General features: G+C 45.4%; 1 protein-coding gene across 2 annotated transcripts; it reads left to right on the top strand.

Annotated features, from left to right (window-relative positions):
- Positions 1 to 41,205: 41,205 nt before the first annotated feature.
- On the top strand, positions 41,206 to 129,441 carry TMA16 (translation machinery associated 16 homolog). 2 transcript variants are annotated; one of them, XM_073576916.1, is made up of 7 exons: positions 41,206 to 41,412; positions 97,224 to 97,333; positions 97,650 to 97,687; positions 100,564 to 100,648; positions 102,265 to 102,413; positions 125,415 to 125,457; positions 127,992 to 129,441. In XM_073576916.1, exons 1-7 carry the CDS (start codon positions 41,410 to 41,412, stop codon positions 128,152 to 128,154), a joined length of 591 nt encoding a protein of 196 aa, XP_073433017.1. In that variant the 5' UTR covers positions 41,206 to 41,409; the 3' UTR covers positions 128,155 to 129,441. The 2 variants fall into 2 exon arrangements, with proteins under 2 accessions (XP_073433017.1, XP_073433007.1); XM_073576906.1 differs by lacking the exon at positions 41,206 to 41,412 and adding an exon at positions 85,495 to 85,545.
- Positions 129,442 to 144,179: the final 14,738 nt, after the last annotated feature.

Raw genomic sequence — 144,179 nt, 5'->3', positions numbered from 1 at the left:
ATCATGGACCACGGTAATCCTGGTGATATAGTGGTGGTAGATGATGAGGAAAAGGAGTGGGACAACAGCATATAGGCCAAATAAGGAAGTGTATACCCATTTGTGTGTGGAAAGAGGTGCATGGAAACAGACCTCCTAAAAAGAGACAATGGATTTGAGTTTATGTTACCCTGCTATCATTCTGTGGTGTTGAGAAGTCTGGCCCAATCCAGCCTTGACCCAATAATTATAAGGCACAGAGGAATCACGGGCGATTTTGTACAGTCAGCAAGGTACTCCCTCAGCATCTTCCAAAACTTTGCATTCCTTGTGCGAGTACCCCACGACTCAGGGCCACTGCGATGGGAGGCGGCGTACTTTCACAAGCAGATCGGGCAGCTCTGGGTAGCTTTTGAAAAACCATTGAGCAGCAAGGTTAAACACATGGGCCAGGCATAGTATGTGTGTCAGCTCGCCTCGCCTCAGAGCCACCATTAAGTTCCGGCCATTGTCACACACGACCATGCTTGGCTGTAGGTTCATTAGTAGTAATGACTAAAAAGGGGAGGAATAAGGGACAAATTATGAAGGGTAGCAGAATTACTGTTTTAAATCTATTCAGTTATGACAAAAATATGGGCCACAGGCTAAATCGCCCTAGTCCACCCTATTACAACCCTTCCTAGCTGCGGAGGTTGGCACCCTAGTTGTTGACGATATGGCGCCCCCGCTCAACGTCGGTATCCCTAAAAATCCCTAAACCTCCCTAAGTATACAAAAAAGGACACAAAAAGGTTAAACACACACACACTTATAATACCGAAAAATTGTTTTAAAGAGACATAAATAGTCTCATAGATAATACTAATGTAACAGGGTGGACTAGGGCGATTTAGCCTGTGGCCCATATTTTTGTCATAACTGAATAGATTTAAAACAGTAATTCTGCTACCCTTCATAATTTGTCCCTTATTCCTCCCCTTTTTAGTCATTACTACTAATGTTTTTAGTGATTGAATTAAAAGCTATATTTTAGGGTTTTTCTTGTTTTGCTTCTGGTGTTTCAATCGACTTTATAATCCTATTCAAAATATAATTTTTGAGGTCTGTTTTTTGGCTGTAGGTTCAGCTTGGCTGAGGCACTTCTGCAGTGCTTCCAGCTTGTGACTGATGTGGTGATTTGGGAGATGGAGGCTGAAGAGGAGGAGGAGGTGCAGGAGCTGTAGACTGTGGGAGCAACCCTGATTGATGTAGGGTCCACAATCCAGGATGTCGGAAGGAAGTGCTCCATCCCAAGGTCCGACTGGGTCCCGACTTCCACTATATTAACCTAGTGCTTCGTCAGTGAGATGTACCATCCCTGCCCAGAAGCACTTGTCCATGTGTACATGGTTAGGTGGATTTTCCCAGTAACAGCATTGTTGAGGGCATGGCTAATGTTGTCGGACACGTGCTTCTGTAATGCGGGGATGGCACACTGGGAGAAATAGTGGTGGCTGGTAACCAAGTACCTTGGGATGGCCGCCGCCATCAGGTTGTGGAAAGCTTCCATCTCCACGAGCCTAAAAGGCAACATTTCATGCGCAAGCAGACGAGAAATGTGTGAATTTAGTAGTGTGGCCTGTGGGGTGTTGGCAGCGTATTTCCGCTTGCATTCCAAGGACTGTGGTATGGACAACTGAATGCTGCGCTGGGACAAGGACATGGACGTGCTTGATGATTGTGGTAGTTGAGTGCGTGCAACCACAGGTGCAGGACAGGAGGCATCTTCGCATGCACCATGGACAGGGGATTGGCTGGCACGCACAACAGTGGAAGAAGCAGTGGTGTTACCCACAGACACTGTTCCTGGAGCCTGGGGTTTGGCACACAAAGTCGGGTGCTTTGCTGTCATATGCCTGATCATGTTGGTGGTGGTGAGGCAGGTAGTTTTGGTACCCCTGCTGATGCGGGCATGGCAAATGGCCTGTTTGGGGTTATCGTCAGGGACTTTAAAAAACAACCAGACTCGGGAAGACTTAACTTCCATGATGTTGGTGTTACAGGGAATGGTTGCCGGCCTTCTGTCTGCGGTCACCAAACTGCTTCTTCCTGCATGTTGGGGTGCTACACCTCCCTCCCTCTGTGTGCTGCTGTCCTCGGTCTGCATGTCCTTTTGCCAGGTTGGGTCAGTTACTATATCATCCACCACCTCTTCTTCCACTTCTACACCTTGGTCCTTCTCCTGACTTTCTGGCTGTATTCTGTAGTGCCAACAAATAAATGGAGAAAAAAAAATGTGTGCTCTGGATTGCTTTTGAATAAAGTAATCAGGATTAAGATGCAAAAAAAATTATTCCTGGCCACTGATACTTGGGGATATGTATATACAGTCAATATCTGGAATAGGCAGCAGCACCAGACAGTAATAGTAACATAGTTATTAAGGTTGAAGGGAGACTTTAAGTCCATCTAGTTCAACCCATATCCTATCCTAACATGATGATCCAGAGGAAGGCAAAAAAAACCCATGTGGCAAACAGTAAGCTTCACATTGGGGAAAAAAATTCCTTCCCGACTCTACATACGGCAATCAGACTAGCTCCCTGGATCAACGCAATATTAAGGAAACTAGTGTATATACCCTGTAATATTATACTTTTCAAGAAAGGCATCCAGTCCCTTCTTAAATTTTAGTAGGGAATCACTTTTATTTATAAAAGTAGAAACCATTACAATTAACATAACATAACTCTATAACAAGAGCCAGCAATAACAAAAACCAAATAACCCCACCTGTCCGGCACAACTCTCACTATAAATCAAACAAAATTACACCACACACGGCTCCACTACCATATACAGTTAGGTCCATATATATTTGGACAGAGACAACATTTTTCTAATTTTGGTTCTAGACATTACCACAATGAATATTAAGCAAAACAATTCAGATCCACATTAAAATTGGATGAAGGGTTTAGGAGTTTCAGCTCCTTAACATGTGCCACCGTATTTAAAGGGACCAAAAGTAATTGGACAATTGACTCCAAGGCTATTTCATGGACAGGTGTGGCAATCGCTTCATTATGTCATTCTCAATTAAGCAGATAAAAGGCCTGGAGTTGATTTGAGGTGTATTTGGAATGTTTTGCTGTGAAGGAAACATGCGGTCAAATGAGCTCTCCATGCAGGTGAAACAAGCCATCCTTAAGCTGCAGAAACAGAAAAAACTCATCCGAGAAATTGCTACATTAGGAGTGGCAAAATCTACAGTTTGGTACATCCTGAGAAAGATCGAAAGCACTGGTGAACTCATCAATGCAAAAAGACCTGGGAGCCCATGGAAGACAACAGTGGTGGATGATCGCAGAATAGTCTCCATGGTGAACAGAAACCCCTTCACAACAGCCAACCAAGTGAACAACACTCTCCAGGAGGTAGGCGTATCAATATCCAAATCTACCATAAAGAGAAGACTGCATGAAAGTAAATACAGTGGGTTCACTGCACGGTGCAAGCCACTCATAAGCATCAAGAATAAATAGGCTAGACTGGACTTTGCTAAAAAACATCTAAAAAAGCCAGCACAGTTCTGGAAGAACATTCTTTGGACAGATGAAACCAAGATCAATCTCTACCAGAATGATGGAAAGAGAAAAGTATGGCAAAGGCGTGGTACAGCTCATGATCCAAAGCATACCAGATCATCTGTAAAACACGACGGAGGCAGTGTGATGGCTTGGGCATGCATAGCTGCCAGTGGCACTGGGTTACTAGTGTTTATTGATGATGTGACACAGGACAGAAGCAGTAGAATGAATTCTGAGGTATTCAGAGCCATACTGTGTGCTCAGATCCAGCCAAATGCATCCAAACTGATTGGCTTTATGTTTTGGGTCATTGTCCATCTGTAGTATGAAACAACGACCAAAGCAACCCAGGAGTTTATTAAAGCAAAGAAGTGGAATATTCTTGAATGGCCAAGTCAGTCACCTGATCTCATTCCAATTGAGCATGCATTTCACTTGTTAAAGACTAAACTTCAGACAGAAAGGCCCACTAACAAACAGCAACTGAAAACCACCGCAGTGAAGGCCTGGCAGAGCATCAAAAAGGAGGAAACAGCGTCTGGTGATGTCCATGAGTTCAAGACTTCAGGCAGTCATTGCCAACAAAGGGTGTTGTGAGTTCATTTTCCCCTTCGTCACTGGGGTCTGGTGAACTCCCTATTCTGGTAAAGGAAGGTAATGAGCCTGATTATCAGGCACCTGAGTCTAATGAGGATGACTGGCTGAGTGGAGTCACGGACTGGATATAAGGCTGCCGACGCCCTTCTGCCCTGCGGGTGATTTCTCTGTGGACTTCTAGGACACCAGTCTGATTCCTGCTCCTCTAAAGCTAAGTTTTCTGTTTTGCCTGTTAGCTTTTGGTTTTGTTTTTTGTTTTCCTTGCTTTTCAGTATTCTGCCATTCCCTGCTGGGGTGAGCTGAATCTCCTTTTGCCTGTAGCTCTGTCTTCAGTATATTCCTGAGTACTGACATAGCTTTTTTGAAGCCTAGCGTCTTCAGGGCCTTTTTCACTGTCAGTCTGTTGGCTCTTATTTTCATAGGGTTTTTCACGGATTGCAGACAACAGCCTTCCTGTCCTTTTCTATCTAGTTAGCTTGGGCCCCTCTTTGCTCAGTCTATCTTTCTGTCTGTGTTAGTATTCTCATCTTGCTTCACCGTCATTATATGTTGGGGGGCTGCCTATTGCTTTGGGGTCTGCTCTGGGGCAGTTTAGATTTCCCCTTTCTTTCTTTCGGCCTATTTAATTCTTCGGCTGTGATCGAGGGGTCTAGGGCATCGTAGGAACCCCCCACGGCTACTGCTAGTTGTGTTGATAGGTTCAGGGGTCTGCAATCCGATAACTGCCAACTTCTCTGGTTTTCTGGACTTAGCTAGCATTTCTGGTTTTGCCTCCTACGGTGACTCAATCATAACAAAAGGGTTTTCAACCAATTACTAGAAATGAACATTTTATTTACAATTATTTAATCTGTCCAATCACTTTTGGTCACTTTAAAAACAGGGTGGCGCATGTTAAGGAGCTGAACCTCCTAATCCCTTCATCCAATTTTAATGTGGATACAGTCAAATGAAAGCTGAAAGTCTGAACTTCAACTGCATCTGAATTGTTTTGTTTAAAATTCATTGTGGTAATGTCTAGAACCAAAATTAGAAAATTTTTGTCTCAGTCCAAATATATATGGACCTAACTGTATAACCGACTATTACCGCACCACAGATAAACTACACAAGAACTACTATACAAAACTACACTATACAAAATTAATATATACCACAATTTTTTTTTTTTTTTTTTAAATATTACAGCAAACCTAACCTTATCTAACTACATCCACCACCCTTGATCCGGCTCCAACACTTCAAGTTCAAAGAAAGTTTTCCGAGCTTGGTTCGAACACCAAAGTCTTCCCAGACATCCCAGGGCCCAGACCACTCCTTATAACCCCACAAACCCTGCCTCCCTCCCCCCCAGAAGAAACCCCCACCCCACCTAACAAAAACCCCTCAAATACACTTGTGAAAAAAAACAATGGACAATTACAATTTTTTTTTCTCCTTTTTCCTCCCCCTTTCTCCAACATATACAGTATATAATCATATCAATACCCAAACTAGCTCAAGTTCAGCACAAACCCTATCTTCATGCATATTTCCAAAACAAAAACCTAGGGTGAGAAAATTAGCCCACCACCAGAAGGGACTTAAAGCATTACCAGACTAGGGCACCCTGAAGAAAAAAACCCTCCACAGGCGAGAAGCCCCCGATGCACCCAATCTCTCATACTCCAAGGAGCGTACCTTCACCAGGTCACCAACGATGTTACTACAAACCTCATCCACTGGGAGGATTTTACTACTCGTCGAGACTAAACACCGTGAAATCCAAGTGAAGTATCTAACCACTATGCTAACTAGAAAAAGTGTGGTCCTGTCCACCAAGGTCTTTGAATGCCCCATAGGCCCACTCAGCATTGGAGAAGCCAGCCAGCCTAGGCCAGCCGATGGAAGCGCTCACCCTGTTATAAACCTCTATATTAAAGTGACAACGAAGCAAGAAGTGCTCCATACTTTCCAGCATGTCATCACAACTCTCACGAGGCCAATTCCTGTCCTCGGAGTTCCTATATTTCAGATTATCCTTCACATACAGCTTACCCTGGAAACAGCACCAAGTCAAGTCCCAATGCTTTGAGGGTATCCATTTCGAATTTAAAAGACGCAACCCAACCTCCAGATCCCAACTTGGGCAATCCCTGAGGGCCAATGGTTTCTGAAAATGTGTAAACAAGACCCTCTCATCAAGGAGTTTCCTCGACAGAGTCCTCACCTCCCACATCCCCAGACCCCACCGATAAATAGCTTTCAAAATCGGGATAACGTAAGCTGGTATGCGAAGATCTTTCACACACCCCCTTGTCTCCCATTTCTGGAAGAAAGGCTGTAAACATCCTCTGCAGGAGAATACTCACAGAGGAGCCCTCTCTTTCCAGAGGTTCGCTATGTTTACTTTCAAAAAGGTGTTTACAAGAAACACCATGGGCTTGACCATATTTAACCCCTGCAGTCTCCTCGTACGGTAAGTAACCTCTCGCTTGACTAGGTTCAGCCGGTTCCCCCATAAGAGGTGGAAAAACAGGCTATAAACCCGTGTCCAGAGAGGCTCTGGCAAAATGCACACACTGCCCTAGTATATTAACAAGGGGAGCAGGAAGCCCTTGCACAGAATCACCCTTTCCCTCAGGGTCAAAGACCAACCCTTCCATTGGTCCACTCTCTGGGTGGCACACTTGAGCCTACCTTCACAGCTTTTAGCGGGGTAATTACCCTGGCCAAATTCAATGCCCAGGACTTTGGCATACTCCTGGGGCCCCGGAAGGGTGTCCGGGAGACCGAAACCAGGGTCTCCTCTCCCCAGCCAGAGACCTACACACTTGTCCTGATTGACTCTGGATCCTGATGCCTCAGATGAGGCTTCCACCTCAGACATCATCCATCGCACCGCCTCTCCTGAGGAGACAAAGATGGAGACGTCATCAGCGTAAGCCACCACTCTCAGCGTGGCATCACGTTCGCCCTCCTGGTTCATCCTCACCCCCACCAATGGTCCACAACCCATCCTCCTTACAAAGGGATCAATTGCGAACATGTAGAGCAGGGGACTAAGAGGACAACCCTGGCGGACGCCGGAGCCAACACCAAAGGCCTGTCCAATCCAACCATTCGCAAGTGGGAAACTCTCAGCCCCCCTGTACATTGTCTTTAGCTAGTCCACGAAACCCCCCAGTAGGCCATACCTCAATAGAGTGGACCATAGGTACTCAGTCAACCAGGTCAGAAGCCTTGGCCTGATCCAGGGACAGCAAGAACCCCTTCCAAAAACCCACTCTACCCTGCTCCATGGCCTCCAGCACACAGAGAACACTAAAAGTGCTACGACTGGGAACACAGCAGTGCTCAGACTCCGAAAGAAGCTGTGGTGCAAATTTCACCAACCTGTTAAAGAGCACTTCAGCCAGAACTTTTCTATCCACATTGAGAAGTGCTATGGGCTGCCAATTCTCAATGTGTGACGGGTCCTTACCCTTTGAAAGAATAATCAAAGCAGACCTCCTCATTGATCTCGGAAGACTGCCTGAGGAAAGGCACTCAATAAATACCTGAGTCAACAAGGGGACCAAAGCGTCCTTAAAGGCCTTGTAAAACTCGGTTGTTAAGCCATCCGGACCTTGCGACTTTTTGAGCCGAAGCCCATCAATCGCCAGCCCCACTTCCTCTTCTTTGATTAATTCCGTCAAAACCCCAAGCAAGGGGTCTACCCCTGACTCAGAGTACAGCATCAGCCAGGAAAGCCGACATCCCATCTCGATCTTGATCCTTCCATCCCAGAAGATGCGAGTAGTAAGATCTGACGACCTCCAGGATCCCTGATCTGGACCTTACCAGGGACCCTGTACTGTCTTTTAGACTCACCATGACCTTACTATTCACTGACATCCTACAGTTCCTGTAGGGGTCAGGCGAGCGGTACTTCCCAAAATTCCTCTCAAAAACTAAGGATGTGTGTCTATCATACTGGCATCTCTTTAGCAATGCTTTCACTCTGGAGATGTCCTCTCGGCCACCTCTAGTCGAGATAAGTTGCTCGAGTTTCCTACTCAGGCTCTGATAGAGGCGTTCCCTGTTCAGGCTTCTGAGGTTAGAGAGCTGGCGGAAGATATTTGCCACCCGGTCTTTAAACATCTCCCACCACTCCGACTTAGAGTTACTAAGACCCAGCAGCATTACTTGGGTTTGAAAGAAATCCTCAAAAGACAGTCTCACAGCCGATTCCTCAAGGAGTGACGAATTAAGCTTCCACAATCCTCTTCCCATCCGAGGGGTTTCTGTGACATTCAAAGAAAATATATTTAGACAGTGATCGGAGAAATCCACTTCCACCACAGACATACTGTAGGTGAAGAGATGGCTTACTCCTTCAAATAAAACCTGTCTATTCTAGACCTGCACTGACCACCTCTGAAATAAGTGAACCCCATGTGGCCTGTGGTGTTCCAAAAGTGGACATCCACCAGGCGAGCCTCATGGACTATACTATTCAAAGTGACGCTATCATAAGCCAGCCGGTCTCTGGAACCTCCTCGATCCTGGAGCCTCGAGACGTTATTGAAGTCGCCTCCAAATGACCACCTGTAGACTACAAAACACAAAGGGTTTAATACTCATAAAAAGACTTTTGCGATCCCACTTAGACTGGGAATCATAGATGTTTGTGAGCCGAAGCTCCTGTCCCTTCATGAGTACATCCAGGGTCAAGCACCTCCCCATTTCCAACTCAATAACCCATCAGCATACTACAACTGCGGTTTTAAAAAAGAACCACCACTCCGCTATACGGCTCGGCCGCAACAGACCAGAAGGAAGGCCCATGCGTCCACTCCTTCCTTGCTTTGTGCAAGGGCATGAGATCTGTCAACCTGGTCTCCAGCAAAAATAAAATGTCGGTATCAAGATGACAGAGAGAATCAAAGGCCGTGTACCTAGCCGCATCAGACTTTATGCTGGTGACATTAATGGTCACCAGCGTCAACGGAGTGAGTGCCGCCATCACGGGTGATCAGGTTGGACAAGAAGCTTTTTCCCCACTCCCCTGTGCTACATGTTCACTCTCCTCAGAAGAAGATATCCCACGCTTCAAACTCAGACATATCCATCCCATGCTTTCCCTCAGGCACACTCACAGACATATTCTCACCCTTGTCTGACAGCCCCGGAGTGATCCACCCACTGAGGATGCTTCCTCTGCCCCCAGAGAAGGAGGACCAGCAACCTCCGGAGCCTCGATGTCCTTGTCCGCTGCACCCGGCACCACACTCTCTGCCTCCTCCTCCCCCTCTGAACAAAAGGTGAGGACTACCCAGTGCTTGTTATCGGTTGGTGAGGCACACCAGAGGCAGGGTGGTCGACCCTTCCTTTACCATCTGGCCAAGGATAGGCTCCTCCAAGGGGTCCCACTCTAGGGACTGGCCCCGGGGCACCCTTACTTTTTGTTCTTACTCTCTCTCTTATTCCTCTTTTTTCTTTTAGCGTTTGCAACTTCTCTTCCTCCTCCTCGTCCAGACTCTCACTGGATGAGGACAGGGAAGCCGTGGCATCCTGTCTTCGCAAACTCCTGACCTCTTCGTACAGTTTGCCCTTCGGGACTTCTGCCGCAAGCTCACCAGGATCCGGGGCCAGGTGTCACGCCACCTGTCACGTCGCTCTCACCTGGGGGCAGAACCTCGGGCCCGATGTCACCTCTTACGGTGCCGCAGCCGCTCCGGGGGTCCCGTCGGGTGTACACGCGCACTTCTCGTACTTAGCGCCATGTCTGCACAAGGTTCTTTGTGCGTACACGCGCTCTTCTCTGCCTCTGGTCATGTCCTCTCTATGGTATTGGAGGACCTGACCCGGAAGTCCTAGTGCTCATGTGCTATATCAGGCTAACTCTTCCTATAGGAGGTGCCTGATCATTGTTGTGCTTCCTGGCTTGGTCTGCCTTATCCTTGCCTGGCTATGCTTTGTATTCGGGTCCTCTGCCTTGTGCTCTGTTGTGCCTGCTGGCACATGCTCTGTTCCTGCACTGTGTTCAGTCGTGCCTCTTGGCACACACTCTGCTCTATTCCTGTACTCGGTCTAGTGCTCTGCTCCTGCACTGTGTTCAGTCGTGCCTCTCTGCACACGCTCAGCTTTATGCTCTGTTCTGCCTCCTGGCACAACTTCTGCCTAGCCTTGCACTCTGGTGTGCTTCTCTGCGCACGCTCTAACTCTGTACTCTGACATACTCCTGTGCACGCTTTCTGCTTTGCTCGCACCCGGGTGTGCTAGTCTGTGCACGCCATACGTGCTCTCATGTACCCACCTTGCACTATCCTGTATCTAGCACAATCCCGTGTACACGCCTTGTATTGTCCTGTACCCTGCGTGTCCCTGTATCCACACTGCACGTTCCTGCAGACACACTCACTCATGTCTCCTGTGAGCCGGCCACCTGGTGCCAGCAGTCGTGGTACCTTAACCCCTTGGGCCTGCCCCTGACACTACCTGTATAGGGGGTGGTCCTCACTAGGTCGGCTCACCCTGGGAGGGTTGGTGCCACGACCCAGAGGGTCCACGCCAGGAGTCGTCACACCAGGGACATGACTCCCTGCTCCTTCCCCCTCTCCCCATGGCGTTATTCCTGCCGTCTTGCTCTGGAAGGTGGCACCCTGCTCCTTACTGGTCCCTTCCTACCACCGACTCTGCTTGTTCCTTCACTGGCTGAATTAGCCTACTCCTCCTGCCCCAAAGCACCTGGATTCAGGCCCACATTAGCGCGGACAGCAAATGAACAGGTGACGTAGGTTCCCACAACGAATATTGCCACAAGATGTGGCAAACTGACCCAGACACCCACGCATGGCGAACTTTACCACCTTACACCCCGCGCTGAAGTGTGAGGGACTGCCGCACTTGTGGCAAAGCTTTGGCTGCCCCTGGTAAAAGATCAGGATTCGGTCCCTCCCTCGAAACATTGAAGTCGGTATGTGAGTAACTGCGTTTCCTGAAGTCTTTAACTTTACCATAAAGGTCCAGGCTCCAGACCAGATGTCATATTATCCAAGTTCTTTTTTGGGACCTGGACCACCTTCCCCAAAGGGGCTGATCCAGGTCTTAATGTCCATACCAGAATGTGACTCGTTACTTGTTAAAACGGTCACTTTCTTTACAGCATTCTGGCGGGAGTTTGCTTCAACAACAAAATCCCACCATTCGGGGAGACTTCTTGCCAGCTCATAGTGAGACCAAAAGAGTTCCAAATCCTCCGGTCTCACAAAGCTGACATCGAAATAGGAGGTACCATAATGATGGATCAAGGCATAGATGTCATGTGCCTCACCTCTCCTCAGGGCCTCCAGATGGCGCCGTTGCAAGTCACCCGCTCCAAGGCCATCCGACAAGGACACACTACTACCATCAGTGACTATGGTATCGGCATAGTTCCTTTTATCTTGAGTTCCGGGACCACCGCCACCAGAGAGGCAATGGAACCAGCACTCCTTTCGCCATTCACACCCACACGACCTGCTCCTACACTACCACCCGCCCCCTGTTCACCAGAACCAGCAATCTCACACGTACTGGCATTGGTGCCTGCCACCACCCTTGTGCACCCCTTACTCACACACCCCACATCCACACTCCCACCCCCCAGATCCATGCTTGCCAGATCAGTCAGGGCAGCCACACACTCCATCTCAACATTATTTGTTTTACACTTTCAATTTTTCCATTTTCTACAGTATTTGTAGTACTAACAGTCCCAGCAGTCCCAGCATCATTGGGAGAGGGTTTTGGGCCGGCTGCCTCAACAATGATCGTGACACCCGTGTTCCCCACATCCCCCTCAGCCATTTTGGACTCAAGCACCCTCTGCTTTACTTTTGGTCATTTTTTCAGCACCATTACCAAAACACAGGCCGCCCGTCCCCTTGCAATGCAGGAACCACCATGGTCTCCATATCATCAGATCGGGCTTCCATGGCGTCTCCCGCGAGGCCATGCTCACTTTCCGGTAAGCCATGCCCACTCACTACTGTGAGGACATGCCCAATTCCTTCCCCTCTGGCCAGAGTTGTCGTTTCCTGCCTCTCTTTCCCCAGGGAGAGGCGGGTGTCCAGGGGAGCCAGGGTTTGCCCAAGGCTCCCCTGGAGACCCGCCTCTCCCTGTGGAAAGAGAGGCAGGAAACGACAACTCCTCTGGAGCCTCGGACAGAGCACCTTCCTCCACACCAAACAGTTCTGCAACAGCAAACCATGCCCACCGAATAAGCTCCTCCCATGGATGTTTGAATGGCCCCTCTTGCTATATGCAATGAAGTATGCCACATACAATGCCTGCCTGTCTAGTACTGATATCTATAGACCCACATACACTGCTTGCTGCCTGATATACTGTATAAAGCTCTGGCAAAAATTAAGAGACGACTGCAAAATTTTCAGTTTGTCCGATTTTTTTCTTTATAGGTATATTTTTGAGTAAAATGTAAATTGCTGTTTTATTCTACAAACTACTGACATGTCTTCGAATTTCCAAGCACTATTTTTTTTTAATTTATTTTCAGAAAATGAGAAATAGTCAAAATAACAAAAAACTGTAGTGCTTGCAGACCTCAAATAATGCTAAGAAAACAAGTTCATAATCATTTAGAAACAACAATACTAATGGTTTAACTTAGGAAGAATTCAGAAATCAATATTTTGTGGAATAACCATGATTTTTTTCACAGCTTTCATGTGTCTTGGCATGCTTTCCACCAGTCTTTCACACTGATTTTGGGTGACCTTATGCCACTCCTGGTACAAAAATTTAAGCAGTTCTTCTTTGATGGCTTGTGCCTATCCATCTTACTCTTGATAGCATTCCAAAGGTTTTTATTGGGGTTCAGGTCTGGAGATTGGGCTGGCCATGACAGGGATTTGATGTGGTGGTCCTTCATCCACACATTGATTGACCTAGCTGTGTGTCATGATGCATTGTCCTACTGGACTGTCCTATTGTCCTCAGAGTTGGGGAACATTGCTTGAGCAGAAGGAATCAACTGTTTTTCCAGGATAACCTTGTATGTGGCTTGATTCATACATCCTTGGCAAAGATTAACCTGCCCAATTCCAGCCTTGCTGAAGCATCCTCAAATTGTCACTGATCCTCCACCAAATTTCACAGTGGGTGCAAGACACTGTGGCTTGTACGCCTCTCCAGGTATCCGTTTAACCAATTGACGACCAGGTGTTGGGCAAAGCTGAAAATTAGACTCAGAGAAGATTACCTTACTCTAGTTCTCTATGGTCCAATCTTTATGATCTTTGACAAACTTCAGCCTGGCTCTCCTTTGCTTCTCATTGATGAAAGGCTTTTTTCTACCTTTGCATGACATAAACCCTGCCTCTAGGAGCCTGTTACGAACTGTTCTTGCCATGCACTTCACCCCAGCTGCCATTTGCCATTCCTTTTGTAGGTCATTTGAGGTCATCCTGCAATTGCTGACATTCAAATAAGATGATGGTCATCCCGGTCAGTGGAGAGTCATTTTTGCCCTTTGCCAGTCTGTAGCTTTGTTGTCCCCAATGTCTGCTGCTTGACCTTGTTGTAATGGACTGGCGTCTTAGAAATTTTAAGGATGGAGGCAACATGATACTCACTGTATCCCTCTGCTAGTAAAGCCAGCTTTTCTTTTCCTCACTCAAGACTTTTCTTTTCAACTCCTTTGGCATGGTTAAAAGTTATTTTTTCATTCCTATTACTTTTAGGATATTACTAGCACTTGTTTTTCCATCCAGCTTGTCCTATTGCAAGAGGATAGTGAACACCACAGCAGGGTATTTTATACTTCCCTTCGTTAAATAAGATTTGGTTCAGGTGATCACCTAATCAGAAGCACATTAAGTAGAATGAGGTGTACTCTGGTTGGAATTCAACTGACACTGGAACTGAATGGCTGTCAGACACGTAGAGAAGCTGTTTTTTATAAAACTGTGCAGTGCTCTCTTAATTTTTGCCAGGGCTGTATATATAGCCACATACTCTGCCTGCCTACCTTGCACTTATATCTATATAGCCCGTAATTATTCACTGGAGGACTGTTGGTTTAGCTGGATTTGTGTATTAAATAATAGTATACCCACACTAACTTATACACCACCTATTCTGTCCCTATCTCTGCAGCAACTCTCCCTACACTGGTGATTCCGGAGCTGACTGGGATGAGCAGGGCGGCACCAGGTATGATATAGACCTGATGATGCTCTGGGGCCAGCCAATCACTGTAATACCACAACCAACATGGCTGCGGCATTAAAGTGCATGGCAGACAATCTCTGCATGTTGATTGGCGCTCTAAAGAGTGCCAAACATGCAGGACGGGGACCCGGGCTCCTGCTGAGAAACACGAGCATTGCGATGCTCAGGCGAGCGCCAAGCATTACCAAGCGTGCTCGCTCACCACTAGTGATAACAAATTTTGTATAGCTTTCCTTTTTTAACCCCTTTACCCCACAAAGCTTGTTTTCACCTTCATGGCCAGGCTAAATTTTACAATTCTGACCAGTTTCAATTTATATGGTAATAACTTTGCAACAGATCCCACTGATTCTGAGATTGCTTTTTAGTTACATATTGTACTTCATGATAGTGGTAACATTTCTTCAATATGACTTGTGCTTATTTGTGAAAATGGAAATTTGCAGAACTTTTTGGAACTTTCGTAGTTTTCAAATTTTTATTTTTATTTCCTTAAACCAGAGAGTTATGTAACACAAAATAGATAATAAATAACATTTACCACGTCTACTTTACATCAGCACTATTTTTGAAACAATTTTTATTGTCAGTAAGTTAGAAGGGTTAAAAGTTGACCTTCAATTTTTCATATTCCAACAAAATTTACAAAACAATTTTATTAGGGACCACATCAAATTTAAAGTTACTTTTGGGGCATACATGACACCATTCTAAAATTTCCACCCGCCAAAGTCCTTAAAACCACATTCAAAAAGTTTATTAACCCTTCAGATGCTTCACAGGAATTAATGCAATATGGAAGGAAAAACTTAACATTTTTTTTTTTTTTTTTTTACAAAAATTTTACTTTAGTATAACAGGAGAAAATGGTCCTAAAGATGTGTTGTGCAATTTCTCCTGAGCATGCCAATACCCCATATGTGGGGGAAAAAATACTATTTGGATGCATGGCAGAGCTCAGAAGGAAAGGAACACTTTTACTTTTTGAAAGCAAAAATGGCTGGAATCGAGAGCAGATGCCATGTCGCGTTTGAGGTGCTAAGAGCAGAACACCCCCCTCATAAGTGATAACATTTTAAAAACTACACCCTTCAAAGAATTCACCTAGGGGTGCAGTGAGCATGTTCACACCACATGTGACTCACAATTATGTTTTAACCCCAAATTTTAAATATTTATAAAGGCAAATAGGAAAAAATTGACCTCTCAGTATGTTGCACAATTTTTCCAATACTCTACATGTAATTGGGTACTACTTTTGAGGCACAGTGAAAACCTCAGAAGGGAAGATTGCCATAAATTAGTGCAGGTTTTACTGTTATGGTTTGCCGGTGACATAACCCACTGGGTGAACCCCTGATGTGCTAGAACAGCAAAACCCCCATTTAATAAACTACACCTCTCAAATAATTCATCTAAGGTTGCAATGCTCATATAGACACCATGGGTATGTCACAGAATCTGCTATTATAAGGCAGTGAAGAAAAAATAATTAAATTTTTACCACAAAAATGTTGTTTTAGACCGATTTTATTTTTTGCAAATGGAAATAGGTTAAAAAAATGACACTAAAATTTGACAGACAATTTCTGCTGAACTTGCAAGTACCCCATATGTCGCTGTACAGTACTGCTTAGTCACACGGCAAGACTTGGGAGGGACAGAGCGCTATTTGCTTTCTGGAGCACAGATTTCCTAAAATAGTTTGCCAGCTCCATACACAGACACCCTAAGTGCTAGAAAAGCAGAATACCCCCTCCCTTAAGTGACCCCATTTTGAAAATGATAGCCCTTTGGGAATTTATCTACAGATATAGTGATGATTTCACTCCAGGTGTATTCCAGAAACAAGCAGAAGTGCATATTGCTGAGGGAAAGTTGCCAACTAGCTTTTATAGTGCTTGTACATTGTAGTGCATAGTATGTTGCAGTACCCAGAACATTATGCCCAGCTTGTGCTTTTGGAGTCATGCATCTGTAAATTAGACAAGCACTCTTTGCTACAGAAATGCCAAACATGTGGATGCTAAATGTGGTTAAGGCACACTATGGGGCTCTGGAGAGGGGAGCATTTGGATTTGGGAGTGCAGAATTTGCTAGAATTCTTTTGGGGGTGAGGATCCATAGCAGGGCACAGGATAATGTGAGCCAAGCCTTACTGCGATCTTTGGGAGACAAAAGGGACAAAAAACAGCAATTCAGGAATTGTTTTTTCTGTTTTTTTTTTTTAATGCCGTTCTGTTGATAAGGCAGCTTTATTCTTCAAGTCAATACGATTACATCGATGCCACATTCATATTTTTACACAATTAAAACTATTTTATAGAAAAAATAATTATTTTTGCATCGCTCTACTCTGAGAGCTATAAATTTTTGCCAGCTCAATGAGCTGTATGGCATCTTGTTTTCTGTGGGACAGGATGATGTTTACAGCAACATCATTTTTATTTACATTTTTCTTTTTGATTGCGTTTTAGTCCACTTTTTGTTCAGTCGTATGATGAAAGAGAAGTTTTTTGCCTTTTTTTACAGTGTTCACTGAAAGAGTTAACTAGTGGGACAGTTTTATTGGATAGGTCATTCCTATGTGTACTTTTTCATAAATTATTTTTATAATTTTTTTTTTCTTACTTTTTTTTTACTTTTTCACTTATTCCCTCAAAGGGACTTTCACTTTTTGCAGTCTGATCACTGTTATAAACCATTTCAATGCACCATGTCCTCACCAATCACACAATATCAGTTCCCATCTAACACCAGATGACATACATAGCCAGCAGCTTTTGTTTCGGCCAAAAGATTTTTTTTTTTAAGCCACCAAGACAAGGTAGACTCTTGACCGGGCCCTACTCTACTCTAACCTATTAATAATTTGTTAAAATATCCTGTACTCTTTTTAGGTATATTATTTATGTTTCTTTAAGGGAATATGTCACATACATTTTTTAAAATGACCATTAATACCGCATACAGGCGACAAATATCACCACACCATGGCCGTACTACATATTACAACCACTTAGTTACCCAATAATACCACATATAAGGGACAAATACTGCCACACCATGACCAGACCACATGATACAACCACAGTGACCGAATACTACAATACTGCTCATTAATAAAAAAAAAATAAAAAAACACAATACCATAAGTGCCATTATACACAGAAGCTTTGTATATAGTATACTGTGTATAGTGTCAGTGTACAGGTAATACAGTGATCACCGGTGACATTATACATAAGAGCTCTATATATATATATATAGTGTCAGTGTATAGGTAATACAGTAATCACCAGTGACATTATACACAGGAGCTCTGTATATAGAGTGGGTACAGAAAGTATTCAGACCCCTTCACATTTTTCACTCTTTGTTTCATTGCAGCCAAGATATAGATCAGGCATCTGAAGGCGATAGCAGACTGTTCAATATGTGGCCTGTGTTTAATTTTTTTTACCCCAAAATACTGTATAAACCTAGGGTAACAAACAGCAAATACAGTGGAATGGAAGCCTGAAATTCCACAATTTGTAGCCCACAGATAGAGCAGGTGTCTGACTGAGATACCAAACTGGATCATACAAAGGGAGGATAGGATCTCGTCTCTAGGGAGCTTGTCCTTAATTTGCTCCTCTAGGCGGTCTAACCATACCATTAGTGACCAGGCTGGTCAAGTGGCCGCAATTGCTGGCCTGAGGGACACTGCTGACGTTTCCCCAAGTACCCTTTAGAAACATGTCGGCCTTTCTGTCTAGCAGGTCTTTCAAACTCACGAAGTCCTCAAATGGTAGGTTCTTTTATACGCCTTGGCGACCACCGCGTCTAGTTTTGGGGCTTTATCCCATGAGCATGATGCTGCCTCCTTAAATGGGTACCTTCTTTTAAATGCTAGCGGTAGAGAACCCTTCCTCTCGGGTTTATTCCATTCCCATGTAATCAGGGAGCTTATTTTATCGAACACGGGAAAGGCTCTACGAGCTTTCCAGTCTAGTCCTTTAAACAACATGTCCTGCATGGACCATTCTGACCGGGGTCCTTCAATTCCCATGGTACTGTTTACCGCTTTCACAAGTCGATTTACCCGATTAAGCGGGAAGCAGGGGCGACTTGATCCGGCCTCTAAAGATGGCGAGGAGGAGTCTGACCTTAGCTCTCCCGAGTCAGTCTCCGAACGGGATCTGGGCTCTTTCCCCTTAAACCCTATTTCCTGGGATAGGGACTTGAACCCCTGACCTCCTGTCTGACCCTGTCCCTCAGGGTGGAAGTAAAGTCTGGGGTCTCCTCCGCTACTAATTGCTGTATGCAAGGTCTCCACAGCTTCCTTTCATGGCCATCCGGAAGTGGAACCCTGCAGTCGGCACACTCTGTGCTTAAGCTTTAGCAGAACACTTTCTCCCCTGATGGATAAGGAGAGAGGGAACATAAAGAGCAACAGTACATCACCAAGTGAACTTTATTCAGTCACCCTGACAGCACCACGAGAGAGGAGATCTGCCCTTCTGGGACAGAAAACCTACAGACAGAAAAAGGGTGGCCCTCTCTTCCACCTTATTTGGTTTCTGAAGGTAGAAGACTGAAGATGTGCCCGGGCCCGGCAGACCAGCTCAGGTAGCGGGGTTCCCCTGCCCCGGTTTGTCCGGTGTGCCAGAAGCACCACACGGCAGGGGGACTGCTGGTGCAGACGTCAGCAGGAGGAAGAGGCCTTTAAGGGGAGTGCCTGCTTCGGAGGGCCCATCGCCGCAGGTACCCGGTGAGTATACGCTGTGCGGTCGTGTCTCCTGGGGCCGTGCCTGCGAGGGGATGGGATCTCTCCGGGCCGGGGATAGCGCTCCCAAAGCGGCGGTGCGCAGTGCTGGGCCACAGGGCGGTCTTTTCCGCCGGAAGGGGCGGTCCCGGTGACGTGTCCGATGTCACGGGCTGATGATGCGGCCGGGCATGCACGGTCCGGGCGGCGTCGGTGACGTCATTGGCCGGGGCGCCTTAGGAGGAACATTGCGGCCGCAGCACACGCGGGCGTGCGCGTCGGAGCTGGGGGGTCGCGGTCTCGGCTGCGAGTGCGGTCATGGGGGGGGCAGCGCTAGTTTGGTACCCAGCAGGCCGATTAACACAACACCTGCTGACGCCATCGGGGAGGTGGTACCTGGGGGGGTGGCGGCTATTTAAGAAGATTGGGGAAGCTGCCAGATGCTTCTTGGCCCATTTTTGTCCAAGATGGAGTCACCGGAGCATGAAGAGCGGTCACCGGAGAAGCAGGAGCAGCCGCAGCCTCAGCTTACTGAAATGCCCAATGTAAAAGCTTCCCAGCGGCGGTCCAGTAGCAGTGGTCACGCTGGGGGATATAAAGCCAGCCAGAAGGCAAAGCCAGAGAAATCCTCAAGCCGTAGAGATATGTCAGCGGCTAAGAAGGACCCCCCGCAGATTTCGGCACCATTCTGTTACACGCCAGGGGTAAGTGACCTACGAGAAAGTTCACTTGGTGATGTGCTGTCTCCTCTCTCCATGCCTATCAGGATAAAAAAATGTTCCATGAAAAGCAAGCACAGGGAATGTGCCGAGTGCAGGGTTCCACTTCCAGATGGCCAAGGAAGGAAATTGTGGAGACCCTGCATACAACATCTAGTTCCAGAGGAGACCCCTGCTTTTACCTCTAGTTTGAGAGAGATGGTCAGACAGGAGGTCAGGGGCTCGCTTAGATCCCCATCACAGGAAATAGGGTTTAAGGGGAATGAACCTAGATCCCCTATTCCAGACTCGGGCAGTGACTCCGAAGAGCTAAGGTCAGGCTCATCCCCATCATCCTCATCTTCAGAGGCCAGATCGGATCACTCATTTTTTCCGCTGGAGCGGGTTAATCATCTGGTGAAAGCAATAAAGGATACCATGGGGATTGAGGAGCCCCATACAGAGAAGTCCGTACAGGACATGATGTTCACGGGGTTGGACAGCAAAGCTTGAAGTTCCTTTCCGGTGGTCGATAAGATCAGCTCTCTAATCACGAGGGCATGGAAAAAACCCGAGACGAAAGGCTCTCTACTGCCAGCATTCAAAAGGAGATATCCATTTGAGGAGGTGGCATCATCTTCATGGGACAAACCCCCAAAGTTAGACGCGGCAGTCGCCAAAGCGTGCAAGAGAACTTCCCTACTTTTTGAAGATTTGGGTAATTTAAAAGACCCACTGGATAGAAAGGCCGACGTATTCCTAAAAAGCACTCGGGAAACATCAGCAGGGGCTCTTAGACCAGCAATCGCTGACACATGCACAGCTAGGTCCCTAATGGTGTGGCTAGACCACCTTGAGGAACAACTTAACGATAATGTCCCGAGGGATGAAATAATTTCCTCCCTTCCTATAATCCAGAGAGCGGCGGCTTTCCTTTCAGATGTGTCAGCAGACTCTGTAAAATTAGCAGCCAGATCAGCGGCCCTTTCCAATGCTGCCCGCAGAGCCTTGTGGCTGAAATGCTGGCCAGGAGACATGCAGGCCAGGTCTAAACTATGTGGCATTCCGTGCGAAGGGCTACACTTATTTGGCAAAGTGCTGGAAGAACTATTGGAGAAGGCAGGCGATAGTAAAAACCTATTCCCTTACTTGGGAAGCTCATCTTACAGACGGGATTCTTACAGGAGGTGTTCTGACCGCAGAAGGTCAACAAGACAGATAACCAGATATGACAACAGGAGGAAAGGTAGAGGGTATATGTTCAATACCCCACAGGACCGCAGTAAACCTAAATGACTGCCGGACCAGGTGGGAGGGGCTGTTAGCCTTCTATCCGGCCTGGTCAAATATTTCAAGTAGCCCCTGGATTTGCAGCATTATTAAGACGAGGCAAAAATTCGAATTCCAGAAAATCCCTCATGATAAGTTTCTCCTAACTCCCATCCGTTCACCTACAGAACAACGGGCATTGGAATCTGAGGTCCAGGAACTTCTACAGAAGGGGGTCTTGGTGAAGGTTCCTGCGGTACAAAGAGGTAAAGGGTTCTACTCCCTCCTCTTTCTGGTCAAGAAGCCAGCTGGCTCCTTCCGCACTATTAATCTCAAAGGCCTCAATAAATTTATTCTAATTCGCTCTATCAAGATGGAATCAGTGAAATTCGCTATTAAGCTGTTAATCAATGGGTGTTTCATGGTGGTCTTAGACCTCAAAGACCCCTACTATAACATCCCGATACACGCAGATCATCAGCAGTTTCCTAAGGGTAGCGGTTTCAATGGGTGGAATAGTAAACCACTTCCAGTTCAAGGCACTTCTCTTTGGGGTTGCTGTTTTCACTAAAATAATGGCATAAGTCATTGCACATTTACATGAACAGGATATTCTTGTGATCCCTTATCTAGACAATCTGCTAATTGTGGGACACTCAGAATTACACTGCACCGCCCAACTAGGGAAAGTAATATCCAGCCTCCAGGGGTTAGGATGGATTATTAATTTAAAAAAAAAATAAATAAAAAACACGATTAGAGCCCCTGGAAGTGCAGCAGTTCCTCGGTCTTGTTCTAGATTCTGAAACACAGGAATGTTGGTTACCAGAGTCAAAAGTGGACAGCATTCGGCAACAAACACTCAGGGTGATAGATAACCCATAGGTCACGCTAAGGGGGGAAATGTCACTGTTGGACTCACTTACATCATGTATTCCAGCAGTTCTTTGGGCCCAATACCACACCAGAACCCTGCAGTGGAATGTACTGCACAATGCTCGTCGGCTAGAGGGACACCTAGAGAGTAAATTTACATTGTTCAACGATACCTTACAATCACTACGTTGGTGGCTACACATATCAAACCTACGTAGGGGAGTTCCCTGGGTAAATCATATCTCTCGAGTCATAACCACGGACGCAAGTCCCAAAGGCTGGGGGGCGCATATGGGGGTCCAGGGGATATAGACGCAATCTGAACAGGATTACTCTAACTTAAAAGAGCTGCTAGCTGTGGAGTGAGTGCTAAGTGCTTTCCTTATGTCCCTACAGGGCCGACACATCAGACTATTCTCAGACAATCAGGTAACTAGCCTACATTAACCACCGGGGGGGGTACTTGGTCCAGATCGTTAATGGAGGTGGTGAATCGTATCTTTCAGATACTATCCCTTACATCCTTCCATATAAAAAAAAAACTATCATGGCCGACTTTCTAAGTCACAACAAGCTCAGACAAGGAGAGTGGGTGCTGAATGGGGCCATCTTCAAACAGATTGTACACGTGGGGGTCCCCAAAAATAGACCTTTTTGCCAACAAAAGGAACAGACAGCTGCATCAATTTTGTTCTTTGGATCCCATAGAAAACCCGTACGCAGTGGACGCTCTCCTGATCTCGTGGAACTTCGATCTGGCCTATGCCTTCCCCCCACTAATTCTAATACCGATAGCAATGAGGAAGATTCGAGAAGACAGGGCTCGCGTAATCCTGATAGCCCCATTCTGGCCCAGGAGACCGTGGTTTCCTTGGCTGAGGAAGATATCTGTTACCCAGCCATGGATCCTGCCAGAGCTTCCAGATCTCCTCTCCCAAGGCCCGGTTTTCCATCCGCGAGTGTCCAATATACATCTAGCAGCCTGGAATTTGAAGGGGCACTACTGAGGGGGAAGGGCTTCTCCCGAGGGTTAGTTTATACCCTTTTGAAAAGCAGGAAAGCTTCTACAACAAATATCTATGCCAGAGTCTGGAAAAAATTCTTATCAGCCTCGGGGGCGGAAGTTGGTCAGAAAGTTTGCATTAACCAGATACCGGAATTTCTGCAGAAGGGGTTAGAGATGGGTCTAACCACGAGCACACTTAGGGTTCAGGTTTCTGCTCTAGGAGCACTATACAACTGTAACCTAGCAAGCAACTACTGGGTAACCAGGTTCATCAAGGCAGCAGCAAGGTCCAGACCCATCATTAAACGGAAGCTGGTTCCATGGGATCTGAACCTGGTGCTATCAGCATTAACAGAATCTCCATTTGAGCCTATTGATTCTGCCCCCATTAGAATCCTATCCTTTAAGACTGCTCTGTTGGTCGCACTAACGTCTGCTAGGAGGGTTAGTGATTTGCAGGCTCTCTTTAGACTGCCTCCATATACTCAGTTTAAAGAGGACAGGGTCATCTTAAAGCCAGATCCTTTATATCTGCCCAAAGTTGCTTCAAAATTTCACAGATTACAAGAAATAGTCCTCCCATCTTTCTGCCCAAACTTTGCTAACCAAATAGAACAAAAACTTTATTTTCTAGATGTAAGAAGGTGTCTCCTTAATTATGTCCCGGCCACAGACCCTTGGAAAAGAGACAATTCCTTATTTGTATCCTTCCAGGGAGTTAGGAAAGGACTTAGGGTGTCCAAAAGCATATTAGCCAGGTGGATTAGGGAGGTGATTTCTTTGGCTTATACAGCAGGTGGCTTAAAAATCCCGGAAGGTATAAGAGCACACTCCACTCGAGCCGTGGCGATATCCTGGGCAGAAAGGTCGGAAGTATCGATTGAGAACATATGCAAGGCAGCTACGTGGTCCTCTCCATCTACGTTCTACAGATTGGATTTGGGCGACTCCTCCGATCTCACATTTGGGAGAAAGGTGCTTGAGGCAGCTGTCCCTCCCTAAGCTCTTTATATCTCTGTAATTCTCTCGTGGTGGTGTCATTGCGACTGAATAAATGCTTAGCTACTTACCGGTAGCAGTGTTTTTCAGGAGCCCATGACAGCACCTTTGCATTCCCTCACTTTTTTTCAAGTATGGGTCAGCATCTTTTTCGGGAGTTAGGTTTTAGTCACGTGTGTGAAGAATAATTAGTTTAGATGTATATATATATATATATATATATATATATATATATATATATATATATATATATATATTGCTACTAACCAGGGAGGTCCTCTCATGCTCTTTAATCCAACTGAGATGGGAGAGAGGGCCACCCTTATGTCTGTAGGTTTCCTGTCCCTGAGGGGCGGATTCCCTCTCTTGTGGTGCTGTCATGGGCTCCTGAAAAACACTGCTACAGGTAAGGTAAGTAGCTAAGCATTTCTCGTAGATCACTCAACCGTGACGTGTAACTGAGTGGGTACCGTAATCTGTGGGGGGTCCTTTCCATCCGGTGATACATTTCTACGGCCTGGGGACTTGTTTGGTTTAGCCTTTTGGCTGGCTTTAGCTCCATCAGCACGACTACTGCCACTAGACCGTCGTTGGGTGACTTTTACGTGGGGCTTCTCTGAGAGCTGAAGCTGCTGTTGCTGCTGCTGAAGCGAGTGCTGCTGCGCTTCTTGCTCCGGCGACTCCATGTTGAAGAATGAGCCTAGAAGCATTTGGCAGCCACTGTAGCTCTCCTAAACAGCCGAAGAACCCCCAAGGTACCGCACCCGAACGGGGCCAGTAAGCAAATCTAGGTGGTCAGCTGGGTACTATAATGCATGCTGCTGCTGCCCATAAACGGCCCAAGGTTTGCCACCCTTATGCTAAAATCTCAGATGTAACTGGTCACCCACTTTTTGGGACAATGCGGGTATGTCACCATGATACAACTGCACGGCATTTTTTGCTGAGATTTTCAAATATTTTTGCCAAAGATTTTAAAAATTGTGTGAAAATTGATATTTTTACAATTTTGTAACACTGCGGCAAAAAAAAACAAACAAAAAAAAAAACTGCACAATCACAGATATAAACTAGATGGGCATTTCCTGAAGGAAATACATGGTGCTTAAACAGCGCTGCCAGCTTTACAGCAGTGTGTCAGGTGCCGACTGTAAGAAAGTAAAGTTAGAATATGAATGTTGTGTATAGCGATGGCACAACCTGGGATGGGTTGTATATAAAGCCAATAGGGGTGATGTAGTGATGTCACCATTATATAATACTAGATTATGGCCCGATGCTATCGCATCGGGAGGATGCGATAGCATCACACCTCTTGCCATGTTAACCCTCAGCACACACACTCCTCAACACACACTCCTCTCACCTTTCACCATCTCCACTCACTCTTTCACTCCACATACGACCCCTTCTCTCACTCCGTCTCTCATACTCATGCCGTCATCGCCGCTGCTCCACGATCCCCGACATCATCTTCCGCCGGCGCCATCCTGGATCCAGACATTGTCCACGCCGGCGACATGTTCTTGCGGCGACGCCATCTTGAGTATCGTGAAATCCCGCGATAGTCAAGATAGCGTCGCCGGAAGAACATGTCGCCGGCGTGGACGACGTCGGGATCCAAAATGGCGTCGGCGAAATCTCTCGAGTTTTCGCCGACGCCATTTTGGATCCCGACGTCGTCCTTGCCGGCGACATGTTCTTGCGGCGACGCCATCTTGACTATCGCGGGATTTCGCCGATCCAAAATGGCGTCGCCGCAAGAACATGTTGCCGGCGTGGACGACATCGGGATCCAAAATGGTGTCGGCGTAATCTCGCGAGATTTCGACGACGCCATCTTTTTGGATCCCGAGTCGTCCACGCCAGCGACATGTTCTTGCGGCGACGCCATCTTGAATCTCGCGGGATTTCACGAAATCCAAGATGGCGTCGCCGCAAGAACATGTCGGCGGCCTGGAGAACGTCTGGATCCAGGATCGCGGCGGCGGAGGAAGATGTCGGGGCAGCGACGATGACGGTGTAAGTATGAGAAACGGAGTGAGAGAAAGGAACGTATGTGGAGTGAAAGAGTGAGTGGACGTGAGTGGAGGTGAAAGGTGAGAGGAGTGTGTGTTGAGTCGGTGTGGTGTGTTGAGGGTTAACATGTGCGTGTGTGGTGACGTCACCGGTTACAACTGGATGGAAGTTGTTACAACCGGAAGCTGCTTAGGGCATTTATTATTATAGATGATGAGGAAGAAGCCGTCTGTTGTTGGCGGTGATGGCGTGCAGAGGCTTCTTCAGCCAATGTAATAGATTTAGGGAATTCGTGTGTGAGGCGACGGCGTTTATAAGCCTTAATCTTCTCAAGGCGATGGTGTTTTTCCTCAGGAGTCTCATTAGCACGGCGTTGTTTTTGTCGTAGTGCTAAAGCTGCTTTCCTTTCACTGGCATTGGCATACTTTTTGTTATGACTCATGTTGGCACAGGTAAAGGAGTCTATTTGGCAGTTATCTGGCAGTGAAGAAGGCGTCCTGGAGTATTGTAGAGTAAACAGATACTAATTGACCCTGTAATTGCCCAGCAGTAGTTATGAAGTGGTAGTGGCAAATTGGCCCTGTAGTTAGACACCGGCAGAGGAGCAAGGCAGCAGTAGTTATGGTGGTAGAGGCAAATTGGCCCTGTAATTAGACACCGGCAGAGGAGCAAGGCAGCAGTAGTTATGGCGGTAGAGGCAAATTGGCCCTGTAATTAGACACCGGCAGAGGAGCAAGGCAGCAGTAGTTATGGCTGTAGAGGCAAATTGGCCCTGTAATTAGACACAGGCAGTGAACAGTCAGAGGAGCAAGGCAGCAGTAGTTATGGCGGTAGAGGCAAATTAGCCCTGTAATTAGACACCGGCAGAGGAGCAAGGCAGCAGTAGTTATGGCGGTATAGGCAAATTGGCCCTGTAATTAGACACCAGCAGAGGAGCAATGCAGCAGTAGTTATGGCGGTAGAGGCAAATTGATCCTGTAATTAGACACCGGCAGAGGAGCAAGGCAGCAGTAGTTATGGCGGTAGAGGCTGTCACGCGGCGGCTGCCGCGGACTTCCTCTCTTACCTCCCTCCGGCCCCGGCTCACCCGCTCTCCGGGGGTCACCTCTCTGCCGCACCGGCCGCTGCGGGTCTCGGCGCGGTCTCTCCCGGCTCCCCATCCACGGCCCACGATTGCCTCTGTCCAGCCCCCTGGTGCGCGCTCCCGCTCCTCCTCCTGGGCGGGTGCGTCTCCTCGCTATGGCCGGGCGCGCGCTCTTCCCCACCTGAGGACACGCGTCTCCTCCTCCAGCTGGAGGTCATGACCTGGAAGGCCTTCGCTCTCCCTATATCAGGCCGCCTCCTTCTGGAGGCGATGCCTGACTATCATTAGTACTTGCTAGTGACTCTGGCCGTTCTCCTAGCGCTCCCCTGCCTTTTCCCGTGCATTTACCTAGTTCCTCTTGTGCTTCCTCTCCTAGGTTCTGTGGCTTCGGTTCTTGTCCGTGTCCCTCCTGTGTCTTCAAGCCTTGCCATCCCTCCTGTCTCGCCAAGACGTGCCGTCTCTCCTGTGTCTCCGAGCCGTGTCGTCTGTCCAGTGCCTGCCCTTCGGATCTACCTGTCTGTCCGCTCTGACCTTCCCGGGTACCGGCTACCGTGGTGATAGTTCCCCGTGGGCCTGCCCCTTACACTCCCTGTATAGGGGGTGGTCCACCTGGTCAGCTCGCCCTCGGGAGGTTCGTTGCCACGGTCTAGTGGGTCTACCCCAGGAGTACCTTACAGTATAGTCAGGCCATGGATCCCGCTGGTACCTCGACCCCGACCCAAAAGGAACTTTTGTTCCTTCGTGAGAACCAGGCGAGGATCATGTCGTTCCTCAAATCGATGGATTCCCGACTTTCCTCTTTGCAGACCTCCGATCCGGGAATTGCCTCCCAGATCTCCGGCCTGCAGCAGGAACTGGCCCAACAGCGCGACACCCAGGCCCATATTTTGAACTACATGGCCTCTGTAGATAACCGCTTACTAGCCCTACAGGCGGCAGCCGCAGTTCCGGCACCTGTGGCAGTTCCACACTCCTCTCCTCGGTTGGCCAAACCCCCACGTTATAGCGGAGATCCCAAACTCTGTCGGGGGTTCATCAACCAGTGCCAGTTGCATTTCGAGTTGGCTCCCCTACAGTATCCATCCGACCGGGCCAAAGTGGCCTTTATGATTTCCCACTTTGAGGGTGAGGCACTGGCCTGGGTGAATCCCTTGTGGGAACGCGATGACCCGATAGTCTCCCAGCTTGCGACTTTCTTGGAGACCTTTCGTAAGGTCTTCGATGAGCCCGGTCGCCTGGTCTCTGCCACCGAGTCTTTGTTCTGCCTTCGCCAGGGTACCCTCTCGGTAGGACAGTATGCCATCCAGTTCCGTACGTTATCCTCGGAGCTGGGGTGGAACAATGAGGCCCTGGTTGGGGCTTTTTGGCGAGGCTTATCATCCCGAATCAAGGACGAGCTGGCAGGCCGGGATACACCCTCGACTTTGGAGGATCTCATCTCGCTGGCAACACGAGTTGATCTGCGTTTCCGGGAGCGTTCCCGCGAGATCGCCAGGGAGAGAAGGCCCAATCGTTTTTCTCCTCCTACACACAGCCCACCACGCTCACGGTCCTCCGCCGCAGCCGCAGCTCCCGAACCCATGCAAGTGGACCGACTAAGGCCCGCGGAGCTTCGCCGCCAGGACAGACTCGCTCATGGCCTCTGTCTCTATTGTGGCAGCGCCTCCCATCTCCTGCGTTCCTGTCCTGTGAGGCCGGGAAACTCCTCCGCCTAGGACAGGTAAGAGAGGCCTCCCTAGGTGTCACTGACACCTCTCTACCCTTGACCCTTTCTGTTGTGTTTTTCCTGGGCTCCAAACGTTTTTCGGAGTTAGCCTATATTGATTCGGGGGCTGCGGGAAACTTCATCCAACTCGAGGCGGTGAAGAGATTAGGGATACCTGTCAGGTCCTTGGAGGTTCCCCGGCAGTTAGCCTCTGTCGACGGTGCTCCCTTGCGCGAAGCCGTTACTCTGGTCACTGAAGAGCTGGAGTTACAGATCGGGGTCTTGCACCGTGAAAAGATAACCTTCTTCGTGCTGCCGTCTTTGTCCCACACCGTGCTTCTGGGTCTTCCGTGGTTGCGGATGCATGAACCTGTTCTGGATTGGCGGTCCGGAGACATCCTTCGCTGGGGCCGTTTCTGCCAAACCAGATGTCTCCGCCCAGTACGACCCCTCAAATGCTCGTCTCCTTTCTCGGGCCCTGCGGAGTTGCCTTCGGCTTACTGGGCCTTCGCGGACGTCTTCGATAAAAAGGAAGCAGAGGTCCTTCCTCCGCACCGGCAATATGATTGTCCCATCGAGCTTGTTCCTGGCTCGACTCCGCCCCAAGGGCGGATCTATCCGTTGAGTCCACTCGAGTCCCAGGCCATGACCGAATATGTACAGGAGAATTTGGCTAGGGGCTTCATCCGAAAGTCTTCTTCCCCTGCTGGAGCTGGCTTCTTTTTTGTCAAGAAAAAAGACGGGTCCCTGCGCCCCTGTATTGACTATCGTGGTCTCAACGAGATTACCATTAAGAATAGATATCCGCTGCCTCTCATCCCCGAGTTGTTCGACCGGTTACGTGGGGCACGAATCTTTTCTAAATTGGATCTCCGTGGAGCCTATAATCTCATCCGTATTCGCTCTGGAGATGAGTGGAAGACCGCCTTCAACACCAGAGATGGACACTATGAGTATCTCGTCATGCCCTTTGGGTTATGCAACGCTCCCGCAGTCTTTCAGGAATTTGTGAACGACGTCTTCCGAGACCTTCTGTATTCCTGCGTGGTTGTGTACCTCGACGATATCCTGGTCTTTTCTCCTGATCTGTCCACTCATAGAAGAGATGTCCGGCGCGTGCTGTTCCGTTTGAGGGAGAATCGTCTGTACGCCAAGTTGGAGAAGTGTGCCTTTGAGCAGTCCTCTCTTCCATTTCTGGGCTATATCATCTCCGACTCTGGTCTGCGTATGGATCCTGAGAAGGTTTCGGCCATGCTTAATTGGCCACGTCCTCAAGGGGTGAAAGCCATTCAGCGTTTTCTCGGCTTCGCAAACTACTACCGGCAGTTCATCTCCCATTTCTCCTCTTTGACTGGCGCTATCTCATCTTTGATCCGTAAGGGAGCCAACCCACACGTCTGGACCCCTGAAGCAGAAGAAGCCTTTCTATCTCTGAAACGTGCCTTTGCCACGGCCCCCGTACTCCATCGCCCTGAGGTCAACAAACCATTCGTCCTTGAGGTAGATGCATCCGCAACGGGAGCCGGAGCTGTTTTGTCTCAGAGGTCCTCCTCCGGCAGGCTCGTTACGTGCGGTTTCTTTTCAAAATCTTTCTCCACCCCAGAGCGGAATTATTCCATCGGAGACCGAGAACTGCTTGCCATCAAGTTAGCCCTAGAAGAGTGGAGGTACTTGTTGGAGGGCGCCGCACATCCCTTCACAATCTACACAGACCATAAGAATCTGGCGTACCTGCGGTCTGCACAAAGACTCAACCCTCGGCAGGCCAGGTGGTCTCTGTTCTTTGGCTGATTCGATTTTGACCTGCATTTTCGTCCAGGCAACAAGAACCTCAAAGCCGACGCCTTGTCCAGGTCCTCTCTTTCCACGGATGTCGAGGAGGAACCTGCACATATTTTGGATCCATCCAGGTTCATCACCGTAGCACCGCTTTCTCTCCTCGCTACCCCACCTGGTAAGACTTTTGTTTCTGAGAGGGACCGAAGACGAATCCTCCACTGGGGCCATGCTTCTAAACTGGCGGGTCATCTCGGCCATAAAAAGACACTTCTTCTGGTGTCCCGCTATTACTGGTGGCCGACCCTTTCCCAAGATGTCCGGGATTTCGTCGCCTCCTGTCTCTCGTGTGCCAAAATCAAGGTGCCTCGGCAGCTGCCTTCTGGTCTTCTACATCCACTTCCAGTACCCTCGTCGCCTTGGCAACACATTGCCATGGACTTTATTACGGACCTACCCTCCTCTGCCAAGTGTACTGTCGTCTTAGTGGTAGTGGATAGATTCTCTAAAATGGCCCACTTCATCCCTTTGCCTGGCTTGCCATCGGCTTCCGCCTTGGCGAAGATTTTCGTCCAGCACATCTTTCGTCTCCATGGACTGCCCCAACATATTGTCTCGGACAGAGGAGTCCAATTCACCTCTCGCTTCTGGAGAGCTCTATGCAAATCGATGGATGTCACCCTTGACTTCTCCTCATCTTATCATCCACAGTCCAACGGTCAGGCAGAACGGACGAATCAGAGTTTGGTGAACTACCTCCGGCACTTTTCTAATATCCACCAGAACGACTGGTCTGAATTACTCCCGTGGGCTGAGTTTTCCTATAATAACCACATCAGTGAATCTTCTGGCAAATCCCTGTTTTTTGTCGTCTACGGTCTACATCCTGGTGTACCTCTACCAGTTCCCCCCGCCTCAGGTGTACCGGCGGCTGATCTTCTGTCCGGCGAATTCTCCAGGATCTGGCAGGAGACCAAGACCGCTCTCGAGTTGGTGCGTAACAGGGTAAAAGGATTCGCAGACAAGAGGCGCCTGGATGTCCCACCATATCACCCAGGTGATAAAGTTTGGCTAGCCTCCAAGTTTATTCGCCTCAAAGTCCCATCCCACAAACTGGGTCCCCGCTATATTGGACCTTTTGAGGTCTTGTCCCGTATTAACGATGTCTCCTATAAATTGCGTCTTCCCGCCTCTCTCCGCATCCCTAATGCTTTCCATGTGTCTTTGCTTAAGCCAGTTATTTTCAATCGTTTCCTTTCTGAAGCTCCTCACTCACCTCCGCCTGCCGCCGCAGACGATGTATTTGAGGTGAGAGATATTTTGGCCATGAGAAAGCAAAAAGGGAAAACCTTTTTTTTGGTTGATTGGAAGGGCTTTGGTCCTGAGGAGAGATCCTGGGAGCCCCAGGAGAATATCCAAGCTCCTCGAATCCTGGCTAAATTTTTGTCCGGCCTGCGGGGGAGGGCGCGTAAGGGGGGGGGTACTGTCACGCGGCGGCTGCCGCGGACTTCCTCTCTTACCTCCCTCCGGCCCCGGCTCACCCGCTCTCCGGGGGTCACCTCTCTGCCGCACCGGCCGCTGCGGGTCTCGGCGCGGTCTCTCCCGGCTCCCCATCCACGGCCCACGATTGCCTCTGTCCAGCCCCCTGGTGCGCGCTCCCGCTCCTCCTCCTCGGCGGGTGCGTCTCCTCGCTATGGCCGGGCGCGTGCTCTTCCCCACCTGAGGACGCGCGTCTCCTCCTCCAGCTGGAGGTCATGACCTGGAAGGCCTTCGCTCTCCCTATATCAGTCCGCCTCCTTCTGGAGGCGATGCCTGACTATCATTAGTACTTGCTAGTGACTCTGGCCGTTCTCCAAGCGCTCCCCTGCCTTTTCCCGTGCATTTACCTAGTTCCTCTTGTGCTTCCTCTCCTAGGTTCTGTGGCTTCGGTTCTTGTCCGTGTCCCTCCTGTGTCTTCAAGCCTTGCCATCCCTCCTGTCTCGCCAAGACGTGCCGTCTCTCCTGTGTCTCCGAGCCGTGTCGTCTGTCCAGTGCCTGCCCTTCGGATCTACCTGTCTGTCCGCTCTGACCTTCCCGGGTACCGGCTACCGTGGTGATAGTTCCCCGTGGGCCTGCCCCTTACACTCCCTGTATAGGGGGTGGTCCACCTGGTCAGCTCGCCCTCGGGAGGTTCGTTGCCACGGTCTAGTGGGTCTACCCCAGGAGTACCTTACAGAGGCAAATTGATCCTGTAATTAGACACCAGCAGAGGAGCAAGGCAGCAGTAGTTATGGCGGTAGAGGCAAATTAGCCCTGTAATTAGACACCGGCAGAGGAGCAAGGCAGCAGTAGTTATGGCGGTAGAGGCAAATTAGCCCTGTAATTAGACACCAGCAGAGGAGCAAGGCAGCAGTAGTTATGGCGGTAGAGGCAAATTAGCCCTGTAATTAGACACCGGCAGAGTAGCAAGGTAGCAATAGTTATGGCAGTATAGGCAAATTGGCCCTGTAATTAGACACCGGCAGTAAACAGGCATAGGACCAAGGCAGCAGTAGTTATGGTGGTACAGGCAATGCCAAGCGTCCGCACAGCAAGTCGGCGTGAGGTAAATGACGCAATTTCACGAATGCAAGATGGCGTCGGCGAAATCTCGCGAGATTTCGCCGACGTCGTTAAGGCTGTGTGCACACGCTGCGGATTAGGTGCGGATTCATCCGCGCGGATTTTGTAAAATCCGCAGGTGAAACCGCAGGTCAAAAGACCTGCGGTTTTACCTGCGGATTGCTCTGCGGTTTTGCCCTGCGGTTTTTCATCTCCTCAATAGAGGAGATGGCAAACCGCAGGAGAATCCGCAGAAAGAATTGACATGTCAATTCTTTCTGCGGATTGAAAACCGCAGATAATCCGCGCGGAAAATTCCGCACTGTCTGCACTGCGGTTTTTGATTCCCATAGGGAATCATGGTACTGTACACCGCAGCAAAAACTGCTGTGGGTCTGCAGCGGTCAAAACCGCTGCGGAACCGCAGCAAAATCCGCAGCGTGTGCACACAGCCTCACACCTCTTGCCATGTTAACCCTCAACACACCACACCGCCTCAACACACACTCCTCTCACCTTTCACCTCCACTCATGTCCACTCACTCTTTCACTCCACATACGTTCCTTTCTCTCACTTCGTTTCTCATACTCACACCGTCATCGTCGCTGCCCCGACATCTTCCTCCGCCGCCGCGATCCAGGATCCAGACGTTCTCCAGGCCGCCGACATGTTCTTGCGGGACGCCATCTTGGATTTCGTGAAGTCCCGCGATATTCAAGATGGCGTCGCCGCAACAACATGTCGCTGGCATGGGCGACATCGGGATCCAAAATGGTGTTGGCGTAATCTCGCGAGATTTCGCCGACGCCATCTTTTTGGATCCCGATGTCGGCGGCCTGGAGAACGTCTGGATCCTGGAACGCGGCGGCGGAGGAAGATGTCGGGGCAGCGACGATGACGGTGTGAGTATGAGAAACGGAGTGAGAGAAAGGAACGTATGTGGAGTGAAAGAGTGAGTGGACATGAGTGGAGGTGAAAGGTGAGAGGAGTGTGTGTTGAGGCGGTGTGGTGTGTTGAGGGTTAACGTGCGTGCGTGTGTGGTGACGTCACCGGTTACAACTGGACGGAAGTTGTTACAACCGGAAGCTGGTTAGGGCATTTATTATTATAGATTGGGTGCAGGCTAAAGGACCTGTGTGATGTCACCACCATTTGCTTCAAGGGGACGCTGGGACCCACAATGATGAAATGAACGGGGTCCGGACACTTTTGAAGAACAGTAGTGGTAGCCACTTTGGCCACTTGGTAGCCACTCTGGCACCTCGGTAGCCACTTTGGACACTTGGTAGCCACTTTGGCAGCCACTTTAGCCATGTTGACACATGCTACCACTTTGCCTTGGGGGCCACTTTGGCACACTGGGCTTCTAAAGCCACTTTGGCGTCGACTGCAGTGATGGAGAACCTTGGCACTCCAGCTGTTGGAGAACTACAACTCCCAGCATGCCTCAACTGCTGCAGGTTGCAAGGGCATGCTGGGAGTTGTAGTTTTACAACAGCTGGAGAGCCAATGTTAGCCATCGCTGGGTGGGGCTTTTCAGAAGCCATTGACGCGCTGCACCTTTAAGACCTTGAATCAGCGATCTGTCAGCTTCTATTAGCTAATACGGGTCATGTGTGGAAGCTGCATTTGCATAGTTGCCATCTTTGTAAGGTCACTGCACCTGCGCTGTGGCTTCAATCCATGTCAGTTGGGGGTCATGGAAAGGTTGCCATTAATTCCTACGGGAAAATTTTTGCTTAAAATGCGATTTTTTTAATAACTACAAATCGGATCGACTCCATAAATACATAGCACACCTGTCCCCACCAAGGGCTTCGAAACGCCGCCTGAACGGGGTCTCTGCGCCGAGCGGTTCGGGCCGCATTAATTGCAGAAAACGAGGAGAAGAATAAAATATAAGAAATCGGATAACAATATGTTGCTTGAACCTAGAGGTTCAAGCACCATAAAAATACAGCAAATATTTGCACTGTACCATCGCCAATCATGTGCCCGACATACAGCCAAAGCATGGCAGGGATGCTGCGGCAGGTGACCGCTAGGCTTCTTGCACTTCAACTCCAACTGGAAAAAAAAAAAAAGTTTTTATAAACATTAACCCCTTCACTATCAAGGGTGGTTTGCACGTTAACTCCCGGGCCAATTTTTACAATTCTGACCACTGACCGTTTATGAGGTAATAACTCTGAAACGCTTCCATGGATCCCGGTGATTCTGACATTGTTTTCTCGTGACATATTGTACTTCATATTAGTGGTAAAGTTTCATTCAAATAACTTGCGTTTATTTGTGAAAAAAAAAAAGGAAATTTGGCGAAAATTTTTAAAATTTCGCAATTTTCCAACTTTGAATTTTTATGCCCTTAACCGCTTCCTGACCGCCCACTGTAGATAAACATTGGCGCTTGCTGGGCTTTGTGCAGCGCCGACGTTTATCTACTGTCGGCGGTTTTGTGCCCCCCGGGACCCCCACATACCTTACAACGCGGGGATCCCAGTGCACAATGCATGCTGGGACCCCCGACGTCATCGCGACCTGATTGGTTCAGGTCCTGATGACGTCAGCGTCACAGCAGCCAATGGGAGCGATTGCTGGGAAAGCTGCTTGTTTCCCGGCGATCTCCCTCATTGTAACGCGGCTTCTCCCTCTGATCTCACTGACAGATGATCAGAGGTGAAGCAGCGTTACTGTGTGACTAGATCACTGCCTGGCACAGCTGATCGCTGCCTGGCACAGCTGTGCCAGGCAGCGATCTTGTCACACAGTAACGCTGCTTCACCTCTGATCATCTGTCATTGTGAGATCAGAGGAGAAGTCACGTTACAGTGTGCCAGGCAGCGATCTAGTCACATAGTAACGCTGCTTCTCCTCTGATCATCTGTCAGTGTGAGATCAGAGGAGAAGTGGCGTTACTATGAGTCAGATCGCAGCGCAGCGATCTAGTCACAAAAATAAAAAAAAGTAAAGAAAAAAAAAGAAAAAAGCAGGTACACAGGTTAGGGCTAGGGCTAGGGTTAGGGTTAGGGTTAGGGCTGGGATTAAAGTTATGGGTGTGTTGGTGTTAGGTTTGTGGTTAGGGTTATGGTTAGGGCTGAGATTAGGGGTGTGTTGGGGTTAGGGTTGGAATTAGAATTGTGGGTTTCCACTGTTTAGGTACATCAGGGGCTCTGTAAATGCAATATGACGCCCGCAGACCATTCCATCAAAGTCTGCATTTCAGAACGTCACTACTTCCCTTCCGAGCCCCACCGTGAGCCCAAACAGTAGTTTTCTCCCACATATGGGGTACCAGCGTACTCAGGACAAATTGGACAACAACTCTTAAGGTCCAATTTCTCCTGTTACCCTTGTGAAAATAAAAATTGGGGGCTAAAAGATCATTTTTGTGGAAAAAAATGATTTTTTTATTTTCATGCCTCTACATTATAAACTTTACTGAAACACTTGGGGGTTCAAAGTGCTCACCACACATCTAGATAAGTTCCTTGGGGGGGTCTAGTTTCCAAAATGGGGTCACTTGTGGGGGATTTCCACTGTGTTTAGGTACATCAGGGGCTCTGCAAACGCACATGACACCCGCAGACCATTCCATCAAAGTCTGCATTTCAGAACGTCACTACTTCCCTTCCGAGCCCCACCGTGTGCCCAAACAGTAGATTTCTTCCACATATGGGGTATCAGCGTACTCAGGACAAATTGGACAACAACTTTTGGGGTCCAATTTCTCCTGTTACCCTTGTGAAAATAAAAATTGGTGGCTAAAAGGTCATTTTGTGGAAAAAAAAATGATTTTTTATTTTCATGGCTCTACGTTATAAACTTCTGTGAAGCACTTGGGGGTTCATAGTGTTCACAACACATCTAGATAAGTTCTTTAAGGGGTCTAGTTTCCAAAATGGGGTCACTTGTGGGGGGTTTCCACTGTTTAGGTACATCAGGGGCTCACCAAATGCGACATGGCATCCGATCTCAATTCCTGCCAATTCTGCATTGAAAAAGTCAAACGGCGCTCCTTCCGTTCTGAGCTCTGCCGTGTGCTCAAACAGTGGTTTAGCCCCACATACGGGGTATCTGCGTATTCGGGAGAAATTGCACAAAAAAATTTGTGGTTCATTTTCTCTTTTTACACTTGTGAAAATAAAAAAAAATGGTTTTGAAGTAAAATGTTTGTGAAAAAAAGTAAAATGTTTATTTTTTCCTTCCATATTCCATTCATTCATGTGAAGCACCTGAAGGGTTAATAAACTTCTTGAATGTGGTTTTGAGTACATTGAGAGGTGCAGTTTTTAGAATGGTGTCACTTTTGGGTATTTTTTGTTATATTGACCCCCCAAACTCACTTCAAATGTGAGGTGGTCCCTAAAAAAAATGGTGTTGCAAATTTTGTTGTAAAAATGAGAAATCGCTGGTCAACTTTTAACCCTTATAACTTCCTAAAAAAAAAAAAATTATGTTTCCAAAATTGTGCAGATGTAAAGTAGACATGTGGGAAATGTTATTTATTAACTATTTTGTGTGATATCACTCTCTGATTTAAGGGCATAAAAATTAAAAGTTTGAAAATTGCAAAATTTTCTAAATTTTCACCAAATTTTGATTTTTTTAACAAATGAGCGCAGCTCATATCTAAAAATTTTTATGACCATCATGAAGTACAATATGTCATGAGAAAACAATGTCAGAATCAGCAGGATCCGTTGAAGCGTTCTAGAGTTATGACCTCAAAGTGACACTGGTCAGAATTGAAAAAATTGGCCCGGTCACGAAGGCAAAAACAGGCTCGGGTGTGAAGGGGTTAAATCACAGAGATACGGCACACAAAAAACTTAATAAATAACATTTCCCACACGTTTACTTTACATCAGCACAATTTTGGAACCAAAATTTTTTTTTCTTAGGAAGTTATAAGGGTTAAAAGTTGACCAACGATTTCTCATTTTTGTAACATCATTTTATTTTTACGGACCACATCACATTTGAAGCCACTTTGAGGGGTCTATATGATAGAAAATACCCAAAAGTGACACCATTCTAAAAACTGCACCCCTTAAGGTGCTCAAAACCACATTCAAGAAGTTTATTAACCCTTCAGGTGCGTCACAGGAATTTTTTTGAATATTTAAAAAAAAAAATGAACATTTAACTTTTTTTTTACAAAAAAAATACTTCAGGCTCAATTTTTTTTATTTTACCAAGGGTAACAGGAGAAATTGGACTACAAAAGTTATTGTGCAATTTGTCCTGAGTACACTGATACCTGATATGTGGGGGGAACCACTGTTTCGGCGCATGGCAGAGATCAGAAGGGAAGGAGCGCCGTTTGACTTTTTCAATGCAAAATTGGCTGGAATTCAGATCGGACGCCATGTCACGTTTGGAGAGCCCCTGATGTACCAAAACAGTGGAAACCCCCCACAAGTGACCCCATTTTGGAAACTAGACCCCCCAAGGAACTTATCTAGATATGTGGTGAGAACTTTGAACCCCCAAGGGCTTCACAGAAGTTTATAACGCACAGCTGTACAATTAAAAAATCATATTTTTTCCACAAAAATGATCTTTTCACCCTCAATTTTTAATTTCCCAAGGGTAACAGGACCCTAAAAGTTATTGTGCAATTTGTCCTGAGTATGCTGATACCCCACATGTGGGGGTAAACCACTATTTGGGCGCATGGCAGAGCTCGGAAGGGAAGCAGCACCATTTGGCGTTTTTGGCTGGAATTGAGATCGGACACCATGTCGCGTTTGGAGAGCCCCTGATGTACCAAAACAGTGAAATCCCCCCACAAATGACGCCATTTTGGAAACTAGACCCCCCAAGGAACTTATCTAGATGTGTGGTGAGCACTTTGAACCCCCCAGTGCTTCACAGAAGTTTATAACGCCCGGGCGTGAAAATAAAAAAAACATTTTTTTTCCACAAAAATGATATTTTTGCCCCCAATTTTTTATTTTCCTAAGGGCAACAGGAGAAATAGGACCCCAAAAGTTGTTTTGCAATTTGTCCTGAGTAGGCTGATACCCTATATGTGGGGGTAAAACACTGTTTGGGAGCATGGCAGAGCTTGGAAGGGAAGGAGCACCATTTGACTTTTTCAACGCAGAATTGGCTGGAATTGAGATCAGACGCCATGTTGCATTTGGAGAGCACCTGATGTGCCCAAACAGTGGAAACCCCCAATTCTAACTCCAACCCTAACCCCAACACACCCCTAACCCTAGTCTCAGCCCTAACCCTAATGGGAAAATGGAAATAAATACATTTTCTTTTAATTTTATTATTTTTCCCTAACTAAGGGGGTGATAACGGGGGGTTTGATTTACTATTTATGGCGGTTTTTATGCTTGGCAGCTGTCACATGTTAAAAGACGCTTTTTATTGTAAAAATAGTTTTTGCATCACCACATATTGAGAGCTATAATTTTTCCGTATTTTGACCCACCGAGTCATGTGAGGTCTTATTTTTTGTGGGATGAGTTGACGTTTTTATTGGTACCATTTTCGGGCACGTGACATTTTTTGATCACTTTTTATTCCGATTTTTGGGACGCAGAATGAATTAAAACCAGTGTTTCATGAATTTCTTTTGGTTGGGTGCGTTTACACCGTTCCACGTGCGGTAAAATTGATAAAGTGGTTTTATTCTTCGGGTCAGTACGGTTACAGCGATACCTCATTTATGTAGTTTTTTTATGTTTTGGCGCTTTTATGCAATGAAAACAATTTTATATAAAAAAATAATTATTTTTGCATCACTTTATTCTGCGAGCTATAACTTTTATATTTTTTTGCTGCTGATGCTGTATGGCGGCTCGTTTTTTGCGGGACAAGCTGATGTTTTCAGCGGTACCATGGATATTTATATGCGTCTTTTTGATCGCGCGTTATTTCACTTTTTGTTCAGCGGTATGATAATAAATCATTATTTTTTTGCTTTGTTTTTTATTTTTTAAGGTGTTCGCTAAAGGGGTTAACTAATGGGACAGTTTTATAGGGCGGGTCGTTACGGACGCGGCGATACCAAATATGTGTACTTTTATTGTTTCTTTTTTTTATTTCCAAAAAATGAATTTATTAGGGAATATTTTTTTTTTTTTATTTAGGGATTTTTTTAAAATTATTTTTACACTTTTCTTTTTAACTTTATTACATTGTCCCAGGCGGGACATCACTGTCCTGTGACAGATCGCCGATCTGTCACATCACAGATCACTGTGACAGATTAGCGATCTGTCACAGGCATAGACGCAGACTTCCTCATGCCTGCGCTTTGCAGGCACTTAGGAAGCCAGCTCCCTACAGGTCCCCGTCGCCATCTTGGATCCGGGGGCCTGTAGGGAAAGAGCCCCCTACAGCAGCTCTGCACATTGCGCTGCCATGGGGGGCTCAGGGAAGCAAGGAGGGAGCCACCTCCCTGCTGATGCTTCCCTTTAACCCCCGGTACACCGCGATCGTGTTTGATCGTGGTGTGCAAGGGGTTAACGTGTCCTGACACATTGTGGCGGTGTCAGCTGTGATAATTAGCTGACACCCGGCCGCGATCAGCGGCGCTCACCATGTGGGCGCCGCTGATCGCTATGACGTAATATTCCGTCCATGGGACTTAGGCTGTGTGCACACGCTGCGGATTTGGCCGCTGCGGACCCGCAGCAAAAAGGTGTACAGTAGCATGATTCCCTATGGGAATCAAAAACCGCAGTGCAGATGGTGCGGAATTTTCCGTGCGGATTATCTGCGGTTTTCAATCCGCAGAAAGAATTGACATGTCTGCGGATTCCGCTGCGGTTTGCCATCTCCTCCACTGAGGAGATGGAAAACCGCAGGGCAAAACCGCATGTATTTTGACCTGCGGTTTCACCTGCGGATTTTACAAAATCCGCGCGGATGAATCCGCACCTAATCCGCAGCGTGTGCGCACAGCCTCCAGTGTAGCCGACTGATCACTGTACAGTGTTGTCAGGAGCCCTCCCTCTGCAGTCACCTACAGCCCTGGGGACAGCAGGACGGTTTTAATATTTCATATACACATTATCAGCGTAACTGTTCATAATGCTCCCAATATAACAGCTGCTGGAATCGGAAAGAGCAATAATGTCAGTATCAGCTCAACCACAGGAGCACTCACAGCTCCTCCTGCCGCAGCCCCACACCACACGCTGGAGCTCGTCTCCGCCCACACACGTGACCGAGCACATGGCCGTGACGTCACGGAAGGTCCTACAGCTGAGTGAGATCCTACATTTATCCTCGAAGAGAGTCGGTGTATAAGTTGGTACCAGCGATTGTGACGTCACAATGGTGAGTGCGCGTTATATACCTGCACGGTGCAGCATCCCGGGAAATAAGAATGTGCTTGTTTTATGGGGTGGTAGAGACTTACACTACACGTGTCTGCTGAAGATAGGGACTCACTATATCATACACATGTCTGTGGTGGTAATAGAGGCATATTCCATAGTGTGCACGTGTCTGTGGTGGTAATAGAGGCATATTCCATAGTGTGCACGTGTCTGTGGTGGTAATAGAGACATATTCCATAGTGTACATGTGTCTGTGGTGGTAATAGAGGCATATTCCATAGCGTACACGTGTCTGTGGTGGTAATAGAGGCATATTCCATAGCGTACACGTGTCTGTGGTGGTAATAGAGGCATATTCCATAGCGTACACGTGTCTGTGGTGGTAATAGAGGCATATTCCATAGCGTACACGTGTCTGTGGTGGTAATAGAGGCATATTCCATAGCGTACACGTGTCTGTGGTGGTAATAGAGGCATATTCCATAGCGTACACGTGTCTGTGGTGGTAATAGAGGCATATTCCATAGCGTACACGTGTCTGTGGTGGTAATAGAGGCATATTCCATAGCGTACACGTGTCTGTGGTGGTAATAGAGGCATATTCCATAGCGTACACGTGTCTGTGGTGGTAATAGAGGCATATTCCATAGCGTGCACGTGTCTGTGGTGGTAATAGAGGCATATTCCATAGCGTACACGTGTCTGTGGTGGTAAGAGACATATTCCATAGTGTACACGTGTCTGTGGTGGTAATAGAGACATATTCCATAGCGTACACGTGTCTGTGGTGGTAATAGAGGCATATTCCATAGCGTACATGTGTCTGTGGTGGTAATAGAGGCATATTCAATAGCGTACACGTGTCTGTGGTGGTAATAGAGACATATTCCATAGTGTACACGTGTCTGTGGTGGTAATAGAGACATATTCCATAGTGTACACGTGTCTGTGGTGGTAATAGAGACATATTCCATAGTGTACACGTGTCTGTGGTGGTAATAGAGGCATATTCCATAGTGTACATGTGTCTGTGGTGGTAATAGAGGCATATTCAATAGCGTACACGTGTCTGTGGTGGTAATAGAGACATATTCCATAGTGTACACGTGTCTGTGGTGGTAATAGAGACATATTCCATAGCGTACACGTGTCTGTGGTGGTAATAGAGGCATATTCCATAGCGTACACGTGTCTGTGGTGGTAATAGAGGCATATTCCATAGCGTACACGTGTCTGTGGTGGTAATAGAGGCATATTCCATAGCGTACACGTGTCTGTGGTGGTAATAGAGGCATATTCCATAGCGTACACGTGTCTGTGGTGGTAATAGAGGCATATTCCATAGTGTACACATGTCTGTGGAGGTAATAGAGGCTTATTCCATAGCGTACATGTCTGTGGTGGTAATAGAGGCATATTCCATAGCGTACACGTGTCTGTGGTGGTAATAGAGGCATATTCCATAGCGTACACGTGTCTGTGGTGGTAATGCAGATGCATATATCATATACCCTGCTGTGACCACAACCTTTACTCCACATGCAGTGCTCATACTTTGTACACATGATCTCCTTCACGCCTGTTACTTGTGGGTTTGGGCTAGTTTTCCGCCTGCATGTGAATAAATGCTGCTTCTTTCCTACTTTTGTAAAATTCAGCTCAAAATTCTTTTTGGAGAAATGTTACTGTATAAAACCTAATGTGATAACTCAAAACAAGTTGCAATAAACTCCCACTGATTCCCAGCAGAGTTAAGGCCCCATCACACACATCGAGATCGCTGATTTTGTGACGTCACAGCGATCTCGCCAGCGACATCGCTGTGTGTGACACACATCGGTGACCAGCCCCCCTGCCGGATATCGCTGATTGTGCAGGATCGTCCTGGGCCATTTTTTGAACGTTGGTCTCCGGCTGGCCAGCACGCATCGCGTGTGGCAGCGGGAGACGAACGATCAGCGACGCTGCACGCTGGTATCTAAGGTAAACAGTGGGTTTCTAAGAGCCGCACGGCTCTTGGATACCCGTTGTTTACCCTGGAAACCAGCGTGCATGCTGGTATCTAAGGTAAACAGTGGGTATCCAAGCGCCGCACGGCTCTTAGAAACCCGCTGTTTACCTTAGATACCAGCTTGGTCGCTGGTCCTGATCGCTGGAGGGGCTGTCTAACGATGTCCCAGCGATCCCATCCATGTCGGATCATTGGTGGGATCGCTGGGACATCGTTATGTGTAACGGGGCCTTTAGGCAGTCCAGTCATTCTAGGGGACTTGGTATCATTTCATCTGATCAGTAGCTGTAGGCCATCAGTCTGGGGTGGTGTCCAATTGCTCTCAACATTAGCCGTGCCCTCAACAATGCAGTTACTGGGAAAATCTGCCTAACCACGGACACATAAACAAATGCTTTTGGGCAGGGACGGTACATCTCGCTGACGGTACACTGGGATAACATAGTGGAAGCCGGAACACAGTCAGACCTTGGAATGGAACACATCCTCTAGACCCCGAGGATTGCGGGCCCTAGGTCAGTCAGGGTTGACCCCACAGTCTACAGCTCCTGCACCTCATCCTCCTCCTCTTCAGCCTCCATCTCTGAAATGACATTAGTCACAAGCTGGAATCACTGCCTCAGCCAAGCGGTATCAGGCTGTGCTGAAGCGAATATGCTTAGGTGACGAACCGCACAATACTGAAGAGTTGTTGACAGCTCTGAAAGAGCAGGCAGATCTTTGGCTGAACCTACAGCCAGGTATGGTCATGTGTGACAATGGCTGGAACCTGGTTGCGGCTCCAAGGCGAGATGAGCTCACACACGTACCATGCCTGGCCCATGTGCTTAACCTCGTGGTTCAGCGTTTTCTCAAAGCCTACCCGGAGTTGCCGGATCTGCTTGTCAAAGTACACTGCCTGTGTGCCCATTTTAGAAAGTCAGCTACAGCTTCCGCCGCCCTTGCCGTGCTTCAGTAGCGTTTGCAGCTTCCGGCTCACCGACTGGTGTGTGATGTCCCCACATTTTGGAACTCGACACTGCAGATGTTGGAAAGGATTTATGAGCAGAAGAGGGCAGTTGTTGACTACCAGCATCAACAAGCCATTGGTATTCAGTTCAGACTCCACACATAAGACTTCAGGAGTGGACATGAATCTCAGACATATGTGCCATCCTCCAAAACTTTGAGAACTCCACCAAGATGGTGAGCGGCGATGGTGCAATAATTGGCATCGCCATCCCGCTTCTCTGTTTTCTGAAACGCTTTCTGAGACGCTCTCTGCTCACAATCAAAGAAGATGCATTGCAGGTTAAGCACGATGAGATGGAGCAAGGAACCATACAGGGAGATTACACATCCCAGCCTCCTCTCATCCCAACGTGGATTGGGTGACAATGAGGAGGAGGAAGAACAGGAACTAGTTTCATGCGCTATAGACGGTACTACCTGCACAACTGTCATACCGTCTGTTTAGCGTTGATGACCTGAGGACAAGGAGTAGGAAGAGAAGAGCATGATCAGTCGTCCTCTTGGTGAGGACACAAAAGTCTTGCATGTTAGTAGTCAGTCACGCATGATTGAGTTTGTTACGCTGCCTTTCATGTGAGCCTCGCATTCTCAAAATTTTGGGTGACAGTCATTAAAGGTTGGTGACACTTCTAGACCCATGCAACTAGTAGAACTATCTCTTATTCCCAAGGTGGACAGGTCTCCTAAGGTGGGGCAGTATCAGAAGGCCCTTGTTGCGGAATTATTTAAAAAAAAATTCCCATCTGAAAACGCTGGCGGCAGAGGTCACAGTTCGTTGGACAACCAAGAAGTACAGGCGAGAGAGACACAATTCCAATCCAGCAGAGGCAGGGGAATACTGGCGAAGTTCTGGAAGAGGTTTCTCAGACCCTCTTATCGCACAGGCCCTGGGGCGCATGTTAGTCTCACAAGGAGTGCAAAGTTTGGGAAGATGCTGAGGGAGTACTTTGCTGACCATACTAACATCCTTTGTGATTCCTCTGTGCCTTTTAATTATTGGCTCTTATAAAAATAAACAAGGGCTGGATTGGGCCAGATTTGTCAACAACACCGTATGATAGCAGCTTAACGTAAATTCAAATCTAGTGTCTTTTTTTGGGGAGGTCTATTCCCATTCACCTCTTCACACCTACACATGAGTACCTTATTTTTTGCTTTGTAAGAAGCACTTTTTTCCCCCAAATTTGGGGGGAAAATGGGGGTGCGTCTTGCAAAGCGAACATGCCTTACCATAGGCCGTGATCAGGGGGTGTCCGGGTATTCGGCAGTTGCTGGCCAGTGCTGCGGGTGCCAGGGCTGTGGAGTCGGAGTCGGTGCTCATTTTGGTGGAGTCGGAGTTGGAGTCGGTATAAAATGGACCGACTCCGACTCCTAAAATATATAATAAATTGGGTACAGTAATTCAATGCAGGATGTGCTGAATATTTTTTCATAGGAGTTTGGGAAAGTTATGAAATGTCCTATAAATGGCTGTTATATTCCTGATCTAAGGCTACATTCACACACAGCGTTTTTCCTGTGTTTTTTGAGGATACGTTTTTCAGCTGCAAAAGTTGATCATCTTTTTAAAAAACTGCATCACCTGAAAGGTTTTTGAGCTCATAGATAATGTTCTCAATAGCAAAAGCAGATTAGAAATCTGCTCTATCTATCCATTTATCCATATCTGTCTATCCATATCGTATCTGTACCAAAAAGAATGAAAACCGGGTAGTACACCAATATATATTCTGTTCTATCTAAATATCTTGATTATTGGATCATAAAAATGATTAAATGTCTGAGGTTCACATTGTACTACAATACATTTTTCACTTAAATATAAGCAATATGTGTGGGAGTCGGAGTCGTGGAGTCGGAGTCGGAGTTGGAGTAAGGGAAATTGAGGAGTCGGAGTCGCAGGTTTGGCTTACCGACTCCACAGCCCTGGCGGGTGCCTCCGGTGCCCAGCGGTGCTCCGTGTGTGTCGGGCGCTGCCCCAGGGCTCTGCTGACACTTTGTGACAGGCCAGAGCCCCGGCATTTCCACGGTTCCCTGTATGTGTGGTGGTTCTGTATGTGTGGTGGTTCCAGTAAAAAATGGCCGCAGGCGCATGCGCAGATGTGATCTCGGGACCAAGATCTCGAGAGATGAGATCTCAGCGCTGAAATCTCATCTCTCGAGATCTTGGTCCCCAGATCGCGCATGCACCGGCGGCCATTTTTTACTGGAACCACCGCACATACAGGGAACCGTGGAAATGCCAGGGCTCTGGCCTGTCACAAAATGTCAGCAGAGCCCCGGGGCAGAACTGGACACACACGCAGCACCGCTGGGCAACGGAGGCACCCGCTGCACTGGCCAACAACCAGTTGGTCTCCCACAGGAAAACAGTATGGGAGACCAACTTCCTAATAATGGGAACATTGTTTTCAGGAGGCCTGTTGTTAATTCGCTTTCTGGCCTCCCTCTGGTTATTACTGAAGGTAGTGGAGCTGGTCAGATCGACAGAGGGGTTGTGAGTTCTCTTTCTGGGCACCCTCTGGTGGTTACTGGAGGTAATGGAGCTGATCTGATTGACAGAGGCTTGCCACCTGATAATGATGATGACGATTGGAGATCTGGGGTTTCAGATTGGGATTTAAGACAGCCGACTCCCTCTATCCCTGCTGGTGATTTGCTTCCAGTTCCTCCTGAGGTCTGATTTCTCCAGGTCTGTCCCTGCATGTTCAGCTAAGTGGTTTATTTGCTATTCTGTTTGCATTTGATCTGTTTTTTTTCTATCTCTTCTTGGTGCGGGTCTGCCAGCTCCGGCTGGGGTTGTGTTGAACCACCACCCATATGTTATTGCTTGTGCCAGTTTGTTTTATCCCCTGTTAGATTGGTCTCTTTTTGCTCTGCTTTCAGAATATACCAGAGTGCTGATATAGTGGGGGGCGAAGTCGTGTGACTTCAGTGTTTCTTGCATCAGACGTGTTGGACTTTTTGCAGGGTTTTTGCGTGATTGCAGACAGTGTCTTTCCTTTCCTGTCTAGTCAGTGTGGGCCCCATCATTTGCTCAGTCTATTTTCCTGCCTGTGTTTGTGTTTTCAGCTTGTCTCACCGACAATATATGTTTGGGGGCTATCTATTCCTTTGGGGTCTGCTCTGGGGCAGTTTAGATTTCCCCTTTCTTGCTTTAGGCTTACTTAGCTCTCCGGCTGTGCCGAGGCGTCTAGAATCATCGTAGGTACGCTTCACGGCTACTGCTAGATGTGTGGATAGGATCAGGGGTCTGCAATCCACTTAAGTACCAACCTCTCTGGTTTTCTGTGGCTTAGCCTGGACCTGTTCTCCTCCTCGGTGACTCATTCATAACAGAATCACCAGTCTAACTGTAGACTCTAGGGTACTCCAAAGAAGGAAAGAATTAAAAAAAAAAGTGTCAGGATTTTTTTAAATATATTTTTTCCTCTTTTTTTTTCTTGGGCTGCAGGAGGAGATTTTTTTTTGTCTCTAAATGGAGACTAAGCAATTGTCTGATTATTTTGAGCAGCTCGCTGCCGAAGTGCAGGGAATTTCTGCCTATCTCGCTCAATCATCTGCTGTTGAACCAAAAATCCCTACTCCTGATGTGTTTTTTGGGGATCGGTCTAAATTTTTGAATTTTAAGAATAATTGTAAACAATTTTTCCTTTGAAACCTAACTCATTGGGGAGCTCTGTGCAGCAGGTTAAAATTGTCATTTCCCTGCTGTGCGGCGATCCCCAGGATTGCGCCTTTTCTTTGACACCCGGAGATCCTATTCTGGCTAATGTGGACGCGTTTTTTCAAGCCTTGGGGTTGTTGTATGATGAACCTAATGCTATTGATCAAGCTGAGAAAACCTTATTGGCATTGAACCAGGGTCAGGATTCTGCAGAGTTGTATTGTCAAAAATTCCAAAAGTGGGCGGTTCTTACTAAATGGAATGACGATACCCTAGCAGCTCTCTTTCGGAAGGGTTTGGCAGAAATCGTAAAAGATGTTATGGTGGTATTTCCTGTTCCCTCTGGTCTAGAAAATTCTATGTCATTGGCCATTCAAATTGATTGGCATTTACGTGAACGTAAAACTACACGAGAGGAGTTGCGGCCTTTCAAACGAATGTCTGAACCCATGCAATGTGGTAGGGTTTTGTCTAGGGCGCAACGTCAGGAGTTTAGATGGTGTAATCAGCTGTGTTTTTTCTGTGGAGACGCCTCTCATACTATTTCCATCTGCCCTAAACGAGAAAAGCGTTTTGCTCACACATTTGCAGTGGGCAGTGTACAGCCTAAGTTTTTTTTTGGCGATTACCCTGATCTGCTCCTTGTGTACATTTTCCGCTAAGGCTTTTTTAGATTCAGCAGCTTTGAATCTGATGGATTTGGACTTTGCTAAACGTTGTGGTTTTCCCATGATACCCCTGCGGACTCCTATCCCTTTGAGGGGTATTGATGCTACTCCTTTGGCGGTGAATAAACCCCAGTTTTGGACCCAGGTGATAATGCGGGTCACCCCGGACCACCAAGAAAGTTGTAAATTTTTGGTGTTGCACAATTTGCATGATACTATTGTTCTGGGTTTTCCTTGGTTGCAAACTCATAATCCTGTTTTGGATTGGAAATCTGTGTCTGTGGTGAGTTGGAGTTGTCAATGTGTTCTTAGTGACACTCCGGTTTTCTCCACCTCTCCCCAGTCTCATGATATTACTGTCTATTTGGCTGATTTTTCTGATGTATTTAGTGAGAGTAAGTCTGCGTCTTTGCCTCCTCATAGGAGTTATGACTGTGCAATTGAGTTAAAGCCCGGGTGTAAATTTCCCAAGGGTCGGCTTTTCAATTTATTGGTACCCGAACATGATGCTATGCGATATTATATCAAGGAGTCGTTGGAGAAGGGTCATATTAGACCATCCTCTTCACCTTTAGGTGCTGTTTTTTTTTTTTTTGTTTTTTTTGTGGCCAAGAAAGATGGTTCATTAAGGCCATGTATTGACTTTCGTTCCCTTAGCAAAATCACTGTTAAATATCAGTACCCGTTACCCCTGATTTCTGATTTATTTTTCAGAGTTAAAAGTGCCTGTTGGTTTACCAAGCTTGACCTCAGGGGGCATAGAATCTTATTCGCATCAAGCACGGGGATGAATGGAAGACGGCGTTTAATACTCCGGAGGGACATTTTGAGTACCTGGTGATGCCTTTTGGGCTCACTAATGCCCCTTCTGTCTTCCAATCTTTTATGATATATATATATATATATATTTTCCGGTTGTGTTCAGCCCACTTCTTTGAAGGCTCTCCAGAAGTTTTTGGGTTTTGCTAATTTCTACCGTAAATTTATAAGTAATTTTTCTGGTATTGTTAAACCACTGACTGATTTGACCAAAAAGATCCGGTGACTTCTAAGATGAATCCCTGTGCCTTCTTTTCTCGAAAATTCTCCCCATCTGAACTTAACTATGACGTGGGGAATCGAAATTGTTGGCCATGAAATGGGCATTTGAAGAGTGGAGACAGTGGTTGGAGGGAGCTAGACATCAAGTTGTGGTCCTCACCGACCACAAGAATTTGATTTATCTTGAATCAGCCAAATGCTTGAATCCTAGACAGGCTAGATGGGCCTTGTTTTTCACGCGTTTTAATTTTGTGGTCTCTTTTCTTCCGGGCACTAAGAATGTTAAGGCGGATGCCCTTTCTAGGAGTTTCTTTGCGGATTCTCTTGATGTGACCGAGCCTACTACCATTATAAATGAGGGTGTAGTTCTTTCCGCTATTTCACCTGATTTGAGAAGTGCCCTGGAGAAATTTCAGGAGGACAAACCTGAACGTTGCCCTATCGGAAAATTGTATGTCCCTGACCAGTGGAGGAAAAGAGTAATGTCTGAAATTCATTGCGCCGCGTTGGCTGGTCATCCAGGTATTTTTGGTACCATAGATTTGGTGAGTCGGTCTTTTTGGTGGCCTGCCTTATCTTGTGATGTCAGGAATTTTGTGCAGTCCTGTGGGACTTGTTCTCGGTCCAAGCCCTGTTCTCCTTCTAGTGGGTTGTTGATGCCCCTGCCGGTGCCCAGGAGGCCATGGATCTTCCTGTCTCTCAGGGAATGACTGACTGTTATCTGGGTGATTTGTGATAGATTTTCTAAGATGGTCCATCTTGTACCACGCCCAAAGTTGCCATCTTCTTCTGAGTTGGTGCCCTTGTTTTTACAACAGGTGGTTCGCTTGCACAGGATTCCTGAGAACATTGTGTTGGACAGAGGAGTCCAGTTTGTTTCCAGATTTTGGAGAGCTTTTTGTTCCAAACCGGGAATTCAGTTATCTTTCTCCTCTGCATTTCATCCTCAGACCAATGGGCAGACTGAGAGAACAAACCAGACTTTGGAGTCCTATTTGAGATGTTTCATATCTGCTGATCAGGATGACTGGGTCTTATTTTTGCCCTTGTCCGAATTCGCGCTAAGAAATAGAGCTAGTTCTGCCACTTTGATGTCGCCCTTTTTGTGTAACTTTGGGCTTCATCCTCTATTTTCTTACGGGCAAATGGAATCTTCGGCCTGCCCAAGTGTGGACTCTGTGGTAGAGAGAATGCAGCAGATTTGGGACCAAGTGGTAGATAAGTTGTCCCACTCTCAGGACAATAAGACCATTGGTCCCCGGTTTAAAGTGGGTGATATGGTTTGGTTGTCTTCAAAAAATATTCCTATGAATTCAAGCCTAGATTCATTGGACCATTCTGTAATGCTGTAGATAGGCCCCCTGATGTAACCGGAAATATAAGAAAAAAGAGTTAGATTATACTCACCGGGGGGCGGTCCGGTCTTGGTTGGATGGGTGTTGCGATCCGAAGCCTCCCATCTTCATACGATGCCGTCCTCTTCTTTTCTTCCTGTTTTGGCTCTGGCACAGCCGCACTGCTCTGCCCTGTTGAGGGCAGAGCAGAATACTGCAGTGCACAGATGCCGACAAGACGGATTTCTTCAATCCAGGTATTGTTGTAATTAGTGTAACAGCGTCAACCTTACAATGCCTGTAGTTTACTTAGCAAAATCCTGATGACAGGTTCACTTTAAAAGTTTTGGTAGAGCTTTCACAAACTGCTTCATCAGTTCAAACTTAATGTCGAGTGGTTTCAGGACAACTTTAGTGGGATCAACAACTTTCCACAACTGTGTTCTTGAGTCCAGGTTGCAAACTTGTTCTCGATAGCAAACTTTTTTGGCTCCAGTGATGAGTCCCATTCACACAAAAAGCATAGGTACTTTGTGTATCATCCTTGCTGTCCAAGGAGCAAAGAGAGAATTTTGAGATATCCATCATTGACCATCTTTGATCCTCATAATTATGTTTCTTGAGAAAAAAAAGTCTAAATTCTCATAGCTTTTCTTCATGTGCACAGAACGTGCTTCAGACACTGACGTATTTTTCAGACTATAAGACGCATCGGACCTTAAGACACACTCCAAATTTTGGGGTGGAAAATAGCAGAAAAAAAGATTTTTATAAGATGGGGGTCCGTCTTATTGTCCAAATTTAAGGTATCTTACCTGAGGGCTGAAGGTGGTACAGCAGAGTCACAGGAGGCATGGTCCCTTCCTCAGGATAAGAGAAGTGGGGCAATGCTGCAGGTCCGGGGTCTGGTGTCGGCGATGCTAAAGTTCGGTGTGGGCTGTAGGGAGTGCACCTTAGCAGGGTCCTTTCCTTTGGATGCTAGAAATGTAGCGACGCCACGGCCTGGTGTCCACAGGGGGTTGCGGCAGTGGGGTTGCGGCAGTGGTGTGGCGGCGGCAGAGGTGCGGTGATGCTGAGGTGCGGTGGGCGGTATGGAGTGCACCTGGACAGGGTCCCTTCCTCAGGTGTGACGACGCTGTGGCCCGATGTCCAAGGCGAGCAGAGTCGGGTTAATCACGGGTTTCTTGGTGGCAGCGGCCAACGTCCTGAGGCCGCACGTGCGCCGATTGAGTTATCCGCTTCCCGGGGCTTCAGGAAAATGGCCGCGGTAGGCCGCGCGTGCGCTGGTGGAGATCGCTGCAGCCATTTTCATGAAGCCGAGATCTCAATCTGCGTACTCTGCTTCAGGAAAATGGCCGCCATCTCAATCTGCGCACACTTGGCCATTTTCCTGAAGCCTCGGGAAGCAGAGAACTCAATCTGCGCACGCGCGGCCTCAGGAAGATGGCCGCTGCCATCACCGAGAAACTGAAGATTCTTCTGGCTCTGCTCTCCGTGGACACCGGGTCGCGGCGTCACCCCACCTGAGGAAGGAACCCTGCTCAGGTGCACGCTGTACCGCCCACCGCACCTCAGCATCGCCACACCTCTGCCGTCGCCACACCACTGCCGCAACCCGCCTGTAAGCCTCCGTTCGCACTATAAGACGCAACCCCCATTTTCCTCACAATTTTTTTGGGGAAAAGTGCGTCTTATAGTCCGAAAAATACAGTACTTGCTGCCATTGTGTAGTAGCACAGCTTTCAGACTTTTTTTTGTATGAATCAATAAAGTTGATAACTCGCTCATATTGTACGCAATTTTAAAGCCTGGGAACATCACTGAAATACACTACATTAGAGCGCTGTATTGAGAGATGTATGAAAGGAATTCATTTTCTCTGCTCCTATACCATGAAAAACAGGTACCAGGAGCTAGCAAACTCTTTTACTTTAGTCTAGAGCCTAAACGTTCTGCAGAATGTTTCAGAAGGTCTAAGTTCCTGACTAAATAATTTAATTTGAGCTGTGAAAAAAGCTGTGGCTCGTTGGGACGATTGTGAAAGAAAGTCTTCGTCAGAATACTGTTCTTCATATTCTGAATCTTCCAAATCTGGTTTATCTTCAAGTTTATCCTGAGGAGAAGGGACAGAGGTATTCCTGGACTGTGAGGCACAGGGAGAACCGCTGACAGGAGGTGCAGGTATATATCTTCCTGCTTATTTTTAAGGTTCAATCCCTTTCACGTACAAAAGTAGCAGTCTGTAACAACCTTGCTGGCATCACTGCATGGCCTCCCATCCCCCGCACACCAACTTACTTTCTGCTTCAATCCATGCTGTGAAATCTGTCTGTTGCCAGCCCTGAGCTCCATGTGCTATGCCTCTTGTTTTCCTGCTTGCTCTCCATGTTTCCTGACTGTGTGTATAGGGGGTGGCGCCTGAACTCTCTGGTTCTTATGCAGTCTGGGTGCACCTGGGTAATCTGTCCCTGACCAATCACCTGGAGCCCTTGACTATTTAGTTTCACCACTCCCACTGACACATTGCCTGTGCAATGTCTAAACTCAGTTAGCTCCTTGCTGCTGAACTAGCCAGGCCCTGTTCTGTGTATCTCCTTCTCTGTAGGAATACTCTGTCTCGCTTTGTACCTTGTCCGCCTGCCAGGGGGCAGAATATCCTGGCCCTTGAGTCTTGGTCTTTGTGTCTTTGTCTGTGTCTCTGTCTGAACTCAGTCTTACCTTTGTCTATCAGTCTCCCTTTCTCCTTGTCCGTGGCTCCCTTCCTTGCTGTGTTTTTCCTTGTGTCCTTCCTGTCTGTGCATCTGCACTCTAGCCGCTCTGTCTGCACGGCTCCTGCTGCCGCTGCAGAACCTCTTGCTGCAGCTTCTCTCCACAGACCTTGTGGTTCTGCTTTGCTCCAGTCCTGCTGCTGCAGAACCCCTTGCTGCAGCTTCTCTCCACAGACCTTGTGGTTCTGCTTTGCTCCAGTCCTGCTGCTGCTGCAGAACCTCTTGCTGCAGCTTCTCTCCACAGACCTTGTGGTTCTGCTTTGCTCCATTCCTGCTGCCGCTGCGGAACCTCTTGATGCAGCTTCTCTCCACAGACCTTGTGGTTCAGCTTTGCTCTACTCCTGCTGCCGCTGCAGAACCTCTTTCTGCAGCTTCTCTCTCCACTCCTGCCTTCACCTGCACCTCCCGTGTGAACAGGTCCAAACCTGTTCCTTCATATTCCACGCCTGCCTGCATCCATACCTGCATCTCCTGTGTGAACAGGTCCAAACCCGTTCCTTCATATTCCACTCCTGCCTGCCTGCATCCGTACCTGCACCTCCTGTGTGAACAGGTCCAAACCTGTTCCTTCATATTCCACTCCTGCCTGCCTGCATCCATACCTGCACCTCCTGTGTGTACCTACCTGTTCCTTCTCAAGCCGTGCCCGCTTGCCCAGTGTCTCCAAGCCATGCCTCCAAGCCGTGCCTGCCTGCCAGTGTACCAAGCCGTGCCTGCTTGCCCAGTGTCTCAGCCTGCTTGTCACTCGCACCTGTCCAGGTGTCCTGTTCCCGAGTGGGATCAGCAGCCACAGCCAGACACCACCCTGGAGTGGCACCCGGCAGCTACCTGCCGCACAAGCCTGACCTCACCATCAGAGGCTCCAGTGAAGACCAAGGTAGCTGTCGCAGTCACGCCCCTTCCACGGTAGTCTGGTCTGTGGCACAGTGGGGCCACAACCCCCGGCTCGCGCCATTCAGCCAAGGCGCGAGCGTGACAGTTTGCACAGGCCATGGTCCCCGCTGAGTCCCATGTCCTTCCGCTCGCAGAGCGTCATGAACCTGTGTTCCGCCAGTATGAGCAACCAGAGGAATTTGTTCCGTCCTGCGTGGTTCCGATTGTGGAGACCTCTGAACCAATCATCGTCTCCAATGCCCTCTACAGTCAGCTCCTGGCCTATGAAGAGCACGACCCAGCAGACCCGCCTAGGTTCTATGGGGACCCTAAAGAGTGCCAAGGGTTCCTGAAGAAATGCCTGCACTACATCCTGCAGAATGTAGCTTGTTTCCCCTCTGACCGGGTCAAGGTGGGATACATCATGTCCTACCTAGCTGGTGATGCCTTGATATGGATCTGTCCCCTTTGGGAAGCAGGGGACCCTGTCGTCATGAGCCTGGGGGCCTTCCTGGTGGCCTTCCGTAAAGTGTTCGACATGCCTCGTCCAGCTGTTCTTGAAAAGTCTTCCCCTCCAAGCTTCCAGAGACAAGAGGAACCTGTGGATGAATCGTCTAAACCACCTTTGACAGTCCAGCCATCACCTGTTCCACAGTCTGCCGTTGCAGCCTCCCGTGCAAGATCCAAGAGGTCTAAAAAGAAGCGGGCCAAGTTGCAGCCGGAATCTGGCCTCTGTCCTGTGAAGCCTGTACTCCAGAACGCTGGGCCAGTAGAAGAGGCTGTCCCTGGCGAGAGTACTCCCTCTCCATTTAAACTCTTTAACTGTTTCTCTGCCTTCAGGGAGCTTTGGTGTATTTAAGTCGCCAGTCTTACAGAGTCAGTGTGTGGTCTCTGTCATACAGCTCCCGAAGCCGGCGTGGGCGTTGTCTCGAGGTGGCCGAGCCCTATTGGAGAACAGTCTAGTCCTGCAAGGACAACTACAGCTCCAGGTCGGAGCTTTGTATACGAAGAAGTTCGTCTTCCATTTGCTGTCTGGTATGCCCATGGGTCATTCTGAACCAGAGATCCTGATGCCCATTTATGTTTGGAGACCCAGCAAGGCACCACACTTGAAACAACCAAGTGACAAGAGGTGTCTGGTTCCCTTGTGTCGCATTCAGTCAGCAAAGTCGTCTTCTTTGCCTGGTTTGCTAGTCGCCGAGTCAAGGTGTCAGGATGCCTCTGAAGAGGGGGAGGCGGTCTCAGTCTCCTCACACGTCCCCAGCGACTATACCAGTGTCCTGCTCCCAAGAGCACCCCTGCCTCTTGATTGTCTTCCCCAGGATAAAGGGCTGAAGATGGATCCTGAGTGTATGCCTTCAGCTCCCCTGTGGCCCAGGGGCGAAGGTCCCAAGACAGAGCTTTACCCATTATCTAACCAGGAAGATGTGGTCCAGTTTTTTCAGGGTAACAGGCTGAAGTGGCTCCCTTTATGTATGCCTCCAGCTTCCATTTGGCAGGTGGGTGAAGATGTTGGAGCAGTGACCTACCTATCTCCATTTCTCACCAACCAGGAGGAGGAGGTCCAATTTTTCTGGCACATCGGGCGGAGGTCGGACTCGGTGATGGTGTCTTCTGTTTCTAGCTGGCCGGCTGATGTAGGGGTCAAGTCTGAAGCTTCCAGGTCCCTGCCTTCTGCCATTCAGGAGGAAGAAGTCTTTGTACCCTCTGTGTTGGAAACTGACTCCCTTGGGCACCAAGAAACCGGGCAATCTGGGATTCCTGATGGCACACATACTCCACCCTACCTAAAGGATGTCGTGTCAACCTGGACTGTGTGTGGTCCCACACTCCTTCTTCAGGCCATTCTGGCAGGCTTAAGGAAGAGGGGCCGTAAAGGGGGGGGTACTGTAACAACCTTGCTGGCGTCACTGCATGGCCTCCCATCCCCCGCACACCAACTTACTTTCTGCTTCAAGCCATGCTGTGAAATCTGTCTGTTGCCAGCCCTGAGCTCCATGTGCTATGCCTCTTGTTTTCCTGCTTGCTCTCCATGTTTCCTGACTGTGTGTATAGGGGGGCGGCGCCTGAACTCTCTGGTCAGGGACAGATTACCCAGGTACACCCAGACTGCATAAGAACCAATCACCTGGAGCCCTTGACTATTTAGTTTCACCACTCCCACTGAAACATTGCCTGTGCAATGTCTAAACTCAGTTAGCTCCTTGCTGCTGAACTAGCCAGGCCCTGTTCTGTGTATCTCCTTCTCTGTAGGAATACTCTGTCTCGCTTTGTACCTTGTCCGCCTACCAGGAGGCAGAATATCCTGGCCCTTGTGTCTTTGTCTGTGTCTCTGTCTGAACTCAGTCTTACCTTTGTCTATCAGTCTCCCTTTCTCCTTGTCCGTGGCTCCCTTCCTTGCTGTGTTTTTCCTTGTGTCCTTCCCGTCTGTGCATCTGCACTCTAGCCGCTCTGTCTGCACGGCTCCTGCTGCCGCTGCAGAACCCCTTGCTGCAGCTTCTCTCCACAGACCTTGTGGTCCTGCTTTGCTCCAGTCCTGCTGCTGCAGAACCCCTTGCTGCAGCTTCTCTCCACAGACCTTGTGGTTCTGCTTTGCTCCAGTCCTGCTGCCGCTGCAGAACCTCTTGCTGCAGCTTCTCTCCACAGACCTTGTGGTTCTGCTTTGCTCCATTCCTGCTGCTGCTGCGGAACCTCTTGATGCAGCTTCTCTCCACAGACCTTGTGGTTCAGCTTTGCTCTACTCCTGCTGCCGCTGCAGAACCTCTTTCTGCAGCTTCTCTCTCCACTCCTGCCTTCACCTGCACCTCCCGTGTGAACAGGTCCAAACCTGTTCCTTCTTTCATTCTTGCCTGCCTGCATCCATACCTGCACCTCCTGTGTGAACAGGTCCAAACCTGTTCCTTCATATTCCACTCCTGCCTGCATCCATACCTGCACCTCCTGTGTGAACAGGTCCAAACCTGTTCCTTCATATTCCACTCCTGCCTGCCGGCATCCATACCTGCACCTCCTGTGTGTACCTACCTGTTCCTTCTCAAGCCGTGCCCGCTTGCCCAGTGTCTCCAAGCCGTGCCCGCTTGCCCAGTGTCTCCAAGCCGTGTCTCCAAGCCATGCCTCCAAGCCGTGCCTGCCTGCCAGTGTACCAAGCCGAGCCTGCTTGCCCAGTGTCTCAGCCTGCTTGTCACTCGCACCTGTCCAGGTGTCCTGTTCCCGAGTGGGATCAGCAGCCACAGCCAGACACCACCCTGGAGTGGCACCCGGCAGCTACCTGCCGCACAAGCCTGACCTCACCATCAGAGGCTCCAATGAAGACCAAGGTAGCTGTCGCAGTCACGCCCCTTCCAGGGTAGTCTGGTCTGTGGCACAGTGGGGCCACAACCCCCGGCTCGCGCCATTCAGCCAAGGCGCGAGCGTGACACAGTCATTATGATTTTGCGGTTTCCTCCAAATCATAAGCTCACAAAAACAAAAGCTCTCTCCTTCTACACAGACAGGACACACTACACGTGGAGCCCACAACTTCTCCTGATCACCTAGTTTTACACCAAAGTACGCACAATACACTTTAGCAAAGTCCATAATTGTGACTTTTGTTGTTTCTTCACTACAACACAACCGTAAATGTAGCAAAAGTTGTCTGGTGAATTACACCCCCCCTTGTAGCCATTTCAATCACATTGTTAGAAACATATTCCACCACAGCCACTAACTACTGAATGTGATCGTGGTGCGTACACCACCACACTCTATGAATTCAAGAAAATCTGCCTTTGTTCCCCATAATATCAATCACAGTGCAGCGTTTGTTTCTTATATACTGCTGAGGTGAAGTGAAAGCTGTGCTATGATTGGATGCTATGGACAGCACCACACTCTTTGGAAGCTGGGTTAAGAACATTTTCTCTGCCCACAGCAGCCAATCGTAGCACAGCATCCAATGATGTCTAACCAATCTAATGACCCCAAAATTATCCACCAAAGGTCAAAGTATGGCGCAAGAAAAAGCCTATGGAGTCAGTATTTGTGGGAAAAAAAACTGTGATTACATTTTTTCTATATATTTACAGAATTCAGCGATCGAGAAAGTATATGAAAATCACCTTTTCTAACATTGTGGCCCTTACAGACCTGTGTAATCGTTAAAAAGAATAAACCTATGCAGAACAGTGTAAAATGCCTTTCCGTTCACATGTTTAGACTTTTAACGACTTTCTAATGATGAAGAGTTGTTATAAGAAGTGACTGGTTCGCTTTTCAGACGACTTTGCAATTTCGTACAGTGGTGTAGTAACCACTGTGTCCGCTAGGGGGCGCTGGGTGGATGTCCCAGGAGAAGGATGAATGGCAGAATACTGAATAGCCGTTATGTATCTCAAACTGGGTGGCTTTGAGATGGAGACTTATGTGTTGATCAGCAGTGATGCTGCTGAGGTGCTGCTTTAATGTGTCAGGGAGAAGTCTCCAGGTAACTAGGGAGATGGGCGGGCCAGTTATCTACAAACCCAACCAGGGGTGTGTTTAAGAGTGTCATAATAAAGTATATCTGTATGAATGCTTGAAGGACCTATGATGAGGTCATGGCCATGTGACCCGGTGGGCGTGGCTACGGACCATATAAGGTAACCAGAGTAGGTCACATGAGAGAGAGCGCATGGATCTGATTGGGTCATGTGGAAGGTCCCGGCAGGCCTAGGTGGAAGAAGGTGTGCTACCTTACTGAAGACCACGTGCTGAGGCTGCTGACCCGGGGAGGCCTGTGTATATTGGCTGTATGTGAGGAGGGATAAGCCTCCTGTGTTTTGCTGAGGCTCCAGGACTGAGCCTGAAATCATGGACACTTATGCTTGCTTTCGCCTGAGCTAAAGGCTATTCCTTGTGTTGTGTGCTGCTTTATGGGTTATGAAGCAATAAACCCTGTGAACTTTTAAAAGGATCGTGCCTCCTGATTGACTCCCGTGGCTCCTGAGCAAGTTGATTCCCTACAGTACATACAAGTAAGCTAAAAGAAATACAAGTAAAAAAAAAAAAAAAACTTTGCGGGGAAAATGCCAGAATAGATGCTTGAGGAAAAAGCACCCCCACTGTTTTCATGAAGAGTCTTCTGCTTGACAATGTCAGCGGGTACGCCGACGTCTTACAGAAGTCATGTGGCCGTACCCTTATGTGGAACTGTATATTTTCTGCTTTAGTTTGCTCTGTCTTCTGGGAGCTCTGTAACTTTAAGTTCAGTCATTATGTCAGCACGTGATAACCTGGAATATTTGGTGACCCAGACAGATACTGCCGTATATAGTAATTATCTGCGCATTTCTGTATGTTGTTAGAAGTGTAATCTGTAATGGCGGAGGAAAAATATCCATTTTGTGATCCATTGAAACATGACATTGGAAGCCCTTGCCATAAGTGGAATCTTCCTGACTACACGGCACAATGTAAATGGTAGATGTACAGATGACCCAAAGATCTTTATTACTTTCTGTATATTCTGAATCCTTTTTTGCCTCTTTTGATTGTGACTATTTGTAAAATATAGAAGTAACTTATTTACGGCACGCGTTCAGCTATGAAAGTTAATCACTGATGGTATGTACCGTATTCTATAGAATTTCTGCCCGTCTGTTTCTCCCTTCTAGAGGGTTTAATTGTCACAAGGGATATTAATCTACTGTATGTAGTCTAGTCCAGCGTTCCTTAACCCCTTCCTGACATCCGACGTACTATCCCATGGACGGGATAGTACGTCTACCGCGATCAGCGGCGCCCACGTGGTGAGCGCCGCTGATCGCGGCCGGGTGTCAGCTGATTATCACAGCTGACACCCGGCACAATGTGTCAGGGGCGGTCACGGACCGCCCCCGACACGTTAACCCCTTGCACACCGCGATCAAACACGATCGCGGTGTACCGGGGTTTAAAGGGAAGCATCGGCAGGGAGGGGGCTCCCTCCGTGCTTCCCTGAGCCCCCCACGGCAGCGCAATGTACAGCGCTGCTGCGGGGGGCTCCTTTCCTCCAGGCCCCCGAATCCAAGATGGCGACGGGGGCCTGAGGAAGCTGGCTTCCTCAGTGCCTGCAAAGCGCAGGCATGAGGAAGTCTTCTTCAATGCCTGTGACAGATTGCTGATCTGTCACAGTGATCTGTGATGTGACAGATCAGCGATCTGTCACAGGACAGTGATGTCCCACCTGGGACTATTTAATAAAGTAAAAAAAAGTGTAAAAATAATTAAAAAAAAATCGCCAAATATATTAGAAAAAAAATAAAAATATTCCCCCAATAAATCCATTTTTTGGAAATAATAAAAAAAAAAAAACAATAAAAGTACACATATTAGGTATCGCCGCGTCCGTAACGACCCGCCCTATAAAACTGTCCCATTAGTTAACCCCTTTAGCGAACCCCTTAAAAAATAAAAATAAAAAACGAAGCAAAAAATGATTTATTATCATACCGCCAAACAAAAAGTGTAATAACGCGCGATCAAAAAGACGCATATAAATATCCATGGTACCGCTGAAAACGTCATCTTGTCCCGCAAAAAACAAGCCACGACACAGCATCATCAGCGAAAAAATAAAAAAGTTATAGCTCGCTGAATAAAGCGATGCAAAAATAATTATTTTTTATATAAAATAGTTTTCATTGCATAAAACCGACAAAAACATAAAAAAAGACCTAAATGAGGTATCGCTGTAACCGTACTGACGTGAAGAATAAAACCTCTTTATCAATTTTACCACACGCGGAACGGTGTAAACGCACCCCCCCAAAAGAAATTCATGAAACGCTGGTTTTTGTTCATTCTGCGTCCCAAAAATCGGAATAAAAAGCGATCAAAAAATTCCACGTGCCCGAAAATGGTACCAATAAAAACGTCAACTCGTCCCGCAAAAAATAAGACCTCACATGACTCGGTGGGTCAAAAATTATAGCTCTCAATATGTGGTGATGCAAAAACTATTTTTACAATAAAAAGCGTCTTTTAGCGTGCGGCAGCCGCCAAACATAAAAACCGCCATAAATAGTAAATCAAACCCCCCGTTATCACCCTCTTAGTTAGGGAAAAATAATAAAATAAAAAAAATGTATTTATTTCCATTTTTCCATTAGGGTTAGGGCTAGGGGTGTGTTGGGTTAGGGTTAGGGCTAGGGTTAGGGCTAGGGGCGTGTTGGGGTTCGGGTTGGAGTTAGAATTGGGGGTTTCCACTGTTTGGGCACATCAGGGGCTCTCCAAATGCAACATGGCGTCTGATCTCAATTCCAGCCAATTCTGAGTTGAAAAAGTCAAATGGTGCTCCTTCCCTTCCAAGCTCTGCTATGCGCCCAAACAGTGTTTTACCCACACATGTAGGGTATCAGCCTACTCAGGACAAATTGCAAAACAATTTTTGGGGTCCAATTTCTCCTGTTACCCTTAGGAAAATAAAAAATTGGGGGCAAAAATATCATTTTTGTGGAAAAAAATGATTTTTTTATTTTCATGTCCGAGTGTTATAAACTTCTGTGAAGCACTTGGGGGTTCAAAGTGCTCACCACACATCTAGATAAGTTCCGTGGGGGGTCTAGTGTCCAAAATGGGGTCACTTGTGGGGAGTTTCAATAGTTTAGGTACATCAGGGGCTCTCCAAACGCACATGACACCCGCAGACCATTCCATCAAAGTCTGCATTCCAAAACGTCACTGCTTCCCTTCCGAGCCCCGACGTGTGTCCATACAGTAGTTTTCTCCCACATATGGGGTGTCAGCGTACTCAGGACAAATTGGACAACAACTTTTGGGGGTCCAATTTCTCCTGTTACCCTTGGGAAAATGAAAAAATTGGGGACTAATTGATCATGTTTGTGGAAAAAAATGATTTTTTTATTTTCATGTCCGAGTGTTATAAACTTCTGTGAAGCACTTGGGGGTTCAAAGCGCTCACCACACATCTAGATAAGTTCCTTAGGGGGTCTCGTTTCCAAAATGGGGTCACTTGTGGGGGTTTCCACTGTTTAGGTATATTAGGGGCTCTCCAAAGGCAACATGACACCCGCAGACCATTCCATCAAAGTCTGCATTCCAAAACGTCACTACTTCCCTTCCGAGCCCTGACGTGTGTCCATACAGTAGTTTTATCCCACATATGGGGTGTCAGCATACTCAGGACAAATTGCACAATAACTTTTAGGGTCCTGTTACCCTTGGAAAAATAAGAATTGAGGGTGAAAAGATCATTTTTGTGGAAAAAATATGATTTTTTTAATTGTATGGCTTTATGTTATAAACTTCTGTGAAGCCCATGGGGGTTCAAAGTTCTCACCACACATCTAGATAAGTTCCTTAGGGGGTCTAGTTTCCAAAATGGTGTCATTTGTGGGGGGTTTCCACTGTTTTGGTACATCAGGGGTTTTTCAAACGCGACATGGTGTCCGATCTCAATTCCAGCCAAAAACGTCAAATGGCGTTGCTTCCCTTCCGAGCTCTGCCATGCGCCCAAATAGTGGTTTACCCCCACATGTGGGGTATCATCGTACTCAGGACAAATTGCACAATAACTTTTAGGGTCCTGTTACCCTTGGGAAAATAAAAATTGGGGTGAAAAGATCATTTTTGTGGAAAAAATATGATTTTTTAATTGTACCGCTGTACGTTATAAACTTCTGTAAAGCCCTTGTAGGTTCAAAGTTCTCACCACATATCTAGATAAGTTCCTTGGGGGGTCTAGTTTCCAAAATGGGGTCACTTGTAGGGGGTTTCCACTGTTTAGGTACATCAGGGACTCTCCAAACGTGACGGCGTCCAATCTGAATTCCAGCCAATTTTGCATTGAAAAAGTCAAACGGCGCTCCTTCCATTCTGAGCTCTGCCATGCGCCGAAACAGTCGTTCCCCCCCACATATCAGGTATCTGCGTACTCAGGACAAATTGCACAATAACTTTTGCAGTTCAATTTCTCCTGTTACCCTTGGTAAAATAAAAAAAAATTGAACCTGAAGTATTTTTTTTATGAAAAAAAGTTAGTCATTTTTTTTAAATATTCAAAAAAATTCCTGTGACGCACCTAAGGGGTTAATAAACTTCTTGAATGTGGTTTTGAGCACCATAAGGGGTGCAGTTTTTAGAATGGTGTCACTTTTGGGTATTTTCTATCATATAGACCCCTCAAAGTGGCTTCAAATATGATGTGGTCCTAAAAATAAAATGGTGTTGTAAAAATGAGAAATCGCTGGTCAACTTTTAACCCTTATAACTTCCTAACAAAAAAAAATTTTGGTTCCAAAATTGTGCTGATGTAAAGTAAACATGTGGGAAATGTTAGTTATCAAGTTTTTTGTGTGCCGTATCTCTGTGATTTAAGGGCAAAAAAATTCAAAGTTGGAAAATTGCGAAATTTTCAAAATTTTCGCTAAATTTCCGTTTTTCTCACAAACGCAAGTTATTTGAATGAAATTTTACCACTAACATGAAGTACAATATGTCACGAGAAAACAATGTCAGAATCACCGGGATCCATGGAAGCCTTCCAGAGTTATGACCTCATAAAGGTACAGTGGTCAGAATTGTAAAAATTGGCCCGGTCATGAACGTGCAAACCACCCTTGGGGGTGAAGGGGTTAAAGAAGAAATAGAGCAAATGATGGACAGAGTCACATTTTCTTCATCCTATAGGCATTTCTTGCTTTCTGCCATTTCTCCTTATAATACCGTCTCGTGTGTTTTATACTGCTCACAGCTTTTTGGAGTTAATTTATACCCGTAATTTAGTTTTAAAGAAAACTTGTCACAGCACAACAGTGGCCAGTTTTTGGTCTTCTGTTATTCCCGCTGTTCCTGGGCATGCACATTTCTTTAAAATCTGCCATAATTTTCCAGAAATGAGCCATTTTCTTACGTACTAGTTATGTTCTTTACTAAGGAGGCGTTGCTTACAGGATATCTTTAGGCTGCTTTGCATTACATTTTTTCCATGCGAGCAACGCCGTTCTGGTAAAGATTATAAAATTTAGCTCTAGATAAAAAGGCTTATATCTTTGATATTATATGGCAGATTTAAACCGAACAGTGGGAATAAAACAAAAGCAAAAACTGGCCATATTTGACCTGGTGAGAGTTCCTCCTTAAAATACTAATTCTGAGACTAAGGGGTCGATTCTTAAAAGCTTTTACACCAGTTAAGCCGCAATTTTTTAGCGCAACAGAGGTTGCATACAAATTTTGCAACTTTTGGCGTTCTCACGAATCGGCTCTGTGTGTCAAATTCGTCAAAAGTGTCGGCATGTTGTACCCCTGAAATGCTACTCCAGTTCCTGATTGAAATAGAATTTCTAACAATCAACTCAAAAGAGGCACCAAATTCACTAAGTAGCATGCGCCTCTTAATTAATTCGGCACTTTCTTCTACAGCAAGACTGGCGGAACCCATGCGTGCGCTACACCAGTCTCTATGAATTGGCCGATTTATTGTCAATGAGCGTAATATCTATTATATACTTACCTTGTAATGTCTTTACATCCTGTTAAGTCCAGATGTGTCCGGATCCCAGAAATCCAAGCGTCGGAAGTTCACTGACCGCAATATTGGGACACCCAAGTGATGGGTGTCTCAATATGGAAACTGCTGGTGGTACCAGCCTCTTGCGCGGTACTGCCAGCGGAACACCGTCACACCACAGAAACACACATTGTATACGCCGTACGCACCACACACAGACACACTATATGCCGTACGCACCACACACACACACACACACACTGTGTATATGCCGTACGCAACACACTGTATACACCGTATGCAGCCTCTTGCACGGTACCACCAGTGGAACACCGTCGCGAACACACCGCTGTTGGGATCAGCCGAATGATTCACTGACCGCCGCCATCTTTGTACGGGGGAGCGCATGCGCAGTTTTAATGTGATCGCCGCTATCTGTCTGCTCAAAGATGGTGGAGAACTGATTTACTGTGCCTGCACGAATTTCGCACAGTGAATCATTCGGCTGATCCCAGCGGCAGATGCGCAACGTGTCTACAGGCAGAGGAATCCCAGTCACATTAAAGGGGTTTACCCACAAACGAAAGTTCATTTTAAAAATTGTCTGTGTCTGACCGTACGGAGCATACCACATCTCCTGGGCCGGGGAGGAAGCAAAAGACAATACTGACATTATAGCAAGGAATCACAGAGGATTCATTTTGTGAGGCAAAATATTTCTATGACTGTTTTAAGCAATATTTTCCCTCACAGAATGTATCCTCTGCGATCTCCTGCTGTAACCTCTCGATGCGATAGCATCGGGCCTCCATCTAGTGTATTATAATGGATGCAGAGAAAACGAAAGCGCAAAAATAAACTAATTTTGCAGGGAAAAGCTACTACGACATTTAGAAGTCATCATTTCAGCAGACGCACCTTGGACGCCTGCTACATCCCAGCCTAAAAGTTTTACAGAGTATTTCTAGTGAGCCTGATGAACTCATCCAGAGCAGGGAGTCAAGTAAAAGCGGAGCAAGAAGGAATTAGTCATTACCCTGCAGCAGCAGTGGCTGAGGAGGCACAGAAGTACTCAGGAACCTGGGGAGATACACTATGAGAACAAAAGTATTGGAACACACTTTTATTCCTTGACTTCATGCTTTTATATTCCATCCCATTGGCACAGACGTATAAAATCTAGCCTCTGGTCATGCAGCATGCCGTTGCAAAAATATATGAAAGAATGGCTTATACTAAAGAACTCACTGAATTCATACTGATATTTAAGAGGATGCTGCCATTGCAATAAATCAGTTTGTGAGATGTCTTCCCTCCTATTCCATGTTCAGCTGTGAGTGGTATTATTGAAAATTGGAAGTGTTTATGGCATTCTAGAGCTGCGTCACCAAGAACTGAGGTGCATAAAAGCCACCAACGCTTTTCTGACTCAGAAACCGCAGGGTCCAAACCTTGTCTGACATACATCAGCACAAAAAGTGCTCCAGGAGTTTCATGGCACGTGTTTCCATGGTCTCCTTGCATCACTAAGCACAATGCCAATTGGTGGATAGAGTTGGTGTAAAGTACTCTCGAGCAGTGGAAACGTGTTCCGTGGAGTGATAAATCACATTTATACGTACAACCGGCAAAATGATGACCGACCTGTGATTTGGAGAATGCCAGGAGATCGTTACCTGCCTGACTGCCGTCTACCAACTGGAAAGTTTGGTGCAGGAGGAATAAAACTATTGAGGTGTATTTCAGGGCCCCATAGTTCCAGTGAAGGGAAATCGTAATGCTTCAGTATGCCATTTTGGACAATTGTTGGAACAGTTGGGGAAGGCCCTGTTCTGTTTCAACAGGACGGTGCCCCAGTGCACAAAGCCTGATCCATAAAGGCATGATTAGAGAGTTTGTTGTGCAATGACATGAGTGATCTCAACTGTCTTCCCACTCGGCACTTAGACTTTCAGCTTTCTGGGCATGCGCTCTGAATCCGAGTGTACGTCCTAGCTTCATATCCTACTGTATGTGTGCATGCTCTGGAGCTACTGAAAGTCAGAGTGGTGAGCTGTAAGACAGTGGCGCACATAGTGTGTGCTCTCACAAACTATTGTGATCATTGACTCTCAGCGGCTCCGGAGCATGCTCACATAGGATATGAAGCTGGGATGTACACCCAGATCCAGTGCCATGCCCAGAAAGCTGAGAGTCATTGCGCAAGTGAGGGATCTGCTGGGAGATTGCGGTGACGTAGGGAGCAGTGAAGAGAAGGAATTACAGTTAGGTCCATATATATTTGGACATAGACAACATTTTTCTAATTTTGGTTCTAGACACAATGAATTTTAAACAAAACAATTCAGATGCAGTTGAAGTTCAGACTTTCAGCTTTCATTTGAGGGTATCCACATTAAAATTGGATGAATGGTTTAGGAGCTCAGGCGTAGAGAATTTAAAAAAGGCATTTGACAAACTGTGACTGAAAAGCTAGAGATCCCCCACCCCTGTGCCTGAAACAGAAGGTATGTGGGGCAACCATCAAAGCATAAAAAGTCATTTTTGCAATAAATACTGGAACATCTTGCTTAAGATAAACATGTTAGTGATGCAATGTGATAGGGACGGCGGAACGCACTAAATAATAAATAATAGTAAGTGCGTTCGCCGCCGGGGTCCACCGTGCAGGGGTATTACGCTGCTGCTACGTAATGGCAGACACACAATATGGCGGTATAACGTCACCCGGTGTGCACTGGGCGGTCTCTGTTACTTCACAGAGACGCCGAGGCATTAAATACAAAGACCGAGCCTGTTGACGTCACAGAACTCAGCGGAATGCATGCACGGTATATGGTCACAGGACTTCGCCCAAGACACAGAGTCCGCGTCCGTCTAGACCTACCGTGCGTGCGGCGTCGCAACCGCGGAGGCCAGGAAGAGCTGCAGACTGCAGCGTGGCGACAGACACTGCCACTATATGACAATGCCCGGTAACAGGCACACTGTCGGATGATAGTACCGTGGATGATATGCACTGTGGCCTGTAGCTTGCCACTGACTGGCGCTGACTCTATCACTAGTTCCCTATCCACACATGTAATATCAGAGGGAGGGGAATCTTAATGAGTCATTTGCAAGTCCATGCATCCGTCATCATTCACACAGGTAGCAACTAGAGTCTATACTAGCGCATGGCCGAGCGGCCAAGCGAACCTTTTATAGCCGGGACCTTCCGCAAGCTTCCAGATCCCTGAGATGGACCAATCAGATCTGGAGAAGGGCATGTGCATGTGACTCCCAATCTCCAATGGGAGATCGTCTCGTAAGCATGCTCCGTGGAGCGAGGGAAGGACTTAGCCTCGAGTGGCTTGCTGCTGATCAACCTGCGTTGCTATTGCTGGCCCAGAGGTGGCAGCAACAGCCAAACCCACAGAGCTGGTCTGAGCAGAGCGTCGGTAACGACGGGACTGCTGAGCAGGCTCCTCTGCGGTCAGTGGAGAATGGGAGACCGCTGAATGCAAGGCTCTGGATTCCCGGCTGTGCAGCTGCAGGAGCCCGACGCCTAACACAATGTGTATCATCAACAAGACATTGGGGGCTGTTTAATAGAAAAAAATGACATGACATGCTCCCTTTAACCCCTTAATGACCGCTGATACGCCTTTTAACGGCGGCAGTTAAGAGGCCTCATTCCTCAGCGTTAAGTGCTGAGAAATAAGTGTACAGGGTGGGCCATTTATATGGATACACCTAAATAAAATGAGAATGGTTGGTGATATCAACTTCCTGTTTGTGGCACATTAGTATATGGGAGGGGGGAAACTTTTAAAGATGGGTGGTGACCATGGTGGCCATTTTGAAGTTGGCCATTTTGGATCCATCTTAATTTTTTTCAATGGGAAGAGGGCCATGTGACACATCAAACTTATAGAAAATTTCACAAGAAAATCATTGGTGTGCTTGGTTTTAACAGAACTTTATTCTTTCATGAGTTATTTATAAGTTTATTACCACTTATAAAATGTGTTCAAAGTGCTGCCCATTGTGTTGGATTGTCAATGCAACCCTCTTCTCCCACTCTTGACACACCGATACAGATCTGACGACCAGTACACGACAACAATAGGAGATTTTTCCTGTTGGTTCATTTTGATCACTGTGATACAGCCTTACTTTTGGGTATTTTCTGTCATATTATCACCCCAAAGTCATTTCAAATTTGAATTGGTCCATAAAAAAATGATTGTCAATTTTGTTGGAAAAAAGAGAAATCTCTGGTCAACTTTTAACCCTTATAACGTCCTAACTAGAAAAATTATATTTCCAAAATTGTGTTGATGTAAAGTTGACATGTGGGCAATGTTATTTATTAGGCAAAAAATTTCATAAATGCAAGTCATATCGAATACATTTTACCACTATTTAATATGTCACGAAAAAACAATCTGTAACGAATGGAAGCGGAGGCACAGATGGTGAAGTTCACATTCGTTTTTTATTTTTAAAGTGGAACCTCGGGACCACGGTCCGGGGGACTCCAAAGGGGGTGTACCTAGTGAGCCCCGGGTACCCATAGTAAAGCCCCTCGGATAGGACCAGAGTGGAATACCCGGAGGACACAGGTGCTACCTCCAGATAGACACCGGACACGTGGCAGCTGTCCCAGCGGGACAAAGGGGAAACAGATATAATGAAAAAGACCACATAGAAGCAAGCACTGGTGAGGAAGGTCCGGTTCCAGGTAGATGGTAGCAAGCTGGCTCCAGTAACCTTGTCACAGTCCACGGGTTCAGATGGCTTTTGGCGGAACGGGATAGCACTTGCATAGATGAATGCTGACGTTGTCAGAGATAGCTGAATACAGTATACTGATACTCTGTGGAGACAAACAGTATGAGCAAGTGCACAGAGACTGCTAACGCAGCGCACATAGATCAGAGACAGAACCGGATGTAGCAATGGTAAATACTCATTTCTCCGGCGCTCTCCCTATGGAGGAGAGGCCAGAAATAGTAATCAGTGCGCAGCCATTGGATAATTGCAAAATTCAAAAAATGCACACTGTCCCTTTAAGAGACCAGGGAGAAGCGCGCACGTGTTCTATGGACTTTCCCTGAAGGTCAGCACGCCAGGAGGTGGGGGAGGGAGAAGGAGCAGGACGCTGAGAGACAGGGAACTCGCTGAGGCACAGGGACAGCATGGAAAGCAGGAGGTGAGTGACCAGAACGGGATGTAGAGGCAGAGCGGGGTTCAGAGCTAGAACTGGGACCGGGTGTAACACAATCCCACAATCAGTGGGATCTGTTGAAGCGTTCCAGTGCTGTAACCATATAAAGTGACAGTTGTCAAAATTGTAAAAATTGGCACAGTCACTAAGGGGTTAATTGTTGTGATTATCATTTTTCCCTTTTCTTTGATTGTTCTTTATATCGCAATGACACTGAAAACTTTCCTAAAACTCCCAAACTTGTACTGGAAAGGCCTAAGATATAATTTGTTTATTACACATTATATTATAAATTATATATAGAACTGCTTACTTTGCACAGCAATTTTGCTCTTTTTGAACGGCTATAATTTCCGATAACCATACTTTTCTCTCTCAATTTTTGAACCCTTCCCTGTCTCTTATGTTCATTGCCACAATATTGAAATGAAATAATGTTCCTGTATACAAAACAGAAGTTTACAGTAACCGGAGTTCACACTGTGGCACATAAATGACCGCAGAAGTTTTCTTTTTGCTTTCTTTAAGTTTCTAGGATAATGTTTGTCCATAGACTTTTCATTTATCTTACTTTACCTTGCACGAATGTTGCTATTAGGTTTTTTTGTGTTTTGTTTTCTTTTGTCTGCAATCCATTTACTTGACTTTCAACAGTGTGCATCAAATAAACCTGCCAATTGTGGGCAAATGATGGCTATTTACAAGCAATTGTGACTGTAGAGTCAGTCCACTCATATCTGGCTGCCTGAACGTAAGACAAGGTTATGCTTCTGTAGTTCTGGGCATTTGTTTGAGATGGAAATGTTTCCTGCTGCTGCTTTAGAATGAAGGTAATTTCTCCAAAAGGGGAAATGCACTTTAAGGGTATGTGTACATGGTGTCTTTAAGACGCCGGCAGACTTGATGAGTTTTTCTAGGCGAAAATGCTTCCGGAAAATGCAGGTCACTTTTTTTTTTCCAGAAGAAACTTTTCCGATGTCCTTGCAGTGGGTCTGCTGCCAGTCTGTGTGTGTGTGTATGTATATATATTTTTCATATTTATCGCTTTATAAGATGCACCTGATTATAAGACGCACCCCCAAATTTGGTGAAGAAAAAGAGAAAAAATTTTTTTCTATGTTAAATGGAGGTGTGTCTTATGCCATAGTCCCTCTTTTAAATCATATATATGTCCCTCATCCTAGTATCTATATAATCCCCATCCTGGCACATTGCCCCCTTGTGCTGGCACATAGAACCCCATCCCATCCTGGATATGTCCCCCTCTCACTATATGCCCCCCTGCTGGCATGTACATGGCCCCTCCTCTCTCTATATGCCCCCCTGCTGGCATGCACACGGTCCCCCCCCATCCCTATATTCCCCCCCTGCTGGCATGCACACGGTCCCCGTCCCTATATTCCCCCCTGCTGGCATTCGCACAGCCCCCGTTGCTATATTCTCCCCTGCTGGCATGCACACGGGCCCCCCCGTCGCTATATTCTCCCCTGCTGGCATGCACACGGGCCCCCCCGTCCCTATATTCCCCCCTGCTGGCATGCACATGGGCCCCCCTGTCCCTGTATTCCCCCCTGCTGGCAAGCACGATAAAATAACAAACACTTAACTCACCTTTCGATGATGGCTCCGTGCTTCCAGCTCCCCGTGGCTCTTCCTGTGTCTGTGCTGACATCCTCCTCCTTCGAGGGCGCGTGGCAGGAGCTGCTTATTCGGGCACTTCATTGTAGCTTCGGGACCTTCCGTTACGTGACGAATAGGACCTGCGGTCACGTGACTCGCAGTGCACACTGGGAGTCACATGACCGCAGGTTCTATTGGTCACGTGACGGAAGGTCCTAAAGCTACGATGAACTGCCTGAATGAGCAGCTGCTGCCGCGTGCCCTCGCAGGAGGAGGATGTCAGCACAGACACAGGAAGAGCCATGGGGAGCTGGGAACACAGAGCCATCATCAGAAGGTGACTATAGTGATGGGGCGGGGGGGGAGAGTGAAGGCATATGCAATATGCGCCGCTCCCCTGTCTACCAACTCGCCGCGGCTTCAGCACCGAGGTGATGATCAGCGGGTGCAGTGAATATTACATGAGCCTACTGAGCAGGAGCACGTGACCACCTGCTGTCTCTGCAGCCCACAGCCAGCCCACCCCAGCCCCCTGACACCATGCCAGAGCCACCCCCCTCCACACTCTATAGCACAGCAGCACACAGATTCGGATTATAAGACACACACCCCACTTCCCCAAAAAATTTTGGGGAACAAAAGTGCGTTTTATAATCCAAAAAATACGGTGTGTGTATGTATGTGTGTATGTATGTGTGTATATAATATATATGTATTCCCACATATCATGCTTCAAACATAAAGATACCAAATGTAAATTTTGGTGAAGAGTCAACAACAAGTGGGACACAATTGTGAAGTTGAACGAAATTTATTGGTTACCGTATATACTCGAGTATAAGCCGACCCGAGTATAAGCCGAGACCCCTAATTTTGCCACGAAAAACTGGGAAAACGTATTGACTCGAGTATAAGCCGAGGGTTGTGCTGCACAAGGGTTAATGGTGGTCCAAAAAGATGCTTCATAGATAAATTGTTGAATAAATAAGTGTGTGCACAGCTTTAGTAGGTGCCAAAGTAGGTTCCCACACCTTTAACATATATTGAGAGACTCGGCACTCAACTTAAGTGATCAGATAATTTAATGTTGTTGTCCACACTAATAGTAAGCAAAACATTTCAATCATACATCAGACCTTCATCAGTTACAGAATAAAGTAAGGTTATTAGATCAGGTGGACCAATAATCTTGGTTGAAGATCACTAGATCATTATACATTCCGTGTCATGAAAAAGTAGGGCAAGGGCTGTCAGACCTGTGCACATATAGGGTTAAGTGTGCTGTGCCTCAGTGGCATGTGCAGATGCAGTGTCCACTGGTTTCATCTGACCAGAGCACCTTCTTCCACATGTTTGGTGTGTCTCCCAGGTGGCTTGTTGCAAACTTTAAAGAACACTTTTTATGGATATCTTTGAGAAATGGATTTCTACTTGCCACTCTTCCATAAAGGCCAGATTTGTGCAGTGTATGACTGATTGTTGTCCTATGGACAGACTGTCCCACCTCAGCTATAGATCTCTGCAGTTCATCCAGAGTGATCATGGGCCTCTTGGCTGCACCTCTGATCAGTCTTCTCCTTGTTTGAGATGAAAGTTTAGAGGGACGGCCGGGTATTGGTAGATTTGCAGTGGTATGATACTCCTTCCATTTCAATATGATCGCTTGCGCAGTGCTCCTTGGGATGTTTAAAGTTTTGGAAATCATTTTGTATCCAAATCCAGCTTTAAACTTCTCCACAACAGTATCACGGACCTGCCTGCTGTGTTTCTTGGTGTTCATGATGCTCTCTGTGCTTCAAACAGAACCCTGAGACTATCACAGAGCAGGTGCATTCATACTTGTTTACACACAGGTGGATTATATTTATCATCATTAGTCATTTAGGACAACAATGGATCATTCAGAGATCCACAATGAACTTCTGGAGTGAGTTTGCTGCACTGAAAGTAAAGGGGAAGAATAATATTGCATGCCCCACTTTTCAGTTTTTGAATTTCCCTAAACATTTATAATAACCAATAAATTTCGTTCGACTTCACAATTGTCTCCCACTTGTTGATTCTTCACCAAAAAGTTACATTTGGTATCTTTATGTTTGAAGCATGATATGTGGGAAAAGGTTGAAAGTTCCAGAGAGCTTGCAAGGTACTGTGAGTGTGTGTGTGTGTATGTATTTGAGCTTCAAGAGATTGTCACCGGAAATGGTTTTCACTTCACAGGTGTGCCCTGTCAGGTTTAATAAGTGGGATTTCTTGCTTTATAAATGGGGTTGGGACCATGGGACCATCAGTTGTGTTGTGCAGAAGTCTGGTGGATACACAGCTGATAGTACTACTGATTAGACTGTTAGAATTTGTATTATGGCAAGAAAAAAGCAGCTAAGTAAAGAAAAACGAGTGGCCATCATTACTTTAAGAAATGAAGGTCAGTCAGTCCGAAAAATTGGGAAAACTTTGAAAGTGTCCTCAAGTGCAGTGGCAAAAAACATCAAGCGCTACAAAGAAACTGGCTCACATGAGGACCACCCCAGGAAAGGAAGACCAAGAGTCACCTCTGCTGCAGAGGATAAGTTCATCCGAGTCACCAGCCTCAGAAATCGCAGGTTAACAGCAGCTCAGATTAGAGACCAGGTCAATGCCACACAGAGTTCTAGCAGCAGACACATCTCTACAACAACTGTTAAGAGGAGACTTTGTGCAGCAGGCCTTCATGGTAAAATAGCTGCTAGGAAACCACTGCTAAGGACAGGCAACAAGTAGAAGAGACTTGTTTGGGCTAAAGAACACAAGGAATGGACATTAGACCAGTGGAAATCTGTGCTTTGGTCTGATGAGTCCAAATTTGAGATCTTTGGTTCCAACCACCGTGTCTTTGTGCGACGCAGAAAAGGTGAATGGATGGACCCTACATGCCTGGTTCCCACCTTGAAGCATGGGGGAGGAGGTGTGGAGGTGCTTTGCTGGTGACACTGTTGGGGATTTACCGTATTTTTCGGACTATAAGACGCACCGAAAATAATGTGTCAAATGGGGGTCCGTCTTACAGTCCGAATTCAGCTTACTTAGGAAGGGATCCGGCACAGGTGGAGGAGTGGTAACAGAGGTCATTCAGTGCTACAGGCTGGTGCGGTGGTGGCGGCTCTGTGCTAGGGCAGGTGGGCTGTGCTGGGGCAGGTGGGCTGTGCTGGGATGGGGCAGGTGGGCTGTGCTGGGGCAGGTGGGCTGTGCTGGGCTGGGGCAACTGTGCTGGGGCAGGTGGGCTGTGCTGGGGCAGGTGGGCTGTGCAGGGGTAGGTGGGCTGTGCTGGGCTGGGGCAGCTGTGCTGGGGCAAGTGGGCTGGGGCAAGTGGGCTGTGCTGAGCTGGGGCAGCTGGGCTCTGTGGGGTGAGGGTGGCGGCGGGCTGTGCTCCGGTGCAGGGTCGGCGGCTCCACCAGCATTTCCTCGCAGGCCGATGGCCCCCGCACATCCGTTGCTGGCTGCCGCCATGTTGCGGTGGCCTCCGGGAACATGGACGCCGGGAAGATGGCCGCCAGTCGGGGACGGCGCATGCGCGGGTTCAGATCTCGTCCTGAGATCTCGGGGGACGAGATCTCGTTGCCGAGATTTGTATCTAGTCTCCCGAGATCTCGGGACGAGATCTGAACCCGCGCATGCGCCATCCCTGAGGATCAGTAAAGTATCCACTGTTTTCACATTTAATCTGAGTGCTGCCTATTTTTTTCCTTTTATATAGATATATACATATATATAGATATTATAGTGACAGAGTCACTGGTGAAGTGATGGGGGATACGTGACATTGCACATGACCACGTCAGTGAGATGTAAAACCAGAATAGTTTCCTCCAGTACAGGCCAGGGAGGTTGCATGGGAGCACAGATGCCCTGTCCAGAGTCCCCTGTTTAGTGAGTGAAGGTGCCAAAACCCCTGGCTTTGGGCAGAGTGGGGGAATATGTGACAGAGTCACTGGTGAAGTGATGGAGGGGAGATATGTGTCACTGCGCATGATGGCGATAGTGATGTAAAACCAAGATAGTTTCCTCCAACACACTGCGTGTTTGGACGATTTATATAAAATTATATGATGGGCTGGTTTTAGTGGATATTCAAAGAGCGGGAGGGAGACTGTCCACATATCTCCACCTGCAGTGTGCTTACAGGACCTGTGTTATGTCAGGATCATCTAACCAGTCACATGATGGAGGAGTCACAAAGTCTGGACTTAAATGGCTGACTGCCAGAGCTTCCAGTGTTCAGTTGTTCCTGGAATGATAGGATTCCAGGAAATTGTGTGGTAATCTGAACCGTGGGCATTGCTACCTGTGAGCGGGATGATCCCTGTTAAGAAAAGGACTGTTTTTTGTTTCTTTTTTGTGTTGCTTTGCCCAGAGGGCCGTGTTTTACTTTCCCAGCTTGGTTTATGCTGCTACAATAAACCAAACCGTTTGTTAAAGAGACAGTGTCCCAGATATCTCTGTGTCCAGCCAAGTGATCTACTCTACCACAAAAAAAAATTATATATATATATATATATATATATATATATAATATATATTTACACAGCTCTGGCAAAAATTAAGAGACCACTGCACAGTTTTATAAAAATCAGCTACTCTACATGTCTGACAGCCGTTCCATTCCAGTATCAGTTGAATTCCAACCAGAGTACACTTCATTCTACTTAATGTGCTTCTGAACCAAATCTGAAGGAACGTATAAAAAACTCTGCTGTGGTGTTCACAATCCTTTTGCAATAGGAGAAGCTGGATGGCATAACAAGTGCTAGTAATATCCCAAAAGTAATAGGAATGAAAACATAAATTTTAACCATGCCAAAGGAGTTGAAAAGAAAAGTCTTGAGTGGGGAAAAGAAGGGCTCAATTCTGGCTTTACTAGAAGAGGGATACAGTGAGAGTCATGTTGCCTCTATCCTTAAAATTTCTAAGACGGCAGTCCATTACAACAAGGTCAAGCAGCAGACATTGGGGACAACAAAGCTACAGACCAGCAGAGGGCGAAAACGACTCTCCGCTGACTGGGATGACCATCATCTTATTCCAATGTCACTCAGCAACCGCAGGATGACATCAAGTGACCTACAAAAGGAATGGGAAATGGCACCTGGGGTGAAGTTCACGGCAAGAACAGTTTGTAACAGGCTCCTAGAGGCAGGGCTCAAGTCATGTAAAGCTAGAAAAAAGCCTATCATCAATGAGAAGCAAAGGAGAGCCAGTCTGAAGTTTGCCAAGCACCATAAGGATTGGACCATAGAGGACTGGAGTAAGGTAATCTTCTCTGATGAGTCTAATTTTCAGCTTTGCCCAACACCTAGTCATCTAATGGTTAGTCGGAGACCTGGAGAGGCGTACAAGCCACAGTGTCTTGCACCCACTGTGAAATTTGGTAGAGGATCGGAGATGATCTGGGGATGCTTCAGCAAAGTTGGAAATGAGCAGGTTAATGTTTGCAAAGGACTCCGTATGAATCAAGCTGCATACAAGGTTATCCTGAAAAAACAGTTGATTCCTTCTGCTCAGGCAATGTTCCCCAACTCTGAGGACTGTTTTTTCCAGCAGGACAATGCACCATGCCACACAGCTAGGTCAATCAATGTGTGGATGAAGGACCACCACATCAATCCCTGTCATGGACAGCCCAATCTCCAGGCCTGAACCCCATTGAAAACCTCTGAAATGTAATCAAGAGGAAGATGGATAGTCACAAGTCATCAAACAAAGAAGAACTGCTTAAATTATTGTACCAGGAGTGGCATAAGGTCAACCAAAAGCAGTGTGAAAGACTGGTGGAAAGCATGCCAAGACGCATGAAAGCTGTGATTAAAAATCATGGCTATTCCACAAAATATTGATTTCTGAACTCTTCCTGAGTTAAACCATTAGTATTGTTGTTTCTAAATGATTATGAACTTTTTTTCTTAGCATTATTTGAGGTCTGCAAGCACTGCATTTTTTTCGTTATTTTGATTTTGTGCTTGGAAATTCAAAAATTCAAAGACATGCCAGAGCGCGCTCTCTCTCTCTCTCTCTCTCTCTCTCTCTCTCTCTCTCTCTCTCTCTCTCTCTCTCTCTCTCTCTCTCTCTCTCTCTCTCTATATATATATATATATATATATATATATATATATATATATATATATAGAGAGAGAGAGAGGGCGCGCTCTGGCATGTCTTTGAATTTTTGAATTTCCAAGCACAAAATCAAAATAACGAAAAAAATATATATATTGGACCTGACCATTTTTAGGTGGCTTCAGTTTGGAAGCCACTCTCACTATGTTGACTTACAATTACTTTATAAAAAATATATATGGTCAAAATTGTTGGTACCCCTCATTTAATGACAGAAAAACCCACAATAGTCAAAGAAATAACTCGAATCTCAAAAAAGTAATAATCAAAAATCTATGAAAATGAACAAATGAAAGTCAGACATTGCTTTTCAACCATGCTTCACAAAATTTAAAAAAAAAATAAAACTCATGAAGTAGACCTGGACAGAAATGATTGCACCCCTGAAAATAATGTGACAAAAGGGACATGTTAAATCAAGGTGTGTCCACTAATATGTGTGTGTGTGTGTGTATATATATATATATATATATATATATATATATATATATATATATATATATATATATATATATATATATATATATATATATATATATATATATTTTGACATGCCTGCGCAGTCTGGCTCTAGACAGAATGAGGCATCCAGCGGTGAGGAGTGTGTATGGCACCCGGAGATGGCAATGACTAGCCAGGTCTTTCCCCGGGAGGGGACAACCACGGGAAGGGCAGTCTCCAATGAAGGAAACCACCTATGCCAAAACATGGTATCCATCCACAGACAGCTGTTTCGGGGTATTACCCCTCATCAGTGTGGAGTAGGAAACTGGCCAGTAGGAGCAATGCGTAGTAGAAGACTGTGAAAAATGAGGATGAATGAACTCATGGAGATCAACATCCAACACTGCGGAGACACCATCACATGTTTCTCAACGCAGTGATTCTAGGGCAATGCCCCCACCCTTATGGGAAATATGTAAATATATGCAAAACACAAGCCGCGGAGACACCATCACATGTTTCTCAATGCAAGCAATGACTAGCCAGATCTTTCCCCGGGAGGGAACAACTACGGGAAGGGCAGTCTCCAATGAAGGAAACCACCTATGCCAAAACATGGTATCCATCCACAGACAGCTGTTTCCGGGTATTGCCCCTTATCAGTGTGGAGTAGGAAACTGGCCAGTCATTGCTTGCGTTGAGAAACATGTGATGGTGTCTCCGCGGCTTGTGTTTTGCATATATTTAGATATTTCCCATAAGGGTGGGGGCATTGCCCTAGAATCACTGCGTTGAGAAACATGTGATGGTGTCTCCGCAGTGTTGGATGTTGATCTCCATGAGTTCATTCATCCTCATTTTTCACACTCATAAGACCTGGGCTGGAGGAAACGGACCGGACCCCACTACCTTCCTGCAGTCCGTTTCAAAAATAAAAGCCCATACCGGGTTTTCCTAAATAAACTCCTTGGTCCAAGTAGCTTGACCAGGTTTGAACTTTTATTCTGCCCTGCGAGTCACAGGCATATTGCTGTGATCACAAGGCACTCCAGCGGATCTAATACATTTCAGAGCACATCCTGGGGGACACATAGCGACCCTCACATATGACAGCGGTCACTGCCTCACATACCCCCCCGTTCAAACTTGTGAGGTTGAACATCCGTCATCATACAGTTGGCCTGTGACTTCCCCGCCCGATATTCCACTGAGAAGCTGAAGTTTTGTAGGGACAGGAACCATCTGGTGACTCGGGCATTTCTCTCTTTTGCATTTCTCATCCATGAATGGTCCATTACAAACCGAAACTAACGCCCGAGCAAATAGTAGCACAGGGACTCCAAGGCCCATTTAATCATCAAGCACTCCTCCACTACGCTATAATTTTTCTCTGCCGGGGTCAGCTTCCGGCTCAAATAAGTGACTGGATCCTCATCCCTGTTCACCTCTTGTGACAGCACCGCTCCTAAGCCTACCTCTGACAAGTTTGGACAATAAAGGATTTCTTGAAGTCGGGGCTGATGAGGACTGGCAGTCCACACAACGCCGGCTTCAGAGAGTCGAACGCTTCCTCCGCTTGAGGATTCCACCGGACCATCACCGTCTTCTTCCCCTTTAGCAGATCTGTTAGGGGTGCTGATTTCCCAGCAAAACTGGGTATAAACCGGCGGTAGTACCCAATGATGCCAAGGAATGCCCTCACTTGTTTGGTACTTAAGGGCTTGGGCCAGTTTTGAATGGCCTCAATTTTGTTAACTTGGAGTTTGATAACCCCTCGGCCAATCACGTATTCTAAGTACCGGGCCTCGGTGAGACCTATTGCGCACTTTTTTGGTTGGCTGTTAACCCCGCGATTCTAAGAGACTCCAGCACTGCTTGTACCTGGGACAGATGAGTATCCCAGTTGGTACTAAAAATGACTATGTCATCCAAATAGGCCAACGCATAACCCCGGTGAGGCGCCAACACAATGTCCATCAGCCTCTGGAACGTGGCCAGAGCCCCATGTAATCCAAAAGGCAAGATGACTTATTGATAGAGGCCCTCTGGTGTTATAAAAGCGGTCTTTTCTTTCGCAGACTCAGTTAAGGGGACCTGCCAGTAGCCTTTTGTGAGGTCCAGCGTGGTGAAGTACTGGGCCTTCCCTAATCTTTCAATTAGCTCGTCCACCCATGGCATGGGATAGAGGTCAAATTTTGACACTTCATTTAACCTCCTGAAGTCATTACAGAAGCGTAAAGACCCATCGGGTTTCGGTATCAGGACAATGGGGCTGGCCCACTCACTTCGGGACTCAATGACTCCCAACTGGAGCATTTGCTTCACCTCGACTGCAATGGCTTGCCTTCGGGCTTCTGGTCCTCGGTACGGTTTCATCCGCAGCCTTACCTGGGGCTCAGTGTTAATGTCATGTTGTATCACAGAGGTCTGGCCTGGCCTGGCAGCTCTGAGAATACGTCCGTATTCCTCTGCACGAGGGCCCGAGCCTCCCGCCGCTGCTGTTTGTTGAGAGAGTCATTTATTTTAACCTGTCCCCCTCCGTGACGAAACATTCCCGGTCCTTCCAGGCATTTAGCAGGTTTACATGGTACAGCTGCTCGGGTTTTCTTTTTCTGGGTTGGTAAACTTTTTATAGTTCACTTCCCCCCGTATCTCATAAGGCCCTTGCCACTTTGCCATGAGTTTACTCTCTTGGGTGGGTACTAGTACCAACACCCGGTCGCCTTCTTTAAAGGTCCTGACCGTGATCCTTTTATTATACGTACGGCTCTGAGTGGCCTGCGCATACAACAGATGCTCCTTTACTATGGGCCGCACGACCGCATTCCGATCCTGCATTTTTGACACATACTCGATGACACTTATTGGGAGTGGGCTCCTGTTCCCATGTCTCTATGGCTACATCCAGCAGTCCCCTTGGGTGCCTGCCATACAGTAGCTCAAATGAGGAGAACCCCATGGACGCCTGCGGTACCTCGCGGATGGCGAACATGAGATAGGGCAGTAACATGGCCCAATCCCTTCCATCCTTGGCGACCACTTTTTTTTTAGCATGGCTTTGAGGGTCTCATTAAACCTCTCCACCCACCCGTCGGGTTTGTGGATGATACACTGATGTACGTAGCTGTTTAATTTGGAGCAACTTGCACAGCTCCTTGGTAACCTTAGACATAAAAGGGGTTACCTGATCTGTCAAGATCTCCTTGGGTAGCCCAAGGCGTCAAAACATGGCAAACTGTTCCCTGGCTACTAATTTAGCCGAGGTGTGGCGGAGCGGAATCGCCTCTGGATACCGGGTAACGTAGTCTACAACTACCAATATGTGTTGGTGACCACAGGCGGATTTTACTACTGGCCCTACCAGATCCATCGCAATCCGGTCTAAAGGTACCTCTATAATGGGCAGAGGCACCAATGGGCTCCGGTAGTTCGTGGTAGGCGAGGTCAGTTAGCACTCCGGACACGTCTCACAATACCTTTTGGACCTCAGCATAGACACCTGGCCAGAAGAACCGCTGCAGTATGCGCTCCTGAGTCTTTTTGGCTCCCAAATGCCCTCCCAGCATGTGTGAGCCATGTCGAGCACCACCCGGCGGTAGGGCTGGGGCACTACCAGCTGTTCTACCACCTCACCCCTGATTTTATCCACCCTGTACAGTAGCTCCTGGTTGATTACCATCCATGGGAACTCCATCTCCGTACCCTGTTGCTGAGCCTCCCCATATACCTCAATTACTCTTTCCTGTGCCAAAGTGGGATCCTGGAGCTGAGCTGTCCCGAACTTACCAGAGAACAACTCTAGTTCAGGGATTGGTGGGGTCTCTTCGACCTCTCCTGCCAATACCTCTAAGGGAAACACCTATCAGGGTTACATCCTGTCCCTAGGTTGGCGACCCCTATGGCAGGTATCCCTGACTCAGCGTCTTCAGGTTCAGCGCACGGAATACCATTGTCCCTGAGAGGGTTAACCCTAGTCTCCCACAGGGCCCAGAACAGGGGCAAGTCTCTTCCCAATACAGTCCCATATGAAAGAGTCTTTACTACTCCCACCACATGTTTTACTTCCCCACACGGGGTGGAGAACGTGACCTCCGTGGTCGGGTACTCTCGGTGGTCCCCATGTGTGCACACCACCCCCACCTTACGCCCATCAGGACTGTCCCCAGCAACCAGGGACCCATGCACCATAGTTACCAAACTCCCCAAGTCCTAGAGAGTTTCCGTCTGGTACCCATTAACGAGTACCTGGCACAGATGACGTTCAGTACCAGCAGGGTTTGTAGAGGCAGTGCAGACTGGCTGGGCATACATAGATACCCGGCGGGTATACCAACAGTCCATGGGTTCGGTCGTTAGGGGGCAGTTAGCAACCACATGTCCAGGCTCTTGGCATCGCCAACACTTAAGAACTGGGGCACGAGGGAACCATGGGGCCACGTTAGGGGACACGGGCAGTTGACACTCCTTCCGAGATATCCCCTCAGTTCGGGCACTATCCGTATGGGCTTTGGTAGAGGGTTGTGGCTTTTTCCCAGGCTCCAGAGCTGACCGGGCCTTGTGTGATAGCAGAAGTGGGGCAGTGTCTCGTATAAAGTCTTGAGTGGCTGTATACCGCTCCACCAGTCCGACCACCTGGTCCAGAGTGCCCAGGTCCCCTTGCCCCACCCAACGCTGTATGGCAGCTGGCAGGGCCCTCACCAGTCGGTCGATCACCACCCTCTCTGCCATCTGGATCGGGGATTAAAGTCTCAGGCTGTAGCCATTTTTTACCAGTTGCAGTAAGTCATAAGCTAGAGACCGGGCTGGGAGAGTCTCAGAAAAGGACCACTGGAACACCTGTTGGGCCCGCACATATGTATTAACCCCCAGTCCAGCAAGGATCTCACCTTTCAGCTTCCCATAGTCCAGGGCATCGTCCCGACTGAGGTCCAGGTAGGCCTTTTGTGCATCTCCCATCAAGAAGTTGGAGACCACCTCAGCCCACTGAGCCACCGGCAAGTTCTCCCGCTCTGCAGTGCGTTCAAAGATGGTGAGAAAAGCCTCCATGTCGTCCCCATGTGCCATTTTTCTCAGCGCTGAACGGACCTTGTACCGGGCTTCCGATCGGTTTGTGGTGGCTAGGGATCCTGCCTCTTGCAGAGCCGCAATCTGCTGCAGAATTAAATTGTTGATTTGCTGCTGTTCCTCTTGCAGCTTCTGCTGTCGCACCTGCGAGGCGGCCAACTGTCTCAGTATTTCCTCCATCTTATCAGTCTGCTTAAGCTGCATCTTTGCAGGCCTAATATACGACATGCAGCACGCTTTGGGTATGCCTCAATTCACACTGCCTGCATTCTCCAACCAAATGTAAAGCAGCGGTGTCCATGCTGTGCAGTTATGAGGCAGTGACCCAGCAAGTTCAAAACAGAATATTGTTGCCCTGCACCAGGCTGGGAAGACTGAATCTGCAATAAACAAGCAGCTTGGTGTGATGAAATCAACTGTGGGAGCAATAATAAGAAAATGGAAGACCTACAAGACCACTGATAATATCCCTTGATCTGGGGCTCCATGCATCTGTGCTCACAGCCCAACACTGTGCGGCCCTCCTAAGAAATGCCACCCCATACCATTACTGACCCACTGCCAAACCAGTCATGCTGAAGGATGTTACAGGCAGCAGATTGCTCTCCACGGCATCTCCAGACTGTGTCACGTCTGTCACGTGCTCAGTGTGAACCTGCTTTCATCTGTGAAGAGCACAGGGCGCCAGTGGTGAATTTGCCAATCCTGGTGTTCTGTGGCAAATGCCAAGCGTCCTGTATAGTTTTGGGCTGTGAGCGCAATCCCCATCTGTGGACATCGGGCCCTCAGACCATGCTCATGGAGTTGGTTTCTAACCATATGTGCAGACACATGCACATTTGTGGCCTGCTGGAAGTAATTTTGCAGGGCTCTGGCAGTGCTCCTCCTGTTCCTCCTTGCACAAACGTGGAGGTAGCGGTCCTGCTGCTGGGTTGTTGCCCTACTACTGCCCCCTCTGTGTCTCCTGGTGTACTGGCCTGTCTCCTGGTAGCGCCTCCAGCCTCTGGACACTACGCTGACACAGCTCGCATTGATGTGCCATCCTGGATGAGCTGCACTACCTGAGCCACTTCTGTGGGTTGTAGAGTCCATCTCATGCTACCACGAGTGTGAAAGCACAACCAACATTCAAAAGTGACCAAAACATCAGCCAGAAAGCATTGGTACTGAGATGTACCGTATTTTTCGTTTTATAAGATGCACTTTTGTTTCCCCAAATTTTGGGGGAAAGTGGGGGGTGCGTCTTATAAAGCGAATCTGTGTGCTGCTGTGCTATAGAGTGGGGGGGGAGTCGGGGCTGGGGTGGGCTGGATGGGGGCTGCAGAGACAGCGGGAGGTCCTGTGCTCCCGCTCATTAGGCTCATGTAATAGTCCCTGCACCCGCTGTCCATCACCTCGGTGCTGAAGCAGCGCTGAGTTGGTAGACAGGGGAGCGGTGCATATTACATGTGCCTGCACTCACCCCCAGTCACTATAGACACCTACTGATGATCACTCCTGCTCCCAGCTCCCCCGTGGCTTTCCTGTGTCGAGTCTGCTGTCATCCTCCTCCTGCAGGGCGAGCGGCAGCAGCAGCTAATTCAGGCAGCTCATAGCTTCAGGACTTTGCATGATGTGACCAATAGGACCTGCGGTCACATGACTCCCAGTGTGCACTGCGAGTCACATGACCGCAGCTGAGCTGCTCCTATTGGTCACATCATGGAAGGTCCTGTATCTACAATGAGCTGACTGAATGAGCAGCAGCTGTGTGCGCCCTGCATGAGGAGGATGACAGCAGACTCAACACAGACACAGGTAAGCCACGGGCGAGCTGGGAGCAGGAGCGATCATCAGTAGGTGAGTTAACTGTTTATTATTTTAGCATGTGCTTGCCAGCAGGGGGGCTATGTGTGACAGCAGGGGGAAATATAGGGATGGGGGGGACAATGTGTGCCAGCAGGGGGAAATATAGGGATGGGGGGACAATGTGTGCCAGCAGGGGGGGATATATGGAGGGGGGGACAATGTGTGCCAGCAGGGGGGATATATGGAGAGGGGGACAATGTGTACCAGCAAGGGGGAATATATGGAGGGGGGGACAATGTGTGCCAGCAGGGGGGATATATGGAGAGGGGGACAATGTGTACCAGCAAGGGGGAATATATGGAGGGGGGGACAATGTGTGCCAGCAGGGGGGAATATATGGAGGGGGGACAATGTGTGCCAGCAGGGGGGAATATATGGAGGGGGGTACAATGTGTGCCAGCAGGGGGGAATATATGGAGGGGGGGACAATGTGTGCCAGCAGGGGGGAATATATGGAGGGGGGGACAATGTGTACCAGCAGGGGGGAATATATGGAGGGGGGGGACAATGTGCCAGCAGGGGGGGATATATGGAGGGGGGGACAATGTGTGCCAGCAGGGGGGATATATGGAGAGGGGGACAATGTGTGCCAGCAGGGGGGAATATATGGAGGGGGGGGACAATGTGTGCCAGCAGGGGGGAATATATGGAGGGGGGGACAATATGTGCCAGCAGGGGGGGATATATGGAGGGGGGGGACAATGTGTGCCAGCAGAGGGGGGATTATAGGACCAGGGGGACAATGTGAGGTAAATCATCCATGTGCTTGTCACTGACACTATGGTGTGATGTTGAATTTGCATAGTGCAGTCTTTATGTGACAAGTACTGCTTTTATAAGCTCTTTAAATATCAAATCACCCCCTTTTCCCCATTTAAAGTATAATAAAAATAAAATCTACAGCCCCTTCTTAGCTAAGCCATTTCTACTGCCAAAATGTTGCACCCATCCTAAATATGGCTGATTTGACACATTCCATCCATCCATACCTTCATTTAAAAAGCACAAATAGCCGGCTAGCTTCCTGCATGTCTAGTAAATTTACAAGCGATGAAAGGGTTTCACAAAGCTTCCATCAGAGCTTTTGCAGTTGCTAGATATACAGTAAGCTAGCGGGGTAACTATACATTACAAATGAAGGTACAGGTAGATGGATGGAACATGTCAAATTAGGGGCTATATGTAAGAATGGAGCATCAAATATTTAGCTATGGTCAGACTACTAGCGTATGACGTGTGATGCGAGAGCATCGGATGTGAAACTATTAAGTTGGACACTTTCAAGTTTCATTGCACTGTTGAAGTTCTACTACATGTTAGTTTCCAGTTGTTTCTTGTTTTCTACTTGTAAATTGGCTTTGACTATGTCTTTATCTGCAATGTGGCTTTCGACCAACTTTCATAGCGGAATGTGGCTCTCAAGGTAAGAAAAGTTGGGGACCCCTCATCTAAGGTAAGCAGACTGCTGTGGCCTGGCATTATCAGGCTGGTAAGGTTCATGGATATTGGATCCTCACCAGCCTGAAATACCAGTCCCAGTAGTCTGCTTTACTCTGGCTGGTTATCAAATATAGTGGGCCCCACACCATTTTTTTAAAATATTTATTTATTAAAAAGGAGGGGACCTCTCTGTGTGCTTTCCTTCACTTTCTGTGTCGTGTACTTTTGGCTGTGTCACAAGATTCACCATTATTTAAATTAGTACACCTGCATAGTAAGCTGCATTCCTGCACTTAATATGCATGTGACTAGGAAGACAATGCGGTTTTGCCGCACCTAATGAAAGTGAATGGGTAATTAACGCAGCAGAGACTGAGCATCACTACTACATAAATGAACATGCTGCGGTCTGGAAAGATGTGCTGCATGTCTGTCTCTGCGCTTGAGCCGCGGGCATTGGTGCACACATAGTGGGCATGGGATTTCTGGAAATCCCATCCACTATGCTGTAACAGCTGGATGCTGCAGGTTGGACATTGCCAATGTACGCAGCATTCAACTCGCAGCGTTTACTGACCCAATATATCTGCAGGAGATCACTTTTTTTTTTCCTTCCCAGAAGCCAACTTTCAATTAGCTTTATTTCAAGTGCCATAAAAAGGCATGCAATGAAAAAACGCATGTAAAAACGCAGGTGACCTGCCAGTGACCTCAGATGCAGATTTCACCTGCGTCAAATACTGAGCCATTCCTGACCGTGGGAACATACACTAAGAGCTGGTCCACTACATTGTTTAATGCCTCCATTCATTTACAATTTTTAACTAAATATTTCTGTAAATGCCTTCTACTGCCATATGTGCCTGTGAGCGGCACTATCGTTGCTTGCTCAGTCCGCATCACTTGACCCCCTGCTGGAGCCGCCTCTGACGTGCTGATGTCACGTCAACTTCTGGATTTCCTAGATTCGCCCAGGCCTGATCCAGTGGCACAAACTTCCCACTGATTGACTGGGCAGTGGGCAGCGTTTCACCACACGTCACAGCCCAGTATCCAGCATGTGCTTGCGGCCTATGGAAGCAGAGAGGGAAAGGGCGCACTGGATACTGGGTCTGGATGTGTCTGGGTCACGCCTGGGTGAATCCAGGAAATCCAGAAGTAGACATGACCTTAGCAAATGTCAGCAGCAGCTGCCACCGGGGTCACATGATGCGGACTGAGCGAGCAGCAATAGCGCCACTCACAGGCACTTTTAGCAGCAGAAGGTATTTACAAAAATACTTAAAAGGTGTAAATCGTTGGGGGCATTATACAATGTAGTGGACTACCTCTTTAAATAAACAGTAACAGTACATGTTCAGAACATAGGGTACTTAGTTGGCACTATTTTGATCAAAACAGCATTAAAGGCATTCCACCATGACAAGGTGTACCCAATCAGGATGGACCCTAACTTTAATATCTTATGTATGTGCCAGCAGGCCTCAAAGTAGATGGGGCAGAGAAGGACCCAGACCTGACTGTTTCACACTTGCCTATTGAAAGCCAAATAGACAAGATGCACAGCCCTAAATGGGAGGGCCACACCCCATACATATCACTAGTGCACTGACGCAGCAGTTATCATAGAGTCAAGTTTTCTCTGCTGCAGATCTAGAAGAGCGCAGATGATCTGTGTGTAACGAGACCCGCACCACAGCTTTCTGTGTACATTGTATAGTGACAGAGTTGCTAATCAGTGCTAATGGCAGGGTTGAACTAGGATGCAGGAAGCCAGTTGTCCTCTAGTGATAATCTCCTGCCGGTAATACACTTATTTTATTGAAGCAGCAAAGCACAGCCCAGTAAGTGACACATCACTGTAATCAGCATCTCTCCTCCTACATTATGGTGCTCTCGGATTACATAGCAGAATCCTGGTGGCAGAGTCCCTTTAACCCCTTTGCAACAACAGGCTTAGTAGTATGCCGATGTCGCGTGGGCTCCAGCGCTGAGCCCGTACCTTTCCGGGCACATGAGAGCTGATCTGTACAGCTGACATGTGCCCTCAACAGCCGCAGGTGGAATCGCGATCCACCTGCAGCTGTTAACTAGATAAATGCCACTGTCAATCTCTGACAGCCGCATTTAACTTGCGCTTACCGGAAAAACATCCAAAATCCCATCAATCGGTGATCCCATCACATGATCGCAGGTCACGGATGGCTCGGCATGACAACCAGAGGTCCACTATGGTTGTCATTGCCAGATTGCTATGAGCGCCACCCTGTGGACGGCGCTCATAGCAAGTGAGCATTTTTGCTACATACAGGTGATCTGTTCATAGCTTGTGTGTAGCAGAGCAGATCAAAGTACTGCAGCTTCTAGTCTCCCATGGAGACTATTGAAGCATGCAAAAAGTAAGGAAAAAAAAAGTTTTTGAAAATATAAACGTTGAAATCATCCCCCTTTCGCCCCATTCAAAATAAAACAATAAAAAAATCAAATATACATATATTTGGTATCGTCGCGTTCAGAATCGCCTGATCTATCAATATAAAAAAAGCTAACTTGATCGCTAAACGGCGTAATGAGAAAAAGTCAAAATTCCAGAATTAAATTTTTTATGTCGCCGCAACATTGCATTAAAATGCAATAACAGGCGATCAAAAGATCATATCTACACCAAAATGATATCAATAAAGATGTCAGCTCGGCGTGCAAAGAAAAGCCCTCACACAGCCCAAGATTGCAAAAAATGGAGACTCTACAGGTCTTGGAAAACGACGGTTTTTATTTATTTTTTTATTTTTACCAAATTTTGGATTTTTTTCACCCCTTAGATAAAAAAAGAACCTAGACATGTTTGGTGTCTATGAACTCGTAATGTCCTGGAAAATCATAATGGCAGGTCAGTTTTAGCATTTAGTGAACATGGTAAAAAAACAAAAAACAACTGTGGAATTGCAAATGGAAATACCTCTGGTCGTGAAGGGGTTAAAAAAGTTACAAAGTACTGGACATGTGCACAGCAAGTCATTTTGACCTTGCTGTACAGTGTGTTTAATTCTTGTAGCGTTTTTTAACTCTTTCTCTTTTTCATGGGGGAACAAGACGGGGTCCAAACTGAAAAAGACTTTGTGTGCACAACCCCTACGGCTGCTTTTACACACTTGCCGTGTTTTTGCGGGCCGTTTTTACGGCCCCAATAGATTTCTATGGGGCCGCAAAAACGGCCCGCAAAAATACATTGGTGTGCCGTATGGCCGTAAGGGCCGTATATATGGCCATGAAAAATTATCAAGCTTGCTCCGTATTTTTCACGGCTCATGGACACGGCCTCCATTTAAAACAATGGTACCGCAAAAACAATGGTAGCTTGTTTTTGTGGTACACCATATTTACGTATCGCCGATTTTTCCCTGCAATTTGTTACAACAGGGAGAAACGGTGCTCCAAGAAGGTAAAAACGGGCCGCAAAAAACACGGCAAGTGTAAAAGCAGCCTAAGAAAGTGTTTAAGGTTGTATATTTGTCACTGTTAGGCTGTGTTTCCATGTAAGCGTTTTTTTTGCGTTTTTTAAGCGTTTTTACCTGCAAAAACGCTTCAAAATCGCTTAAAAGAAGCATCCCATTCAATTTAATGCATTCTGCACTTTTTGTGCATATTGATGCGTTTTTTTCCGCGAAAAAAACGCATCGCGGTAAAAAACGCAGCATGCTCATTAATTTTGTGGAAAAGTCTGCGCTTTTAGCTATTTTCTATGAGACTGGGTACGCGCAAAAAAAAAAGCATAAAAAACGTGCGTTTTTTCTGCAAAAAAAGCGCGTTTTTTTGGGAAGGAGTCCGGTTTTCATGCAGAAATTTTCTGCATACGTGGGCACATAGCCTTAATCACTTACAGTGTCCGGATCCCATACTCATACTGTTTTCAGTTCCACCAGTCCCCTGCACAATCCTAGGGTGTTACAGCCTGGGACCTGCTGAAGGACTCTGTTGCTGTATTTTAGTACTCTTGTGAAGGACAGCAAGAGGCTGGGCTTCATAGGAGACTCACATTATACTGTAGAATTGCAGTATTTCTAAAAAAAAATCAATAAAAATTTTAAACACACCCCTTTTCCCCCACTTAAATAAATAAAAGAAATATTTAGAATAGCTAAGACTGCAAAAGTAGGATTTATCAAAATATTTAATTTTTTAATCTATACAGTTCGCGTTCTAAAAAACCCTCCCAATTATATAAGAATCTGGAAAGATAAAGACCGCAATAGGGCCTTATCTGGGTTTAAAAGAAGATCAAAGATAGAGGAAATGCTCGCCTGGCGGAGTTGTGAAAGTACCAACCCCTGGGTTAGGTGACATCAACTCCACAAATATGAACACCACTTGCCACCGCTATAGGGCAAGTGTGAAGAGCTGGGCAAAGAATTGGCGCATCTAATAGATGTGCCATTTCTGGGCGGCTGCTATTTTTAGGCTGGTGGGGGCCAATATCATTGGCCCCTTACCAGTCTGAGATTACCAGACTCCAGCAGTGTGCTTTATTAGCAAGGCTGGTTGTCAAAAATGGGGGGGACCCCTCGCCTTTTTTTAAGATAATTTGAAAAAACTCTGGGGACCACTGTATTCTTCATAACCAACCTTGCTGACAGCAGAGGGTTGCAGCCGCAGCTGTCAGTTCTGCCAGGCTGGCTATCAAAAATACAGGGGAAGCCATGCCGTTTTTGTTTTATTTATTATTTAATTATTTAGAGTTCAGGCGCCGGCTGATGAATACTCCTATCAGCCGCCGCCGCCCCTGCTGTTAATAGCGGCAGCAGGCTTAAGCTGATGGGAGAAGTAGTCTCATCAGCCTACCCCAGAGATGGGAGGTAAACTTTATACCTCTGATCAAAGCTGAGGGCTCACGCTTTCATTTGACAGAGTGGGAACCACGGCTCTTTGACCAACGGTAATGATTTTGCTGCGCTGTCATGCACATGATAGCGCAACAAACACCCGGTGTTCTGGGTGCTGAACCTGAACAGTAACACGGAGTTCCTGGTGAAGTCCGTGTTTGGTGTCCATGTCCGAACAGTAGGTGTTCGGTACAGACGCCGAACTTTACTGTTCGTGTTTGCCCATCTCTGCTCAGGACAAACCACAGAAATTTGCCTCCACTTTTTCTCCAGCTTCTACATAAAAAATTAAAACGCAGGAATTGTTTTTTGATCGTCACTCTTCCCACAAAAAATGCATTTAAAGCTATAACAAAATCATATGTGCCCAAAATGGTAACACTAAAAGCTTCAGTTCGCAACACAAAACATGCACTCACGCAGCTCCATCGATGGGAGTATAACCTTAGAACCCATCTCTTCAGAAAACCCACTAACCTTCAATAACCCCGCTGCCACCTCAGCCGGAATGGTTCCAATCCCCTGACTCACTGTTTCCTCCAATACCCTGCAGATTTCAAGCCTGTGTTTCTGTAACTGTTCGAGTGGTCCTTTGCAGGTGTTTTTGGCAGGAGACTGGAGTCAGCGTGAACATATTAGTCTGCAGGAAGATGAGATGCTCTTTGCTTTGACACTTCCATACTTTCTTCACTGGTTTGTGTTGCAGTAGCTCTTCTGGTGCATCGTTGCAAATTTACTACTCATTGCTCCCTACATGCATTATGGAGCCTTGTGCACCCAGTCACCTGTTATTTCTTGGAACACTTTTGATACAGTGCATATAAGAAGTCTTCACATCTCTGTAAAGGCCCTGTCTCACATAGCGAGATCGCTAGCGAGATCACTTGAAGCGTCACCGATTTTGTGACGCAACAGCGATCTCACTACATGTGACACATAGCGGCGACGGCCCCCCGGCTGGAAATCGCTGATCGTGCTTGAATGTCCTGGGCCATTTTTTTTCATCGTTGGCGTCCCGCTGGCCAGCATGCATTGCTGTGTTTGACCCCGACGAGCGACCTTGTTGGCGACGCAGAACTCAGGGACACAGGAGTGAGTCGTCCGAAAAGCTGCTGTGTGACAAGATACCAATGACTGCCGAGGTCGTTATACGGATTGTCGTATCGTTGATGCGTCGTTGAAGAGATCTGCCTGTTTGGCAGCTTACTAGCGACCATGTAGCGACGCACCAGCGATCCCTACCAGGTCGTATCAGTGTCGGGATTGCTGGTGCGTCGCTATGTGAAACAGGACCCTTAAGATACCAGGTTTTTGTCAAGTAAATAATCATTTCAAGACTGTTTCCACCTTTAATCAATTAAAAACATTTTAACAGACCAACTTACATGTTAACATGATTTCTTGCTATCGCCTTCACAATTCTTTCATCCATTGAACTTGTGAATTGTTGGGTAGTTTTTGCTTGAATTTCTTTGCCGGTGTGAGACTAGCCTCCCAGAGCTGCTGTTTTGATGTGAACGTCCTCCGACCCACAGGGTATGTCCCCACGGTCAGTAAACGCTGCTGGTTGGACGCCGTGTACATCCTCAGCGTCCAACCTGCAGCGTCCAGATGTTACAGCATAATGGATGGGATTTCATGAAATCCCTTGCCCCCTATGCATGCTCCGACACCTGCGGCTTCCCTATGGAGACAGATATGTGGTGCATCGTTCCAGACATCAACATGTCTATTTATCTTTCAAAGACGCGAGTCTCCGCAAGATAAATATCACCAGTGCAATGTATAGGGCGCGGTGATTCCACACTGTTCAGTAAACACATGTCGAATCACTTGTGCCCAAAAGCTGTCAATGCTTTGGATGTAGCAGACATGTGCTGTGTCCAAACGCTGCCTAATACCAAACATCTGCACATACCCAAATAGTTCTTTTGCTTGAGGATACTCCAAAAGTTCTCAATAGGGTTGAGGTCACAAAAATGTTCATCATCCGATCAGCTCCTTCTCCTCTATGACTTCCCCCTTGCAGATAAGATGACATTTTCAACATGACTTTTAATAATGTGCGTTATTTTGTCTCACTTTTATTTAATTTTAACTTTTTTCTGTTTTCTTTAACTATGTTGTTTCATGCTGTACAAACCATGTTTTTGTGGGCATGTACACCTGGATGTCCTCCGACAGCTGGCCTGAACTTTTTGTGCCATAGATAAAGGCTAGCCATTAGAATCTATCAGAATGTGTTTCCATGGAAATCTAAGTTCTAAATTTAGCAGCTAACAAGTACAATAAATCAAAGAAGCGCGCGTTTTCTCATATACGTTGCACACATAAGCTAGCTTGCTGCCTGAGGGGCTCACTTCCAATTTAGAGGCAGAGGATTGTAGGACCTTTCCTGCAGGTCAAAAGAATTGAAATAATAGACTGCATTGCCGATAAGCAATCTGGTTACTTAGAGAACTTTGAGATTTTCAGCTCCATCCTCCTCCCGTAAGAAAGAGATCCTGCTCGCAGTCATTCCGTTAGCTCAGTCTCTGAATGTTTGGGGCAAGAGAAGCAAATTGGCTAATTATTTTACATAAGCATCAGAATATATCAATTAGCAGACACTTGAAAAATGTACAGCCGCCCACAGAATTTAGATAATTCCTTTTCTGTGTCTATTTAAACTTTTTTAAAATATGTATTAGGTGAGGCGATGGTAAAAAGGGTGATATGCCCTCTATGCACCCTCACATTAGAGAAAAGGCGGTCAAACCCACCAATTTGGCCTGGACCAAAGTGTATAGGGGGCCTCCCAACTGATGATGGAAGGGCAAAGGATCAGACATGTTAAATTTTCACACTCTGTCCTTTAGGCCTGGTTCACACTTCAGTTTTTTGACGTCAGTCAAAATCCGTCGTTTTGCAACAAAAACGGATCCGCCATTTTATTTGGCGGATCAGTTTTTTTTCCCATTGACTTGCATTGCGGCGGATTTTGACGGATGGCTATCCGTTGCATCTGTTTTTTGACGGATCCGTCAAAATTTTGGCGTCTGCTGTCTTGAGTGGACGGACAATGAAACGTTTTTTTGTGTGCGTCAAAAAAGCGGATAGCAACGGATCCGTCGCTGTCCGCCATGCGTTATAATGGACGCCTATGGGCGGCGCATCTGTTGGCAACCGTTAATTGACGGAATCCGCCAACGGATCTGCCTTTTATACTGAGCATTCCCAAAACAATTTCCTTTCATGAATTTTAACCCCAAATTCCGTTCTGGCAGCAAAAAAAGCTCTCTCTCTCTCTCTCTCTCTCTCTCTCCATGTCACTTTAAATTTCATGAAAAATCAGCTAAAAACGGATCCTGTGTCATCCGTTTGTGGCAAAACTGAAACGGATCCGTTTTTTCACATTCTGGCGGATTTTGACTGACGTCAAAAAACTGAAATGTGAAACAGGCCTTAGAGGAAGAAGGAAGGATTTACTCTGGCACTGCCATCCTGATCAAATGGTACCATTTATTAATTCAAATAGAAAAACATAAAAGAAACCTTTTTTTTTTAATGTTTTTTAATTTGAATTAATAAACGTTGCCATTTTATTATGATGGGAGTGCCAGAGTAAATCCTTCCTTGTTCCTCATTGTGGCTGCCTTCACCAGCTGGATCGGGACCCTCCGATGATCATCAAACCACACCGCACAATTCCAAGCTACGTTTGCAGCTCCCGGGACCTCCTTTTACGCTATCCTTTAGTTCATCTAGGAGATATGGTGCCACTAAACATATCTTGTAGGGTCTTCTTCTCCACTCTCCATTGGAAGCTTGCACATTCAACCAATCTGTGTGTTTATACTTAACAGACAGTCGACCCCGGCATGTGTTGCATTTGTCTAAGGGCCCCGTACACGTATCAATGTCCCAGCGATCCCACCAACGATCCGACGTGGATGGGATCGCTGGGACATAGTTAGCTGATCGCTGGTGAGCTGTCACATAGACAGACCCACCAGCGATCAGGACCAGCGAGCAAGCTGGTTTCCAATGTCAACAGCGGGTATCTAAGAGCCGCGCTCCCAGGGTCGCTGACCGTTCGTCTCTCGCTGCCACACGCAGCGATGCGTTCTGGCCAGCGGGAGACCAGCGATCAAAAAACGGCCCAGGACGTTCAAGCGCGATCAGCGATACCCGGCGGGGGGGCCGGTCCCTGATACATGTCACACACAGCGATGTCGCTGGCGAGATCGCTGTGGTGTCGCAAAATCAGAGCTCTCGCTGGCAATCTCGCTGTGTGTGACGGGGCCTTAAGCCTATGTTCACAGGTTGTGTTTTCTTCATGCAAATTTTCAGCTGCATTTTACAGTGCCAGCAAAGTCTTAGCTTTCAGAAGTCACATGCACACAGCTTGGTTTTTTTTTCGTCTTTAGTATTTTGTGCAATACCTTGGTTTTTGCAAAATGTAGCATGTCACTTCTTTTAGTGTTTTTTCAGCATTTTCACCCAATGGGTGCTGCAAAAACCACTGACAAAACGCAGGTATCAGTTTTTGCTGATTTTTTTTTTTTTCGTGCCAAAACCTGATGAATAAGGCTATGTGCCCATGTAGAGTTTTTCATGCAGAATATTCCTGAGCGGAAACGCACACCCTCTTCCCGGGAAAACGCATGCGTTTTATGACGCACTTTTGTAAGCGTTTTTGACACTTTTGTTAAGCGTTTTCGCATGCGTTCTCCTATGTGTTTTTGCAATACAATTGAAAATATGCGGAAACGCGTGCGTTTCCACAAAATTAATGAACATGCTGCGTTTTTTTCCACTTAGCGTTTCCGCAGCGGAAAAAAACGCACCATTAACACAACATTTGCGGATTCCATTATGATTACATTGGATGCTTTTCTTAAGCGTTTCCGCAGCAGAAACGCTTGTCTAAAAGAGCTGCGGAAACGCTTAAAAAACGCAACGCGGGCACACAGCCTCAGAATCAGATTTTTTTCTTTATGCACTAAACGTTATCATCATGCAAAAGAGACAAATGTACCCTGACAAAAATGCAGGGAAAAACACAACAAAGACTAAGCAAAACCTGCTTTTTTGAAGCAAGTTTCTTACTGCCAAGAGAGCAGGTTTTGCATGCGGAAGAAAAATACGCATCAGAAACGCAATGTGTGAACATAGCCTTACAGCTGCGAGACACGCAGCCGAGGGGACTCGAATATATTTTTCAAGCACACCGAAGACACTGTTATCACACAATCATGCTCGTATAACACCTTATTTTTAGTACATTGTAAATCATTATTCTAATGTGATGACTGTATGTTGCAGCCGAAAGCAGCACAAAATAAAGGTAAAGCGGAAAAGAAAGTCATCCATCCGTACAGTAGAAAAGCTGCTCAGTTAACGCGAGAAGGCCACAAGCAGGACAGGAAGGAGAAGTAAGTAGCCGTACTATATTCTCTAATCGTTTAGTGCCCAGTCTCCCACCCTCAGGCCGTGTCTGTAATCCAGACATGGGTGTAAAGTCGTGGGAATACAAAAGCTTGTCTGGTTCATCATGAAACCTGTGCAAGAAAACTAAGTAATGTAGATTTATGATTTCTGCTCCAATTTTTGTAAAACCATGGCAAAAAAATGAGATTACGCAGCACTTTGTCCACAAGCCAATAAATGTTATTATTCTTACCTCTTACCCCATGTGAGATTTACCAAACAGTAAGAATATTTATTGACTACATTTTTCTCTTCTTTAAGGTTGAAGAGTGAGAAAGCCTTAAAGTTAAGCATTCTGCGTAAGTAAAATATACTTTGTGTTATTAGCGACTATGTAAATGCAGGCTCCCCTTTGACCACAGTGTAAAGGTGTCCATACACCCCTTATTTATGTTACTTATGTAGCCCCATTGATTCCACAGCACTTTACAGACATCATCACTCACTATCCCCATTGGGACTCTCAATCTAAGTTCCCAATCGGTGTGTGTTTTGGAGCGTGGGAAGAAACCATAGGACACGGAGGAACCCCACACAAACATGAGGAGAACATACAAATGCTGTTCTGGTATGGGCACCCAGGACCCCAGCTGAAAGGGTACAGTGCTGACCACCGAGCCACAATCCTGGCTAACTGTTAGCTGACTATATAGTGCGTAGCTTGAAAAAAAGACACCGCCATTAAACTCAGCCGAGGTATGGCAAAGGATAAACTGGTTTTGCCGTTAGTAAGAAAAGACTTCCCAACAGAATAGCACAATGTGCCACAAGGGACGATAATGTAGTCACAGGAGAGTGGCCTTACGCCTAGTCCTAATCTCTCTCAGCCCCTTGGCTCACCTGAAAGGGAACATGCGACACTCCAGGACTCCGAACATAGGAGTCGCAGACTCTCCCAAGTTACTTTCCTAAGCTGTTATCTGGATGAGGGGGATCCGATGGCTTCACAGAACCAAAAAGTGAGTGTGTTCAATAGCTGAAGCCTCCTGTAGACATGGATTGGTACTTGGGATCATCTACCCTTCAGAGGTGAATTAAAAGGCATGACAAGTACCTGAATGTCTTCCAACACGCCATCGGAAAAAATGTCACTCTAGGCTGTAATCCCTTCATGACTAAGGCCTGTTTCACACTTCCGTTTTTGACTATCAGTCAAAATCCACCGTTTTTAAAGAAAAAAAAAAAGGATCCGCCATTTTTTTGGGCGGATCCATTTTTTCCCTCATTGAGATGCATTACTAGCGGATCTTGACGGATGGCCATCCGTTGGATCCGTTTTTTTGCGGATCCGCCAAATTTTTTGCGTCCACCGACATGCCCGGACGGACCATGCAACTTTTTTTTTGCTGCAGGATCCGCATTTTAGAGTGCGCATGCCCGGAAGAAGGAAGTCAGCCGGAAATTTAACCCTGAAATCATTTCTGGCGGACGGAAAAAATTCTCTCTCTCTCTCTCTTCAAAAAAAACGGTCCGGTGGCATCCGTTCACATCAGTTTAGCAACGGATCCGCTTTCCGCCATTTTGGCGGATTTTGACTGACACAAAAAACTGAAGTGTGAAACAGGCCATAGTCTTTTGTTTTTGGCCTTTTGTCCCCCCTTCTTCTAGCTCCTCTGCGGGAGTTTGATTTTTGCTCAACAGAAAGTCAATACATTGATAGCATTAAGAGCACACAAAACATGTTGTCCCTTTTTAATCCATTTTTTAGAAAGTGTGACTGAAAAACAGCAATTCTGGCATGTCAGTGTTTTTTTTCTTTATATGGTTTAACGTATGGGGTAATTTTTTATTCTCTTAGATCTGACTTTTATGGATGTGAGGAAACCAGGGGGTGTGATTCAAAAGTTAGCTTAATTGTTTGTTTTTTTCTAATTCTTTATTTTTTAGTCTTCCTTGGAGCGTGAACCTGTTTAATAGCTTGTACTATTTTGCATTATATAAGAAAATTAACATGGGAGTACAAAAATGGTGGCAGCAGCATTGGCAAACCTTCAGCAAACAGCACTAACTACCAAATATTGAAATGGCACCATTAGAGATTGACCATGACAATTAAACACTGAAGTGACAACAATCGGAGCTCGCTACAGTCCTTGCTGTTATGTTCTGCTGTTCCCTACAGCGGAATCTGATGGAGGACATACTAGTACATCTATCATTGAGAAAGAGTACATAGGATCTCTACAAAAAAGGTATAATTATTGTTTAACTTGCTTTTCCTTTTTTGTAAAACCCCTGTTCTCAGGCACAGTTTTGTTTAAAAAAAAAAAAAAATGTTGCTTTACTCACCCACCTTGGGTCTAATGCTGTGTCTCCGTTACGGCCTCAGTGTCTGTTATTGTCTGCGTTGCTCACATCTTGTGACCAGTGCTGCAGCTAATCCATGCTGGCTGGTGCTGTCTGCACAGGCAGAGCTGCCAGGCTCACTGACTACAGGGCTGTTGAGGGGACATCGGCACTGCAGGCAGTCACAGATGCTGGGGCAACAACAGAGGCTCAGAGCTCAACTCAGGGAGAGTATGTAAAGCACAGTTTATCTTTAGCACAAACTGTGTCTTGGGGCCAGGATTTTCTGATAATGGAAAACCCCTTTAAGGGACAAACACTTTTACAGCCACACAAATACTTCCGTTGGTAAATTGTGCTCACAGATTCCCTTCAGATATGTCTGTACTGTCAACCACATGCAATGTGAAACCACGGCGCATGGGCGAATGGCACTGTTTCTGGAAAGCAAGTCGGCCGTTCTAATCTTTTCTGAAGTTCCGGTTGTATTGGTCTCGAAGACGTGAGCTTCCCATTCTGTCTCTGATGACACGTCAAGGCTCTCCTCTAACCGTGATTTGGTCCTGTGTTTTGCTCCCTCTGCAAGCGACAAATGAGGGAGAAGAGGGATAAAGCAAGCAGGAGCCGAGAGGAGTTACATAGGAGTACTGCACACCAGTATAAGCTCCAGACCACCGACTCTGGGCATGGGCAAGTGATACCAACTCTCAGCTGTGCTAAAAACCAATTTCCGAAATACTAATTGCCGATATTAGGGCAACAATTATAGAATGGATGGGGAGAATACTGTTAAAACGGTAGGAAACGTCACTCACGTTCGGGACGTTGCCACAGATAAATGAATGTGTGTTCAGTTACTTAATGAACATGGTTGTCTTATTTCACGTAGGTGAAAAACTGGAATGGTTTCAAAGTCATCTTGATCCTAACCAGACTGAGTACAGTAAAAAGGAAGCATGCGAGCTGATCGAGAGGTAGGAAATCCGGCGGTACATCCAGTCCATCTGATTGACAACTGGTTTGTTATTAAGGGCTCCAGTACATGTCTTCATGTGTATCACAAAGTGTCAGCATGTATAGTATTAGTATTTCACTAGTGAGTGACTACAAAATGAATGAAGGGACTTTTATCGCAAGCGAGAACTCGATGTAAGCAGACTTCTCCTTGCAGAAATTCTCTAGGGTCCAAATACAGGTGCTGTACTTTAGGAGAAAAGTGATATTTATAGACAGTACAAAAGCGCTTGATTTTCCATCTGTATTGCCATCCACATGGCATACATTTTTATACATCAGTATGATAACATTTATGAGAACTAAAGCCATTTCCTAGGTTATTAATGCTATACAGATGATGCCTATAAGATCCGGGGTTTTTTCACGCCCCTAGCCTTCAATAGGCAAGTCTCATCCTAAATGTGGAAGAGACCAGCGCTTTCTGCAATTTTTTCACATAAACATTCAATCCCTGTGAATAATACGGTCATCTGGACAGCCCTATTGAATAACATTGTGGAAACAAGCTGCCCTCATCCACACCTTACGGCACTCGGGCTGAAAATACTGTCATGTGAACATAACCTTAGTGCAAAACTTGTTGATGCGGTCATGATACAGGGCGATGCTGTGTTGGGTTCAGTCTCCTTAGGCCCCACAACATGCATAACAAGTGTCCCTGTTTTATGCAGTTTACTCATAATTTGCAAAGAAAGTGCATAGGTGAAGCGCTGTTCACATCATGTCTTTGCTTGCCATTAGACTTGGCCATCAGCACTACAGCCACTCAGAATGGAAGGTTAGCTGGGCATGCAGGGCTGTCTCCATTCACTTCTATAGGTGTTCCTAAAACAGCTGATCCATATAAAGGGTCTACTATTAATAACTTGGTGTCTCATAACACTGTCAAAGAGCTCGTGGAATCAACCCCTTGATGGTTCACAGCTGATTTGGAGGCACAAGTGCCTTATAGAATGTTAGGCAGGTGGTTTAATGATACTGCAAGTTTATAGGGGTTGTCCAGGTTTGGCACAAAAGTTTACAGTCGCTTTATCTGACTGCAGATTTGTAAATCTACACAGCACACACTTTCAGGATTCTCTGGTGCCGTCGGCGAGACTGGGCAATCATGTGACCACAAGTATGCAATATACACACTCCCGGTCACATTCCGACTAGACTTAAGCAGCTCTGCTCAATACAAGTGATTCAGTGGAGCAACGCACATCTAGTCAGAATGTGGCTGGGAGTGTGCATATTGCATACTTGCAGTCACATGACTACCCGCACCGAAAAATCCACAAGTGTGCAGTCAAGCGATAAAGAGGTCAGGGTTCAGTTATTGTGAGTGAAAATGCTGAATGACATGAACCTGTTTTTTGCAACGTCTGTATGCATCATATCTGTATACTCATGCATTTTAAGAATAAACTTCAAATAAAAATGACGTTATTGCTGAAGTTGCACCGCTCTTCTGATCCTGCTGTGCCAATCAATAACGTGTACTAGACCAGTTTTGCTGATATCATTGTTAGTACTGTTAAAATGACTGATATTATGTTCATCATCTTGGTAATTTTCGTTGCATTTTCAGCTATTTACATCGGTTCGATACTGAGCTGGAACAAATTGAATTGCATAACAGCATCAAAGGTAGACAAGCGAGACAGCATGGCTCCCGGGAGACCGTCATTAAACAGACCATAGAGCGCGAAAGAAGACTGTACAGTGGATATGGGATGGGTAATAATTTTGCTTCTGATTCATTTTATTTTTCCTTCCTTAGTAGAGCCATTCTGTCTTACTAGTTTTATAGTGCCCATAGTTCCATTGCTTGAACAGATGCAGTCTCCAAATGTTCTCATTCTGCGAAACCATCCAGAGCTACATAAAAGTAACTTTTCTTTATTGCACATCCCAGAAGACATGAGTCAACACATTTTATGTCTTTTCCGCATGCAAAAAATGAAAGGGAATATTTTATATGGTGTGTTTGCTGCATAATGCCACCGCATACAATTTGTGGGCCGCCGTTTGTGTGTATTGCCTAGTCTAAATATAAGTTCTGCCAGAGGGTTGATGACTACTGGCTGGATCCTCGCCCTCCATAACGATGGCAGTGGTTTGGACTTGAGACAAATGAAACATTCACGTTCCCTATAGTGCGCCCGTATCATCCGGACAGCAGACACTGGAATTTGGCATCATTTTATAGGTAGTCACAATTGACTGCTGACTTACAGTTTAAATCATTGTAGCTCTGAACCCAGGTTGAAATCAAACGTTTCCTTCGTCCTGAAGTCATTCTAGATATTCAATTGCCTGTGCAAAACATCAAGATGGAAAAAAAAAATAAATGTGCTATAGGAGGGAGTATAGTGTAAAGGTGGGTGAGAGGGGGTTCACACTGGACTCAAAGTATAAGCTGACAGTTGTGTATACTGTCTGAGGGGTGAGAATGGGGAAAGAGGACACCTCTGGTCTCCTAAGCTAATCAGATTTTTATACCTCAAACTAAAGGCACGTATGTAAAGGTGCTTTCATTTCTTGTAGAAATCCATTTACGGTAGGTGTTTTTGAGAAATCCGTAGATGTATTTGTGTACTAATGAGTTGCTAGTGCAGTAGGTGGGCCCTGCACTCACAGCTCTGCTGCTTCTCCGCCTTTTCCCCACCAGATGCTTGCCTTCTGTCTCTGAGTACCAGTCACAGACAGGCAGCTGATGGGGGAAAGGCTGCCACATGAGTAACTGGTCAGTCAGAAGCAGAGGGCTGGGAAAGGACAGCGTAGCAGCAGAGCTGTGTGTGCAGGGCCCACCCACTGTACTAGCAGCTTATTAGTATACAATTTCATCAATGGATTTCTCTAAAACAGCAAAACTGATTTCTACATGGAGGTTAAAGATTTAATCAGCATTAAAGCACCTTTATATACATGCCATTAGTTTGAGAAATAACATCCAGGTTCTCTTTAATTCTCTAATCGTTGCCTCGGTTCTGCAAAATATCTACAGCACTGTTCCGAAATTTGCGAATCTGATTATTGCTTACTTTTAGAAACAGTTTGCAGCATTTGGCCAGGCACTTTCATATGCTCTAAAAAGCTAGCACTTTAGATAACAAAATGTAATTTGCTGTTATATCTTATCTCCACAAAATGTAAATAGATAAGAGAAATACTAGAAGATAAGATAAAATTACAATTACATCCTATGAGTGTAAAACAACAAAATGACATCCAGAGAAAGGAAAACAAGAAGCCTGATAGATAAATGTCAATTTTACCTCGTGTAAAGGGAAAAATCCTTTTGGACTGCAAATGTAACAGAGAACTATTGATCCTATATTTATCAGAAAGACAGCCAGAATCGTTCATTTTACAAGATTAATGGTAATCTGTCAGTCCAAACTTCCAGTATAAGCTAGGCATGCAGCCTTGTAGGCTATAGAGCCCTTACAAAAAATAGCATCTTTTAGTGTTCTAATTTCTTCCTCTATCTTTAGAAACTAGAGTTTAACCACATACGCTAATCAGAATGGAGGCAGCGATTACAAAAATTAAAGGGCCATTATGCTACAAGGTGGGCCATTTATATGGATACACCTAAATAAAATGAGAATTCTTGGTGACCCAGATCGGCATGCTGAATTTGCAGAATGGGCAAAACAAAAATTGGAACAGGATCCTCAGTTTACACAAAACATTATGTTCAGTGATGAGGCTAACTTTTTTGGGTGTGTCATTTATATGGATGCACCTACATAAAATGGGAAAGGTGACAGTTTTCTTGCACAGGGTGTCTTGCATTGAAATCTGCTGCAATGACCCGGGTACTGCGTTCACCAGACATCAACACAATTTCTATCCGCTCCTCACGTGTTAACCTCTGCGACATGTCAATGGCTTGTAAGCAAAGAGAAACTTGTAAATAACTCATGAGAGAATAAAGTTATGTTAAAACCAAGTACACCATTGTTTTTCTTGTGAAATTCTCAATAAATTTGATGTGTCACATGACCCTCTTCCCATTGAAAAAAATAAAGTTGAATCCAAAATGACTGACTTCAAAACGGCCATAATGGTCACCACCCATCTTGAAAAGTTTTCTCTCTCCCACAAACAGGACACAACCACCAACCATTCCCATTTTATTTAGGTGTATCCATATAAATGGCCCACCCTGTATATACCCTACAAGGCTCTGTGCCTAGTTTATACCGACTTTATTCTCTATGCGTTTTGACGTTTAAACGCTTCCTCTTTAGGAGAGCGCAACGATTGTAGTTCTCCTGAATAATTGTAATACTTTGAAATACATAGAATAAAATGCCATATCAATATCTTTGTTTGACTATGACTCCTTGATCTGATGTGTACCAGTTGTGCAGATTACTCATTATTAACCTACTCCTTAAATGACCACGTTGGATCTATCAACCCGAGGGGCCGCAGCAGCTGGGACCTTACTTGATTCTTTTTTAGAGTTGTGTCTCACACAACCAGGTCATGTCATCGGAACCACCTCTGATCACCACATGAGCGGTGACGTCAGTAAAGTTACCGCAGCTCACATCCTGAGAAATTTCTCACATTGCAAGCAATGACCGTCAGTAAGGTTACTGCAGTTCGACAGCTATGAACTGCGATTACCATACTGATGTCAGCCCTCTTCTCAGCAATCAGATTCACATGCTACTGACATTGTGTTTTGCCGGCCATGCTGAGCGGTCACATTGCTAACGTCACCGCTCAGCACTGTATCCGAATGTAGTCGGGGATCATTGTGGGATGGATTTACGGCAGACCACGTTGGATTATTTTATTTTTTAGGTAATAAATAGATAAAAGAGGGTCAGTGAATGGTTTTTTACAATTAAAGGACTTTCTCTGTGTCTGTATTGCTTTTGACTACAGGGGTGTCTTAAGCCCCGTCACACACAGCGAGATCGCTGCTGAGTCACAATTTTTGTGACGCAACAGCGATCTCACCAGCGATATCGCTGTGTGTGACATTTATCAGCGACCGGCCCCCCCGCCAGGTATCGCTAACTGTGTTCAAAAGTACTGGACATGTTTTTGATCGTTGGTCTCCCGTTGGCCAGCATGCATCGCTGCGTGTAGCAGGCAGGAGATCAGCGAGCTGGAGCTGGTATCCAAGGTAAACCGCGGGTAACTAAGCGCGCGCTTCACTTAGTTACCCGCTGTGTACCTTAGATACCAGCGTGCTGGTGCAGGGAGCAGGTATCCAAGGTAAACAGTGGGTTTCTAAGCGCCGCTCGGTGCTTACAAACCCGCTGTTTAACTTGGATACCAGCTCTCTGCACCAGCATGCTGGTATCTAAGGTACACAGTGGGTAACTAAGCGACGGGCGTGCTTGTTACCCGCGTCGTCGCTGGTCCTCATCGCTGCTGAGATCTGCCTGTTTGGCAGCTCACCGGCGATCATGTAGCGACACACCAGCGATCCTGACAAGGTCATTTCGTTGTTGGGATCGCTGGTGCGTCGCTATGTGTGACAGGGGATCGCTGGTGCATCGCTGGGTGGTCGCTAGTGAGCTGCCACTCAGGCAGATCTCACCAGCGACATCGCTGGGACGGAGATCGCTACTTACCTGTCAGACGCGGCGATCCTGCGTCCTCCTGCCCAGCTCCACGTGTCGCTCGTCGTCACAGCAGGAAGTGACCGATGAGAAATGATCCAGCAGCTTCTCGCGCGATCAGCGATAACCAGCGGGGGAGCCGGTCGAAGGTAAGTATCACATGCAGCGATATCGCTGCAACGTCACAAAATCGGTGACGTTGCAGCGATATTGCTAGCGATATCGCAGTGTGTAACGGGGGCTTTAGGCTGGGGAGAGCCAAATATTCTTTGACCTTCCCAGCCTGAGAATACCAGCCCCCAGCTGTCTGCTTTATCTGCTTTTACCTTGGCTAGTTATCAGAAATGGGAACACTGCGCCGTTTTTTAAAATTGTTTACCTGCGCTTATTATCAAAAATAGATTGGACCACACGTCTTTTTATTTTCTTTTACATATTGCACTGGCCAGTCACAGCCATGCCAATAAGTGACGTAGCTGGAACTGGCCACATCGGAAAAGCTTGTTGATTGGCTGCGCTGCAGCCTTTTTACAAAATTTGTTCAGGCTTCCGAAACATAAACCGTAACGAGGATTTCCGTGAGAAGTCATTGTTCGGGGTCCGTGCACGGACACTTGGTTTCCGGTACGGACCCCAAACTTTACCTTTCAGGTTCGCGCATCACTAGTATTAAGCCACATGCAGGAAACTGTTTGATGCGATCCCGTGAATCTAAATGTAATTAATAATCGTTTCAATTGTTAAATCCAATTTGTGCCAATTCCAAAACATTGTAGATCTGATGTCAACACAGCAGAGTTCCTCCATATGAAAACATGCCTAACTCTCTTTATTTTGTTTAACACTAGATAGTGTTCACATCATATAGAAAAGCAAAGGGGAGAGTTACAAAGCCAAATGCACTAGATTTCTGGCTCATTTGAAGCCATGAAACTATTGTACTTACGGTACGTTGTATAAGATTATATATATTTTATAGACTCTATTTCAATCTCACTAGACAATGTTTAGAACAGAGGAGCGGTTTACAAATTACCAATATGCTCCGAATTGTTGCCCTAAAATAATGACATACCAACCAAGGAGCTAGTCTAAGGCTGAATTAAGACTTCCGTGTACGGACAGTAATGAACAACACTGGCTGTTTCGTCTCTCCACCCGTTTATCTATATGCCTGTGAGGCCATTTTAGTTCAGGTTGGCAGCAGGGCTGTGGAGTCGGTAAGCGAAACCTGCGACTCCGACTACGACTCCGACTCCTCAATTTCCCTTCCACCGTCTCTGACTCCATGACTCCCACATATATTGCTTATATTTAAGTGAAAAATTTATTGTAGTACAATGTGAACATCAGACATTTAATCACTCTTATGATACAGTAATCAAGACATTTAGATAGAACATAATATATATTTATTGGAATACAACTTTAGAACACAAAAAACTGTAAGAAATTGTAAATATGTAATACACTATGTAATATCGATTACATATGTGTGTGTATATGTGTGTGTGTGTGTGTGTATATATATATATATATATATATATATATATATATATATATATATATATATATATAAACACTATGTAATAAACTATGTAAGTGGCAAAAAACAGTTTTCAACAAAAACATACTAAATAACATTTGTGCAGTCTATGAATTTGTTCTAAGAAATAGAATTGCCTCAATCAGATCCTCCTTCATAGATGACCTCAAATCTGACCTAATAAATTTAAGACCAGAGAACAACCTCTCTTCACTAACTTGGGTTGGAGGCAAAGCCGTAACCACATGGGCAACATCTCTAACAATTTCCGGGTATAAAGGAATTGCCTCATGCACAGTCAGTTTTGATGAACGGTTGAATTTTCTTTTTCTTTGAGAGCAAGTGAAACATTTTGCTGAAATATGGTCAATCTGCTTGCTATAGGAGACGGAGTGAAATCTTTTTCCTTGCGGCAACGCTTTGCCTGCTCCATGTCATCCAAATACTTGTCAAAAGTCAAACTCCTCATCTGATGACGATGAAGATATGGGAGCAGTAGCACTGTCAGGACCCAAGTCCTCTTGCACCTGGCAGTCCTCCTGTAGGCCACTCATCCTAACTGCTACCTCAGTCAGAGCTTATTTTCCTTTAGTAAGCTGTTGATCATCAAGCAATATATGATGACTTGGGTCCACATAAACAGCTGCCAGAAAAATTTTATTTTCCAATAGCTGTGTCTCTCTCCGTTTCATTGAAGCAGAAATGCCATTTGCGATTAAATCTCCTCTTTGGGACATGGAAAATAGCAAGTTCTTCCACTCCCTTATGAAAATGCCAGGAGTTAAATCCTCCGCTTGTAATTTTTTAGTCACGGTAAATAGGTGATTAAGCAATTGCTTCAATTCAGCCACCTGTGTCCATTGACCTTCATTTAGGGTTACCTGAGGGTTCATCATATCTATAAGAAACGGTTTTAGCCAGGATCAAAACTAGGGGGGGCAGAACCTCATACTGTTCCGCAGAATCTCATACTGCACACCTCAGCTGCTGCAGAACCTTATACTGCACACCCCTACACTTGAAAGCCTGTACCTTAAGATGTTGTGAATGCAGTCTATTTATTCCAACTATCAATTGATGTTGATGTGTTACTGAAGACGAGCAATGCCTGTCCTGGGCCTCCTTTTGGGCAGCTATGAGGTGTACCTCACTGGTGCTAAAAAAAAAAAAGGAGTGTTAGTCTGTGTGCTACCATGTGCTTTCATTCTTTTTGGTACAGATAAGATATGGATAGACAGATAAGGATAAATGGATGGATAGATAGGGCAGATTTCTAATCTGCTTTTGCTATTGAAAACATCTATGAGCTCAAAAACCTTTCAGGTGATACGTTTTTTTAAAAAGCTGATCTGCTTTTGCAGCTGAAAAACGTATTCTCAAAAAACGCAGCAAAAACGCTGTGTGTGAATGTAGCCTTAGATCAGGAATAGAACCGCCATTTATAGGACATTTCATAACTTTCCCAAATTCCTATGAAAAAATATTCAGCACATTCTGCATTGAACTACTGTACCCAATTTATTATATATTTTAGGCGTCGGTCCATTTTATACCGACTCCACGACTCGGACTCAGACTCCACAGCCCTAGTTGGCAAACCAAGTTTCACGGACATGTGAGTTCGGCCTTGGTAAGAGAAAAGTGTTTACCATTGTCTAGTAGGGTGCGCCATTATACAGCTTGAGCCACTGCCAGGTCTACTTTTTGGCTAATTTTAAGGCAGTGTTAAGAAGACAGTGCCTAATTTTCCTTACAGTAATATTTTTTTTTACAGATTTTCTCCTGCTTTATTTTTCATGTACGGTGTGCTTAGCCTGCTTTCAGCATTATTGATCGAGGTATTATGCCAGGTTAAACATTGTTTTATACAGTGTCATGTAAAAGTTTGGGCACCCCTAGTCAAAATTACTGTTTGAAGAGGAAATGATCTCTAAAAGGCCTAAGGTTAAAAATAACACTTTTTTTTATTTTAGGCAAAAAAAAATCATCTTTTACATTTTACAAATTGCTAAAGTTTGGGCACCCTGCATAATTAGTACCTAGTAGCACACACTTTTGAAAGTATCACAGCTTCTAAACGCTTTTTGTAGCCAGCCAAGAGTCTTTCAATTCTTGTTTGAGGGATTTTCTTCTATTCTTACTTGGAAGATTCTTGCAGTTCTGTGAGATTCCTGGGTTGACTTGCATGCACTGCTATTTTGAGACCTAGCCACAGATTTTCAATGATGTTCAGATCAGGGGACTATGAAGGCCATTGTAAAACCTTCAGCTTGTGCCTTTTTGAAGTATTTTGTTGTGGATTTTGACGTGTGCTTAGGATCATTATCCATTCGTCGAAGCCATCTTCTTTTCATCTTCAGCTTTTTTTACAGATGTGTTATATGTTCATCAAGAATTTGTTTAAATGTAATTGAATCCATTCTTCCCTCTACATGTGAAATGTTCCCCGTGCCTTTGTTTGCAACACAACTCCAAAGCATGATTGATCCGCTTGATTCTTAATGGTTGGTGAGATGTTCTTTTCCTGAAATTCTGTGCCCTTTTTTCTCCACTCATACCTTTGATCATGGTGACCAAAGAGTTCTATTTTAAACTCATCGGTCCACAGGACTTCTTTCCAAAATGCATCAGGATTGTTTAGATGTTCTTTTGCATACTTCTGATGCTGAATTTTATGGTGAGGACGCAGGAGAGGTTTTCTTCTGATGACTTTTCCATGAAGGCCATATTTGTGCAGGTGTCTCTGAAAAGTAGAACAATGTACCACAACTCCAGAGTCTGATAAATATTTCTAAAACTCTTTTTCAGTTGCTCTCAAATTTAGCTTGGTCTTCCAGACCTTATCTTGACTTCCACTGTTCCCGTTTACTGCCATTTCTTAATTACATTTCAGACTGAGGAAAGGGCAACTTGAAAACGCTTTGCCATCTTCTTATGGCCTTCTCCTGCTTTGTGGGCCTCCACCATTTTCATTTTCTGAGTGATAGATAGCTGCTGATTTTTGGCACAAGGATAGATGAAGCTGGGTTTTTATAAAGCTGGGCAATTTGCATCAGGTGGCCTTTCCTAATGATGATAGTGAGAAAGCCATAACACTGACAGGCTAATTATGGTGTGAAACCTTGATCCAAGTTATCTGAGCACACAAGTCTCCAAGGGTGCCTAAACTTTTGCATTGACTTATTTTCCTTTTTGTAATTTTTGAAATGTAAAAAATAACTATATATATATATATATATATATATATATATATATATATATATATATATATATATATATATATATATATATATATATATATATATATATATAATTTTTTTTTTTTTTGCTTAAAATACGAAGGAAATGTGTCATCCTTTAGCTTTAGGCCTTTTAGAGGTCATTTCATCTTCAACTTGGTTAACTTGACCAGGGGTGCCCAAACTTTTTCATGACCCTGTATATGAGCTTTTTTCAGGCATTGTAGAAGTGGAGTTTTAGCCTGCCATCACCCTACATATTCATATATTACGGTATATGCATTATGACCTTATGATTTTTTTACTCACCTGGAGAACTATTAAAATGAATGGCGTCTATGGGCCAGGCTTTTATGTATGAATATGCATTAGAAAAGTGAAGTGCCATGAAACCTCCCGCGTTGTGTACGGAGGTAGCCTCATGAAGAGACATTGCTTCTAGGGAAGAAGACATTGCCTTACAGAAGTATAGTACACACGCATACAGAGTGCATGCTGCTATGTAATAAGTTCGATGCTGCAGGGCCTTGTGCATGGATCCTTTGGGTATACCTGTCAGGGAAGGTAGTCTTTTACAGAAGGCTGTATTCTTCTGGAAACAAGCAAATGGCACAACACTTCCCGCACACTATGCAGAATTGGACATGACATTTCATGCAATAAACGTGTTTACAGAGGCTGAAAATAGGACAAGATGCAATTTGACCTTTTTGTGCTCCGGTAAATTGATTGTGGACTAGAGGGACGAGGGAAGAGTGCGAGATAAATACATTTGTTAACTCTTCTATGAGTGCCGATTATCTGTCCAACCGTTCGGCAGAAGGAAGAACAGTTTCCGGTTGAGATCTACATGGTGAGTTCTTACTGCCTCCTTTTCCCTCCAAGCTTGCAAGTCTCATTGAAAAGAATTAGTTTTAGATTACTTTTCATCCTAATTCCTATTTTGGGTAACTTTTCTTTATTTGACCTCTTTAAGAAATATTGTCACTTGTGGTACCCAAGATTGTAAATATGGACTTGTTTCAGGAAAACGTATATTTGGATATTTGTGAGTGCAGTGTGTGATGTCCTGTTTTACAGCCATACAATAACTTAATGTTGCTGATCTTAATAGTCTATGCAATGGGATGACGCACATTAAGCGTGACTTTTAATTTATATATTCTCCCCTAAAATGCACAAATCTTTATTGTATTTTCTTTCTGGCTGATCCGGATTATTTCCATTTGTTTCTTTCACACTTCCTATCAGTTCTCATGCACTGTATAATTGTAGTTCTGCCAATTCTACTGTTTATACGCATAGAGTGGTAAAACAGCAGTATACAGTCAGCCATAGCCTAATTAGAAAATTGTAATAAGATATCCATATACCGTATGTACTCACGTATAAGCCGAGATTTTCTGCCCATTTTTGGGGGTTGAAAGTCCCCCTCTCGGCTTATACGCGAGTCATATACACCAGGGGGTAGGTGGGGGAGGGGGAGCGGGGTGTCAAATCATACTGACCCCACCTGACGCATCTCTGCAGCCCCTCTGCTTGTCCCACGGTCTCCCTTTCTTCCTTCAGCGGTCACATGGTACCACTCATTAAACTCATGAATATGCGTTTATTCATGAGTTTAATGAGCGGTACCACGTGACCGCTGAAGGAAGGGAGACCGTGGGAGAATGGGGCTGCAGAGACCGCGCCAGGACAATTTTTAAACTTTTGAGCACAACTGTATACATATGATATGTACTTTGGAGATCTGTACATGTGATGTGATGTGTACTGTGTAGACCTATACATATGTGTACTGTGGAGATCTATAAGTACGACATGTACTATGTAGAGCTCTACGTATGGTGTGTACTCTCAGACAAAGGTTAGATGTAACAGCTTATAAAAACGGAATTCATATATTAACATATACTTAAAATATTGTAGGCATCTACGTCCAGAAATTTGAATGGCAAACCATTCGGAATTAAGACCAAAAGAAACCACAGGACATGTGAAATACAATAAGATAAAAGGAAGGGATATTATAAAATGCCTTTATTAAAGTGAATGGCAAGTTGATACAGAGTGCAAGAGTGCCCGCACTGTAAAAAGATAAAATCTAATCAAAAATTACACCATAGACAATGATATACTGATAGGGCAAAATATAAGGTGTGAAATAATGTATGCGCCACTCTACTACCACCAGGTATTATTCAATCATGGTTATGGGCTGCTACTTCTATATAAGATATATGCGGTCTGTCTTCCTTTGATATGTTTTTTCAATGGGGGATCCAAGATTATTTTTCATCTATATTCTCTTGGGAGATAGACCACATAAATTATATCACACCTTATATTTTGCCCTATCAGTATATTATTGTTGACATTTTGTGTACTAAGATTGGTGAATATCGCAGGTGCCAGGGCCCTGAGCTAGCGGTGACACCGGCACCTGGCCCCCATAGTGCGCCGTTGTCCCCGCCTGCTCAGGACACCGGCACCTGGCCCCCAGTGACGAGAGGTGACTATGTCATTTTTTTTATTGCAGCAGCATATGGGGCCTAATCTATGGAGCATCTTATGGGGCAGCATATGGGGCCTAATCTATGGGGCAGCATATGGGGCCTAATCTATGGGGCAGCATATGGGGGCATATTCTATGGGGCAGCATATGGGGCCTAATCTATGGAGCAGCATATGGGGGCATATTCTATGGGGCAGCATATGGGGGCATATTCTATGGGGCAGCATATGGGGGCATATTCTATGGGGCAGCATATGGGGGCATATTCCATGGGGCAGCATAGGGGGGCATATTCTATGGAGCAGCATAGGGGTGGCATATTCTATGGAGCAGCATAGGGGGGCATATTCTATGGAGCAGCATATGGGGCATAATCTATGGAGCAGCATATGGGGCATAATCTATGGAGCATTTTATGGGGCAGCATATGGGGCATAATCTATGGAGCATCTTATGGGGCCATTATTAACTTTGTGCAGCATTATATGGGGTGTATTTTGTATTGAGCATCTTATGGGGCCATCATGAACTGTATGGACCATTATATGGGGCTACTGATTCAATATGGATATTCAAAAACATTTAACCTACTGATGTCTCAATTAATTTTACTTTTATTGGTATCTATTTTTATTTTTTAAATTTACCAGTAACTGCTGCATTTCCTACCCTCGGCTTATACTCGACTCAATAAGTTTTCCCAGTTTTTTGTGGCAAAATTAGGGGGTGTAGGCTTATACTCGGGTCGGCTTATACACAAATATATACGGTATGTGTACTGTGGAGATCTGTACGTATGGCGTGTACTGTGGAGATCTGTACTTGTGATGTGTACTGTGGAAGTCTGTACATATGACATGTACTATGGAGATCTCTACGTATGATATGTACTCTAACGATCTGTATTGTATGACGTGTACTGTGGAGATCTATATATATGTGTACTGTGGAGGTCTGTACTTATAAAATGCACTATGGAGATCTTTACATATGGTATTTACTGTGGAGATATATACTGATGATGTGTACTGTGGAGGTCTCTAATTATGGCATGTAATGTGGAGATCTGTACATATTGTGTGGTGATCTGTATGTATGACGTGTACTGTGGAGAGCAGTGCATACAGTATATTACAAAAGTGAGTAAACCCTTCTCATTTTTGTAAATATTTTATGATATATTTTCATGGAACAACACTGAAGATATGTCACTTTGATATAATGTAAAGTAGTCAGTGTGCAGCTTGTATAACAGTGTAAATTTAGGGTGTGTGCAAACGCTGCGTTTTTTTTCTGCAGAAAAATCCGCATTGCTTGGCCGAAACTGCAGGGTATAACGCATGCAGTTTTCCCAACGGATTCCTATACTTTGTCCAGTGAAATTGATGCAGTTTCTATGAGAGAGAGAAAGAAAAAATATGCGGCGGAAAATAAACCGCAGCAAATCTGCGTGGAAATTTCTGCAGCATGTGCACACCGGATTTGGTTTTTCATAGGTTTACATGGTACTGTAAGCTGCATGGAAAACTGCTGCGGATCCGTAGGACCAAAACCGCTGCGGATCTGCAGCAAAAACCGCAACGTGTGCACACACCCATAGGGTGTGTGCACGCTGCAGATTGTGCTGCGGAATTTTCCGCGCGGGTTTGTGTAAATCCGCAGGTAGACCTGCGGTTTATCTGCAAATTTTCTGCGGTTTAGCCTGCGGGTTTCCCCTGCGGTTTGACACCTGCCATGGAGCAGGTGCCAAACCGCAGCGGAATCCGCACAAAGAATTGACATGCTGCTGATTTGAAACCGCAGCAAATCCTCGCGGAAAATTCTGCACCGTGTGCACTGCGGATTTCATTTTCCATTGATTACAATGATACTTTACACTGCGGATCTGCAGGGCCAAATCCGCTGCGGATCCGCAGCAGAATCCGCAGTGTGTGCACACACCCTTAGTGTGCCCTCTAAATAACTCAACACACAGCCATTAATATCTAAGCTGCTGGCTACGAAAGTGAGTACTCCCCTAATTTTCAAAATCAGTCAGGAAAAAAACAACGTGTGTGCATGCAATTTGTGAAATCTCATACCTTTGCTGGTACTGTAAAAAAGCAGCTTAAAATTTGCATTAGAAAATGCAGCAAAAAGCGCAACATGTGAACATAGCCTAAATCAGTTGCGCACTTGTTTCAGTATTTTATGGCTTGCCTTAAATCAATAATGCACTTGGAATTAGGCAAGTTTGTAATGTATCTTGTCTGAGATCTTTTTAAATTTCCCCTTTTGGACTGATCTTTCACTTTTCAATTCGTGTTGGTGCTTTTAAAATTCTACGGAGGAGGAGGCAAAAGCTAGGGACAGACACATGCATTCTATTACAAGTTGTCCTGAAAGGACAGTTCTCCAAAGAGTTTTAAAAGCAGCACCTGCCTCCTCCTGTCTCAGTAATTGTAACATTTATGCTCTCTGGAGACAGATTTTACCCATAATTTGAGAATTTTGATAAATGATCATTCAGGAAAGAGAAAGAAGAGGATTTATCTGATATATTCTAAAGTTTCTTATTTCCATGTGTTCTGTTGATTTATAGAAAAAAATCAATGGTTATTTTTTAAACACCTACTTTACTTGCATCAATGCTTAACATCTTGTAAATATCTTGGCACCGTCCAGGTTGAAAACTGTTTCTCCCCCAAACATGGATTACGGCGTGGAACAGAACGATGGACAGGTATGGTATATTGTTGGGTTTTTTTACAGGAGAACAAGGGCTTCGCTGGAATTAAGCGTTTAAATAAAAATGGAAAACTTTGTTTTGTTTTATTTCTAATAAAGGACTTTATTCTGGCTATGTCTTTATTTATCATACAACTATAGGATTAGTAATGGATAAGTGTCTTACAGACGCCTCTCCATTACTAAGCCGTGGGCTTGATGTCAACTGACAATACAATGATGACATCAACCCCACAAATATGAACCCCACTTGCCACCGCTACAAGGCAAGTGGGAAGAGCCGGGCAAAGTGCCAGAATTGGCGCATCTAATAGATGTGCCTTTTCTGGGCAGCTGTGGGCTGCTATTTTTAGGCTGGGGGCTAGTATCCATGGCCCCTTACCAGCAAGAGAATACCAGCCCACAGCTGCCAGCTTTAGCAAGGTTGGTTGTCAAAATGTATTTTACGGCATGGGGACCCCTTTATTCCTGATATCTAGCCTTACTGAAGCTGACAGCTGAGGGTTGCAGCCCCCAGCTGTGAGTTCTGTCTGCCTGGTTATCAAAAATGGGTGGGAACCCATGCCGTTCTTTTTTTTTTTTTTTTTAATTACTGTACTTATTTACAGCGCAGGAGCGACAGATGAATACTCCCATCCACCAATCCTGCGCTCACTGTAATTAGCGGCTGTAGGTGTCGGATGATGGGAGCTGTAGTCCCATCAGCTGACACTAGTGACCGGAGATAAAGTTTATACCTCCGATCACAGCTGAGCAATCACACTGTCTTTTGACAGCGTGGGAACCGCAGCTTTCTGACCGTCGGGGATGATTTCCCTGCCAATCAGAAGTGGTGTTTGCCGCGCTGTCACGCACATTACAGCGCAGCAAACACTGGAAGAAGGGTAGTCTTATACGGAGAGTATATCCCAAACTATATTTTAACTGGAAAAGTTGTGGGTCGTCTTATACGCCGGAAAATGCGGTAAATTACATTGATTCCAAAAATACAAATTGGTCAAAGAATAGCAACAAACAACTTTGCGAACATCCTGGAAGAAGCGCAAAAATGTCGATATCGACATGACTCGAAAGGCCGCTCTGCAAGGAGGAAGCCACTGCTGCAGAACTGCCATGAATAAGCCTGGTTACGGTTTGTTCCTGCACATCGGGAGAAGGATCGAACACCGCGTCTTGTGGCACGTATGCCCTGTTTCTATGCGCATTAAGAATGATACCTGATTCTCAAGCTTCAACACGGATTTCTGTAATACTTGGGAATCTTTAACCAGTACTTTTCAGCTGTAACTATTTTCTTGGCATGGTGTGTGCAGCGCGTAACTGAAGAAGGTCGCATTAGACCGAAACGGTTTTTCCTGTACTACAGGAAATATTCTTTCCACGCCATTAAGTTGAGTGCTAGGTTTTATGCTTACTAAGAAACAAAGGCTGGCATAAATCATTGTCTCTAGCATTATTCTGGCATTTCACGGTCTTGAAATGTAGTAGTGATCCTAAGCGACCTAAGACAGGGAATATCCTAGGACTAAATGTCAGAAATTGTGAAAACCGGAGTTTTAATGACTGTGGCTATGCTGCATGTAAACGGAAGATTTCAGCTGGATATTGTGATTCTGCATGTTGTCATCTTTTACAAGATTTTTTTGTCAAGATCTTTAGGGCAAAACGCCTTTATTCTTCTATAGATAAATCTATACCATTTTACTGTAAAAAGTACAAAACCCGTTCTGCTTCCTTTCCGATATGAATGTCACCAAGTGTGAAAAGCAAAAAAAGAAACAAAAAGCAAAGAATGACTCACAAAGTATGTTATCCAATCCTGACCTTTCATGAAGTCGTGTTAATTCAGTCATCCATCTGCTTTCTGCTAAAAAAGCCAATATTACCCAGAAGGGAATCTTTAATGTGATCTCACGTCAGGCATCGCTGGAAGCTGGGGTTTGGCTCATTGCGGAACTGAAACTGTACATTTAATGGACTGTTTACAAAGTAACCAAAAACAGGCCGGAATTTGATTTTTTTTTATTTATTTAAAATTAAGAAAGTACAAAGTATACATGGAAGTACGGTATTGGCCCTCGGTTAGCAATCACTTTCTGACTTATTATGTGCCCTATGTAGTTGATAGTAACTGTCTGACAGCAGAGTGTTATGACAGGCGTTGCGCTGGCGAGTGAAGTCGTGCAGCATGCGTTATTGTTTCATGACTTATAAAAGATCTGTCGGCTACCCTTGCTGTAAAGTTGATATTTTCAAGGCCTGCAGGTTTATCGCTGAGATCTGCATGCTTCTCGGTGTCCCCCAAGGTGCTATGTTCCTCTACACCGCCAGTAGACCCGTTCACTGTCCAGGCACTGTTCTCTCTTGTATTGCATATTTTGTGCTGGTTACTTAGGCCAGAATAGTGCTAAAAAGCAATGTATCGTTTAAGTAAAAAAAAAATTAAAAAGTAACAATCTTTGTAAGTCATTTCTATCTACCTCAAAAAAGCGGTAAAAATAATATAATTTGTTACACATAAAACAAATCCTCATGCAGTCACATTAGTATTAAAAAACAAAGTGATGTGTAATGAATATTGGAGAGGCAAAGCAGAAAAAAATGGCTTATATTATTATTAAAGGGGTATCCTCATCTCCAAGATAATATCCCAATATTTAGTATGTATAATAATATTAGGAAAAAACCTCCTATTAGAAACATGGTATAGTTCTTCTGATTTGCTATGTTGCTAACACCATGTGCAGGGCAGTGCAGTAGCTTAGCTATCCATGGTAAAACATTTAGCAAATAACTGACTGTCACTATATGAGTTGTCGTACCCATGGATACTTCAGCTACTGTAATGCCCTGTAGATGTTGTAAGGAACATAGCAAATCAGAATAACTATACTACATTTCTAATAGGAGGTATTTGCTAATATTAATATTATTACATCTACATACTGGGATAGGATCTTGGAGATGGGGAATACCCTTTTTAAAGGGGATTTCTACTTTCAGGAAAGTGGACCTCAGATGCCCTAAACTAACAAACCGTGCAGGTACTCACCCTCTCGCGTCCAGCACCCGCTGCTGTTCAGGTCTTGGTGTTTTGGCTGTTGTAGTGATGTCACGTGAACAGCACACATCACCGCTGTAGCCAATCACTGAGCTCACCAGGCTTGAGTGAAGGGCCAGCATTGGACCTGGGAAGGGTGAGATCCTAGGTTCTGTTTATTGTAGTTATTTTACAGTGTGTGGGGTCCTAGTTCCTGAAAATAGAACACCCCTTTAAGGCCTTTTCAAGTCTGGTCACGAAGTGGTTAAGATGTTCTAAGTTGCAATTGCTATGATTATTTCTTGTCTATGTAAATAGAACGTGTCACCATAGTGATTACTGGTGTGTAGGAGAAGGAAATAGTTATTCCATTTTTCCGTTGTGTGTACTACCTTTAAATAACTTAATAAGTGAGGTAATATCGAGATTTTAAAGGAAGCTGCTTCTATGGAAACTGAGGAGAAGGGGAGTGCAGTGAGCGACCTCTGAAAAGGGCACAACGACATATGTATATCATTGCCTGGTATAGTCTATGACAACTCTTTGTGTATATGTATGTACAGTTGTGGCCAAAAGTATTGACACCCCTGCAATTCTGTCAGATAATACTCAGTTTCTTCCTGAAAATGATTGCAAACACAAATTCTTTGGTATTATTATCTTCATTTAATTTGTCTTAAATGAAAAAACACAAAAGAGAATGAAGCAAAAAGCAAAACATTGATCATTTCACACAAAACTCCAAAAATGGGCCAGACAAAAGTATTGGCACCCTCAGCCTAATACTTGGTTGCACAACCTTTAGCCAAAATAACTGTGACCAACCACTTCCGGTAACCATAAATGAGTTTCTTACAATGCTCTGCTGGAATTTTAGACCATTCTTCTTTGGCAAACTGCTCCAGGTCCCTGATATTTGAAGGGTACCTTCTCCAAACTGCCATTTTTAGATCTCTCCACAGGTGTTCTATGGGATTCAGGTCTGGACTCATTGCTGGCCACCTTAGAAGTCTCCAGTGCTTTCTCTCAAACCATTTTCTAGTGCTTTTTGAAGTGTGTTTTGGGTCATTGTCCTGCTGGAAGACCAATGACGTCTGAGGGAGACCCAGCTTTCTCACACTGGGCCCTCCATTATGCTGCAAAATTTGTTGGTAGTCTTCAGACTTCATAATGCCATGCACACGGTCAAGCAGTCCAGTGCCAGAGGCAGCAAAGCAACCCCAAAACATCAGGGAACCTCTGCCATGTTTGACTGTAGGGACCGTGCTTTTTTCTTTGAATGCCACTTTTTTTCTCCTGTAAACTCTATGTTGATGCCTTTGCCCAAAAAGCTCTACTTTTGTCTCATCTGACCAGAGAACATTCTTCCAAAACGTTTTAGGCTTTTTCAGGTAAGTTTTGGCAAACTCCAGCCTGGCTTTTTTTTTATGTCTTGGGGTCTTCCTGGGTCTCCTACCATACAGTCCCTTTTCATTCAGACGCCAACGGATAGTACAGGTTGACACTGTTGTACCCTCGGACTGCAGGGCAGCTTGAACTTGTTTGGATGTTAGTCGAGGTTCTTTATCCAACATCCGCACAATCTTGCGTTGAAATCTCTTGTTAATTTTTCTTTTCCGTCCACATCTAGGGAGGTTAGCCACAGTGCCATGGGCTTTAAACTTCTTGATGACACTGCACACGGTAGACACAGGAACATTCAGGTCTTTGGAGATGGACTTGTAGCCTTGAGATTGCTCATGCTTCCTCACAATTTGGTTTCTCAAGTCCTCAGACAGTTCTTTGGTCTTCTTTCTTTTCTCCATGCTCAATGTGGTACACACAAGGACACAGGACAGAGGTTGAGCCAACTTTAATCCATGTCAACTGGCTGCAAGTGTGATTTAGTTATTGCCAACACCTGTTAGGTGCCACAGGTAAGTTACAGGTGCTGTTAATTACACAAATTAGAGAAGCATCACATGATTTTTTGAACAGTGCCAATACTTTTGTCCACCCTCTTTTTTATGTTTGGTGTGGAATTATATCCAATTTGGCTTTAGGACAATTCTTTTTGTATTTTTTCATTTAAGACAAATTAAATGAAGATAATAATAACAAAGAATTTGTGTTTGCAATCATTTTCAGGAAGAAACTGAGTATTATCTGACAGAATTGCAGGGGTGTCAATACTTTTGGCCACAACTGCGTGTGTATATATATATATATACACTCACTGGCCACTTTATTAGGTACACCTGTCCAACTGTGTGTTAAGACTTAATTTCTAATCAGCCAATCACATGGCGGCAACTCAGTGCATTTAGGCATGTAGACATGGTCAAGACAATCTCCTGCAGTTCAAACCGAGCATCAGTATGGGGAAGAAAGGTGATTTGAGTGCCTTTGAACGTGGCATGATTGTTGGTGCCAGAAGGGCTGGTCTGAGAATTTCAGAAACTGCTGATCTACTGGGATTTTCACGCACAACCATCTCTAGGGTTTACAGAGAATGGTCCGAAAAAGAAAAAAAATCCAGTGAGCGGCAGTTCTGTGGCCGGAAATGCCATGTTGATGCCAAAGGTCAGAGGAGAATGGGCAGACTGGTTCGAGCTGATAGAAAGGCAACAGTGACTCAAATTGCCACCCGTTACAACCAAGGTAGGCAGAAGAGCATCTCTGAACGCACAGTGCGTCGAACTTTGAGGCAGATGGGCTACAGCAGCAGAAGACCACACTGGGTACCACTCCTCTCAGCTAAGAACAGGAAACTGAGGCTACAATTTGCACAAGCTCATCGAAATTGGACAGTAGAAGATTGGAAAAACGTTGCCTGGTCTGATGAGTCTCGATTTCTGCTGCGACATTCGGATGGTAGGGTCAGAATTTGGCGTAAACAACATGAAAGCATGGATCCATCCTGCCTTGTATCAACGGTTCAGGCTGGTGGTGGTGGTGTCATGGTGTGGGGAATTTTTTCTGGGCACTCTTTGGGCCCCTTGGTACCAATTGAGCATCGTTGCAACGCCACAGCCTACCTGAGTATTGTTGCTGACCATGTCCATCCCTTTATGACCACAATGTACCCAACATCTGATGGCTACTTTCAGCAGGATAATGCGCCATGTCATAAAGCTCGAATCATCTCAGATTGGTTTCTTGAACATGACAATGAGTTTACTGTACTCAAATGGCCTCCTCAGTCACCAGATCTCAATCCAATAGAGCATCTTTGGGATGTGGTGGAACGGGAGATTCGCATCAGGGATGTGCAGCCGACAAATCTGCGCCAACTGTGTGATGCCATCATGTCAATATGGTCCAAAATCTCTGAGGAATGCTTCCAGCACCTTGTTGAATCTCTGCCACGAAGAATTGAGGCAGTTCTGAAGGCAAAAGGGGGTCCAACCCCTTACTAGCATGGTGTACCTAATAAAGTGGCCAGTGAGTGTATATATATATATATGTGTGTATATATATATATATATATATATATATATATATATATATATACACACACACACAGTGGGTTCGGAAAGTGTTCAGACCCCTTTAAATGTTTCACTCTTTGTTTCATTGCAGTCATTTGGTAAATGCAAAGAAGTTCACTTTTTTTCTCATTAATGTAGACTCTGCACCCCATCTTGACTGAAAAAACAGAAATGTAGACATTTTTGCAAATTTATTAACAAAAAACCCCTGAAATATCACATGGTCATAAGTATTCAGACCCTTTGTTCAAACACTCATATTTAAGTCACATGCTGTCCATTTCCTTGTGATCCTCCTTGAGATGGTTCTACTCCTTCATTGGAGTTCAGCTGTGTTTAATTAAACTGATAGGACTTGATTTGTAAAGACACACAGCTGTCTATATAAGAGCTCACAGTGCATGTCAGACCAAAGGAGGTCAGAGACAGAATTGTGGCAAGGCACAGATCTGGCCAAGGTTACAAAAGAATTTCTGCAGTACACAAGGTTCCTAAGAGCACTGGGGCCTCCATAATCCTTAAATGGAAGAAGTTTGGGACCACCATAAGTCTTCCAGCCAAACTGAGCAATCGTGGGAGAAGAGTAAAGAAGAAGCCCAAGATCTCTGTGGTTGAGCTCTACAGATGCAGTAGGGAAATGGGAAAAAGTTCCACAAAGTCAACAATCATTGCAGCCCTCCTCCAGTTGGGCTTTATGGCAGAGTGGCCCTACTGAAGCCTCTCCTCAGTGCAAGACATATGAAAGCCCGCTTAGAGTTTGCTAAAAACACATGAAGGACTCCCACACTATGAGAAATAAGATTCTCTGGTCTGATGAGACGAAGATAGAACTTTTTGGTGATAATTCTAAGAGGCATTTGTGGAGAAAACCTGGCATTGCTCATCACCTGCCCAATACAATCTCAGCAGTGAAACATGGTGGTGGCAGCATCATGCTAATGGGGTGTTTTTCAGCTGCAGGGATAGGACGACCGGTTGTAATTGAAGGAAAAATGAATGCGGTCAAGTACAGAGAGATCCTGGTTAAAAACCTCTTCCAGAGTGCTCTGGACCTCTGACTTGGCTGAAGGTTCACCTTCCAACAAGACAATGATCCTAAGCACACAGCTACGATAACAAAGGAGTGGCTTCAGAACAACGATATGACCATTCCTGACTGGTCCAGGCAGAGCCCTGACCTAAACCCAATTGAGCATCTCTGGAGAGACCTGAAAATGGCTGTCCACCAACTCCAATGAAGGAGTAGAACCATCTCAAGGAGAATCACAAGGAAATGGACAGCATGTGACTTAAATATGAGTGTCTGAGCAAAGGGTCTGAATACTTATGACCATGTGATATTTCAGTTTTTCTTTTTTAATAAATTTGCAAAAATTTCTACATTTTTTTTCAGTCAAGATGGGGTGCAGAGTGTACATTAATGAGAAAAAAATGAACTTTTTTGAATTTACCAATATTTTCTGTACCATATTTGACTGTAGGCACTGTGTTCTTTTGTTTGTAGGCCTCATTCTTTTTTCGGTAAACTGTAGAATCATGTGCTTTACCAATAAGCTTTATCTTGTTCTCATGTGTCCACAAGTCACTTTTCCAGAAGAATTTTGGCTTTCTGACATACATTTTGGCAAACTGCAGTCTAGCTTTTTTGTGTCTGTGTGTCATCAGCGGGGACCTCCTGGGTCTCCTGCCATATCATTTCATTTTATTCAAATATCGACCGCTACTTCATGCTGACACTTATGCACTATGAGCCTGCAGGAGAGCTTCTATTTATTTGGAACTTGATTGGGGCTGCTTATTCACCATCCAGATTATCCAGTGTTGCAAGCTTTCATCATTTTTTGCCGCCGTCCACGTCAAAGGAGATTAGCTACAGTGCCATGGGTTGTAAACTTCTTGATTATGTTGCACACCATGGGCAGAGGAACATCAAGATCTCTGTATATGGACTTGTAACCTAGAAATTGTTGATATTTTTCAATATTTTGGGCTTTCAAGTCCTCAGACAGTTATCGCCTCCTCTTTCTATTCGCCATGCTTTTGGTGGCACACACTGATACACAAAGCAAAGATTGAGTCAACTTCTCCCCTTTTTTTCTGGTTTCAAGTGTGATTTTCATATTACCCACACCTGTAACTTCTCACAGGTGAGTTTGAACAAGCATCACATGCTTGAAGCAAAGTTTTTTTGGTGCTAGCAAAATTTTCCGGCCCATTTTTGGCTTTTGTGTGAAATGATGTCCAATTTGCCTTTTTTCTCTTTTTTTTGTGTTGTTCCAAGTCACACAAAGGAAATAAATGTGTATAACAAAACGCATGTCATTCCAATAATTTTCTGAGAGAAATACTCTTTTTTTCTGGAACAATTTCAAGGGTGTGTGTGTGTATATATATATATATATATATATATATATATATATATATATATATATATATATATATATTATTATTATTATTATTATTATTATTATTATTATTATTATTATTATTATTATTATTATTATTATTATTATTATTATTATTATTATTATTTTTTTTTTTTTTTTTATTTTTTTTTTTTTAACAGCTTTCACTGTTGACTAACACTTTTGCTTTACTGTTTTTCAGAGATCCCAGATGTTGTGAATGCAAAAAACTTAAAAACTTTTAGGTAAGGTTCCCTTTAATACTTTGGTACAATCCCTACCTTTTGGATGATCTATACTCTTTATTGACTCTTAATGATTGAACTAAAGCTTTTCAAATAGCCCTCTTGCCACAGGTGTATAACATCCAGCTCCTAGCTGTGCAGTCTACCTTTACTATTTGTGAACTAATGAGTCTTTTTAAAAAGTTCAATTCATTTGTGTGGTCCTCTAATAGGATGGCACTTTTGTAACAAGTCAGTATGTGAATTTTTTCTCTCCTGAATATTCCAAGATCAACTCAGTTTTACTAGTCAAAAGTCAAACATTTAGGAACCAAAACAACTTGGCCACAAAATGTCCCAGCACATAATAAGCAGACATTTGTCAGGAAGTGTTTATGTGCATTGTGCATAAAGTCACCACTGTCTCAATAATTGCAGGGTCCTTAACCTCCTCCAGCATTAAAGGAGCACTCCTCCCATCAACATTTTTATCCTGTTAATATATTGCAATTGTCATATTATATAGCACGGTGCACTTCCAGTTACCCATTTTGCCTTTCTACCCAGCTAATTGTTCTGTTCTCCTTTAGATCTATGACACTACATGACTAAAAACAGACTAGCTGAATCCTTCTAAGCTCTATGTAGAAATAGGAGGTCTCTCTTCCCTGTATGAGTCATAAGTCACTGCAAAAGTCCCTGGCAGAGGGGAGGAGGCAACAACCGGGTCAGGAGTTGAAGAGGGGAAAGATACGTGCAGGGAATAGAGGTTTTTTATTTCTACATAGAGCAAAGAAAAGAGAAGAAGGCAAAATGAGCAATTGCAAGTACACAGTTCTATATAATATGACGATTGCATTATATTAACAGAATAAAAATGTTGATGGGAGGAGTGCGTCTCTAATGCTGGAGGAAGTCAAGGACCCTGCAGTTATTGAGAACAGTGGGGACTTTATGCACAATGTGCACAATCAATATATTAAGAGGTTAAAAACCTTGATGGGAGTACTTCTTTATCATTAGCACGACAATTGCGTGTCTAGGTCTTCGTGGCATGGATTTCCATGGCTTAGCAGCTGCATGCAAGTCGTACATCACCATGCACAATGCCAACTGTCTGATGGAGTGGTGTAAAGCACATCACTACTAGACTTTGGAAATGTGTTCTCTCGAATTACAAATCACACTTCTCTATCTGGCAGTCTGAATTTCCAGTCTGGGTTTGATGAATACGAAAAGAAGGTTATTTGCCTGACTTGCATTGTGTCAAAAGTAAAGTTTGGTGGGTTAATGATACTTCTACCTGGTTGTTTTTCACGGGTTGCCCTAAGTCCCTTAATTCCAGTGAAGGGAAAGCTTAATGCTTCAGAATACCAAGATATTTTGGCTAATTGTATGTTTTGAACTTTACGGGTACACTTTGGGGAAGGCCATTTTGTGTAGCAGCATTACTGTGACTGGAGCATTATTCAAGGTCTATAAAAGCATAGCTGGGTGGGTATGGAATGGAAGAACTTGTTTGGCCTTCCCACAGCCATGACCTCAGCCATCTCCAATAACTTTGGGATGATCTAAAGCAGAGATTGTGAGCCAGACTCAACACCATTATCTGACCTCAGAAACGATTTTCTGGTTAAATGAGCAAAAATGACCAAAGATACATTCCAAAACCTTACAGAAGACCAACAGGAGTGCAAGCTGTTTAGTTGCAGATTTAGGATGGCCTATTCTTCAAGCTCCTCTAGGTGTTCTTATACTTTTATTCTTATAGTGTAGCTAGTGTAACCTTTAGCAGTGTTTAGCAATCATCTTTTATTGACTTTGAGGTCAGTTTTTATTCTTCCCTTCTTAGATCCTTAGTTCAGAGGGAGAGCAGCAAGTGCAGCCATATTGTTTTTCAGGTATAAAGTGGAGGTGGTGGAAACTTGTGTGCTCGTCCCAATTGATTTATCTATGACATTGGTCCATGGCCTCTGGAATGGGAAAGGAAGTATCCCCTCTTAACTGACAGTGTCGGCCGCTCTTCTTTTAATTAGCCAGCCTTCCCCATAGCTCATGTTCTTCCCTCTCCCGTCCTGGCCGATGGACTGGGACATATGAACAGATTCACACCAACGCTAGTCATTTTTTCATTATGGTTTATCTGTTTTTGAGGAACCAGTTTAAAGTCTAGAGCTTTAGGTAGTAAAATAACTTGGCACAGTGGTTGAAAATGCTACATTTTATTGTGACATTTTATGGAGTATAGTTGCAAGTCGGAAGCTCTTTAAGACAAAACGGAGCTTAGATTTGACAGCCTTTTTATTTCATTCCAATGTGCAAGCAATGGAGCTCATATAATGAAGATTCACGCGTTGTCCTACTGCTTCACATGATTTATAAAAGGCTTATTGTAGATCCGCCTTCTCTACAGTTTTATGCATTGAAGGTATATTTGATTGATGACGTACTTTCCAACATTCCTCAGGGTAAATCTGTTCAGTTCTGATAAATTTAGCAAATGTCATTTTTTTTCCTTCATTGTTTTTTATTCACCTCTCGCTGCTCATTTTCAGGGAATGGGATTTGGATCTGAACAAGCTGCCAAACATTAAAATGCGAAAATTGTCAGTCAGTGACTCGCTACCTAAAATTAAGAAAGATGTTCCGGCAGATGATGCTACAGATGACGAGAAAATGGAACATAAAGAGGAGTCCGAGGACAATGAAAGCGAGTAAAGCGTGCCAAGAGACCGATGAATTTACCTCTGACCATCTAAAGGAACACATTGGCCAAGACAGTAATGCCGTCAAAACTAAGCGTTTGCAGTGGAAACAAAGCTTTGATTTGGAACAACGGGAAGAAATGCAAATGTGAAAGCTCTGCAAGTTTGTTTCATGTTAATTATTCACGTTGGTGAGAGCTGCTCACGCAAGAGCTATGAAGAAAACATATTTGATAATTCTGTAATTCAGTATGCTGAGGAATACGGCTCTATGTCTCAAGTGGGATGATTAACTGAAGTGAGAATATTTCAATAAGAATTAGCTGCACTTGATGTGCTGCAATTAATTGCTATCTAGAGTCGAGGGACTTTGTATGAATTTTAAAGCGATCTATATGTGACACTGTTATTTATTCCTTGCAGGCATTTTTTTTTAAAGGGAATCTATCACCGAGTTTTTGCTTCCTAATTTAAGAGATACATAATTTAGAGCCTGAGATCCTGATTCCAGCAATGTGTCACTTACTGGGCTGCTTGCTGCAGTTTTCATAAAATGACCTGATTTATCTGCTGCAGACTTAGCAGTTCTCTGAATGCTGAGTTCTGTATAACCCCGCCCACACTACTGATTGGCAGCTTTCTACTCATGTACAGTGTAAACAGAAAGCTGCCAATCAATGGAGGGCGGATTTATACAGAGATCATGAAGGGCGACTGCATGGCAGTAGGTTTACTAGTCCTATAATGATAGTTTTGTGCTGATAAAACTGATTTTTTTTTTTTTTTACATCAAAATTACACTAAGCAGCCCGGTAAGTCACACATGGCTGGAATCGGTGTCTGTGTTTTTATATTATGCTACTCTCAGATTCAGCTTTCTGTGTACGCTGTGCATAGGCAGAACATTGCCATTCAGTGATGTAATCAGTGTTATATAAAGCTCGTGAATTTGGAGGACTACATGGCAGCAGATTTACTAGTGATAATTTCCTTGTGATAAAAGTGATTTTTATTACTAGACGACTAGTAAACCTGTTGGCATGTAATCCTCCATATTCATGAGCTCTGTATAACACTACCCACATCACTGATTGGCAATTTTCTGCCTATGCACAGTGTTCTCAGAAAACTAGTAATACCTAGTGACAGATTCCCAATCAATCTATGCAAATGTTACATTTCTACTGAACATCAAACACAATAGCAATTACTGATATCTAAGCTCAGAGTAATTTATGTTAAATGTTAGAATAAATAAATAATGTTATGGTTAATAAATCTTTAAATTGGGCACTTAAAATAGGGTTGGTTTTTAATTGTATGGCCATTACTGTTAATTTTGAATTTTTTCTATTCTGTCTCTGCACATTACAAAGGATCCTTTCAGAAAGATCAGTACCTATAAACTAATTACATGACTGCTTTTGTCTTTTAAAGCTGATTAAAGACAACCCCATTGTGTGGGACATGTTCACAATTTATAGTGATACTCACCTTTTCAAACTAGCTGACATATATTCAAATGCTTGGACTAGTCTACAATGAGTGCAACACTTGCTGAGCAATGCTGTCCTGTCACATAGGCATAAGGAGCACCTGCCTGAACCGTGGTGTTCGCAAGCAGCCACGCGATTCAAAGTCATGGGAGGAGAGTGTAAGAACGGCTTTGGGAGATCAGTCACGCCTCAGGGCATGCTATCGGCAGGTGAGGCAGGACTGGACAGTGTAGTGCAATTCCCGACTAGTTCAAGCAGGGTCAGACTGGCCCACCGGAGGATTCTCCGGTGGGCCAAGGCACTGACACCTCATGGCCAGCAGCTACCTAGGACCCCCACTGCTCCAGGAGTCCCCAGCCAGTGGCGTGTCGCCAATAGTGGCACACCCAGCAGCTTATGGGACCCTTGAGACAGGGGGGCTCACCCGGTGCCAGCGGAGCGGCAGCTGGAGACAGGAGCCTGTCCCCGCTGCTAAAGAGAAATGAATATTCACGCTTCCCCATGACCCCATGGATGTGGAGAGGAGTGAGTATTCATTTCACTAATAGCGGGCAGTGTCAGCAGCAGGCTGAGGCTAACACTGCCCGCATGTAAAGCCGGTGCGGCTGCATCAGGGCCCCGGAGGTGGGCCCTGCAGGGCAGTTAACCCTGAGGGATCCAATGCCTTGCTGCTTCCTGCCTGGCGCTTCCTGTCTGACACAGCGCAGCTAGATGATGTCATCATTCAGCGCAGCTGTTTCAGAGAGAAAGATCCCGGCGACTAAGATGCTGCCAGGATGTGCTACGGGTGAGAGGAACGTGCAGAGAGGTGAGTGGTGCTGTGTTTGTGTGTGTGTGTGTATTTGTGTGGTGCTGTGTGTGTATTGGTGATTGTATTGGAGATGTGCGTATTGGAGATTGGCAATGATGTGGGTGATGGAAAGAGCAGTGATGGGGTGGTGGGTGAGAAGGCAATGTTGGTGGTGGAAAGGATGATAGGGGTGGTGGGGGAGGAGGCAATGATGGAGGTAGTGGAATGGGCAATCATGGGGAGAAGGGAATGATGGCTGTGGTGGAAAGACTGATGGTGGTGGTGGGAGGCAATGATGGAGGTGTTGAATTGGCAATGATGGGGTGGTGGGGGAGAAAGCAATGATGGTTGTGGAAAGGACAATGATAGTAGTGGTGGAAAGGACAATGGTGGTTGTGGGGGAGGAGGCAATGATGGAGGTGGTGGAATGGGCAATGATGGGATAGTGGGGGAGAAAGCAAAGATGGAGGTGGGGGAAAGGTCAATGGTGGTGAGGAGGAGGCAATGATGGAGCTGGTGATGAGGACAATGATGGAGGTGGAGGGGGGCTGCATTATACCCTATGGGGGGCTATTCTATACTTTGAGGGGGCTACATTATATTCTGTGGGGGGCTGCATTATTCTCAGGGGGCTACATTATATTCTGGGGGCTACATCATACTATATGAGGGAGGCTGCATTATGCCCTATGAGGGGGCTACAGTATATTCTATGGGGGGCTGCATTATACCTTATGAGAGGGTTGCATTATACTCTGAGGGGGCTACATTATATTATGTGGAGGGGCTGCATCATATCCTATGAGGGTGCTACATTATATTCTATGAGGGGGCTGCATTATACCTTCTGAGGGGGGTGCATTATATTTTGTGGGGTGCTGCCCTTATACCCTATCGGGAGGCTGCATTATATTCCATGAGGGGTGCTGCATTATTTTCCATGGGGGGGCTGCATTATATTCCATGAGGGAGGCTACATTATATTCTATGAGAGGGGCTACTTTATATTCTAGAAGGGGACTACATTATATTCTATGAGGGGGCTACCCCAACCCCTGCTACATAATTAAAATGTGTACAACCTTATATTATACCCTGATATTAGCGTAACAACCACAATTCGGACTTACATTAATATAGCCGAAAGAAGAGTTCCAGAAATTACAATTAAAAACCATAAAATATTTTATTGAGTATATTAAAAATAACAACCATATTGGTACAATATCAAAAAGCACCCAAAAATAAGAGGGTGCATCATGTTCTCAATATCCCGCAGCTTATACACCACAACTAAAACTAAATTAATCCCGTATCAGGTCCACTATCTAGCGCTTTACATTCATATTAAAATCAATAGTGAAAAAGCAGGACACATTACCAGGGAAAGCAGGTGAACAGTGAAGGCAACAGAGTCACAAAGTATTGCACGTCCCTCCTCACCCCGACGCTCGTTTCGCATCCAGCTTCTTTTATACTCAAATAAAATATTTTATGGTTTTTAATTGTAATTTCTGGAACTCTTCTTTCGGCTATATTAATGTAAGTCTGAATTGTGGTTGTTAGTGTTGTGAAGTGCCAGGTTTGTGGAGAATATAGGACATTTGTACCTGATATTAGCGTGTTTTACCACACAATTGGTGGTCTTGTATTTATTTCTATGTAGCTACATAGTGGGCCCCAAGAATGATTTTCTCTGGTGGCCCCAAGGTGCTCCAGTCCGACGCTTTATTCATAGTTGAACCATCACTATATATCTAAAAGTATCAGGACACCACATGTAGTTGGTTACAGGTTCCATTCTTCTGGGAAAGGTTTCTGTAAGAATTTGAAGTGTATATATGGGAATTTTGCCTATTCATCCAGAAGTCAGAATTTGTGAATTTCGTATACACTGCTGATTCCAAAAAGAATTTAAAGACCAGATAAATGAATAGTGGATTATTTGTTTCAAAAACTAAATAACAAAAAGAAATTACATTATGATGAGCACACCTGTGATACAAAATGTGCAAATTTTACTGGAAACAACAAACCATGTATGATAAAAACAATGGAAAACAAAATATCCCAAAAGTACACTGAAACTTGTAGCAATGACTCTAGGATATACGAGAACAGTATAACAAGTATATGATCCCAAAATATTTCATGGGGTTGGTGTTTATTCAAGTTCTTCCACACCAAATTTGACCTTCCATGCCTAAATGGACCTTGCTTGGCCTTCATCAAACTGTTCTGACAAACTTGGAAGCAATTGTCTAAAATATTTTGTTATTCAGAAACATTAAGACTTTTCGTTACAGGAATTAAGGGGTTTAATCCAACCCCATAGCATTATCCCTCCTCCACCACATTTTACAGTTGGCATAATGCAGGCAGGTTGGTAATGTTCTCCTGACATTTGCTGAGCCCATACTCTTCTCCTAATCTACTAGAGAGAGAATCCTTATTTGTAACTCCACAGAACATGATTCCACTGCTCTGCAGTCAGTGGCAGGATGCCTTACACCATCTGATGCTTGGCATTGTGCTTGGTCATTTGAGGCTTACATGCAACTGTGCTACTATGATAACCCATGTCGTAAAGCTACCAGTGCAGTTTTTGTGTTGATGTTACTGCCACAGGAAGTTTGCAACTTTGCAGTTATCGAGTTAGCAGTATATTGGCGACTTTTATGCACTTGACAACTTATGAAGTGCTGACAATGTTGCTGTGGTTCCTAAACATTTCTACCTCTCAATAATAGCACTCATAGTTGGCTATGGAATATTTAGCTGCAAGACTAGGGCCTGGATTTTACACATACTGTATGTGGCAATAGAACTGTATTCAATTATTAAGTGGAGTGTTCCAACACTTGTCCGCATAGCGCATCTGGGGTATAGCTTCAGATTGCACATATTGTGATGCTGAATGCTTTATGAGCCTTGGCTTATTTGGACAGTATGTGTTATTTTTTCCCTTTAAATTTAACTTGAGGCACCTGTTTTTCAGTCTGTGCTTCAGCAAGATTATTAATTTATATGCACACAATATGCTCACTATTTCATCTCAGTAATCCAACATAAGCCCACACCAAATTAAATTTCATATTTTATTCCTTAAATGAACAATAATGTTTATCTTCTGTTCCTAAAAATATCTAATCCATTACATTCATACCAAACACCATTTATTTATTGCTTATTGAATCCCTCCTTAACCCATTCCCACTAAAGGACATTGTTTTCATGTCCTGGGAAGCTGTCTTCACGTTTGGCCGGGACTATATTATATACAGTGGGAAAAATAAGTATTTGATACACTGCCGATTTTGCAAGTATTAGCACCTACAAAGAATGCAGAATTTTTATCACAGATACGCTTCAACTGTGAGAGAGAATATTAAAAAACATCCAATATATAATATTGTATGATTTTACATAATTTGCATTTAAATACATTAAATCAGTATTTGATCACCTGCCAACCAGCAAGAATTCTGGCTCTCACAGACCTGTCAGTTTTTCTTTAACCTCTTTCCCACCCAAGATGTATCCATACATCCCTGTGACCTGGTACTTATTGACCTGGGACGTATGGATATGTTCCAGCGATTTTGTCCTGTATTCTGACAGATGAAACCCGGCACTCAGTGCCAGGAGCGGTCCCACACCGATCCCGGCACTTTAACCCTCTAAATGCTGCGACCAAACTCGATTGAAGCATTTTGGGAGCAGGCAGAGGGAAGACTGCCCTTGGATCATATACCTCACAATCGGGTCACCAGCGCTAGCAAAGTTGCTGATCATGCTCAGAGCCGTCATCTGTTAATGGAAATATAGGGTGCTACCACGTTACTGGTAGCAAAAAGGCTCTGGAAAAGTGAAATGGCTCTTCACCCCTCAAAAGAAATTCAGCAAATTCTGCATTCCCAAATCCATTTGCACCCTCACTTCTGAGCCCCCACAGTGTTCCTAAACCACATATAGCGTCCACATATATAACCGTTTCTGAAGCGATGAGAGCTGGTCTAACTTGTAGGTGCATGTCTCCAGAAGTATGAGCTGGGCATTAACATGCTGGTCACTATAAAATACTGGTCACTACAGCGTGCTGGTCAATACAATGGCAGTGTGCAATTTTCACTCCGCAACATTCATTGCAGCTTGTTTCTGGAAAACACTCATGGAGTAAAAATCGCCACTACACCTGTACATAAATTCCCAAAGGCGTATCATTTCCAAAATGTGGTCATTTGAGGGAGGGATTCTGCTCTTCTAGCACTTATGGGCTCTGTATGTGGTGTCCGCAAAGTATTCTAGGAAAATCTGCGCTCCAGGAAGCAAATAGCGTTCCGTCCCTCCAGAGTCTATCTGTATGGCTAAGCAGTACTGTACAGTCACATATGGGATATTGCCATGTTCACCAGAAATTGTGGGACAAATTAAGGTGCCATTTTTACCCACTTCTTGTGTGAAAATGTAAAATCTCGGGCAAAAACAAAATTTTTGGTGGTAAAAATGTAATTATTTTTTCTTCACTGCGCAGTGGTATAAAATTTTGTGACACACCATGGTGTCAATATGATCATTGCACCCCCTAGATGAATTCATTGAGAGGTGTAGTTTGTAAAGTGGGGTCACTTATGTGGATTACTACTGTTTTGGCAACCCAGGGGCTCTCCCATTGGGTCATGACACCCGCAAACCATAACAGTAAAATCTACACTATAGTATTTCACTCCTTCCATTCTGAGCCTGAAAAATATTTCCCGATTACACGTAGGGCATTGGCACACTCAGGAAAAAATGGACCTCAGTTTGTTGTAAAAAAGTTTCCGATTAGCCCTTAGAAAAAGTTAAAACTTGGGGCTAAAACAACATTTTAGTGATAAAAGTGTAATTCTTTCTTAACCGCTCAATGGTGTAAAATTCTGTAGAGGCACAAGTGGTGTCAATATGATCAAATCACCCCTAGATGAATTCACTGGGGAGTGTAGCTTGAAAAATGAATTCAATATGGGGAGTTTCTATTATTCTGGCACATAAGGGGCTCTGTCAACGTGACATTGCACTTTGAAACCATTCCATAAAAATGTAAACTCCAAAATTGTGCTTCTTCTCTTCTGAGCTTTTCACTGTGCCTCAAAAGTAGTATTCCCCCACATAGGGGGAATTGGCGTACTCGGGAGAAATTGCAAAACAAATTGTATGGTGTAATTTCTCGTGTTACCCCTGTGAAAATAAAAATTGGAGCCAAAATAACTATATTTTTTACATTTTCATTGCTCAACACCTCTGCACGCTGCTGTGGGTGGCCTGTGGGCTGGGCTTTATGTGGTGCTCTTCTTACATATTCATCTGTATGGGTTTTTGACAGGTCACTGTCCCCTATTTTATATAATGCCGTAGGGATCTGTACTCTCGAGGTAGGTAGGCACAGGAAGTGGTATCACTGGAATGCCCAAGCAAGTTTATTCAAACGGCATAAACTGCTCTGGTTAGAAAAACAAATGAACAGAGTTTTTTGGCACAAATAACAAACAGAAAAATACCCAGTTCATGTAGTACAGCGGGTCCGCTCACACAAGTCAGTGACTTTAGCACACACACAATAGAAGTATCCACTCCTCCAGCCACAGACACTGAATGAATGAGGCAATTGGCCTCCATTTTATTCACCAAACCACTCCCCTGTGATGGGGATATGTGAGTGGTCATTCCCACCCATCTCTTATGACCACTTGTAAAACCCGACCCTGGAGCAGCCCAAACAATTCTCTCAGCACTATATGTGCTGGAGCATACTAACTAGCTCACATCACTGCAGCAAGTACTTGTTCGGCGGCCATCTTACATACCCTCCCCCTCTGCCCAAATCTGGGGGGCTTGGCACCTTCTGCCAACAAACAGTTGATCCTTGACAGAGCGTTGCCATGCAGTTTCCCTGACCTATGCTCTACATGGAAGTGGATATCCTGAAGTGCAAGGAACCGCCTGATTACTCTGGCATTGTTCTTATTTTTTCCCCTCATCCACTTTTGTGGGGCATGGTCTGACACCAGTCTGAACATCCTGCCCAAGAGTTAGTACTTTACAGCATCCAATGCCCATTTGATGGCTAAGCATTCCCTCTCCACTATGGAGTAGTTCTTTTTCAGCAGGATGACAACTTTCGGCTGAGATACATTATGGGGTGCTCTTCCGCGTTCAACTCTTGGGACAAGACAGCTCCCCAAGACATCTTATGCATCCATCTGGACTACAAACTACTTGGAGAAATCGAGTGCTACCAGCAGCGGCTGTTTGCACAGGGCCAGCTTCAGTTCCTGGAAGGCTGTCAGAGCATCTTGAGACCACTTCGCCATAGCCGACTTTGTCCCTTTTAGGAGCTGTGTCAGAGTGGTGAAGTTTGGAACAAACTGGCGGTAATAGCCCACAATGCCCAGGAACGCCCTCACCTGTTTTTTGAAATGGTTGTGGCCAGCCCTGGATCGCCTCAACTTTGTTTATCTGGGGCTTTATTTTGCCCCCTGCATACAACATAGCCCAAGTGTCAGGAACACCGCACTACACTTTCTCACTGAGCCAGTCCTGAGTGCAAAAACAGTGCTCAGATACCTGTGGAGCAGGCAGCAGTGGTGACGATGCATGCTCCAGGACCTGAAGCACGTGACTGCTGGGGGCGTGGCCTAAGCTCCACAGAGCTAGGAGCTGCAGGGAAACTCCTAGAAAGGTAACTACAGGACAATGTTACCAAGGGGCATAGACAGAGACAAACCAGCTCAAGCCGGGTCAAAGCACGAGATAGCAGGACAGTACCCAAAGGGTTAGACAGAGCGAATAGTCAGGACGTAGCAATAGATCAGAAAACCAGAACAGGCAGTGGACGGTACAATAGGGACAAACTGCAGCGGAGTAACAATAGCCAAGCCAGGAGGTCAGAACCGGAGAAGACAATAGTACCAAAACGAGAGATGGAGTACAGAATGAGGGAACAGGCTGGGCCATGCACGGGAATCAAACAAGCAATACAGAGTACACGCACACCAGTGGGGTCGGTCAGACACAGCCAGAATAACAGTATAGCTGACAGAGAATGCTAGTCTGGAGTGAGCATAAATACAGTCATATGTTAAAGTTTGGGCACCCCTATTAATGTTAACCTTTTTTCATTATAACAATTTTGGTTTTTGCAACAGCTATTTCAGTTTCATATATCTAATAACTGATGGACTCAGTTATATTTCTGGATTCAAATGAGGTTTATTGTACTAACAGAAAATGTGCAATCTGCATTTAAACAAAATTTGACCAATGCAAAAGTATGTGCACCTCAACATAAAAGTGACATTAATATTTCGTAGATCCTCCTTTTGCAAAAATAACAGCCTCTAGTCGCTTCCTGTAGCTATTAATGAGTTCCTGGATCCTGGATGAAGGTATTTGTGACCATTCCTGTTTACAAAGCAATTCCAGTTCAGTTAAGTTTGATGGTCGCCGAGCATGGACAGCCCGCTTCAAATCATCCCACAGATATTCAATGATATTCAGGTCTGGGGACTGGGATGGCCATTCCAGAACATTGTAATTGTTCCTCTGCATGAATGCCTGAGTAGATTTGGAGCGGTGTTTTGGCTCATTGTCTTGCTGAAATATCCATCCCCTGCGTAACTTCAACTTCGTCATTGATTCATGCACATTATTGTCAAGAATCTGCTGATACTGAGTTGAATCCATGCGACCCTCAACTTTAACAAGATTCCCGGTGCCGGCATTGGCCACACAGCCCCAAAGCAAGATGGAACCTCCACCAAATTTTACTGTGGGTAGCAAGTGTTTTTCTTGGAATGCTGTGTTTTTTAGCCTCCATGCATAACGCCTTTTTGTATGACCAAACAACTCAATCTTTGTTTCATCAGTCCACAGGACCTTCTTCCAAAATGTAACTGGCTTGTCCAAATGTGCTTTTGCATACCTCAGGCGACTCTGTTTGTGGCGTGCTTGCAGAAACGGCTTCTTTCGCATTACTCTCCCATACAGCTTTTCCTTGTGCAAAGTGCACTGTATTGTTGACCGATGCACAGTGACACCATCTGCAGCAAGATGATGCTGCAGGTCTTTGGAGGTGGTCTGTGGATTGTCCTTGACTGTTCTCACCATTCTTGTTCTCTGCCTTTCTGATATTTTGCTTGGCCTGCCACTTCTGGGCTTAACAAGAACTGTACCTGTGTTCTTCCATTTCCTTACTATGTTCCTCACAGTGGAAACTGACAGGTTAAATCTCTGAGACAACTTTTTGCATCCTTCCCATGAAAAGCTATGTTGAATAATCTTTGTTTTCAGATCATTTGAGAGTTGTTTTGAGGAGCCCATGATGCCACTCTTCATAGGAGATTCAAATAGGAGAACTACTTGCAAGTGGCCACCTTAAATACCTTTTCTCATGATTTGATACACCTGGCTATGAAGTTCAAAGCTCAATGAGGTTACAAAACCAATTTAGTGCTTCAGGAAGTCAGTAAAAAGTAGTTAGGAGTGTTCAAATCAAGAAAATGATAAGGGTGCCCATACTTTTGCACCGGTCAAATTTTGTTTAAATGCAGATTGCACATTTTCTGTTAGTACAATAAACCTCATTTGAATCCAGAAATATAACTGAGTCCATCAGTTATTAGATATATGAAACTGAAATAGCTGTTGCAAAAACCAAAATTGTTATAAAGAAAAAAGGTTAACATTAATAGGGGTGCCCAAACTTTAACATATGACTGTACCCCTCCCAGATACTAAGAGAGGCCGGCAAAAGTTAACCCTGTGAGAACAGGACATTAACCATGTCCTAACCATGACAGTACCCCCCTCTTAATGGGGGGGCCACTGGACCCCCAGGTTTCTCAGGGTATCTGGCATGAAAAGCCCGCACCATTCGATCAGCGTGCCCCGAACTGGCCGGAACCCATGACCGAGCCTCCACGGATTATCCCTTCCAATGAATAAGGTACTGAAGTCTCCGGCGCACCCACCGTGAATCAATGATGCGCCCTATCTTGTACTCCAGTTGACCCTCTACCAACACTGGTGGAGCCACAGATGAGGGATTTTCTCTAACTGTCCCCACAGGTTTTAATAGGAACCTGAGGAAGACGTTAGATATTTTCAAGGAGGTGGGCAACTGTAATCTGTATGCCACCGGGTTGATCACCTCTACAGTCTTGTATGGGCCAATAAATTTTGGGCCCAACTTTGTAGAGGGTATTTTAAGTTTGATGTTACGGGTAGACAACCAGACTTTTTTCCACACTGTTAATGCAGGACCCAACCCCCTCTTCCTGTCCGCAAAATGTTTATACTTCTTCTGGGCTTTGGAGATGTTCCCCTGCACCTCCCTGCAGAGGGTTTTTAACTGTTGTACCATCCCCTCGGCACCAGGGCAATCCGAATCCATACGGGAAAATTCCCCACACTGCGGAGCGAACCCATGATTGACCTGAAAGGGAGACTTTCCGGTAGACTGATTAATACGACAGTTGAAAGCAAATTCTGCCATGGGCAATACCTCACACCAGTCTTCCTGTCTGGAGGAAGCCAGGAATCTGCTCCAACGACTGGTTGGTGCGTTCAGTCTGTCCATTGGATTTCGGGTGATAGGCAGAGGAGAATGACAACGTGACCCCCAACTTCATACAAAACGCTCTCCAAAACCTGGCCACAAATTGCACACCCCTGTCCGACACCACGTTCACGGGCACTCCATGCAATCGAACAATGTGCTGTATAAACAAGCGGGCCAAGGTTTCAGCAGATGGTAACACAGGTAATGGCACAAAGTGAGCTTGCTTAGAGAATCTATCAACCACTACCCATACCACTGAGTTGCCCTTGGAAGATGGAAGATTAGTGATAAAGTCCATGGACAGGTGTGTCCATGGTTTATCCGGAATTGGCAAAGGCACCAATTCCCCGGCCGTTCGGACCTGAGAGGTTTTAGAGCGTGCACACACCCCACAAGAATTTACAAACCTTTTCATATCAGTACCCTTAGAGGGCCAACAAAAGCTACTGCCCCCCGGGTAGCTGCAATACCAGGGTGTGCACTTAACACAGAATCATGAAATTCTTGAAGGAGTGTGAGATGGAATTGTTCGGGTACAAACAATTTACGAAGGAAAAAGAAAAAAGGTCCAGCTTTGCAAATTCAAGTCCAATTTATTGTTAAAAACAAGTCCAAAACAGAGCAAAAAATATTGTGTTCACATGAGTAACAAGTAGTAGATTACGCATTTCGAACAATAGCTTGTTCTTTCTCAAAACCACTTGTTACTCATGTGAACACAATATTTTTTGCTCTGTTTTTGGACTTGTTTTTAACAATAAATTAGACTTGAATTTGCAAAGCTGGACCTTTTTTCTTTTTCCTTGGTTACTGCGTGAAGACTGCACGTGGTCCGGGCTATCCACTACACATGCCTTCAAGTGAGCTGGCTTCTTTTTCTCTTTTTGAATACAAACAATTTACCTGGGGGTTTATTTCTGGGAGCTTGTGCTTCCAGAATCTCTCTCTGTAACTCAGAGGAGATTTCAGCTATAACCACTCCCGGTTGAAGAATGGAGGAAGGAGGTTCTAGAGGGGATATAGAATCAAAACTTCGGGATAAGGCATCTGCCTTTACATTTTTTAGACCCTGGTCGGAATGTGATGGTAAAATGAGATCGAGAAAAAAAAAAAGTGCCCACCGAGCCTGTCGAGGGGTCAATCTCTTAGCAGACTCGATATAGGCCAGGTTTTTATGATCAGTGATGACCGTAATAGGATGAGCGGCCCCCTCCGAAAAATGCCTCCTTCGAAGGCCAATTTAACCGCTAACAATTCCCTATTACCGACATCATAGTTTCTCTCGGCCGAAGAGAACTTCTTAGTGAAAAAGGCACAGGGTTTGAGGTTAGTCAGGGTAGAGGGGCCCTGTGACAATACTGCCCCCACCCCCACCTCCGAAGCATCGACCTCGACGATAAAAGGTCTTGACGAATCGAGTTGTACCAACACAGGGGCTGTGGTAAAACACTTCTTTAGTGTAAGGAAGGAATTTTTTGCGGCCACGGACCAATTTTTTACATCTGCCCCTTTAAAAGTGAGGTCCGTCAAGGGTTTCACCACTTGTGAGAACCCTTTAATGAACTTCCTAATAATTAGCGAAGCCCAGAAATCGCTGCAACCCCTTCAGGTCATGAGACTGCACCCAATCAGTAATGGCCTGAACCTTCCCTGGATCCTTGCGGAATCCCTCCCGGGATACAATTGCACCCTGAAAAGACAGTTCTTGCATAAAAATGAGCACTTCTACAGCTTAGCATACAAATGTTCTCCTGGAGTCTCATAAGAACCGTGCATAAATGGTGTAAGTGTGACTGACTGTCCTCAGAGTATATCAAGATGTCATCCAAGTAGCTGACTACATAACGCCCAATCAAGTCAGAAAAAGCAACATTAATGAAGTTCTGAAAAACAGCAGGAGCGTTAGTGAGGCCGAAGGGCATAGCCAGGTTTTCAAACAGCTCCTCAATTGTTAGGAACGCTGTTTTCCATTCGTCCCCCTCCCGGATCCTTATAAGGTTATAAGCCCCTCCTAGATCGAGCTTAGAAAACCATTTGGCCCCCGTGAGTTGGTTGCATAGATCAGGAATCAACGTGAGAGGGTACGAGTTCTTAACAGTAATTTTGTTCAGTTCCCGAAAGTCGAGGCACGGTTGCAACCCACCATCTTTTTTCTTTACAAAGAAAAAAACCCGCTGCCACGGGTGAGACCGAGGGCCGAATATGCCCCTTGCGAAGGCTCTCTTTGATGTACTCTTTCATAGCTTGGCGCTCAGGCCCAGACAAATTAAACAAACGAGCCTTGGGTAATTTGGTTCCAGGTAATAAATCGATAGCACAATCAAATGGTCTATGTGTTGGGAGCGCCTCAGCCTCGCTTTCAGAAAATACGTCTTCAAAGTCTCTCATGTACTCCGGAATACCCTCCAGACCGACAGACGACACAGATACAGATCTTATCAGATTGACAAAAGGAACCGGGTTACAACACAGACCATTATCATTACATCCCCATCGGATGATCTCCCCCTTCACCCAATCAATGAGAGGATTGTGGCGGTGCAACCAGGGCATCCTCAATACCAGTCCTGCAGGCAGATTATTTATAATAAAACAACTTAACTTCTCCACATGAGTGGAACCCATTTTCATAGAAAAAACTTCAGACATAAAGCAAATTCCATCCCGGGTAAGAGGGGATGAATCAACAGCCACAATTTTAACAGGGTCTTTTAGCCTGACTGTCCCTATCTTATTAAGAGTCACAACTTGGGCATCAATCAGATTAATGGAGGAACCATAGACAACAAAGGCAGTAGTCATAACAGGACCGCCAGCAAGTTCCAATTCAACCTGGAGCACCATCTTTGTACATGAGAAAAAATGTACCTGGGAGTCTGGACAACCTCCTCGATTGTTGCCCAGACTCAGTAGTTTCTCTGATGGTTTCTCTGAAGAAGGGCAGGAGGGGCAATTCCTTTTCCAATGTCCAGAGGCTCCACAGTAAAAGCATAGTAGGTTGTCTCTACGGTGCCTTCTCTTTTTCTCCTTAAGACTGACCCAACCTCCATGGGCTTAGATACAGGTGCAGTGTCACACAATTTGGGGTACAAGGAAGACTCTTGTTGCATCATTTCTCTAGCACGGAGTCTCCGGTCCAAACGGACTGCCTGCATCATGGCATCCTCCAGGGTATCAGGGGGAGGATGTAATGCCAGAGCGTCCTGCAGACGGTTAGACATGCCCCTGCAGAACAACCCCCTCAGGGCGGCGTCATTCCAGGATACTTCGGCGGTCCAACGTCTAAACTCTGAGCAGAACCATTCAGCAGAGTGCATCCCCTGTGTCACACTCATCACCATATCCTCTGCCAGACGCACTCTATCAGGCTCATCATAAATGTGCCCCAGAGCCTCAAAGAACAAATTCACAGACATACGTTCAGGAGCAGAGGAAGAGAGAGAGAAAGCCCATACCTGTGGAGCCCCCTGAAGTAGAGAAATGACCCCCACCCTCTGGAAGTTATCACCGGAGGAGCGGGGTCTCAGAGAAAAAAAAAAGCTTGCATCCTTCTCTGAACGACCTGAACTCCCTTTTATCCCCTGAGAAAGGGTCTGGCAATTTGACCGGAGATTCGGGGGATGCCAATGACACATCTCTATCCCCAGCACTAGAAGCCCCTGCAGTGACAGCCCCCTGCACAGTATCCACCAACCGTTGCTGGGTATGAGCCATCATGCGCTGTTCCATATTATGTTTGTGGAACATTTGGGTCAGGTGCTTGACCTGATCAGCCAAAGCTTGTATGGGATCCATGAGGATAACACACTTTTTTTTTTTCTTCAGAGAAAAAAAACAAATGGTCAGCTGTAATATCAGGAACACCGCACTGCACTTGCTCACTGAGCCAGTGCGCGTGTGCTGAGTACAAAAACAGTGCTCAAAGATACCTGTGGAGCGGGCAGCAGCGGTGACGATGCATGCTCCAGGACCTGAAGCACGTGACTGCTGGGGGCGTGGCCTAAGCTCCACAGAGCTAGGAGCTGCAGGGAAACTCCTAGAAAGGTAACTACAGGACAATGTTACCAAGGGGCATAGACAGAGACAGAAACCATATCAAGCCGGGTCAAAGCACGAGATAGCAGGACAGTACCAAAGGGTTAGACAGAGAG

This window comes from Dendrobates tinctorius, unplaced genomic scaffold (genome assembly GCF_039654945.1).
Source record: "Dendrobates tinctorius isolate UK_male_01 unplaced genomic scaffold, ASM3965494v1 ptg000008l, whole genome shotgun sequence".
Lineage (NCBI taxonomy): Eukaryota > Metazoa > Chordata > Amphibia > Anura > Dendrobatidae > Dendrobates > Dendrobates tinctorius.
This window is presented reverse-complemented; position numbering and strand designations above follow the sequence as displayed.

What these genes read in the sequence shown, in the direction of transcription:
- TMA16 (XM_073576906.1), top strand. Translation starts at nt 85,510, where the DNA reads ATGAGGAGGATGACAGCAGACTCAACACAGACACAG. An exon ending in CAGACTCAACACAGACACAG is followed by an intron (nt 85,546 to 97,223) that starts GTAAGCCACGGG and finishes TGTATGTTGCAG; the next exon opens with CCGAAAGCAGCACAAAATAA. An exon ending in GTACAGTGGATATGGGATGG is followed by an intron (nt 102,414 to 125,414) that starts GTAATAATTTTG and finishes ACTGTTTTTCAG; the next exon opens with AGATCCCAGATGTTGTGAAT.